Consider the following 121,896-nt stretch of genomic DNA (forward strand, 5'->3'; position numbering starts at 1 on the left):
ATGGGGTTAGCCACATCCAAGGCATGTGTCTTATCTGCTGTACTATCTTTCTGACCCATTCCCTTAAATAAAGTCTTCTGTATTCAAAAACTCTTTATTTAGACTTGAATAAAAGAAACACAATTCCAAAACAAGACCAAGGACATACCCTTTAAAAAGCCTTTAATTAAAAATACGTTGAATAGTAGATGACATTTAAACGGATAAAGCCACATAAATAAAAATATTCATTCCTTTCACTTTGCTCTAATTTTCTTTTGGGAAGTAAGTATTCTTTCTTTTTTCCTTTTTTTTTTTTTTTTTTTTGGGTCACACCTGGCAGCACTCAAGTGACACTCCTGGCTATATGCTCAGAAATTGTTCCTGGCAGGCTCAGGGGACCATATGGAATGCTGGGATTCGAAGCACCGTCCTTCTGCATGCAAGGCAAACGTCCTACCTCATGCTATCTCTCTGGCCCCAAGAATATTCTTTCTTATGATCAATTCTTTGCAAGGAAAAAATAGTTTTTCTTTCTTATTTATTTATTTTGATTTTTGGATCACACCCAGCAGTTCTCAGTGGTTACTCCTGGCTCTACACTCAGAAATTGCCCCTGGCAGGCACAGGGGACCATATGGGATGCTGGGATTCAAACCACCATCCTTCTGCATGCAAGATAAATGCCCTACCTCCATGCCATCTCTCCGGTCTGAAAAAATAGTTTTTTTTTGTTTTTTTGTTTTTGGGCGACACCTGTTGATGCTCAGGGGTTACTCCTGGCTATGTGCTCAGAAATCGCTCCTGGCTTGGGGGAACCATATGGGGAACTAGGGGATTGAACCATGGTCAGTCCTAGGCTAGCACTTGCAAGGCAGATGCCTTACCTCTAGCGCCACTGCTCCAACCCCATGGAAAAATAGTTTTCAACCTAAAAAAATGCAGTTTCCTTGGGAGCTATAATCAATGAATGTACTTTTCAGGAACAAAATAAATGTATAATAAGGATGAAGCAGAAATTACATGTGGTTCTAACATATATGTGCATTTGGTAAACAAACAAAAGTTTTTCTTGAACATGCAAGAAAATATTTTCAGTTTTAATTTGCAAACGACAACACTAGGATTGGGGCCAAAGCAGTGGCGCAAAGCGGTAAGGCGTCTGTCTTGCGTGCACTAGCCTTGAACTATTCAAGGTTTAATCCCCTGGTGTCTCATATGGTCCCCCAAGCCAGGAGCGATTTCCGAGCGCATAGCCAGGAATAACCAAGTATGGCCCAAATAAACAAAAAATAAAAAAATAAAAAAAAAAACAAACAAAAGACAAAACTAGAATAAAGCTGTATTTTTGCAATTTTATTTATTTTTGGGTTTTGGGTCACACCTGATGATGCTCAGGGTTACTACTGAATCTATGCTCAAGAATCGCTCTTGTCAGGCCCAGGGGATAATATGGAATTCTAGGGGTTGAAACAGGGTTGACTGTGTACAAGGCAAGTCAATGTTATGTTATCTCTCTTACCCATGTTTTTGTGGGTTTTTTTTTTTTTTTTTTTTTGTTTTTGTGTCACACCCGGCAGTGCTCAGGGGTTATTCCTGGCTCCAGGCTCAGAAATTGCTCCTGGCAGGCACAGGGGATCATATGGGGTGCCGGGATTCGAACCGATGATCTCCTGCATGAAAGGCAAACGCCTTACCTCCATGCTATCTCTCCGGCCCCTGTTTTTGTGGTTTTAATCCTGAAATACCAGCACTACAAACATTACCAGCATTTCACTACGTCAATTGTGAAATTATTTTATCTAAGATTTTACTATTTATATAAGATTTTACTATTTATTTACTATTTATAAAACTTCCATTAACAGAGTACAACATAGCTGGATCCTCTTTTCAAAGACATATGGAGTATGCATGTGTGTTTTGTGTGTGTGTGCTGTGTTGATTTTATTTAATAGTATCTTTATTTAAGCACCATAATTACAAAAATGTTTGGAGTTGGATTTCCGTTATAAAAAGAACACCCCTCCCTTCACCAGTGCAACCTTCTCACCACCAATGCCCCCATTGTTGATTTTTTTGTTTTTGTTTTTTTTTTGTTTTGGGTCACACTCGGCAGTGCTTAGGGGTTACTCCTGGCTCAATGCTCAGAAATCACTCCTGGCAGGCTCGGGTGACCATATGGGATGCCAGGATTTAAACCACCGACTTTCTGCATACAAGGCAAACACCTTACCTCCATGCTATCTCTCCGGCCCCATTGATTTTTTTTTTTTTGTACTAGATACTTACAAATCATTTATTATCTGTGTTTTTTTTTTTTTGTTATGTGTTTTTTTTTTTTTTTTTGATTTTTGGGTCACACCCAACTCCTGGCTCTCAGGGTTTACTCTTGGCTCTGAGTCTGAGCCAGGAATAACCCCTGAGCGCCACCGGGTGTGACCCCCCTCAAATGCATAAGACAAAGATGAAAATGTAGAAAAAAAACATTAAGAAAAGAAAAGGGATAAGGGGCCCAGAGCGATAGCATAGTAGGGTGTTTGCCTTGCACGTGTCTAACCTATGGCGGAACCAAGTTTGATCCCGGGCTTTTCATATGGTCCCCAGAACCTTCCAGGAATGATTTCCGAGTATAACCAGGAGTAATATCTGAGTGCCACCAGGTATGACCCACTCCCCACATCCAATAAGAGATAAGGTGCTTGTCTTTCACGTGATTAACTTGGGTTCGATCCCCAGCACTACAGATAATCACCTAAACTTTGCCAGGAATGATCCCTGAGCACAGAGCATTAGCACACCCTTCTTCCTCTCCCCACTCCAAGAATAAAGAAGAAAAAAAAAAAAACAGAAAGAGGGGGCTGGAGCAGTGGCGCAAGTGGTAGGGCGTTTGCCTTGCACGTGTTAACCTAGGACTGACCTCGGTTCGATCCCCCAGCATCTATATGGTCCCTCAAGCCAGGAGCGAATTCTGAGCACATAACCAGGAATAGCCCCTGAGCAACACCGGTGTGGCCCAAAAAGGAAAAAAAAGAAACAACCCAAAAAACTGAAAGATTGTCTATCATATGATTTTTTTTTTGTTTTTTTGGGTCATACCCGGCAGCGCTCAGGGGTTACTCCTGGCTCTATGCTCAGAGATTGCTCCTGGCAGGCTCAGGGGACCACATGGGATGCCGGGATTCGAATCACTGACCTTCTGAATGCAAGGCAAATGCCTTACCTCCATGCTATCTCTCCGGCCCCTACCATATGATTTACAGCTAAAAAACTGACCATGTATTAGAAAATTCAAGTAAACTAAGACTTGCAGTATCAGGGATCCAGATAGTATAGTGCTGGAGGGTGCTTGTTTGTATGCAGAAGACCCAGTTCAATTCCTAGCACACCACATGGTTCCCCAAGCTCTGCCAGGAGTGATCCTGAACACAGAGTTGGAATAAGTCCTGTGGCTCAAAACACACACACACACACACACACACACACACACACACACCCTAAAATATGCAATATCTTTTTTTTTTTTTTTTTTTTTTGGTTTTTGGGCCACACCCGTTTGACGCTCAGGGGTTACTCCTGGCTATGTGCTCAGAAATCGCCCCTGGCTTGGGGGGACCATATGGGACGCCGGGGGATCGAACCGCGGTCCTTCCTTGGCTAGCGCTTGCAAGGCAGACACCTTACCTCCAGCGCCACCTACCCGGCCCCAAAATATGCAATATCATAGTTGAATGAAAACAACTGTGCAGCCGTTCAAGGATTTATTTCCACAAATCCTTGTGTTTAGGACTTCAACCTTGATCTGCGCTCAGGGATGACTAGTGGCAGGGTTCAGCGGAACATAGATGGTGCCAGCGATCAAACCTAAGTCAGTCATGAGCAAGGCAAGCTCTCTACCTGCTGCATTGCTCTGGCATACAATTAAAGGTGTTATTTTAATGTTGTCATAATCAGTGGTGCTCAGAATTAAGTCCTGGTTCTCCTGGTTCTGAGCTGAGGAGTTATTCCTGGCAGTTCTAGGGGGATATATGTGGTGTTAGATATTTGAACCAGGGTTGGTTACCTTCTATGGTATTTCTCCTCCTCCTCCTCCTCCTCCTCCTCCTCCTCCTCCTCCTCCTCCTCCTCCTCCTCCTCCTCCTCCTCCTCTTCTTCTTCTTCTTCTTCTTCTTCTTCTTCTTCTTCTTCTTCTTCTTCTTCTTCTTCTTCTTCTTCTTCTTCTTCTTCTTCTTCTTCTTCTTCTGTTTTTTGGGCCACACCCAATGGCGCTCAGGGGTTACTCCTGGCTCTAGACTCAGAAATTGCTCCTGGCAGGCTCAGGGGACCATATGGGATGATTCGAACCACTGACCTTCTGCATGTATATCTCTCCGGCCCTTTCTTTCTTCTTTTGGGGTGTGTGTGTGTGTGTGTGTCTGTGTGTGTGTGTGTGTAATTGTAACTTTTCAGTAGGTAGCACCAGAAGGCAACATGTCTATAAACTCTGCCTCAAACTCATCTACATTCAGGACACAGTAAAGGAGTTCCAAGACAAAAAGAAAACAGAACTCATAATGCATCATTCTAAAATGCTTTATTTAAAAAATGTATTGTCATATTTTTGTTTTGGGCAATACCTGACTGTTCTCATTCCTGGCTCTCTGCTCAGGGATCACTCTTGACAGACTTGGAGGATCATATGGTTTACTAGGAATTGAATTTAATTTGTCCACGTGCAAGGCTATCGCCATCTGCTGTACTATTGCTCTAGCACCCTAAAATGTTTTAGACTTTTATCAGTGACCTTTGCTGGAAATACTGTGTACTTAGAACAGAATTGAACTGAAAGTTAAGGGAAAATCCCACTCATTAAAAAAAAAGGTATTGTTGGGGGCTGGAGAGATAGCATGGAGGTAAGGCGTTTGCCTTTCATGCAGGAGGTCATCGGTTCGAATCCCGGCGCCCCATATGGTCCCCTGTGCCTGGCAGGAGCAATTTCTGAGCCTGGAGCCAGAAATAACCCCTGAGCACTGCCGGGTGTGACCCAAAAACCACAAAAAAAAAAAAAAAAAAAAAAGGTATTGCTATTACTCTTACAGTATTTATTTAGTTTTTGGTTTTTGGGCCACACCTGGTGGGGCTTAGTGGTTACTCCTGGTGCTATATTCAGAAATTACTCCTGGCAGGCTTGTGGGACCATATGGGATGCCTGGGATCAAACCCAGGTGGGCAATCTGCAAGGCAAATACCCTACACGCTGTGCTATTGCTCTGATTTTAGTAGATGTTCTTCTAGGTCCTAGAATCTAGGAACTCAGAAATAGAGAAAAGAAACTTCTTTAGGTCTGTGAATCATCAGTGAATCTGAGTAACATCTGTGGGATTAATGACCAGAATAGAATTGATGGAAATCAAGAACTGTTTAAGGGGCCGGAGAAATAGCATGGAGGTAGGGTGTTTGCCTTGCATGCAGAAGGACGGTGATTCAAATCCAGGCATCCCTCATGGTCTCCCGAGCCTGCCAGGAGCGATTTCTGAGCATAGAGCCAGGAGTAACCCCTAAGTGCTGTTGGGTGTGACCCAAAATAAAAAAAAATTGTTTGACTAAAACCTCATTTGAAAATATTGAGAATGTAGTTTCCCCTATCTAAATGACAATATAAAAATTGTCCAGGGAGGACCAACACAATAGCACAGCGGTAGGGCATTTGTCTTGCACAAAGCCAACCCTTGACCAATCCTGGTTTGAATACCAGCATCCCATATGATCCCTTGAGCCTGCCTGGGGTGATTTCTTTTTTTTTTGGGGGGGCACACCCGGCAATGCTCAGGGGTTATTCCTGGCTGTCTGCTAAGAAATAGCTCCTGGCAGGCACGGAGGATCATATAGAACATCGGGATTTGAACCAACCACCTTTGGTCCTGATCGGCTGCTTGCAAGGCAAACACCGTTGTGCTATCTCTCCGGGCCCCTGCTGGGGTGATTTCTGAGTGCAGAGCCAGGAGTAACTACTGAGCACCGCCAGGTGTGACCCAAAAACTAGAAGAAAAAAAAAAGTTCAGGGACCAGAACAATTGCCTTGCACACGGCCGATGTAGGTCAGACCTTGGTTTGATCCCCCAGTGCCCCCATATGTCCCCCAAGCCAGGAGTGATTTCTGAGCACATAGCCAGGAGTAACCCCTGAGCATCACAGGGTGTGCCGCCCCCCACTCCCAAAAGCAAAAAAGAATTGTCCAGTATTCTTTAGAAATAAACTAATGAATAATGTCACTTCTTTTTTTTTTTTTTTTTTTTTTGGTTTTTGGGTCACACCCGGCAGTGCTCAGGGGTTACTCCTGGCTGTCTGCTCAGAAATAGCTCCTGGCAGGCACGGGGACCATATGGGACACCGGGATTCGAACCAACCACCTTTGGTCCTGGATCGGCTGCTTGCAAGGCAAACACCGCTGTGCTATCTCTCCGGGCCCGAATAATGTCACTTCTAATGGTGATATTGGGAGACACACAACAGCAAAGTTCTTGAGTTTCATAACCTAATAGTGGCCTCCTTACCAAAAGTAACAAACCACAGGACCGGAGAGATAGCATGTAGGTAGGGCATTTGCCTTGCATGCAGGATGACGGTGGCTTGAATCCTGGCATCCCACGTGGTTCCCTGAGCCTGCCAGGAGCAATATCTGAGTGTAGAGCCAGAGTGACCCCTGAGCGCTGCTGGGTGTGACCCAAAAACAAAACAAAACAAAAAACAAAACCATAGTTCACACAGCTGAGCAAAAGAAAAGATTACGGGGCCGGGTAGGTGGCGCTGGAGGTAAGGTGTCTGCCTTGCAAGCGCTAGCCAAGGAAGGACCGCGGTTCGATCCCCCGGCGTCCCATATGGTCCCCCCAAGCCAGGGGCGATTTCTGAGCACATAGCCAGGAGTAACCCCTGAGCGTCAAACGGGTGTGGCCCAAAAACCAAAAAAAAAAAAAAAAAAAAAAAAAAAAAAAAGAAAAGATTACTAACTTTGTAGTTAACTTTGTATGCTAACTTTGTAGACGTCAGGAGGCATCTTCTACATGAAAGTAATATCTGACAGAATAGCCAGTATATTGGGTATGTTTCTTTTTTTATAATTTACTAATTTGCCCAATGGAGATGACACAGGCTCTTACTAAGTCCACTAGGTTATTGCAAACATCAAAATGATTATTTGGGAGCAGTATTTTGGAAGATAAATAAAGTACAATACAAAATGCCCTTATTGGGGCCGGAGAGATATCATGGAGGTAAGGCGTTTGCCTCACATGCAGGATGGTGGTTTAAATCCCGACATCCCATATAGTCCCCCTAGCCTGCCAGGAGCGATTTCAGAGCGTAGAGCCAGGAGTAGCCCCTGAGCAATGCTGGGTGTGACCCAAAACAAACAAACAAACAAAAAAAATGCCCTTATTCAGATACCAGCTACAATTACAATGATTCTAGCACCTTGGGAAGTTATCCTAACTTCCTTTACTATAGATAGAAGATAGGATTGGCCTTGTCTTCAGAGTAAACCAAAACATTCACATTTTTAAGTCTGACTGGAAAATGAACTTCCAATTCAATAAGGGAATCAGTGAAGCCCTTTACCTTGAGGACATTAAACTTCCAGTAAGTCTTTAATTTCTACCTATTGTCCAGGTGTTTAAAGAAAAAGCCACACCGACTGATGATGCAAGGCACAAAATGTTCTTGCCTGTTAGCAAACAAAAGTCTTTGTTAAACTGTCTTTGCAAAAAGACCTTTTTGGCTGAACACAATGGTTGAATTTCCTTCCAGAAGCCACAGTTCCATAGGCATTCCTTATTACTTTCTCTCCTGCAATTGTGTATACTTTTCTTTGTGAAGTGATGTTTCAATGCTGCCCAATTAATTAAATGTGAATGCTTCTGCCAGATGTATTTTAGAAAAGAGAGAAAACTCTTTATTTTTTTTTAAATGATCTTTCTCGTTAACTGCATAAGAAATCTCAGCATGGGTTCAGTTTTTACACGGACTTACTATTTTAGGTAGACTTTGTAATGGGAGAGATAGCCAGAAAATAAATATAAAGGGGAAGGCTGAAAGAAAAATCATTAAAATATTATACTAGTCAGGGACCAGAGAGATAGCATGAAGGTAGGGCATTTGCCTTGCATGCAGAAGGATGGTGGTTCAAATATTGGCATCCCATATGGTCCCCTGAGCCTGCCAGGAGTGATTCTTCAGTGTAGAGCCAGGAATAAACCCTGAGCACTACTAGGTGTGACCCCCAAAACGAAACAAAAAACAAAAACAAAAATAATTATGCCAGTCTATTAGTAGAATTTTTTGGTGGGGCCACACCCAGTGACGCTCAGGGGTTACTCCTGGCTATGCACTCAGAAATCGCTCCTGGTTTGGAGGACCATCTGAGATGCCACGGGATCGAATTGTGGTCCATCCTAGGCTAGCACTGGCAAGGCAGATGCCTTACAGCTTGCGCCACCGCTCAGGCCCCTATTAGTAGGATTATTGCTAACCTAATTTTGACTTTGGCCCATTGACTACATTCTCCAGTTTAAATTTTGTATTTTATTTAATACAAATCTGGTGGTGCTCAAAGCTTACTCCTGGTTCTTCGCTTAGAAATCACACTGGCTGGGACCGGAGAGATAGAATGGAGGTAAGGCATTTGCCTTTCATGCAGAAGGTCCCATATGGTCCCCTGTGCTTGCCAGGAGCAATTTCTGAGCATGGAGCCAGGAGTAACCCCTGAGCACTGCCGGGTAAGACCCAAAAACCACACACACACACACACACAAAAAAAGAAATCACACTGGCTGGCTCCGGGAATCATATGGGATGCAAGGGATTGAACCCAGGTTGGCTGCATGTAAGGCAAACACCCTACACACTGTGCTATCCTCTGGCCCCTTCAGAGAGATTTTTTTAAGGGTTTATTTATTGATTGATTGGTAATGCTCAGAGCTTACTCCTGGCTCTATGCTCAGAAATCGCTCCTGGCAGGCTCGGAGGACCATATGGGATGCCTGGAATCAAACTGGGTCTGTCCCAGGTCGGCTGCATGCAAGGCAAATGCCTTACCGCTGTGCTATCTCTCCAGTTCCCAGTTTACAATTTTTAAATGCTGTTTATTGTGCGAGAGAGATAGTACAGCAGGTAGGACATTTGTCTTATACTAGGCTGACTGGGCTTTTTTTGTGTGTGTGTGTGTGTGGTTTTTGGGTCACACCTGGCAGTGCTCAGGGGTTATTCCTGGCTCCAGGCTCAGAAATCCCTCCCGGCAGGCACGGGGGACCATATGGGACGCCGGGATTTGAACCGATGACCTCCTGCATGAAAGGCAAACGCCTGGGGCCGGGAAGGTGGCGCTAGAGATAAGGTGTCTGCCTTGTAAGCGCTACCAAGGAACGGACCGCGGTTCGATCCCCCGGCGTCCCATATGGTCCCCCCAAGCCAGGGGCGATTTCTGAGCACATAGCCAGGAGTAACCCCTGAGCATCAAACGGGTGTGGCCCAAAAACCAAAAAAAAAAAAAAAAAAAAAAAAAAAAAAAAAAAAAAAAAAGAAAGGCAAACGCCTTACCTCCATGCTATCTCCCCGGCCCCGCTGACTGGGCTTTAATCCCTGGCATCTCATCTAGTGCCCCCCACCCCCATTGTTCCCCTGTGCAAGGAGTAATTCTTGAGTATGGAGCCAGAAGTAAAACCTTGAGTTCTTTGTTTTTATTACAAAATGTCTTACATTTGAACAAGGATGGAGGGGAGACCACTGCATAGAAAGTCTAATGAAGACAAAACAAACATAATGTAATAGATTCCAGCAACATTATTTTCAGACATTTAACAGGAACTGGCAGACAAAAAATTTCTTTCCATAACTAGTTCAACCTGCTCAAACAATGTTATATAAGAAAAATCTTTCAGAAACAAACCAACCCAGAGACATAAATAGCATTGTGGAAAAAAAAAAAGCATATCACCTGTTAGGGGCAAATAATTGAGCAACATTTAATAAGGCCTTTAAAAATCAATGGTCAGAGAGCACCATTAAATAGTTATACAAAAATGATCCAGACAGCTTAAAGAGAAACATGGTTCATGAGATGCCTAACTGACGCGCACTAACACAAATGATTTAGTGCATCTTCTTGGGGCCAAAGTGGAAGATCACGTGTTTCTCATAAGCTCTTTTCATTGTTTTCTCAATTTGCTTCAGAAAAACTTGAGGGATTCGTCCACAAAGGGTATGCACAGTCTCCAAAAACTTGAGCTGAAGAGGGTAGTACATAGATTGAAAGAGATTGTCGTGGAAGGGAAACTGTAAAATAATGAAAGGAAGAAAAAATTGAGTTACTCAAATGCCACTTAAAATGCAATCGCTTTCACTATGACATAAAATTATGAATTCTCGGGTCCGGGCGGTGGCGCTAAAGGTAAGGTGCCTGCCTTGCCTGCGCTAACCTTGGACAGACCGCGGTTCGATCCCCCGGCATCCCATATGGTCCCCCAAGCCAGGAGCAACTTCTGAGCACATAGCCAGGAGTAACCCCTGTGCATTACCGGGTGTGGCCCAAAAACCAAAAAAAAAAAAAAAATTATGAATTCTCGAAAGCATACATGGAGTCACAAGTGTGTATGATCACAGACACAGTGGATAGGATTATTGAGGAATATGGGTTCACATCTTGATTCAATAATGGGCAATTACAGGACATTATCTACTCCCTCTAAGCATCAGTTTATTTTCTTTTTAGAAAATTGTTTATTTGGGTTCTTTTTTATTTTATTTTTTTGCAGGTGTGTGTGTGTGGGGGGGGGTCGGGGGCATACCTAGCAATGCTCAGGGCTTACTCCAAGTTTTACTCTTTTGTTTGTTTGTTTTTTGGGTCACACCCGGTAGCGCGCTCAGAAGCTACTCCTGGCTCTATACTCAGAAATCTCTCCTGGCAGGCTCGGGGACCATATGGGATGCCGATGCCAGTATTCGAACCACTGTCCTTCTGCATGCAAAGCAAATGCCTTACTGCTGTGCTATCTCTCTGACCCCTCTAAGTTTTACTCTTAGGGATCACAAAATTGGATAATGCAAGAAGATGGTTCAAGGGCTGGAGTATATGCTTTGCATGTGGGAGTCTCAGATTCAATTTCTAGTACTGTCTGGTCTTCCCCCCCACCCCCCCAGTACTGCTGAGTGACTGAAGAATTACCCATATATCCCAAATGGAGTGTGCTCTTTCTTTATTTGGCAGGGACCACACCTGGAAGTGCTCAAGGGTCACTCCTGGCTCTGCACTCTGAAATCACTCTTGGTGGTGCTACAGGGACCATATGGGAAACAGAAGCCAAGGATGGAACTCAAGCTGGCTATGTACAAGATAAATGCTCTTATCTGCTGTGCTGTCTCTCTGGCTTCTGTTCTTTCTTCCTTTTATGGGACACTCTCCTCTCAGAGTTCCTTAACAAAACATTTCTACTATAGATTGGTCATCCCCTGACTATTCCTTCCTGTGAAAATAGAGTGAGCTTTAAAAGGCTTAGAAGGAGGGGCTGGAGAGATAGCATGGAAGTAAGGCATTTGCTTTGCATGCAGAAGGAAATCCCGGTATCCCATATGGTCCCCCGAGCCTGCCAGGAGCGATTTCTGAGCGCTGCCTGGTGTGGACCCTCCCCCCCCCCCCAAAAAAAAAAGGCTTAGAAGGAGGCTGTGACTGATCTTTTCCTGGAGGACGTATTTCTGACTCAGTCTGAGAACCACAGTGCCTGCAAATATGGGTGGTGACGACGTGGGACCCAAGCAGCACAGAGTGGATCTCAAATGCAACTTGACAGCTGCTTTTTAGGGAGGCTGGTGAGGCTCTTCCATCCTCCTGGACAGGAGCTCACAGATTCACACCTGCCCCATCCTCCAGAACTACTTCACTGTCAATATGGTGGCAAGGTAGGAAGAATGAGGGAGCACGCACTCCTTCTGCTGTAATGGTTCCTCCACTTCCTTCTCATCCATCTATTGACAACATTTTGTGGAGCTAGCCAGGACAAAGAGTAACAGGTTACAAAACTTTAGGGTATAGCAGAACTGGAACAATAGTATAGTGGGTAGGGTTTGATCCCTGGCATCCAATAACCCGGGTCCAGGCCAGCTTTGATCAGCTTTAACACCCTGAACCCACAGGGAGTGATCCTTGAGGGCAGAGCTATAAGAGTAAGAACTGGGGGCCGGAGAGATAGCATGGAGGTAAGGCATTTGCCTTTCATGCAGGAGGTCATCGGTTCGAATCCCGGCGTCCCATATGGTCCCTCGTGCCTGCCAGGAGCAATTTCTGAGCCTGGAGCCAGGAATAACCCCTGAGCACTGCCGGGTGTGACCCCCCCCCAAAAAAAAAAGAAAAAAAAAAAAGAGTAAGAACTGAGCATTACTGAGTGTAGCTCTAAACCAAAAAGAGAAAAAAAAACCTTTAGGATATATTAATAGTGAGATCATGATCACCACAATTGCCCAGGGTTGAGCAGTTACTAATAATTTTAATTATTAATAGACTTAATTTTCATAATTTAAATATCTATATGTTATCACACCTTAGCCCAACTTCAAATTGGTTTTAAAAATTACTCAATATATTTGGTTTTTAGGGCCACAACTGGAAATACTCAGGAGTTACTCCTATCTCTGCATTTATTAATTACTCCTGGCAGGCTCAGAGGACCATAGGGATGCCAGAAATCAAAACCAGATCGGTGGGCCCGGAGAGATAGCACAGCGGCGTTTGCCTAGCAAGCAGCCGATCCAGGACCAAAGGTGGTTGGTTCGAATCCTGGTGTCCCATATGGTCCCCTGTGCCTGCCAGGAGCTATTTCTGAGCAGACAGCCAGGAGTAACCCCTGAGCAACGCAGGGTGTGGCCCAAAAAACAAAAAAACAAAACAAACAAAAAAAAAACAAACAAAAAAAAAACAAGGGCCCGGAGAGATAGCATAGCAGCATTTGTTTGCCTTGCAAGCAGCTGATCCAGGACCAAAGGTGATTGGTTCAAATCCCGGTGTCCCATATGGTCCCCCGTGCCTGCCAGGAGCTATTTCTGAGTAGACAGCCAGGAGTAAATCCTGAGCACTGCTGGGTGTGGCCCAAAAACCAAAAACCAAACCAAACCAAAACAAAACAAAACAAAAAACCAGATTGGGCTGATAGCATGGAGGTAAGGCATTTGCCACTCATGCAGAAGGATGGTGGTTCGAATCCCAGCATTCCATATGGTCCCCTGAGTCTGCCAGGGACGATTTCTGAGCATAGAGCCAGGAGTAACCCCTGAGCGTTGCTGGGTGTGACCCCCCCAAAACAAAACAAAACAAAACAAAACAAAACAAAACAAAAGAACCAGGTCAGTGGCATGCAAGGCAAGTGTCCTACCTACTATGCTATCACTTCAGCCCCACTGGATTTCTGTTTTGTTTTCTTTGCTGGCCTCCTGCATGCAAACCTTGTTGCTCCAGCACTTTCTTGTCCCCTTCAACCCCACTTAAATGTTTCAGGCCAGCCAGAGCGACAGCACAGCAGTAGGGTGTTTGCCTTGCATGCAGCTGACCTAGGACGGACCTGGGGTTCGAACGATTTCTGAGCACAGATCCAGGTGTAACTTCTGAGTGTCACGGGTGTGTCCCCCAACCAAAACAAACAAATAAAAAGTGGAGCTGGAGAGATAACACAGCAGTAGGGCGTTTGCCTTGTACACAGCTGACCCAGGACAGACCTGGGTTTGATTCCTGGCATCCCATATGGTCCCCCGAGCTTGCCAGGAGTAACCCCTGAGCGTTGCTGGGTGTGGCCCCAAAACAAAACAAAAAAAAACAAACAAAATCTTTCAGGCCACTTTGATATAGGCAGGTGTCAGTGTTTTATTACCATGTTGTTGAATAAGAAAAGGCATCTGGTGGGTCAATTCAAAGATTCAGTGTTGACAAGAATAAGAAAACAGAAGAAAAAAAAGGTGCAAGGTCTGTATGCATTTGCCTCTCAGCAGAAAGAGTGGGTGTCTGGTTTCCTAGAATGTCTTTACACCTTTAAAGTTCACCATAAGTATGAGCTCAATATGTTTACCCGAAACAGGGCTTTTTTCTCAGAAGATTTATACATTCTGTAATGTGAGAAGGTTCTAACCGACACCTCATTTGGGATAAGTTTTCTTCTCTGGCAGAACTGAAGCCATTGATAAACTCTCTCACCTGCCAGGGGATCTGGGACTTGATGAATGTCTAACCTTGATGATGTCCCAGAAGAACAGAGCAAACCATTGTACTTCAACCATAGGGCCTCGAATAACTAGTGCTACCCAGCTACCCATGGCAACTAGACGACGTAAGCCAATTCTCTGCTTTCTCTAGAGCTCCTGAGAACTTAAAACTCTCCACTCTCATTTCCTGCCTTGTTCATTTTGTTCACTTTCCAGAATCCTAGCTGCTTCTGTCTTTTTGGCACACCTGACTCTTTGCTACTTCTTTGCTGATCCTTTTATTTAATAGGGTTTCCCTACAGATATCCCTAGGGCTGTGCTGTCTTATCTCAGCAGGGCTTCCCTGAGAACCTGGCTAGTAAGCATTCCTTCTCAGGTCCTCATCCTATTCTCTCCTTTTCCCTTCTCTATCCCCATCCCTCTCCTCTCCTCTTTCCCCTCTTCCTCTCCCCTTCACTTCCCCCCTCCCCTCCCGGAGTTCGAACCTCTTCCTTTCTCTCTCTTCTCCATCCCTGCCCTCTATTTTCTTCTCTTTTTACATTGTCAGGATTCACCTGCCAGAAGGTTTGGCTGTCTCACTCATTCTGGCTCTTTAGACCTTAGAACTATGTTTGTATCAAATGGGCTCTTCATAGATGATTGTTGAAAGTTCTGGAAGATTAGCAGATGTCTTTCCTTGGGCCATGATGAAAGGAGAGCATGAGAGAGACAGAGACACAGATTTAGAAAGAGAGGATAAAGTAGACAAGGAGTGGGAAATTTCAGACAGTCATGAAAGGAGAAATGAAAGTATATATATATATATATATATATATATATATATAGAGAGAGAGAGAGAGAGAGAGAGAGAGAGAGAAATCTATAGATAGAAATGGGACAAGAGAAAAAAGTGACAAAATGTGGAGAAGAGCTATAATTATTGAAACATAAAAACAACTTGTATTAATGAAGATGTAAAATATCTGATGGTGAATGAACTGCTAAGAACCATTATCTTACTGAATTATCATAACACTTTGGTAGGTGGATCAGCTTTCACAAATGAAAGAGCTAAAACTGGGCCAGAGAGAAAGCACAGTGGTAGGGAGTTTGCCTTGCACACAGCCAATCCAATCCAGGACAAACCTAGGTCGATTCCTGGCATCCAATATGGTTCCCTGAGCCTGCCAGGAGTAATTTCTGAGCATAGAGCTAGGTTTAATTCCTGAGCATCACTGAGTGTGGACCCCCCCCCCCAAAAAAAGCTAAAAATAAAAAAATAAAAAACAAGCTAAAACTCAGGTCAGAGTGCAGAACTAATGATAAGTTGCCAGAATGTGGGGCTAGAGCACTAGTACAGTGGAAAGGGCATTTACCTTGCCAGTGGCAGACCTGAGATAGATTCCTGACACACCACCTGACTTCCTGAGCCTGCCAGGAGTGATCCCTGAGCATAGTCAGGAGTCATTCCTGAGCACTGCTGGCTGTAACCACACACAAAATAAATAAATAAATAAAATAAAAAAAATCATTTGGTCTTTGCAATCCAACAGCAGGAAATACAGGCAAAGAAAGATGCATGTGCTTGGCCACATGAAACACTTTCCCAGCATGAAGATCATTCTGGCAACTCCACAGCTAAAATTCTCTGGGATATTCCATAGCAAAATGCAAATACAAACAGGGTTAGATACTTGTACATACCTACTCATTCCTGCCAAAGGCTGTTTATGAACTCGAGGGTTCCAAAGGTAAGAAAAGTTTATTGAGGGCTGCAGAGATAGTACAGTAGGTAAGGTGCTTGACTTGCATGTGATCGAACTGGGTTCAATTCTTGGGATCACATATGGTCCTGAGTCCCTCCAGGAGTGATCCCTGAGCATAGTCAGAGGTAAGCCCTGAGCACCACTATGTGTGGCTTCAACATCACCATTACCTTGCCCAAGGGGGAAAAAAGTTCAAATGAAGTCGATCTATGTTAAGCCATAGTTAACGGTTGGCAAACTTTTTCCACAGAGGGTTAGAGTAGCTATTTTAGGTTTGTGAGTCACAAAATGTGTATAACTAACCATCTCTGCTGTGTAGTTGGAAAAAAAAATCACAGACAATACTTAGCTAAACAGGCATTATTGTGTGCATACATGCTTTCATTTATACACCCTGACATTTGAATTTCATATATATATTTCTCATGTCATGAAGTAGTTCTTTTAATTTTTTTTCCTATTTAAAAAAATGTTTCACCTACCTATCTTTTAGAATTGAGCAGCAAGCTAGATTGGACTTCCATTTACTTATCCTAGTCCAGTGGTTGGCAACCTGCTGCTCGTGAGCCACATGTGGCTCTTTACACTTTTAATTTGGCTTTTCTGTGTGCTGGGCGGCTGCTCTAGGAGTCAGGACTCTGCTCCTAGCCTCTGTCAGTGCGCGCCCTGTGTGGCTCTCAAAATAAATTTCAATCGTGGTTTTGGCGAGATTTGGCTCAGTTGAAAAAAAAAGGTTACCGACCACTGACCTAGTTCATATCTCGGAATTCCTTTCTAAAGCCATGGCTTTAGATATCAGAGCTACTGGTTTCCCCAGGGAGATTCCTGAGCTTGAGAGGACTGACAGGGCGGCAGGAATTTGATTTTAGTGAACCACAAAGGGAATTTCTTTCATTCTTCCATTTTACTCAGGAAGCTAATCCACACAACTTGTGTCTTCTCAACATTTGCTAAATTATCTCTTTAAGGAGTTAAATGTGAAGTCTAGATCCCAGAAACGGTCTTGAGACAAGGCTGCTCTCCCAAAATTAGAACTGGTACACTGCCCTAAGATTTTCTTAGGAAGTAGTAGACAAGGACTCATATCATGTGCCAGCCTCTGAGAAGTGTCTGTACCCTGGGTACCTGCTTCATGGGAAACTTAGCTAGACTACTTTTCTCTGCTTAGATTCAATGCCTTTTCCAAGCCCCCACCCTCTTCCTTCTAGTTCTTCCTTGGATCCAGAAAGAGGCAGATGCCTCTAACTTAGAAAATGCTCTAGCTTCTGGTTGCATCACCTAATCCTTGGTCAGGTGCCTTTGGTAGGTAAAAAAAAATGAAACATCAGGGCGCTGGGGTATCTCCATGCCTCCTGTTTACCATGCTGCAGTACACAATAAAGATTTGGATGTGGGCCCGGAGAGATAGCACAGCGGCGTTTGCCTTGCAAGCAGCCGATCCAGGACCAAAGGTGGTTGGTTCAAATCCCGGTGTCCCATATGGTCCCCCGTGCCTGCCAGGAGCTATTTCTGAGCAGACAGCCAGGAGAAACCTCTGAGCACCGCCGGGTGTGGCCCAAAAACAAACAAACAAACAAAAAAAAAAAAAGATTTGGATGTGGCCTATGTTGGCCTCGATTCCTCAAGGAGGTGAAGAGGGAAACCAGGTAACACACTGCACTCTTATCGAATCATTTTATTCTTTTGTGGGAGGAGTAGGGAGGGGTTAAGTCACAAGCTGAGACTATTTCTTGCTTTTGTGTTCAGAAGTGACCCCTGCTAGAGGGGGGGGACCATATGCAGTATCCAGGATTTGAATCTGGGTCAGCAGCCTGCAAAGCAAATGCTTTATCTTTTTTGTTTTGTTTTGTTTTGTTTTGTTTTGTTTTGGGGCCACACCCGGTGATACTCAGGGATTACTCCTGGCTATGAGCTCAGAAATCACTCTTGGTTTGGGGACCATATAGGATGCTGGGGGATCGAACCTCGATCTGTCCTAGACCCTACCGCTTGCGCCAACGCTCTGGCCCAAAGTGCTTTGTCTTTACCTTATCTCTTTTACCTCTTATTGGTTATTGTTACGTATTTGCCGGCATATAAAAACGACTGGGCGTATAAGACGACCCCCTAATTTTGCAGTTAAAACATAGGTTTAGGCCTATATTCGCTGTATCAGACAGAACGTTCCTGTGCTGCAACTGTATGTACCACAGTGAGCCAATCACAACAAGCAAAGGTTCAAAGGTTATGCTGTAATAGACTTCCTCTCTGACTCTGGCCAATCTGAGCAAGCTTTTGACAGTGTAGAGTCGGTTCAGAACATTGTCTAATTTGCATGCATCAAAAGCCTGCTTGGATTGGCTGAGTTAGAGAGGCGGTCCGAGCAGTCTTACAGTGATTGGTGCAGAATCGAGTTGGAAAATTCGTTTTGTGGCGATATTCAGACAATTTTCGTTTAGCGGCATATTGAAACATTTTTCAGGATATACTCTGCGTATAATACAACCCCCGATCTTCAGTTGACTTTTTTTTGTTTCAAAAGTCGTTTTATACGCTGGAAAATACGGTACTCTAATTCCTAACTTTTTATACTGGCAAATGGTACCTTGCTTGTCTTCCTGATAGAAAGTTTCCTGTGATGTATTCATTTAAGGGGCAAAAAGCTAGTGGTGAAGCCTCATGCCCCAATCCCAATCCCAAAGACTGGGGAGCATGGTTCTGGAAGCAAACACTGACACATGAAATAATCCATGTAAAATTGAAGAGAATAAAAATAGGTTTAGGAAAATTGCACCACAAGAACTCTGCTCACTAGTACAAGATATCAGCAGGCAGGCTAGTTGTGGAAATTGAAACTGCAACCAACTTCTCCATTATTGGGGAGAGACCACCACCCTTTTGGGAGGAGAACAGTAAGGGTAAGGGACCAATCCAGAGATACTTCCAGTCCATGAATGACAAGCATTAGCAAACAAGAATTCTCCTGAATAAAATGAAAACCAGTTATTCCAACACTGAGTGAATCTAGTATTAGATAGCTAGTGGGTTTTGTGAAATAGAGGAGCACAGATTGGGGAAAACTGGTATAACTCGAAGTTTTTGGGGAGTGATTTGGTCTTCAAAGGGACTAGTGACCAGAGCACCTGCCATGCATCTATGGAAAGGCAGAAAAAACCAGACTTACATCCCGTATTGCTTCATAGAGTGCTTTGAAAGTTGGCTGCTTATCGTCATGGTAGACGCCTCGGTTCCCATGCAGGACAGACACGCCCTCACGCTCGGCCTCTTTGCAGTTACTTCCATACATGCAATGATCAGGACGGTAGTTCCACTGGCAGGGGAACACATAGAGACACTCTGATGATGACAAGAGAAGAGATGGGCATGTGTGAGTTAGTGGCGAGTGAGAAAACTAGCTTTCCTATAAACTGTGGCTCAAAGGCACAGGGGGAGGGATTGGGACTCACAGAACAAATATAATCACTTCCATCAAAATTCTGGATTAGGAATAGAAGGAGACACACATTAAAGACAGTGAAGCTTTCACCCCCAAAGGGAGGGCATAGATAAGAGGGTAAACAAAGGCAGAGACAGCCTGGATAGATCCTCATCTGTAGGCTGGAGTAGCATGACCACTCTTCTTTGGATAATTAAGGTTCTTTTTGGTCACACCTGGCAGTTCTCAGGGCTCACTCTTGGCTTTTCACTCAGAGGTTACTCTAGGTGGGCAGAGGAAATCAGATGGCATGCCAAGAACCAAACCCAGGGGCCAGAGTGGTGGTGCAAGCGGTAGGGTGTTTGTTTGCCTTGGATGTGCTAACCTAGGATGAACCATGGTTCGATCCCCTGGAGTCCCATATGGTTCCCCCAAGCCAGGAACGATTTCTGAGTGCATAGCCAGGAGTAACCCCTGAGCGTTGCCGGGTGTGGCCCAAAAAGCAAAAGTGAGAGCAAAACAAAACAAAGAACTGAATCCAGGTAGGCTGTATGCAACAATAGTCTTACTGTATTATCTAATTGTCCCTTGATTAATTTTTAAAAACCCACATCACAGGGCCCGGAGAGATAGCACAGTGGTGTTTGCCTTGCAAGCAGCTGATCCAGGACCAAAGGTGGTTGGTTCGAATCCCGGTGTCCCATATGGTCCCCCGTGCCTGTCAGGAGCTATTTCTGAGCAGACAGCCAGGAGTAACCCCTGAACACCGCTGGGTGTGACCCAAAAACTAAAAAAAAAAAAACAAAAACAAAAACCTCACATCACAGGCTTAATATTAATAGAGTGCTAAGGGCACAGCATTAACAATTAACACTAATAGCATTAATACTTAAAAAAAAACTCTTAAAAAAAGTTCTATGAAATGGACAGATGTGTAAAACAAGAGTCAAGATGTATGCAGATACCTCTTCAGATAGAAAACAATACAAACCAAAGAAGAAAAGCCAACTGAGCATATAGAAATCACTCCAAGTAAAGAAATGAAACAAAAAGTGCAGGTGGGATCAGAGAGATAGTGGACTCGATCTCCAGCATTCCATATTCTCCCCTGAACATCACCAGGAATAATTATTATGTGCAAAGCCAGGAGTAACCCCTGAACACTGTTGATTATGGTCACCAATCAAAATCAATACAGACTAAAAAAAGTGAGTGAACACATATTTGTCTGTAGCTATGATTTTGTGGTTCTCCCTGAACCACAGGGAGGAAGGAAGGAAGCTGCTCCTGGCATTTGTTGGGACAGATACTAGGCATGCTCTAACCATACCAGCATGAACAGCAGTCTCCAAGCAGCCAGTAGTAACTAGTGCAATGATGGAGAATATGCCCCAATCCTACTGATTTAGTATATATATAACTGATACATATATATTTGGTTTTGGGTCACACCCGGCAACGCTCAGGGGTTACTCCTGGCTCTACGCTCAGAAATCTCTCCTGGCAGTCTCGGCAGACCATATGGATGCCAGGATTCGAACCACCAACCTTCTGTATGCAAGGCAAATGCCTTACCTCCATGCTATCTCTCCAGCCCCAGGCCAGAGCAGTATTACAGTGGCTAGGGCATTTGCCTTGCAAGTGCCCAACCTGGATTAGATATTCTGTTCTACAGGTTTCTTGAGCCCCACCTGGAGAGATACCTGAGTGCAGAGCCAGGAGCAAGTTCCTGAGCACTGCTGAGTGTGGCATAAAAATAATTAACAAAACAAACAAAAAGGGCCTTTGAATCATAGCACTCTGAGATTGTGTACAAATGAGAGCAGAGGGCAAATTGAAAATCACGACCAGGGGCTGGAGCTATAGCACAGGGATAGGGCATTTGTCTTGCATGCAGCTGATCCAAGATGGACCTGAGTTTGATCCCCAGAGTCCCATATGGTCCCCAAGCCAGGGGTGATTTCAGAATTCTGGCTAGGAGTAACCCCCGAGCATCACCGAACGTGGCTCAAAAACCTAAATCCAAAAAAAAAAAAAAAAAAAAAAAAAAAAAAAAAAAAAAAAAAGAAAAAGAAAACTATGACCAGAAGAACAATTTTTTTTTTTTTTGGTTTTTGGGCCACACCCGGTAACGCTCAGGGGTTACTCCTGGCTATGCGCTCAGAAGTTGCTCCTGGCTTGGGGGACCATATGGGACACCGGGGGATCGAACCGCGGTCCGTCCAAGGCTACCGCAGGCAAGGCAGGCGCACCTTACCTTTAGCGCCACCGCCCGGCCCCAGAAGAACAATTTGACGGAAATTAATGCATTGATTGTGGCCAGCTGTATAATACTCAGCCTTCAGTCTTTCACAGATCCTAGGAATTTCCAGGTAGCTGTTATCAACTTCCTAATTGCTCATTTCACACTTGACTCTTCTCTTCTGGGGAGCACTGGGTTCCACAGTGATATTTCTCTTACTTGCATTTGCTTTCACACATGTTGTGTGTACGCCTGTGTGTGTGTGTGCATGTATGCGTACACACATGCTCATACTCCATGCTGGCAGAAGTCAGTGCTCACTCAAAGTCACAAGTCTGTGATTTGAATACAATTACCCAATCAGTTCTGGGAACATTCTGTCCTTTACTACAGAAGCAGAGGGTAGATGGGAGGATGGCTAAGCGTGAAAATATCTAAACATACATTGGCACTTTTGCTCTGGGTCTGAACCCAGCCCAATCACTGGCTGGAGTTATAGCACAGTGGTAGGGCGTTTGCCTTGAACGTGGTAGACCCAGGACGGACCTGGGTTCGATTCCAGTTATCCCATATGATTCCCCAAGCCTGGCAGGAATGATTTCTGAGCGCATAGCCAGAAGTAACCCCAGAACTCCACTGGGTGTGGCCTAAAAACCAAAAAAAAAATAAAAAGAAAAAAGAATTTACTCTGTTACTAAACCAAAAGTAGCCACAAAGTATTATGGCTGGATGAGAATCCCTTTGGTAGTAGTCCCAATAAGACTCGATCTGGCACCACCACTGGCTTTGGCAAAGTCTGGAGCCCTGTTGGAGAGGAGAGACCAGCAGAAACCAGAGGTTGTAATAAGAACATGAAAAACAGGCCCGGAGAGATAGCATAGCGGCGTTTGCCTTGCAAGCAGCCGATCCAGGACCTAAGGTGGTTGGTTCGAATCCCGGTGTCCCATATGGTCCCCCGTGCCTGCCAGGAGCTATTTCTGAGCAGACAGCCAGGAGTAACCCCTGAGCACCGCCGGGTGTGGCCCAAAAACCAAAAAAAATAGAACATGAAAGACCACTTAAAAGTACAAAACTCGGGCCCGGAGAGATAGCACAGCGGCGTTTGCCTTGCAAACGGCCAATCCAGGACCAAAGGTGGTTGGTTCGAATCCCGGTGTCCCATATGGTCCCCCGTGCCTGCCAGGAGCTATTTCTGAGCAGACAGCCAGGAGTAACCCCTGAGCAATGCCGGGTGTGACCCAAAAAAAAAAAAAAAAAAAGTACAAAACTCTTTCTCTATTACAATACCTTGACTAATTATGGCCACAGAGAACCCCATGCTATGGCAGTTTGATGAATAATGAATATTCAAATATAACTCTGGTCTAAAGCCACTCAGCTCTGCTCTGCAGAAGCCTAGGTTTTCTCTGGAAAGCATCAGTACTTTGGATCTCTTTCTTTCTTCAACATCTCTAAGTAAAACTCTTTTACCTAACTTTGTTTCCATCTAAGTTCTTTTCTGTGAGGAAAACAGATAGACCTGGAAGGTCTACCTAGTATTCCCGACTGATTCTTCTTTCCTGCAGACATTCACTCCTCACTTCAGTCTGAATCCATAGCTCCCTGTGATAGCTCCCTCAGAAATCGGGTGGCAGGGATCATGTACCAAACTGGGTAGAAGAAGAGTGACTCAGGTATAGCTTGAGGACCACCTCTTGGGGCTGTGATATGGAAGGTCTGTCTTGTGCAGGTCCTCACAGCCAACTTCCATTAGTCCTAAACTTTCCCTGGCACTTTTCAGGATGAGTGAGGTGGGAAAGAGATAAAAAGGCAAAAAAATAAAATAAAATAAAATAAAAAAGGGCAAGATTCATTCCTTGGGACTGTCACCTCTTTTCTCCCCCATTCATGTAAGTTGACCACAACATGAGTTGTTTTGGGAATACAGGCATTTTGTCAATCCTATGTGACTGACACACAGTAGGAGCGTTCTCCACACTCCCTGTACATTCTTCTCTTTTTTTCTTTGGGACTTTCCTCTCTCATTTACTTCCCCTTTCATTCCATTCTCTTAATTCCATTCATTCCACCAACCTACACTTCCATAGCCCAACTCCATTTAAGGCTCCATCTGGCTCTGTGAAAGACAACGCTTGTCACATGCTCCACCTTCTCTTGAGCTTTAGGTCAGAGCTCAGGAACTTCTAAGACTGCCTCAAACAATAATTTGATGTCAGTATCCCAGAGCAGCCCTCACACCATATAATTGGGCCTGTCAACACGGGTCCCACTCATAATTACCAGTGATGGGTGTACTGGCTGGGGGAGGGCAGAGTGCATTTCCCTGTCTTGACATCAAGGCAGTGCAGGAAGGGTGGGAACAAGGTCCAAAAGAGGACACCCACTGTGTGTGTGTGTGTGTGTGTGTGTGTGTGTGTGTGCACGCGCGCACGTACGTCACATTTTATGCATATATTATGCATACTACACAGATATAGATAGATAGATAGATAGATAGATTCATTCCCTGGTATTTTACCTTTTTCTAGACAGAAACTGTCTCTGTCCATAGTCTACTGTTCTAAGAATAGGCCTTGCTGATCATATCTGAGAAAGGATAATGTACTATAATTTTGCTCCTTTGGCCTTTGATGACAAGTTCCAGGGTAGTTTCCCACTAAGAAGTGAGACCTTGGGCTGGAAATATAGTATTATGGGCAGGGCACTTACCTTACACATGACACCCCACATGATCTCCTAAGCTGTTCAGGAGTGATACCTGAATGCAGAGCCAGGAGTAATCCCTGAGCACTGTCGTATGTGACCTCCCCAAAACAAAAACAAAGTGGGAGAGGCAGAGTGATAGTATCTCAGGCAGGTCACTTGCTTTGCACAGACAACCTAGGTTTGATTCCCCTGAGCCTGCCAGCAGTGATACTTGAGTGCAGAATAAAGAGTAAACCTTGAGCACTGCTGAGTATGGTCCCAAACAAAAAAGCAACAACAAAAAAAAAAAATTAAAAAACGGGCCCGGAGGGCCGGGTAGGTGGCGCTGGAGGTAAGGTGTCTGCCTTGCAAGCGCTAGCCAAGGAAGGACCGCGGTTCGATCCCCCGGCGTCCCATATGGTCCCCCCAAGCCAGGGGCGATTTCTGAGCACATAGCCAGGAGTAACCCCTGAGCGTCAAACGGGTGTGGCCCAAAAACCAAAAAAAAAAAAAAAAAAACCAAAAAAAAAAAAAAAACGGGCCCGGAGAGATAGCACAGCGGCGTTTGCCTTGCAAGCAGCCGATCCAGGACCAAAGGTGGTTGGTTCGAATCCCGGTGTCCCATATGGTCCCCCGTGCCTGCCAGGAGCTATTTCTGAGCAGACAGCCAGGAGTCACCCCTGAGCATCGCCGGGTGTGGCCCAAAAACAAAACAAAACAAAAAAATTCGTTCATAAGTTTTGTTTTTACTATAGTCAGACCCTCCAATGGTCTGAGGGACAGTGAACTGGCCCCCTGTTTAAAAAGTTTGAGGACCCCTGAAAGTATCCAGAATATGTAGGGGAGATGAAGGAATGCTGTTACTTTTTGGATGGATGAATATGTAAAATTCGTAGTTGTAAATATACTAAAATTTTATATTGCATAGGGGTAATTGTGTGGTATATAAATTATAACTCAAAACTATAAAGAAAAACAGAAAAAATGTTCCTTATAAACTCCCTGTATGCCTATAAAATTATATATAACTTTAGTTTTGTTTGTTTGTTTGTTTTTGGAAGGGTCACACCCAGTGATGCTCAGGGGTTACTCCTGGCTATGCACTCAGAAATTGCTCCTGAAAAAAAAAAGAAAGAAAGAAATTGCTCCTGGCTCAGGGGACCATATGGGATGCCGAGGGATTGAACCACAGTCTGTCCTAGGCTAGCGCGGGCAAGGCAGATGCCTTACCCCTTGCGCCACTGCTCCAGTTTGATATTTTCCATCACTCTTTTATGGGAGGAAGGGTCATACTCAGAGGTACTAGGACTCACATTTGGCTCTATACTCAGGGATCACTATTGGTGGTGCTTCAGAAATAAAATGTTGGATGTGTTTAAGTCATGCACCCTCCCTGCTGTACTACATCTCCTTAGTTTGAAATTTTGAGGCTGTTTTTCTTACTAACTTGTCTCCCAAAATTTAATATATATATACAGATATATATACATATACATATATATGTATATGTATACATATATATATATATACACACACATACATACAGAAATCTTAGCTTTACAAAGAAAAAAAATAGCTTCTTTAGCCAAAGAGAATTGATTCATAACTTGGGCTGGGAATCAAGTAAGAGGCTGGGCAAGGCCAATATCTCATCTTTCCACTCTCCCTTCCCCCTCTTCCCTTCCTCAAGTATTTGAACTAGAAAACAAAACAAAAATAATTTATTGTCTGTTGTAGACTTGTGTGTTGACTCAAGGTTGGACCATGTGCAACCAGAGAATGACATCTGAGAAGTGGAATCTGACGGGCATGAAGAGAAGCAAAGATGAAAGAGACCAGAGTGCCTCAGAGGGATTGAGAAATCAGCTTTGGTCCTTAGTGGCTTCCCAGAAAAGAATTCTCAGGAGGCTGGACTGATCTGATTTAAGTGTTCAACTGTCTGTCTTCTTGGCAGGTCTAACTAGAGTTTGGTCCCTGCAACTAAAGCACATTAGTCAAATCACTTTTTTTGTTTGTTTGTTTGTTTGGTTTTGGGTCACACCTGGCCTGGCGGCGCTCAGGGGTTACTCCTGGTTATACACTCAGAAGTCGCTCCTGGCAGGCTCGGGGGAACTGTATGAGATGCTGGGAATCGAATCGAAGTCCGTCCAGGATTGGCCACATGCCAGGCAAATGCCTACTGTTGTGCAATTGCTCCGGCCCCTCAAATCACTTTTCTATGTAGTGTTTTCTTTCTTTCTTTCTTTTTTTTTTTTTTTTTTTGGTTTTTGGGCCACACCCGGTGGTGCTCAGGGGTTACTCCTGGCTGTCTGCTCAGAAATAGCTCCTGGCAGGCACGGGGGACCATATGGGACACCGGGATTCGAACCAATCACCTTAGGTCCTAGATTGGCTGCTTGCAAGGCAAACGCCGCTGTGCTATCTCTCCGGGCCCTATGTAGTGTTTTCTAATGGTCATTATCAGACATACTTTTTTTTTTTTCCATTTCTGTCAGACATACTCTTTATTATGAAATTCAGCTCTTTTTTTTGTTTTGTTTTGTTTTTTGGGCCACACCCGGTGACACTCAGGTGACTACTCCTGGCTATGCGCTCAGAAATCGCCGCTGGTTTGGGGGACCAAATGAGATGCCAGGGGAGCGAACTGTTAACTGTCCTAGATTAGCGTTTGCAAGGCAGATAACTTACTGCTAGTGTCACTGCTTTGGCCCCTGAAATTCTGCTTTTGACTCAACCACATCTATAGAGACGCCAATTCCAGTCTTCCATCCACTGAAGAAACTAACATGGCTTCCCAGCCAGAAAAAATTCTGGAGGTTGGGATGAAAGGGGGCACAACAGCTAAAAGCACTTGCCAAGTATGTGCCTGACCTGGGTTTGATCCTCAGCATCCCATATGGTCCTCTGAGCATAGCGAGGTGTAATTCCTAAGAGTAGAGCCAGAAGTAAGCATTGAGCATTTCCAGATGTAACCCAAAAACTAAAAAAAAAAAAAAAAAGAAAAGAAAGAAAGAAAAGAAAATATTCTAGGGCCTGAGCTACCACATGCTCCACACCTCTATATGCTTCAGCACTACCCTCATGGATTTAGCTACTTTATAGGTCTATTATCTTGAAATTCCATATCCACAGGCACTGGGAACATAAGTTTTATATTTAATGTTTAAAGACAAGGTTTTTTTGGGGGGAGTTTGGGTCACACCCTGCAGCGCTCAGGGGTCACTCCTGGCTCTACTCTCAGAAATCATTCCTGGCAGGCTCGGGGGACCATATGGGATGCCAAAATTTAAGCCACCGTCCTTCTGCACGCAAGACAAATGTCCTACCTCCATGCTATCTCTCCAGCTCCTTAAGTCAAGAGTTTTAAAATCTGCTTTTAGCAATTCCTTGTGTGTGAGTGTGAAGTAAAAACAGATTTTATTTGGAGGTACACAGAAAGGGGAGAGGATAAAAAGGAGAGTATAATGAGTAACATGCTCAAGAGTGAGTGTGGGCTTCTCCAAAGGTGAATTGAGCCCCAGTACAGAACCCAGCATGAAATCATAAAAGTTCACATCTCTAGAGGAAAAATGCTTAGGTATTTGTGCCTTTGGGGGAGGGTTTGGTTTGTTTCTGGGTCACACCCAGAAACAGGGCTTACTCCTGGCTCTGTACTTCTGGCTTGGGGGACCACATAGGGTGCTGGGTACTGAGTGCAGTCCGCCAAGGCAAGCACCATACCTGCTCCAGCCTCCATACTTAAACATACTTTGAAGAGCAGTGTGAATGACTAATAATATTAAAGACATGAGCTCAGGTTTTATTTTTCACTGCTTGGCCCACAGAAACTCAAAGAGCCCTAATAATAAGGTTTGTATTCAATGTTGGGGTATTCCCCTAACTCTTCTTTCTAGAGATGAAGGTAGCAAATGTTTGGTGTTTTTGTTCTGTTTTACAAATATAGTTTGTTCTTGTTGATAGAAGGGGTTGGCGATCAATATTGAAAACAATAACAGTAAAAGCTTGCAATAAGATGGCTGTCAGAAGATTTCTCTTCAAGGGTCCCATGTTTACAGAGGGTAAGGCATTTGCCTTGCATTCAGTCAACCAGGATTTGATCCCCGGCATCCCATATGTTCCCTCAAGCACTGCTAGGAGTGATCCCTGAGTCAGGAGTAACTTCTGAGTACTACCAGGTGTGGCACCCATCCCTCAAAATTCTGGATAAAGAAATAGAAAGATAATTGGGTACACTGGCAGCACAGCTGAAAACTGGCGATCTCAGGAGAAGAGGGCAGGCCAAACCCTCCCTCCCCCACTAAAGCCACTCCTGCTGCATCCATCACCCATAAATGCTGCTTTGCCTAAAGCCCTGCTCCACCACTTCTCTATGATTCTCTGCAGACACCAAGCTGACCAGATTCCAGGTATGCTGGTATTTGGGAGTGGAAGTGAGAGGGGGCATGCTCCTCCCCCCTCCCAGCTCCACCAGTCTTTTCCTACTTCTGGGAGACCTGGTAGCTGAAAACATGCCTCACAAAAGCTGCAGTAACAGTATTAGCGCTTTGAATTCCAAGACTGAACATATACATTTGCTGCTGCGTGACAAATTTGTTTGACGCTATCATTTTTTTTTTTTTTTTTTTTGTTTTTGGTTTTTGGGCCACACCCGTTTGACGCTCAGGGGTTACTCCTGGCTATGTGCTCAGAAATCGCCCCTGGCTTGGGGGGACCATATGGGACGCTGGGGGATCGAACCACGGTCCTTCCTTGGCTAGCGCTTGCAAGGCAGACACCTTACCTCCAGCGCCACCTACCCGGCCCCAACGCTATCATTTTTATAGGAACACACCAATTTAGTTGCCAATGTGTAGCTAAAGTCACTTAATGTTTGGAAACCAATGAAATAGCATAATGGTCAGCTGGCAACAAGATGTTGCTAAATCTCTGCCAGTGACTTAATGACCTTAATGGAGATACAATAAAGTTCACAAATTTGCTTGTTGCTTCTTCTTTTCTTTTTCTTATCTTCCTTTGTTTTGTGTGTGTGTGTGTGTGTGTGTGTGTGTGTGTGTGTGTGTTTGACCACAACCAGCTGCATTCAGGGGTTTACTCATGGCTCTGTGCTCAGAAAATGCTCCTGGCTCGTGGGACCATATGGGATGCTGGGGGACCAAACCCGTGTCTGTCCTGGGTCTGCCATGTACAATGCAAATGCCCTACCATGGTGTTACCACTGTGGCCTGCTTTTTTTATTATTTAAAAAATAATTTTGCTTTCACTTATCTGGAAACAAATGTATTACAGTCAACTATGTCATGTTCGTCTTTTAAATAAAGTAAATTGAAAAGAATTAGGAAGATTAAATACAGGTCATACAAATGACAATCGATGGTCTACCTACCACACAATGAACTGTAGCTAGAATACATGTGTACTTACTAGCTACTGCTCAAAGTCAGGATGCAACACAATTCCATAGATGAATTAAAAACATATTCTCGAGCCCGGAGAGATAGCACAGCGGCGTTTGCCTTGCAAGCAGCCGATCCAGGACCAAAGGTGGTTGGTTCGAATCCCGGTGTCCCATATGGTCCCCGGTGCCTGCCAGGAGCTATTTCTGAGCAGACAGCCAGGAGTAACCCCTGAGCATCGCCGGGTGTGCCCCCAAAACCAAAACCAACCAACCAAACAAACAAAAAACAAAAAACATATTCTCCTACACAGTGATCTAAGTGAGGGAGGAAAAGAAGGAATAAACTCAGCTGGTTTTTAGCCTCAGTTAAAGACAAGGAGCAGGTGTCCATCTGCCCAGCTGCTCATGACAGCCTCCATGTATTATCAATCACTCCTCAGGTCTTCAAATAATCTGCGACAGGCTAAGAGGATTTCTGGGCAGACAACTGTGCAAATCTTTTGAATTCTTGGTTTGGAAATATGGCTTGAGAAGAGTTTTAGATATATAATAGAGAGAAAACTGCAACATTAAAAGAAAAGAAGAATGAAGCAGAGAGCTTTTTCCAAATTCTCTCCGACCTCAAAGAAATTCTCTGCCCCTCAAATACAGGGGATTTGGTATTTATCCATACTCTGGCACACATTAGCTATGCTGCAAACTAACTTTTTCCCCTGATCCCCCTATTGGTGACATGGGAGTTAATGAGGATGAGGGGGGAACACACGAACATAATGCTTAGCAACTACAATCATCCATTTCATTCATTACTCTAAAGCTCCACGCTCTTGACCTTGCTCAGATTGAAACCAGTTGGTTTCTCTGCTGGGAGTTTGAAATAAGGGTGGAATGATTCCTTCTGTGTGGCTGCTCCTGGAACATGAAACTCTGGTATGTGGCTTTGAGACTAAGGGATAGAGAGTGAGGATCTTCAAAAGAGAGGAATGAATATTCTCAATGCAAGAAGTACACTATGGGGTCCTATTGGTGTCCTTCCCCTTTTCTGCTGTAAATCTCAGGTTAAACCTCCCAGCCTTTTTCCTACCCTCTACATTTCAACAGGAAGCCACATGGGATGCAGAGGATGGAACCTGGATCAGTCTCAGTTTGCTGTATGCAAGGCAATGCCCTACCTGCTGTACTATTACTCCATCCCGTCAGAAATAATTCTAGAGTGCAGATAATTCTAGAGTGCAGAACCAGTAGCAACCACTGATCATCACTGGGTGTGGCTAAAAAGCAAAACAGAACAAAACAAAAAGAAAACAAAACAAAAACCAAAAACAGGGGCCGGGCGGTGGCGCTAGAGGTAAGGTGCCTGCCTTGCCTGCGCTAGCCTTGGACGGACTGCGGTTCGATCCCCCGGTGTCCCATATGGTCCCCCAAGCCAGGAGCAACTTCTGAGCACATAGCCAGGAGTAACCCCTGAGCGTTACCGGGTGTGGCCCAAAAACCAAAAAACAAACAAAACAAAACAAAACAAAAAAACCCAAAAACAAACCCAGAACAAGTGGACATGCCATTAGTGAGAAGCTAATATGTCTTTCAGGTCACTGACTTAAGTCTGGGAATTTTTTTCAGAAACTCTCACCAATTTGCTATTTTGTTTACCAGGATTTGAGCCTTTCCCTCCTCCCCAGGATTTTCATTAAGTTTTTGTTATAATTAATTTTTAATTTCAGTCTTGTTTTATAAAAGAAATAATAATGGGGAGCTGGCTCAAAGGGCTGACATGCATGCATTGCATGTGGGAGCCCTAGGTTTAGGTTTGTGTCCTAGCATAGCATGGTCACCAGAGTATAGTAGCTGGCATTGTAAGTAGCCAGGCCCTGACCACTGCAGAGTGAAGGAAAAAAAGAGATAGAGAGAGAGGGAGGGAGGAAGGAAATGAAAGAAAAAGAATAAAGAGGGAAGTAAGAAGGAAGTGGGGACACAGATTTGAGAGTTAATGTGCATGTTTATAATACATAAGGTCCTATGTTCAATCCCTGGAACCACATAGTCTCATATACTTTCTAGTATGGCTCTGCTGAGGCCAAGCATTTGCTGTGCTGGAGCAGCATTGCATTGTGGGCCAAGCACACAGCTGAGCCAAAGTTGGGTAGGTGCTGTTCCTGGGCCTCCTGAGCCTTCTTAGCAAATATCATTTTTTTCCCTTTATTTTTACTCTGCCCCCCCCAAGATTGCAAGAAGATAAGACTTGAGACCACTCTTGCCAGACACCACTAGGCTGGGCACTAATATAATTTTTAAAAATATATATTTTTAAATATAATTTAAAATTTAATTACATTAAATATAATTTTGTTTTGTTTTGGTTTTGGGCCACACCCAGCAGTGCTCAGTGGTTATTCCTGGCTATCTGCTCAGGAATAGCTCCTGGAAGGCACGGGGGACCATATGGGATGCGGGGATTTGAACCAACCACCTTTGGTCCTGGGACGGCTGCTTGCAAGGCAAATGCCACTGTGCTATCTCTCCAGCCCCATGCATTAAATGTAATTTTTCAAAAAGTGTTAAAGATAGAGCTGAGTGATAGTATAGTGGGTAGGACACTTGCCTTGCATGCAGCCAACCTGTGTTTGATCCCTGGCACCACATGAGCCTCTGAGGCTGCTTGGGGTGATCCCTCATTCAAAGTAAGTCTTGAGCACCACCAGATGTGGCCCCAAAACAAAACAGCAAGAGTAATAAAAAAAAATAGTAATTTTCTTTTCCTTTGAAATCCCCCCCCCCCAAAATGTAATCTCTGGAGATGTTGTTATAGTACAGTGAGTAGGGCACTTGTATTGCATGTCGCTGACCCAGGTCAGTCCCTGGCATCTCATGTGGTCTCCTGAGCCCCACCAGGAGTAATTCCTGAGTGTAGTAATTCCTAAGCGCCAAAAGACAAACAAAAATGAAATTTCATCTCCTTTTCCCCACCCAATTCTACTGAATCATCAATTTAACCCTCTAACAGAAAATTCTTGAAATGTAAATTAAAACCACAGATTTTAGAAATGTTTAGTTTAATAACAACCAGTTAGAATGGTTCTGAGTAAAACATCAAAAATAACTGGGGATGGGGCCCGGAGAGATAGCACAGTGGTGTTTGCCTTACAAGCAGCCAATCCAGGACCAAAGGTGGTTGGTTCGAATCCTGTTGTCCCATATAGTCCCCCATGCCTGCCAGGAGCTATTTCTGAGCAGACAGCCAGGAGTAACCCCTGAGCACTGCCAGGTGTGACCCAAAAACAAACAAACAAACAAAAAAAAAACCGAAAAAAAAACTGGGGATCAGGCTTGAGGTAGAGCATAGACCTTTCATTTGCAGGTCATCAGCACAGTCCCTGACACCACCTTATGCTACAGGATGTGATTCCTGACACTTAGAAAAGTGTGTGCCAATGGCAAGGCAGCAACAGCTATCTACTAAGATCTGGAGTGATGTAGAGAAAAAGGAGCTTTCTGTAGTGCTAGTGGGATGCCATCTGGTGCAGCCATCATACAGAAGTAATGGAGAGTACCAAGGGTCAAAAAAAAAAAAATAGACAGTGGAGAACCTTATCAATTACACAACCAAGAGATTCCACTTGTGGCTATTTATCTGGAGACTATGAAGACAATGAAAGCCTGATGCAGAGAATGGAAAGAGGATGATATATTGTGCGGCTTTACCAAGGAGGAAAAGCTTGGGCTCTTGGGGTGGCAGTATTAAGTGAAATAACTCAGGAAGAGAAAGACCAGCACTGTCCAATTCCTCTCATGGGTGGACTATAAGTAAACAAATATAAATAAACAAGCGAATGGGTCGGACAGCACAGCGGTAGAGCATTTGCCTTGCATGCAGCCAATTCAGACAGCTGATAGTTTGAATCCCGGCATCCCATATGGTCCCCTGTGCCTGCCAGGAGCAATTTCTGAACCCAGATCCAAGAGTAGCCCCTGAATGAGTGTAAGCCAAAAACCAAAAATAAATAAAATAAAATAAAATAAATAAACAAGCAAAAATAAAAACAAACCCTTAGAATCTGTGAGTAAAATGGTAGAGAAAAATGGAGAAGGTGAGGGAGGCGCCTGAGCTAGGGAAGAGGGCTGATTGGTTGATAGATGAAGAGGACAGGACGTCCACGGCGTGGTGTGACAGGGACAGTTGCTGAGGTGAAAAGTTGTGCAACTTAAATCTATACAGTGTTATAGACTAAAAGGACCTTTATTTATTTTGGTTTTGGGGTCACATCTGGACTTACTCAGGACTTACTCCTGGCTCTGTACTTAGGGATCACTCTTGGTGGGGCTCTGGGAACTGTTGAGGTGCTGGGGATCAAAGCTTATGTGCAAGGAGCCTTAGGGGTCTCAATGATAAAAGAACTGAGACTGCAAGTCTGAGGCTGAGAATATGATTCTGCAGTCTACTTGCAGGTCTGTCCTAGACCTCCACGGATGCTGTGGCCTAGCTGAAGCAATGACAGGTGCCCAAACAGGGGTGTGACAGCATCGAGGCCAGAAGAGGGGACCCCATGCAAGAACTGTGTGAACCCCCAGGATGTCAACAGCAGCCAAGGGAAAAGAATCGAGGAAAACAAACAAGCAAATCAAGAACTAAATGGAATCTAGTGTTGGACGGTTCAACATTTGGAATTTTGTGTTTGATGCAGTCTTCCTGAGAGTCTATGGGGCAGGGTAAGAAGCAGTTTTTGCAGAAAACAGGGGCCCAATTCAAGCCCAGTCAACATCTAACCAGGCAGGAATGTGCTGGGGTAGGGTGGGGACACACCTGGGTGTCCGACTCAACCTCAAGCAGCATTCTCACCAGAGAACCAACCTGGATTGAAATGAAATATGATGTTTAATAAGTCCTGGTCTCCCCACGTGATGGCATTCTTGTATTTCTGGTACAGAGGGTACAACATGTCCCCCCAAGCCAAGCCTTCTGGAATCAGACTGTTCTGGAAAAGAGGAAAGTGTCAGAATAGCTGAGGCGAGGTCAACACATCACACTTACAGAGGAATCATGTAGAGAGAGAGAGAGAGATTCTCAGGCCTCCACCTTCCCCAAGCACAGCTCTCTCTCTTTCCCTGCCCAGAATGAAACAAATTGGACAATAAAACAAATTAGGATCCTGCTGGCCTCAAGAGGTAGGACAAAGTATGAGAAGGCAGTTAGCATTCATCAGATGCACATGTGGATACTAGATGGACTAGAATTGTTAGACCTCTGGTTTGTACTCAGAAAACTATAACGAAAGTTAAATTTCTCTTTCAGGCTCTAATTCTTGCCTTGAGACATTTTAAGGAAAAATACTTGTTCCTTATCTTAAATGATTTGTTTCTAAAATAATACATTCAAAGGTTAAATATTTAGATAACACATTAAGGCAAAAAATTAAATAAATTAAACTTTCCTTCCTCTGTCCTGCAATTTATATTCTTTTTTTTTTTTTTTTGAGTCATACCCAGCAGCACTCAGGGGTTACTCCTGGCTCTACACTCAGAAATTGCTCTTGGCAGGCTCCGGAGACCATATTGATGCCGGGATTTGAATCACCATCGTTCTGCATGCAAGGCAAATGCACTACCTCCATGCTATCTCTCCAGCCCCAAATCACATTCTAATTTTCCTCAGAAGTATACATACTTAACAACTGTCCATCTCTTAGTATTCTAGAAACTTCTAAGACATAAAGGAACCATGTTCTATGATACTATGCTTTACTGTTTTCATTTTCCACTTACTTTTTGGGAAGGATTTTGAACCACAGCCCTGAGTGCCTAGGAACTACTTCCAGTTCTGTAGTGGATGTCCACTCCTAGAAGTATTTGGGGGACTACTGAGTGCTGGGGATCAACTTGGGTATAGGTTGCATGCAAGACAAGCACCTTAAATCATCTCTCCAATGATTTTTTGGAGATCTTATTTATCTCATTTATAGATTCATCTAGTTCCTTTTAATACAGACATTTATAAAATAGTTCTTTACTGGGGCCGGAGTGGTGGCGCAAGGGGTAAGGCGTCTGCCTTGCCCACACTAGCCTAGAATGGACCATGGTTCGATCCCTCATATGGTCCTCCAAGCCAAGAGCGATTTCTGAGTGCATATCCAGGAGTAACCCCTGAGTGTCTCACCAGGTGTGGCCCTAAAACCAAAAAAAAGAAAAAAAAATTCTTTACTAATGTTCATTCAGTCTTCTGAATACTTTTTTGGATAGGGGTCGGGGGACATGTACTCTCAGCTGTGCTCAAGGCTTATTCCTAGGTCTACATTCAGGGCTCATTCCTGGTGAGGCTTAGGGGGCCATATGTGATGCCAGGGAACAAAACTAGGTTGGTTGCATGCAAGGCAAGCAACCTACCTTTTGTATTTTCACTCTGGTCCTCAATTCTTTTTAGTTTTTTGCTAAGAGAAAAGAGGACGTTGTAAAAAGTCTTGTAAAATATCTTTGCATACTATATAAATATATTCTTCAGTAATTCCAAATTTTTTTTATAATTTTCAAGCCTTGGATACACAGAGTTCAAATATAATGGAATTAAAACTTCCAGCATGATATTCATGAATAGTAAGCGGTGAAGATTTTAATTTCAAAATCATTTAAGCTTTTTTTCCCTAAACAAATATTCTATAACTTTCCAAATCTATTTCCCTTACCTGGTTTACCTATTCTCACATACAAGTCACTCAAAAATCAGCACACAGACATTCTAGATGAAAAGATGAAGTTCACTTTTCACTTATTTTATTATTACTTATTTGGTTGGGGTACCTGGAAATAACCTCATCTCTCACCATGTCTGCATTTGGGGGAGGACCATACCTGGTGGTACATGGATGGAGTCAAGGTTGGCCACATGCAAGGCAAATGCTTAGCCCCCGTATTAGTTTCCTTATCCTGAGCCTGCATTTTAAAACAAGAAAATATAAAAAAACTTTCTTACCTTGAATTGAGCACTTCTTATCCGTGTTAGATTCATAAGCATGACTCCTGAGTTAATTCCTGCAGAGCCGTAGAAAGGATGGCGCGCAAAGCGGCTATACCAGCCAATTTGGGAGATTTCATGCTCAGGGGCCATAGCCGCAAGCTGGGTTGAATTAAACTGTCTCAGAAGCTTCCAGATGTCATCAACAGGACTCAGAAAGAGAACATCAGTGTCCACATAAAGAAGGGAGTCCACGTCTTTTAAAATCACCTTTGTTTGTGGAAGAGGCAAAAACGGAAACAGCCATGAGAAGATACGTCTCTGTTTGACCATCCCATCTGTGGCATTTTGTTATAGGAAGTTAACATGCATTTCAATGGATTCTCCATTATTTAAAGTTGATGAGCCTGGGTACCATCTGTGCAAGTATAACAGTGATTTCTATTTTGAATAATTGTTTTTTTTTTTCTTGGTTTTTGGGCCACACCCGGTGATGCTCAGGGGTTACTCCTAGCTATGCGCTCAGAAGTCGCTCCTGGCTTGGGGGACCATATGGGACGCCGGGGGATCGAACCGCGGTCCGTCCGAGGCTAGCGCAGGCAAGGCTTTAGCGCCACCGCCCGGCCCCCTATTTTGAATAATTGTACTATTAATATTATTAAGTTTTAGGGGATGGTAATACCAGGCAATCTTACAGAACTACTCTCAACTCTGATCAGGGTTCACTCCAGCCATGCTTAGGTGGGGGACTATGTCATGTCAGGGATCTCAAATGCAAAGTATGTGCTCATTCTATTGGGCTACCTCTCTAGTCCCTTTAAGTATCTTAAAAATTAACTTGATTAGCTGCAGGATTTTTTTGTTTGTTTGTTCTTTGGGGCCACACCCGTTTGATGCTCAGGGGTTATTCCTGGCTAAGCACTCAGAAATTGCCCCTGGCTTGGGGGGACCATATGGGATGCCGGGGGATCGAACCGTGGTCCTTCCTTGGCTTGTGCTTGCAAGGCAGACACCTTACCACCATCTCACTGGTCCTCAGGATTTTTTTTTTTTATCTACTAAAGAATAGATCTTACAAACTAATACAATAAAATTAAAAATTCTGAAGGACCTGAGTGATGTACAGCAGGTAGGGCATTTGTCTTGCATGTGGCTGACCAAGGTTTGATTCTCAGCATCCCAAAATAATTCCCCAAGCCTGCAGGAGTGATCCCTGAATGCAGAGCCAGTCATAAGCCCTGAGCACTGTTTCATGTAGCTCAAAAACCAAAAATAAATAAATAAATAAATAAAATTAAAACAGTGATCTGGCAATCTTTTCATAAAAGATTACCTGATATACTTCTTAACAACTTGAAGATCCTAATTTCAGAATTAGGGCAAATCTGTTCTTTTAATTTTTAATTTTTTGTCTTTGGGGCCATGATCATATGGGACTCCAGGGGATTGAGATGCGGTCCGTCCTAGGCTAGCGCCAGCAAGGCAGATGCCTTACCGCTTGCACCACCTCTCTAGCCTCTCACAGTTATATTTCTTATTATTCTGTAAGGATACTCAGAGAAGAATAAAAAGCAACTTCTAGCCTAATCCCTTAGCATTTTCTGGTGTATGTGGGTTAACTACAAAGACTCATTCCTCAGCCCAGCAAGAACACTAGAAAATCAATGGACAAAACATGTAGAAGCCCGCCAAGTTTAATGAGCAAAATCAATATTATCGAGAACATAAACAACACCGGTCAGCTCAGTAAATCCTCAGACAATGTCTTTAGTGACACTGAAAAGTATGATCAATGAGCTCAAAGAAATGATAGCTCAGGTAGTTAAAGAAAGTATGAGTTGAAATGATAAAAATAGTAGGTGATAAAAAACACTCCAGAGACACTCTGAACAGAATAATATAAGTTGAATAAAAGATCAAGTAGCTCCAAGATGAGGAGGAAACACTAGGAAACAGCAGAAGATTGAAATCGTTTGAAAAGAAATAAACAGCGGGCCCGGAGAGATAGCACAGCGGCGTTTGCCTTGCAAGCAGCCAATCCAGGACCAAAGGAGGTTGGTTCGAATCCCGGTGTCCCATATGGTCCCCTGTGCCTGCCAGGAGCTATTTCTGAGCAGACAGCCAGGAGTAACCCCTGAGCACCGCCGGGTGTGACCCAAAAACAAAAAACAAAAAACAAAAACAACAAAAAAGAACTAAACAGCACTCTGGAGAACTGTAAGATGAGTTCAAGCGGAACAATAAAAGAATGATCGGATGGGGCTGGGATGATAGCACATTGGTAAGGTGTTTGCCTTGCACACGACCTACCTGGGATGAACCCGGGTTCGATCCTCATCATCCCATATGGTTCCCTAAGCCTGCCAGGAACAATTTCTGAGAGCATAGCCAGGAGTAACTCCTGAGCACCACCAGGTGTGCCCCCCCCCAAAAAAAAAAGAATAACTGGAGTCCCTTAAGAACAGGAAGATGAGATGAAAAAATAATAGTTGAAGAAATCATCGATAAAAAAAATTACCAGAGTTGAGGAATATAGGCACTGAGTTTTAAGAGGCCCAAAGGATCCCAGCAAAAAATAACAAAACAAAAACTAGGAAAACTCCGAGACACATTGTACTCAAAATGATAAAAACCAAAAACAGAGACAGAATACTAAAAGCAAGAAGATCAAAAAATGAGTTTACAAAGGAAAGCCCATATATGTTCAGCAGATCTATGAAATGGGACTCTATGAGTTAGAAGAGTATGAAAGTGAAAGGGTCCAATTATAGACCACGACAACTCCAAGAATGCAATTAGCAAGGGCAGGTTTATTGACTGACTAGCTAGGGCCGTGGATCATGTCAAAAGACAGGACTGGAGCCCCAACAGCAAAGCAAGAGGGTTTTTATAGGGTTCGGACTATAGGGTAGGGGGAAGGCAATGTCCAATCAAGAGTTCAATTTAGCCTTCTTCAAAATATGGCTCAGGGTCGGGGGTGGGGTGGGGTGGGGTGGGGGGAGGAGCCCAAGGGGATTTTGAGTAACTTCGTTATCACTAGCGTTGGTTGCTGACGTGAGGTGCTCATTTGGCCAAAGGTTTAATTGTCTTTTGTCATGAATATATTGCCAGAAACATTCTTTGGCTCCTCTCTCCTCTCGCACCCCATGCCAGGAACATTCTGTTGGCACATTACACGCCTTATAATAAGGGGGTTTGGATAAATATCAGAACTTTAGCAAGAGTTCAGTGGAAGTTTAACCTGAACAGGAGTTTGGCTTATTAGGTATTACAAGGTATAAGTAGGCCTTAATTACTATATTCTAAACATGCTTTTACATAACTTTATACATATATATATATATATTCCAAATTCTATTTCCACAAAAGGATAAAGTACAAAAACTCAACATAATGAACACCAAAAATACTCTATACTTTATCACTTAGATTTGAAGGAAAAATACAGTTTCATGGACAAGTAACAGCTTAGGGGATTCATACTCTTAAAATCATTTTTTGGGGGGGGACCACACCCATTGACGCTCAGGGGTTACTCCTAGGCTCTGTGCTCAGAAATCATTCCTGACAGGTTCAGGGGACCAGACCAAATGGGATTCTGGGAATTGAACCCAGGTCCGTCCCAGGCTGGCAGCTTGCAAGGCAAACTCCCTACCACCGTGCTATTGATCTGGTCCCATTCAGGTTTTCATTTGTCTCTGGTTTGAAGTATAGGCATTCTCTGAGCAGGTCAAGTGCCCTATCTGCTCAGGCTCCTTTCTGTTTGTGGCCATACCTGGAGATATCAGGCCTTACTCTTGGCTCTGCACTCATGGATCACTCCCGGTGATGCTCAGGGGACCATCTAATATCCATGAGATTGAATCTTGGTGCTGTTGTGCAAATAAAAACCATCTTTCCCTCTGAACTATTGCTCCAGCCACTGTCTGAACACAGAGAAATAGCACAGCGGTAGGGTGTTTGCCTTGCAAGCAGCCGATCCAGGAGAAAAGGTGGTTCGAATCTTCGTTTCCCTTTTGGTCCCTTGTGCCTGCCAGGAGTGATTTCTGAGCACAGAGCCAGGAGTATTTCCTGAGCGCCACCGGGTGTGAGTCCAAAACCAAAATAAAATAAAAAGATAAAAACCACCATTTCCACTGGCTTCTGAGATTTTCTAGTAAACAGAGATAGAAATTGGAAAGATAGGGGCTTGAGCAGTGGCACAAGCGGTAGGGCGTTTGCCTTGCACGCGCTAACCTAGGATGGACCCTAGTTTGATCATATATGGTCCCCCAAGCCAGGAGCAATTTCTGAGTGTATTGCCAGGAGCAACCCCTGAGCGTCACCAGGTGTGGCCCAAAAACCAAAACAAACAAACAAACAAACAAAACCCTGGAAAATTAAATCTTGGTTGAAAGAAAGAATTCTGTCATGTAAATAATCATGTGACTTGATAGATACTATTCTTTTTTTTTTTTTTTTTTTGGGCCACACCCAGTGACGCTCAGGGGTTACTCCTGGCTATGCACTCAGAAGTCGCTCCTGGCTTGGGGGATCATATGGGACGCCGGGGGATCGAACCGCGGTCCATCAAAGGCTAGCGCAGGCAAGGCAGGCACCTTACCTCTAGCACCACTGCCCGGCCCCGATAGATATTATTCTAATTAAAGTGGCTATAATAATTTATTTTATTTTTTCATTGATTTAGCCAGAGTGCTCAGGGCTTACTCCTAACTCTGTTCTCAGGGATCAATCCTGGTGGAACTTGAGGGACCATATATGGTGCTAAAGACTGAACCTGGGTAGGCTGTGTGCAAGGTAAATGCCCTGCCCTTTGTGCCATCTCTTCAGCCCCTAATGTATTTCCTTTATTTATCCCTGTAGTGCTAATGATGAACACTGGCATCATTCATGTAAAGTAACTGTACTACCACCAAGTCCAATCTCAGGCCCTCTCATTACTTGTAAAGCTCTTATTGTATATTAAGTAATATTCAGCTGTCTTTCCCATAGGCCATACCTGACAGTGCTCAGTGCTTACTTCTATCTCTGTGCTCATAGATCACGCAGGCTAGGCTTGGGGACCTTATGAGGTGCTGGGATTCAACCAGGTCTATATTATTATCAACCCTGTTTAGCTTTGGTTATGTGTTAAATACACCATTATGAATATTTCTTTTCTTTTTTGTGTGTGTGGGGGGGTGGTTTTTGAGCCATACTCGGTGATGCTCAGGGGTTACTCCTGCCCATGCACTCAGAAATCGCTCCTGGCTTGGGGGACATATGGGATGCTGGGGGGATCGAATCACAGTCTGTTCTAGGTTAGTGCATGTAAGGCAAGCACCCTACTGCCTGTGTCAACGCTCTGGTCCCATTCAGAGTATTTCTTGCATTTATTGTCAGTGCCTTGATGGATCCTCAGAGTAAGTCTTATTCCCTCATCGAACAGAGAGTTGAGTTTAAATAATTCACCTGGGCCCGGAGAGATAGCACAGCGGCATTTGCCTTGCAAGCAGCCGACCTAGGACCAAAGGTGGTTGGTTCGAATCCCATTGTCCCATATGGTCCCCCGTGCCTGCCAGGAGCTATTCTGAGCAGACAGCCAGGAGTAACCCCTGAGCATTGCAGAGTGTGGCCCAAAAACCAAAAATAAATAAATAAATAAATAAATAATTCACCTAAAGATGAAGCTGGCAAACAACAGCAGCTAGATAAAATCTCTGCTCTCCAAGCTCCTTTCTCCTGCTCTCACATGATGATCTGAACCTACCATGAAGGAATGACTAAACATGTTCACAGCTGCATGATGGATGTATTTAGCGAGGGAGCAGTTTTTAAAGTTAGGATAGATCAGAATCATTTAAATATCTGTTTTAAATCATATCCTCAAACCCAACCTCCAGATTATTAGCTAAGGTGTCTGAATGGATGTCTTTTTTTTTCTTTTTTGGTTTTTGGTTTTTGGGCCACACCCTGCAATGCTCAGGGGTTACTCCTGGCTGTCTGCTCAGAAATAGCTCCTGGCAGGCACGGGGGACCATATGGGACACCGGGATTCGAACCAACCCCCTTTGGTCCTGGATCGGCTGATGAATGGATGTCTTACAAGCATGTATGTGTGTATGCATTTATAGACCATATATATTTGACTTTTCTTTTAGATGATTTTAGGCTTTGAATTGCGGCAACAGGGCTGGAATGATAGATAATCCAATGGATAGGCCACTTGTCTTGCAAGCAACAATCCTGAGTTTGATCCCGGATATTCCATTGCTGGTCATTATTTTGCATAAAGTACCTTGCTTTGGGTATATGGTATTCTTATTTATTTATTTATTTATTTATTTATTTATTTATTTATTTATTTATTTATTTATTTATTGGTTTTTGGGTCACACCCGGTAGCGCTCAGTGGTTACTCCAGGTTCTACACTCAGAAATTACTCCTGGCAGATTTGGGGAACCATATGGGATGCCAGGATTCGAAGCACCAACCTTCTGCATGCAAGGTAAATGCCTTACCTCCATGCTATCTCTCTGGCCCTGGGTATATGGTATTCTTATGAGTAGGTAGAAGTTATGGTCAATGAATGTATCTGTGTGTATGTGTGTAGAACAATTACATACAGATAAATTGCCTTCTCAGTGCACATCTGGAGGGTATCGATAGTGTTGGTATGTATTGCTGGTTACATGAACCTAAACCACTTGGTTAAGGTGTTCTCTGCAAATTGATATTTTCTTTTTTTTTTTTGGTTTTTGGTTTTGGGCCACACCCGGTGGTGCTCAGGGGTTATCTGCTCAGAAATAGCTCCTGGCAGGCACGGGGGACCATATGGGATGCCAGGATTTGAACCAACCACCTTGGGTCCTGGGTCAGCTGCTTGCAAGGCAAACACCGCTGTGCTATCTCTCCAGCCCCTAATTGATATTTTCTATGTAAATTTTTTTACTTCCCCTGAGAAATTCCACTATATATATTTGTTTTTAGGGTCACACCTGGCTGTACTGAAGAGTTTCTTCTGGCTCTGGATCAGAAATTGCTCCTGGAAGGCATGGGGGACCATATGGGATGCCAGTATTTGAACTACCATCCATCCTGGATCAGCTGCATGCAAGGCAAATGCTCTAACACTGTGCTATCTACCTGGCCCAATTCCCCAATATTTTATCGGGTATTTTGTTTGGTTTTTGAGCCATGCTCTTACTCAGGGATTATTCCTAAGTGGTACTCAGGGATCATACAAGGTACCAAGGATTGAATCTGGGTTGGTTGTGTGCAAGGCAAGTGACACGTGGTGGGATTAACCTTAGGGATTAAACCAGCATTGGCCTCATGCAGAAAAAAGATAAAATGCAGGACAAGCATCTTATCTCTTGTACTATATCTCTGACACTTCAGGCTAAATTGTACTCTTCCGTGGGGCCAGAGAGATAGTACAGGAGTTACAAGTACTATTTGTGTTGCATGCAGCCAATCTGGTTCAGTTCTCAGCACTACATACAAAAGTGTTATCGGAGCACAGAACAAGGAAAAAGCCCTGAGACCAGTGAGTGTTGCCTAACCCCATCCTATACTAAATGTTAATTCTCTAACTTACTTAAACATTTACTAGTAGATCCTACGTGTGGTAATTAGCATCATACTGATCTCATGAATTCATTTTAATGTATTAATTGAAATTCCATAACAAAGTCATCATTTCTCCTCATTTATTTTTATTTATTCTTATATTCTCACTTATTTTGTTATTTACTTGTATTATGTATAAAATTATAGAAAATTATTCTATTGCTGGGGTTATAATTCAGTACTACTGATAAGGTCGGGAATTCCACACGCACCCCTCTAATGACTTCAAGAGGCAAAGACCATGCAATAGCAAAGGGTTTATTATGACAACATATGCCGGACTCCCAACATGACTTAGCATAAGCCAGAGGATGAGAGTGCAGAACCAGATTTAACAAGCCTTTCTATAACTTTTCAGTGAAAAATTACAGTATGGTAGTTGGGCGGTACACTTGACATTTGCTCAGTTACATTTTTGCAAGATTTAGATAACTGCAAGTCACAAGGTTTGCAACAGTATCTTTTGGTCAAGGACCAGTCCTTGAGGAAGGAGTGGGGTTTAGGGTGTTAAGGGCGAGTCCCCTGGAATTAAGGGCGAATCCCTGGGAAGCTGCAGAAATAAAATTATTTTATTTCCTTTTACCATCTACTTTTTTTTTTCTTTCTTTTTTTTTTTTTTTTTTGGTTTTTGCAGCGCTCAGGAGTTACTCCTGGTTCCACACTCAGAAATCGCTCCTGGCAGGCTCAGGGGATGATATGGGATGCCGGGATCAGAACCAATAACCTTCTGCATGAAAGGCAAACACCTTACCTCCATGCTATCTCTCCGATCCCTACATCTACTTTCTTTTGTGGTCCTAGCTGTTTCATCTTTGCCATGTAGAATTCTTTCTTTCAGTTGTTTTTGCTTTTTTGCTTTTTGGGCCACATCCAGTAATGCTCAGGGGTTACTTCTGGCTATTTGCTCAGAAATCACTCATGGCTTGGGGGACCATATGAGATGTCAGGGATTGAACTGCTAACTGTCCTCAGTTAAGCTGCGTGCAAGGCAAACACCCAAGCACTTGCACTACAGCTCAGGCCCATCAATTGGTTCTTGATTTGGGTCATAGCTCAGTAACACAACTGCAATGCCTTAAAGGTGCCATTCTCTGCACCAGACAGACTGAAATCTTCTTTTCAGCACGTCTTTGCTTTCTTTACTTTCTAGTACCATAAGATATTACAGGCTCACATGAGCAGCCCTGGAATCAAGAAGGGCTTATCTAAGAAATTCTGCTGATGCCTGTTGGAGGGTGGAATTAGAAATGAAACCTTTCTGTTTGTTGTGATAAGGCTGTCACTGTTTCTATTCTTTCTCAGTGGCCAGAGTTAGGAGATACAGCTAAAAAGGCATGTATTTATGTCTTTCACCATCACCAACACCATCATCATATTATTCTTTGTGTGGCACATAGGTGTCAGGGACACAGTGGTCAGGAAACTCAGTAAGAAGGTTGGCAGAGTCCCTTCTCTCTGGATCACTGTTATCTTTAGTTCTGTATTTGCTGTACTCGATGCATATGCAGGCATGTGGCCCTAAAGGTCTGCATGTCCCCAACTCTCATAATGGAATCTGTGTCCTTGCAAATATATTAAGAAAATATATTAAGATTGAGGCCGAAGTGGTGGCACAAGCGGTAAGGTGTCTGCCTTGTGCTTTCTAGCCTAGGATGGACCGTGGTTCGATCCCCTGGCGTCCCATATGGTTCCCCAAGCCGGAAGCGATTTCTGAGCGAATAGTCAGGAGTAATTCCCTGAGCGTCACTGGGTGTGGCCCCAAAACAAAACAAAACAAAAAGAGAAAACCTTAAATGTCTTTGTTTTCTTCACTTTATTTTTGGCCACAACCTGTGGTGCTCAGGATTTACTTCTGGCTTTGTGTTCAGTGGATAATGGGATGATTGGGATCAAACCCAGGCCCCCCTCTTGCAAAATATGTTCTCCAGTCTGTTGAATTATAATTCGGACATTTTGTTTGTTTGGTTTTGAGGTCATGGCCAGTGGTGCTCCGGAGCTACTTCTGGCTTTGCTCAGTGGTCATTCCTGATGGTTCTTAAGATATCAGGCAGTACTAAGGATTGAACCTAGATCTTCTCATGCAAAGCATGTACTTAAGTCCTTGGGCTATCTGTCTGGTTCTAGCTTCCAATGTTTTAAAGTTACCACTAGAATCATACTACCCATACTTTCTTGTTTACTTGATACTTTCCTCTTTGTTTTAGATGTGTAAAGAACAAAGGACTTCCTTTTTCCTTTTTAAATTTTTTGTTTTTTGCGCCACACTCGGCACTGCTCAGGGGTTACTCTTGGCTCTGCACTCAGAAAGTCGGCCTTCTGTTCTTTATTACTTTCTTTTTTTTTTTTTTTTTTTTTTTTGTTTTTTGGGCCACACCCGGTAATGCTCAGGGGTTACTCCTGGCTATGTGCTCAGAAGTCGCTCCTGGCTTGGGGGACCATATGGGACACCGGGGGATCGAACCGCGGTCCGTCCTAGGCTAGCGCAGGCAAGGCAGGCACCTTACCTCTAGCGCCACTGCCCGGCCCTTCTTTATTACTTTCTTATTCTTTCTCTCTCTCTCTCTCTCTCTCTCTCTCTCTCTCTCTCTCTCTCTCTCTCTCTCTCTCTCTCTCTCTTTCTTTCTTTCTTTCTTTCTTTCTTTCTTTCTTTCTTTCTCTGGCAGGCACGGGGGACCATATGGGACACCAGGATTCGAACCAACCACCTTTGGTCCTGGATCGGCTGCTTGCAAGGCAAACACCGCTGTGCTATCTCTCTGGGCCCTCTTTCTTCTTTCTTATTCTTTCTTTCTTCCTTCCTTCTCTCCTTTCCTTCCTTCCTTCCTTCCTTCCTTCCTTCCTTCCTTCCTTCCTTCCTTCCTTCCTTCCTTCCTTCCTTCCTCCCTCCCTCCCTCCCTCCCTCCCTCCCTGCCTCCCTCTTCTCTTCTCTTCTCTTCTCTTCTCTTCTCTTCTCTTCTCTTCTCTTCTCTTCTCTTCTCTTCTCTTCTCTTCTCTTCTCTCTCTTTTTTTTTTGGTTTTTGGTTTTTGGTTCACACCCGGCAGTGCTCAGGGGTTCCTCCTGGCTACATGCTCAGAAATCGCTCCTGTTAGGCTCGGGGGACCATGTGGGATGCCGGGACCACTGTTCTTCTGCGCCTAAGGCAAGCGCCTTAACGCTGTGCTATCTCTCCGGCCCCATCTTTCTTCTCTTTTTTAAGTACCGGGAATTTGCACTAAAATAATTATCCAACTTGGATTAAAGAAATCAACTATTTTAACACTTTTTGAGATTTTTAAGGTTATTAAATAAAATACTAGCTCAACAAGGGTTGTCAATGGAGAAAAATCAAAGTGTGTCCATTTATTTCTGCTTCTATTGTGCCCTCTTGTGGAATTACATCAACTTTACATATTCAGTTTGGTGCAGCTTTAACAAACAGCAGTGTACAAGGGTCAAAGCTACATTTACATATGCTCACCTCGATGAAGGAAATTCTCTTCACCAGTTTATTTATTTTTGCTTGTTCTGTTTTATATTATTTTGTTTTGCTTTTGGAGGGCACAACTGTGCTCAGAGCTCACTTCTTTTTCTTTTTTTTTTTTTTGGTTTTTGGGCCACACCCGGTAATGCTCAGGGGTTACTCCTGGCTATGCGCTCAGAAGTCGCTCCTGGCTTGGGGGACCATATGGGACACCGGGGGATCGAACCTCGGTCCGTCCAAGGCAAGGCAGGCACCTTACCTCTAGCGCCACCGCCCGCCCCTAGAGCTCAATTCTGACTCATGGATCACTCTTCGGAGGGCACAGGAGACCATAAATGATATCATAGATCAAACTCAAGTTGCCCACGTACAAGGTAAGCACCTTACCAGCTGTACGGCAGTGCACCGGGGTTACCCCTGGCTCTATGCTCAGAAATTGCCCCTGGCAGGCCCGGTAGACCATAATTCGAATCACGGTCCTTCTGCATGCAAGGCAAACGTCTTACCTCCATACTATATTTCCCGTCCACCCCCCCCCCTTTTTTTTTTTTTTTTTTATCTTTTTGTTGTTTATTTTGGAGCCACACCACTTAGAAATTACTCCTGGAGGGGATGGGGGTGGGGTGTTGGACTGAAAGGTAATTTCTTGGGCATTTAATCCATGCCAGAGGGCTAACTTAGGGGGTTGATGTCTTGTGCTGATAAGGCACTTGAGTGCAAACTGATGCTGCAAGTCCTGGGGGATTTTTCTTACATTTAGATTTAACCAGGAACATTGAGCAGGGAACAACTCTGCCTTTCCTACCTGCAAAAATTTTTAAAATTTTAAAAGTTATAAAATTTAAAAAAAGAAAAAGAAAAAAAATTATTCTTGGAGGGGCTGGAGTGATAGCACAGCTATAAGGTGTTTCCCTTGCATGCAGCCAACCCAGAAGGGAACCAGTTGAATTTGCAGCATCCCATATAGTCCCACAGTCTGCTGGGGGCGATTTCTTTTTTTTTTTTTTTTGGTTTTTGGGCCACACCCTGTGACGCTCAGGGGTTACTCCTGGCTATGCGCTCAGAAGTTGCTCCTGGCTTCTTGGGGGACCATATGGGACGCCGGGGGATCGAACCGCGGTCCGTCCTAGGCTAGCGCAGGCAAGGCAGGCACCTTACCTCCAGCGCCACCGCCCGGCCCCTGGGGGCGATTTCTAAGTGTAGAACCAGGAGTGGTTCCTGAGCGCCACTGAGTGTGACCCCAAAATCAATCAATCAATCAAGTTTAAAAAAAATTAAATTAAATAAAAAAAAAAAGAAATTACTCCTGGTATGTTTGGGGAACGATATGGGATACAGGGAATAGAACCTGGGTCAGCTACGTGCAAGGCAAGCGCCTTACCTCCTATATTACCTCTCTGGTCTTTATTTATTTATTTATTTAGTTAGTTAGTTATTTAGTTAGTTAGTTAGTTTTTGGGCCATGCCCAGTGATGCTCAGGGGTTACTCCTGGCTATGTGCTCTGAAATCACTCCTGGCTTGGGGGACCATATGGGGCACTGGGGGATCGAACTGTGGTCCGTCCGAGGCTAGCACGGGCAAGGCAAGTGCCTTACTACTTGCACCTGCTCTGGCCCCATTTTTTAACTTTTATCCCAAGTGCTGGGGATGTAACTCACACACATGAAGAATGGCTCTACTGCTGAATTAGTTCCCTGGCCCTTCTCACCAGCTTTCTCTTTTATCTCCATGCAATCAAAATTCAGATTGCTGGATGCTGGGGTAATAGTACAGCAGGCAGGGTATTTGCCATGCAAAAAGGAGAACCAGATCCTTGGCATCACATATGGTTCTCTGAGTACCATCAGGTGTGAATCATGGGTACAGAGCCAGGAGTAATCCCTAAGTGTAGCCAGGTCTGATGTTCCCCCAAAATTTGTTTTTAATTTCAGATGGCCTCTTAACTGGGAAATCAATACTAATTTTGTTCAGGAATGTTCTCCAAAAATTCTTCTTCACCAAACTGGTATTTGATCCTTGTTCTCATCCTCTCAGCTGTGTGGCCACTGCCAGGAGCATAGGGTATTTTCCTTTGGCCTTGCATTATTCAAAGTATCTAGTTTCCCTAGTGCAGTCTAAGATAACGGCACTCTCAGATCTTCCATCTGCTTCCATTCCTTTTGGCTCTCTTCCCCATTATCAGGTGTTGTGATCACAGTCAGTGAGCACACTCTTTTCCCTTGTTAGCTGGAGGCATCCTTTGAGTCATGACAACTGTCATTTAAAGCAGAATCTAGTTTTGTAGACTGGACCTCCCCAGACACTGCTTCTCTATGAGGGATTGACTGAACACAGAATTATAGGGTCACAAGGAAATGTGGTTCTGCACTCAACTGAGTTGTTTTTAAAGAGCATCCAGCAGTGCTCAGAAGTTACTCCTGGCTCTGTGCTCAGAAATCACTCAGGGGACCATATGGGATGCCGGGATTCGAACCACTGTCTGTCCTGGATCAGCTGCATGCAAGGCAAATGACCTATCGCTATGCTATCTCTCCGGCCCAAGGCTAGGCATTTTTATAAGTGTAATATCTTCAAATTCTCTGCTAGCTTTCCTTCTTTCTCTCTTGTTTTTTTTTGCAAACCCAGGGCCTCATAAATGCAAATGTTACATTTCCTGGCCAGTTTCTTTAAGAGATGTTGGATAAAGGTTGTCCTTCGTTGACAGACAAGGACATGGATAAAGGAAAAAAGCTCCATTTGCAAAAGTGTCTCCCTTGCTTTTATCAACAAAGAAGTCAACAACTTAAGTCTGCATGAGAGATAGAGTGGTAGGTAAAGCACTTGCTTTGCTGGCTGGAAATCTAGCATCTTACATGATTTCCTGAGCACTGCCAGAAGTGATTCCTGAGTACAGAGCAAGAAGTTAAGTGGAGTAAGCCCTGAGCGCTGGTGGGTTTGACCCAAAACAGGAAGAAAGAGAAAGAAAGGGATAAGAAAGAGAGAGAGGGAAAGGAAAGGAAAGGAGAGGAAGAAAGAAAGGAAAGAAAACAAAAGCAAAGACTCCAGTAAGAATGGGTTGTTCAAGAAAGGAACATGGAGGATTTCACTCTTTGGTTAAGGTGTTCTCACCATTCAAGTTGTGCTGCTCACCAGGGGTCACTGAAGTACTCACATTCTTGTTTGCTAGGGGCTTGACTTATGGCCATGCAGGTCATATTTTATTATTTGATTTTTTCTTTCTCTCTGGAGGATGCTAGAATACTCACACATAGTTGTTTTCATAGAGGTTCACATCCAGTGGTGTTTGGGGTTGGAATCTGGCCAATCCCTGCCATGGCATACATAAACTTTTAGGGGAGCTCAGTCCACCAGATGTATCCTCAGATTTTCCTGGTGGGGAGGACTAAAATAACCCCCATGGGGTTCCTCAAAAGGCCCTCTGTGGACGCCTTTTTCCCCTGTGTGGATGGTTGAGGAATTTCCAAAGAGATGCTTGGCATTACATTTTCAGTCAGTATTTGGCTATCTCTCCTTCGTAAATATCAGGCAAAATTATAGCCTCTATCAAATAATTTGGCTCAGAAATTCCAGCATCAAAGATACTAAGAGAACACCTTTTTCTGGATAATATTTAGCACGTAAAGTAAAGACAATCTGTCCTTGCAGCTGCAGTTTCTGGTAATCAAGGGCGAAGCCAGAAAGCAGACCCTGGACTATTGGCTCTCCTTAGAAAAAGGGAATCACACCTAACCACACCTAAGGGGATTTGGGTCCTTTCTTTACTTGACCTCTAAAACTATAAAGCCCAGCTCAGCATAGATCAAGTGCCTAGATATTTTCTACTTCCTCCTAATCCTGATTTTGCATTTGAAGTAAGCTTGCTAAGAGCTGCCTTGAGTTGTAACCATCTCCTTTGTAACTTAGAATTTTTACAGTCACACCCATAGTTTAGGTATTGTTATTGTTGTACTTTGCTTTGTGATTATAATTATTCTTCTCTACACCTATGGCTAGTTTTGCCCCTATAAATCTCCCTGCTCAAAAAATGAAACTTGTCACACTCCTGCCAAAAGATGTGTTGACCCCACATACTCTATGTGTGGTTTCATTATTTTTTTTTTTGTTTTTTGGGTCACACCCGGCAGTGCTCAGGGGTTACTCCTGGCTGTCTGCTCAGAAATAGCTCCTGGCAGGCACGGGGGACCATATGGGACACCGGGATTTGAACCAACCACCTTTGGTCCTGGATCGGCTGTTTGCAGGCAAACGCCGCTGTGCTATCTCTCCGGGCCCGTGGTTTCATTTCATATTCGGCCGCTCATGTTACCCATTTTCCTCTTGTTGAAGGATTTGCTTCCCACTAGAGATGCTGAGATGCAAGACTCCTGCAGCAAATCCCAGCATCTTTCAGTAGTAGACAGGTACTTTCAAAATCTGACAGGTACTTGGGGCCACCAGGGTTACACCTGGAAGTTCTTGAGGGCCATAAGGTGCTAGAGATTGAGTCTACAGCCTAGAATATGCAAGACATGGGCTCTATCACTTTATGATACATCTTAATACAGTGATACTGGCATGTAGTGCCATGACTTACACTGGAATGTGGTTTAATTAACACAAATTGCAGCACCAGCCTAAACATGTCAGTGGTGTTCATCAAGGGTTGCACCCCTTGACTTGTGTTACTCAGACACCCCTAGCTACAGTGTCACCAGAAATCTCTTGTGCTGGTGATCACAGACTGTTCAGATGCCAGAATTGAATCTGTTGTGTGTGGAAGCACTGAGAATTGATGGAGGCATTTTTAATCACTAAATTACGCCCAGGGCCCAAATTCGTATTTCTGAGCACCGCTGGTTGTGAACCAGGACTCACTCCTGACAGTGCTCAGGAACCATACATGATGTTGGGGATCGAACTTAAGTTAACACTGTACAAGGTGAGCACATCCTGGTCTATCTATCCATCAACTGTACTTTCTAGCCTCATTGTCATTTTTTTTTTTGGGGGGGCCACACCCGGTGGTGCTCAGGGGTTACTCCTGGCTGTCTGCTCAGAAATAGCTCCTGGCAGGCACGGGGGACCGTGTGGGACACCGAGATTCGAACCAACCACCTTTGGTCCTGGATCGGCTGCTTGCAAGGCAAACGCCGCTGTGCTATCTCTCCGAACCCTCATTGTCATTTTTGTTTGTTTGTTTGTTTTTGGGCCACACCCGGCAGTGCTCAGGGGTGACTCCTGGCTGTCTGCTCAGAAATAGCTCCTGGCAGGCACGGGGGACCATATGGGACACCGGGATTCGAACCAACCACCTTTGGTCCTGGATCGGCTGCTTGCAAGGCAAACACCGCTGTCATTTTTTTTGTTTATTTTGTTTATTTTTTTTTTTGCTTTTAGAATTTACAATAATGTTTTTTGTTTGTTTGTTTTGGGTCAACCTGGCAATGCTCAGGGGTTATTCCTGGTTCGGCACTCAGAAATCTCCTCTGGCAGGCTCAGGGAACCAGATGGGATGCCTGGATTTGAACCATAGTCAGTCCTGGGTTGGCTGCTTGCAAGGCAAATGCCCTATTGCTGTGCTATCTTTCCAGTCTCATGGAATTTACAATAATGTTAATGTGTTTTCATGCATATACCATTCCAACACCATACCTACCACCAGAGTCCACTTTCCTCCACCAGGGTCCAAATGACCTCTTCTGTCTACCCACTGATGCTATTTCCTTAGTACAACTTTCTCTACTCTAACCTTCATGTACTATTATTTTTCCATATATTATATTTACATATTAGGGCTCAAAATATACTTACATATACATTATGTTATGTATTATTTTAAAATTAAGTGAATCAAGGATTAAATATTCACATCAACTTTCATTTAATTACTCTATTATTATTATTTTGGTTTTGGGGCCAGACCCAGCGATGTTCAGGGGTAACTTCTAGCTCTGCATGCTCAGAAATTGTCCCTGGAAGAATTGGAGAACCATATGGGATGCAGGGGATCAAATCTGGGTTGTCCATGTGTAAGGCAAATGTCCTATCCACTGTGATATTGATCTAGCCCCTTACTACTATTATTTTTTATATGTGACTTAGTGATCCATGTCTTTCTTTTTTTTTTGGGGGGGGTGGCTCCATGCTCAGAAATCTTTCCTGGCAGGCTTGGGGGGCCATATGGGATGCCGGAATACGAACCACAGACCTTCTGCATGCAAGGCAAACACATTACCTCCATGCTATCTGTCCGGCCCCCATTTCTTTCTTTTTTTATTGCTTCTAGGAACATCTGCAAGCAATGAATCATCTGTTTTGTTTATTTGAGAATGAGTTGCTCTTTCACTCTAAAATAAGTTTTGTTGTGTGTTAACACAATATAAATTTATCCCATCATAGAAGTAGCATGCTCTATTAAAATTCAAATCCAAAGGCCGGGGAGATAGTGTAGCGGGGTTGGTGCTTTCCTTGCATATAGTTGACACAGGTTGAATCCCTGGCACTCCATATTGTCACTACCCGCAAAAGGGAAGCACGCACCAGACGTGGCTTTTGGCTTTCCTGGTGCAGTGCCTAATTTTCCTCCCAAGAATTATCTGCCAGAAGGCCCGTTTAGAGAAGTCAATCATTGACCCTTTGCGTGGATTACTGGCTATAATTCTGAAATGGCTGTGACATTACATTTTCCCTTTTCCTTTTATTTAATTTTTGTTTCCTTTTCTACTATAGAAATTCGGCCTTAGCCTTTCTACACTCACAAAGGAATTTCGGTACCAAAGCCCACCAAAAGCTCCCCGCTGGCTAGTTTATTTGTGACTCTTGTGACTCTTACTTCAAGTATAATCTGGTGCCAGCAGCTTGTTTTTCTTGGTCTATCTCTATGATAGTAAACAATTATTTCCATCCCCCAAAAATCTATTTTCCGGCAACTACATAAACATCTCTCGCAAAACCTGTCTTTCTCCTCCTAGTTTCTTGAAAAACTTGCTTTTTGCTAAATCAAAAACATCTTCAGCTCAAGTTTCACATTACCTCTAGCAGGGCTCTTTTCCACCTACATCGAGTAGTTATTTGATATGTAGATTCTAGGGCCTGGTCTCATTGGGAAGATCCTCTGCTCTTTGTTTTCCCTGAAAACACCTTGCAGACCAGAGTTTGTGCTTAAAATTTCATCAGATGAACAGTAAAATTTGTCTCTCATCCCATTAACATGGGTCCCCATACAATGCATTTTGTGTGGTCTCATTTATTTCATTTTCATATTTCATATTCGTTCGCTTCGTGTTTCCGCTTTTTCCCCCGTAAAGGTTCTTGGACCCTATGAAGGTTTTGCTTAGCGATGCAGGCCGTCCGCAGCACCATATGGTCTTCCTAGCCTGCCAGGATATTCTCTGGGTGCAGAGGCAGGACTACACCCTGAGCATTGCTAGGTGTGTCTCCAAAACAAAACTAAACAAATAAGAAAAAAATCCCAGCTCATTTTCCACCCACTATATTGGCCCTCACTTCAAACTAAGATGTGTACTCAGCTCTTTCTCTTCTAAAGGAATCTTGTGTTCATAAACATCTCTCCCTCTCTCACTATCCCTCTCTCCCTCCCTTCATATTTCTTTTTTTTGTTGTTGTTGTTTTTTTTGTTTTTTGGGCCACACCCAGTAACGCTCAGGGGTTACTCCTGGCTATGTGCTCAGAAGTTGCTCCTGGCTTGGGGGACCATATGGGACACCGGGGGATCGAACCACGGTCCGTCCAAGGCTAGCGCAGGCAAGGCAGGCACCTTACCTTTAGCGCCACCGCCTGGCCCCTCATATTTCTATAAGTAAATTCCTTTCAATAAAATTCTTTTCTTTTCTTATCTTTTTTTTTGGTTTTTGGGCCACACCTGGTAACGCTCAGGGGTTATTCCTGGCTATGCGCTCAGAAGCCGCTCCTGGCTTGGGGGATCATATGGGACGGTCCGTCCTAGGCTAGCACTGGCAAGGCAGGCACCTTACCTCTAGCGCCACCACACCGGCCCCAATAAAATTATTTTCTTAAAAACAAAACAAAACAGGGGCCGGAGAGATAGCATAGAGGTAAGGCATTTACCTTTCATGCAGAAGGTCATCGGTTTGAATCCCGGCATCCCATATGGTCCCCCGTGCATGCCAGGAGCAATTTCTGAGCCTGGAGCCAGGAAAAACCCCTGAGCACTGCCGGGTGTGACCCAAAAAACCACAAAAAAACAAAACAAAACAAAACAAAACAAAACAAACAAAACAACTAATGGGCCAGAGAGATAGTATGGAGGTAAGGCATTTGCCTTGCATGCAGAAGGACGATGGTTCAAATCCCGGCACCCCATATGGTCCCCAAAGCCTGCCAGAAGTGATTTCTGAGTGTAGAACCGGGTGTAACTCTGGAGCACTGCTGGGTGTGACCCAAAAACCAACCAACCAACCAACCAAACAAACAAAAAAAGCCCCCCAAAACCCCACAACTATTTTCTTTACTACAAAGACACAAAGCGGAGTCTGACTCCTATCTACTGTCCAACATCACATTATTGCTTTCCATTTGCTCATAACTCACCAACCACACCAGACTCTCAATAACATTGCAAACTAGTTTTTCCCCATTAATTCTTTTTCATTTTTTCTTCTCATATATTTATGATCATAAGACTGCACTAACAATAACAAATTCTAGACAATAAACTATTTCGCTGGATTGTCAAATGTTTCAGATAATCTTAGTAACTGTTTTATTAATTTTATTTATTTTTTTTTTTTAAGTCACATTCAGCAGTGCTCAGGTTTTTCCTGGCTCTGCACTCAAGAATTACTCCTGACAGTGCATAGGGGAGATTATCTGGGATGCCAGGGATTGAACCCAGGTCAGGTGCATGCAATGCAAATGCTCTATCTACTGTTCTATAGCTCCTGTCCCTTGTTTTATTTTTTTGTGTCATAACTTTTCATTTTAATGTTGTATTTTTCAAATCACTGAAGATGACTATCAACAATATGCAGTTCCTCTATTTTTATCCACAAAACAGTGATTCATGTAAACTGAGTTCATGTTCCACCATCAAGTGGACCATTAATTCACCATAATGATATTAAGATATGAAGATATTAAGAATATCTTCAGGGGCTGGAGAGATAGCATGGAGGTAAAGCGTTTGCCTTTCATGCAAGAGGTCATCGGTTCGAATCCCAGCATCCCATATGGTCCCCTGTGCCTGCCAGGAGCAATTTCTGAGCATGGAGCCAGGAGTAACCCCTGAGCACTGCCGGGTGTGACCCAAAAACCACAAAAAAAAAAAAAAAAAAGAATATCTTCAAATCCAATAGTCTCATCACTACCCTTCAAAATATCTAGGAATAGGTTTAAACTTGAAGAAATAGGAGATGCAAAATCTGCTGTACTGCCTTAAGTTCCATTTTTATTTTAGTAGAGCAAACAGACCTTGCATGTTGCTCAGTGTGAGAAATTTTATTTTACCTTGGTTGAGCTGGACACTTTTTCTGATAATTCAAGAAAACAACTGGGCAAAAGTTCATTTTTGACACAAGAAAAACCTATTCAAGGAAGACCATGATTTTCAAAAGGTTCCCTTGCTGAAAGTTCAGTAACTGGAATATTGTTCTGTAGCTGACATCCAAGTTCTCTGGCATTCATCTTCAAATCACTCTGTGAAGAGTCTTTGAGCCCCATTACTGTCAGCCGGTTTTGCCACTCACTGTTTTATTTTTAAATGGAAAAAAAAGTTAGCTTTGTTTTTTTGGGGCCATGCCCAGCTGTGCTCAGGAAGCACTACTGGCTTTTTGCTAAGGGTCACTCCTGGCAGTGTCAGAGATCAGTCAAACCCAGGTCAGTTTCATGCTAGGCAAGTACCTTACTCGATGTACTATCTCTCCAGCCCAGGGGTCTCAAACTCAATTTACCTGGGGGCCTCAGGAGGCAAAGTCAGGGTGAGGCAGGGCCGCATAAGGGATTTCACAATAAAAATGTCCTCAAATGTCATTATTAACAGTTTTAATTATTTCCTCTGAACATAAATAGAACATTGAGTGAAGATCATGAACAGTTCTTCTGAATATAGCATCTTTTGCCTATTCCTTGCTGCCAGAGACTTGACAGTGCTTCTCACAAATCTGAACCAGATTTGGCTTTAGAGAGGAAGCAGTTGAGACCCTCAGTATGGCTTGAAGATGATCATTATTAAGTCTAGACCTGTACTTTGACTTATTGAAGTTCAATGTGGAGAATAACTTTTCACATAAATATGTGCTCTCAAAAAGGCACATGAACATTCAGGAAAGCTCAGGGAAGCTGGGAGGCAATTTTCTCAAAATTTGCCCATGCGTGTCTGCTTTTCCACTAATCTACCTGAACTTGGCTTTGAGATCAGAGTTGCACTGCAGGTCAATGAGCTCCATTTAAAGCACAGGAGGGGCATCTTGCACATCAAAGGAAAAGGAGTCCACAAAAATTTGGAAAGTGGCTCTGTGCTTTTTGAAGTCTGCAAATCTGTGATCAAATTCCTTCTCTAGCTTAAAAATAGCATCAACATATTTCTCACCACCGAATAGTAATCCTGCATCCACAAGTTCTTTGCATGCTGGGAAATGGCAAAGGTTTGTCTGAGAGAGTTGGAATTTCCATAACACAAATTTTGTGGAGAATGCTCTCACATTGTCATAGGCAGCACTGATAAGCTGCTCCGGGCCTTGTAACATCTTGTTTAGTACATTCAGCTTATGTGTGATGTCAACAAGAAAAGCTAAGTCCATGAGCCATTTGTGATCACTAACTCAGAAACAGCATTCCCATCCTTCTCCATGAAGGCTTTCACTTCTTCGCTCAACTCAAAAAAATCTTTTCAGGACATTTCCCCTGCTGAGCCAATGTACCTTGGTGAAATAGAGCACATCTCCATATTCTGACTCCATTTCCTCTAAAAAAGCACGGAACCTCCTGTGCTTTAAGCCCCTGGATCTGATTTGGTTGATGCATTTCACAACAACAGACATCACATTGTCACACGGCAGGCATTTACTGCAAAGGGCCTGCTGATGGATAATGCAGTGAAGAGCAATGGCCTTCTCTGCACCCTCCTCTTCAAGTTTTTATTTTTTGTTTGTTTGTTTGTTTTTGGGCCACACCCAGGGGTGATCAGGGGTTACTTCTAGCTGTCTACTCAGAAATAGCTCCTGGCAGGCACGGGGGTCCATATGGGACACCAGGATTCGAACCATCGACCTTCTGCATGAAAGGCAAATGTCTTACCTCCATGCTGTCTCTCTGGCTCCGCAATTATAACTTTTTTTTTTTTTTTTTTTTTTTTTGGTTTTTGGGCCACACCCGTTTGACGCTCAGGGGTTACTCCTGGCTATGTGCTCAGAAATCACCCCTGGCTTGGGAGGACCATATGGGACACCGGGGGATCGAACCGCGGTCCATCCGCTTGCAAGGCAGACACCTAACCTGTAGCGCCACCTTCCCGGCCCCGCAATTATAACTTTTAACTTTGGAACTTCCATTTGCCTGTGTGTGTGTGTGTGTGTGTGTGTGTGTGTTTAGCTATCTCTCTGCCTCTCTTTTATTTGGGCCACATTAGGCAGTGCTCAGGGGCTACTTGTGGTTCTATAGTTGTGAGGTAGACCTCATCTTGTTAAGGGGGCATATCATGCCAGGGATTGATACTTGTCCTCTTGCAATGCAAAGCATTTGTTCAGCCATTTCAGCTATTTAGCCCCTATATGTAATTTTTATCTTTTTACTTATAATCTCTATATGAGGTATTGTGAAAACAATGTTCCTCTTCTTGTTTGAGTTTTTTTGTTTTTAGTTATTGTTTTGGGGCCACACATGGCAATGTTCAAAACTTATTTCTGGTTTTGGACTCAGGGATCACTCCTGGTGGATTTGTGGGACTCTTTGGGATATCAGTGACCAAATTGGTTCAGCTGTTTGCAAGGCAAATATGCCCTACCCATTGAAGTATTGCTCAGCCCCAAGAAACTCATTATTAAATTACTATAAACCACAGAATCTCAGTCAATTTTTTTTATTTATTTATTTTTGGTTTTTGGGTCACACCCGGCAACGCTCAGGGGCTGCTCCTGACTCTATGCTCAGAAATCTACCCCGGTAGGCTCGGGGGATCATATGGGATGCCAAGATTAGAACCACCGTCCTTCTGCATGCAAGGCAAATACCCTACCGCTGTGCTATCTCGCTGGCCCCTCAATTAATTTTTTTTTTAAACGGTGACTTTGACTGCACCACTACTCACAATAGCCAAAATCCTGAAACAACTCAAATGCTTAAGAACAAATGACTGGAAAAAGAATATATGGTAAATATACATCATGAAATGAATACTACTTGGCTGCTAAGAAAAGATGAAATCATGCGATTTGCTGTTATGTAGATGAATTTGGAGAAAATCATGCTCAGTGAAGTTAGTTGGAAGGAGAGGGAAAGGCACAGAATTTTTCTGTGAAATATAAAGAAATGTAGTAAGGGAATAAAATAAATACCCAAAGCAACAGACACTAAACTAGTCTTCAGTAGGAAGTTTACCAAGTAGTGGTAGAAGAGAGACAATGGTAGTGGGAAGCATCCATTCTGGTGGAAGGTGTGGTGCTGAAATGTTTTATGTATGAAACCCTACTAAGAAAAATATTGTGGGACCAGAGACATGCTCCAATAGATAAGTACTTGCTTTGCACACAGCCCACCAGGGTTCAATCTCCAGCATCCCATATGCTACTTGAACCCACCAGAAGTGACCCCTGAGTACAGAACCAGGAGCCCTGAGCAAGTCTTGTGTGACTTCCTCAAACAAAACCAAGCAAAAACAATAGTTATGTAATCCACAGTGCCTAAAATAAACATTTTGTTTATTTAAATCTTGGATTGATTTAATCAGTTTGATTCAATATATGTAATCCAATAATCCATTAAAGCCACTTGAAGAGGTAAATTATTTTTTTTGTTTTTTGTTTTGGTTTTGGGGCCACACCCGGCGGTGCTCAGGGGTTACTCCTGGCTGTCTGCTCAGAAATAGCTCCTGGCAGGCACGGGGGACCATATGGGACACCGGGATTCGAACCAACCACCTTTGGTCCTGGATCGGCTGCTTGCAAGGCAAATGCCGCTGTGCTATCTCTCCGGGCCCGAAGAGGTAAATTTTTTTTTTTTTTTTGGTGGTTTTTGGGTCACACCCGGCAGTGCTCAGGGGTTACTCCTGGCTCCATGCTCAGAAATTGCTCCTGGCAGGCACGGGGGACCATATGGGACGCCGGGATTCGAACCGATGACCTTCTGCATGAAAGGCAAACGCCTTACCTCCATGCTATCTCTCCGGCCCCCTTGAAGAGGTAAATTTTTAAGCTCACTCTTTGAACTTAATTTTTTAAAGAACATTATATAATTTATTTAAGCACCATATTACAGAAATGTTCATACTTGGGTTTCAGTCATAGAATGTACACCCCCTGTCGCCGGAGAGATAGCACAGCGGTAAGACGTTTGCCTTACATGCAGAAGTTAGTTTGAATCCCGGCATCCCATATAGTCCCCCGAGCCTGCCAGGAGTGATTTCTGAGTGTAGAGCCAGAAGTAACCCCTGAGCGTTGCTGGGCGTGACCCAAAAAAACAAAAACCAAAAAGAATGTACACCCCTGTCACTAGTTTAACTATCCCCCCACCAATGTTCCCCATTTCCCTCCTCTCCCTCCTCCTGTCTGTCTTGAGGACAGGCATTCTATCTCTCTCTGTCTCTGTCTCTCTCTCTCTCTCTATCATTGTTGTTGTAGTTGTCAGTGCAGTTAGCAAGATATAAGAAAAAATCAAAGACAGTATGGTAATAATATCCAGAACCAATAGAGATGAGGGCTGGGAGGCCCAGTCCATTATATAATCCTGGTTCTGATGCAAGAAAGGCACCTTCTTTACTTCTTTTTCCCCTTTGTTCAGTCATTTCATTAAGAGGTTCTCAAAGAAATCCTCCCTCTGCAGATCATGGCAATTTTACTTTATCCCACAAGCATAGCTACTAAATTCTGTTAGTAGGAGAAAATGTGGTAGTCAAATGGGAGGAAAAAGTGTTTTTATCTTTTCCCTAGTTCTCCCTCACAAGAAGTGACCTTGATCTTTAAGCTTATGGCTCTCCACAGGAACTAGCTTCTCTTAATGAAGTCCTTGGTCCGCCTGCCACACTTGCCTGGCATTTAAGTTCTGTAACAGATGAAATGAGAAATGTTGATTGTCTGTCTCTCCCAAGGAAATGCCATATTCCTCCACTGGGAGTATGAGGAAAAGGATCCCTTTGTCCTCAACTGAATTGTCTAGAGTTCAGTTTGCCTCATGCTGAGCTGAAAGGGTAGAGGGTGGGCGTAGGCATAGGTCATGGTTCAAATACCATACTCTCATTATTTATAACCAATTTTGAGTACATCTTCTTGAATAAGTAATCTCTTTATTCATTTGTTTAGGCCCTTAGGAAATTTTCCAAGACTCTAGTTAGTTGTTTCCAAAAATTAATTTTCATCAGTTGTTCTTGTTATACTCGGGAGCAAATCCACAGAGCCCCTAATGCTCTCACTTCTGATACTACCCTCCTGCAATTTTCTGCTAAGCTTTTAGAATGTGGATTCAAGAATTATTATACTTGGAGCTTGAGTGATATTACAGGTAGAGTGCTTGCCTTGCATGTGACTGACCCAGGTTTAATTCTTGGTGCCCTGAAAACTGCTAGGAGTAATTCCTGAGTGCAGAGCCAGGAATAAGCCCTGAGCACCATTTGGTGTGGTCCAAAAAAAAAAAAATAATAATTTCCGTGCTCATGGAGTAAGCCTTACAAAAATTTGGAGGGGCCGGAGCAATAGCACAGTGATAGGGCATTTGTCTTGCATGTGGCTGACCCAGGATGAATGTGGGTTTGATCCCCAGTGTCCCATATGGTCCCCCAAGCCAGGAGCGATTTCTGAGTACATAGCTAGGAGTAACCCCTGAGCATCACCGTGTGTGGCCAAAAAATAAAAACAAAAACAAAATCTGAAGGAGACAGAGTCCTGGTAATTCTGTCACAGTTGGATATTGGATCAATTGCACTTGGGATTTGTCCTATCTATACTCTGCAGTCAGAAAAATTAATAAACTTTCTTTGCTCACCTAATTGTAGTTGAATTTTCATTAAATGTAATTAAGATTTGGACCCGGAGAAATAGCACAGCAGCGTTTGCCTTGCAAGATACCAATCCAGGACCTAAGGTGGTTGGTTGGAATCCCGGTGTCCCATATGGTTCCCCATGCCTGCCAGGAGCTATTTCTGAGCAGACAGCCAGGAGTAACCCCTGACCACCTCCGGGTGTGGCCCCCCAAAAAAATGTAATTAAGGTTCATAACCAATATCTTTAATAGTGTGCATATAAATGCTAAGTACAAGTGGAAAGCTTTCCAACATTATTAGTATTCAGGGTAATTTTCATTATTTTTCTTTATTTTGTTTTTTGGGGTACATCCCCCAGTAACTGGGGAATCAGGGGATAAAATGGAATCCTAGGGATTAAGCATGGGTTAGCTGCAATAGAAGGCAAATTGTCTACTTCGAGTACTATTACTCAGGCCCAGCCAGAGTAATTTTCATATGATATTTTGGTTATTAATTTCATTCCAGTAATTTATGACTCTTCGATAATTATTAAAATATATAGTTATAGGGGCCGGGCAGTGGCGCTAAAGGTAAGGTGCCTGCCTTGCCTGCGCTAGCCTTGGACGGACCGTGGTTCGATCCCCCGGTGTCCCATATGGTCCCCCAAGCCAGGAGCAACTTCTGAGCACATAGTCAGGAGTAACCCCTGAGCATTACCGGGTGTGGCCCAAAAACCAAAAATATATATATATATATATATATATATATATATATATATAGTTATTATTAATGGCGATGCTAATTTTTTTTTTTTTTTTGGTTTTTGGGCCACACCCGGTAACGCTCAGGGGTTACTCCTAGCTATGTGCTCAGAAGTTGACCCTGGCTTGGGGGACCATATGGGACACCGGGGGATCAAACCGCGGTCCATCCAAGGCTAGCGCAGGCAAGGCAGGCACCTTACCTTTAGCGCCACCGCCCGGCCCCTAATTTTTTTTTTTTTTTTTTTTTTTGGTTTTTGGGTTACACCCGGCAGCACTCAGGTATTACTCCTGGCTCTATGCTCAGAAATCGCTCCTGGCATGCTCAGGGGACCATATGGGATGCCGAATTCGAACTACTGTCCTTCGGCATGAAAGGCAAACAACTTACCTCCATGCTATCTCTCAAGCCCCAGCGATGCTAATTGAAGAGCCTTTTTGTTTTTTTTTTTTTTTTTTGGTTTTTGGGTCACACCTGGCAGTGCTCAGGGGTTATTCCTGGCTCCAGGCTCAGAAATTGCTCCTGGCAGGCACAGGGGACCATATGGGGCGCCGGGATTCGAACCGATGACCTCCTGCATGAAAGGCAAACGCCTTACCTCCATGCTATCTCTCCGGCCCCTGAAGAGCCTTTTTGTTTTTGTTTTTGGGTCACACCCGACAGTGCTCAGGGGTCCATATGGGATGCCAGGATTTGAACCACCGACCTTCTGCATGAAAGGCAAACGCCTTACCTCCATGCTATCTCTCCAGCCCCTAACTGAAGTGCCTTTTACCAAGTATGTTTAATCTATTTCTATACATCTGACAGTATTTGCTAGTTTCTGTTAAGGGTGTTTCCAAAGAAAATTTCATGTGAGCTGTTATTATAAGATACAAAATTAACATTCACATATTTAAGCCTGGCTGTGAGTATAAAAACTTGAACATTAACATATTCAAGCCTGACTTTGAGTAAAAACTTCCTAAAAGTTTGTTATTCCTCCCTTTGCTATTAGCTGACAGCAAACACATTAGGCCATCTCTGGTAATCATACATTTCCAAAAAGTGGAATAAATTACAGATCTCTTTAACAAACTATATGTGGGAAGGAAGAAAATAACACATTACTTGTGTGACACAAAAATCTAGATAATTAAGATCTTTGTGTGGAGCAGGAGCAATAGCACTGTGGTAGGGTGTTTGCCTTGCACGTGGCTGACCCAGTATGAACCTGGGTTCAATCCCTGGCATCCCATATGATTCCCCAAGCCAGGAGCGATTTCTTTCTTTTTAAATATATATTTAAACATTTTGATTACAAATATGATTGTAGTTGGGTTTCAGTCATGTAAAGAACACCCCCCCTTCACCAGTGCAACATTCCCATCACCAATGTCCCAAATCTCCCTCCTCCCCATCCCACCCCTGCCTGTACTCTAGACAGGCTTCCTACTTCCCTCATTCATTCACATTTTTTTGTTTTTGATTTTTGTTTTTGGTTTTTCGGGCCACACCCGTTTGATGCTCAGGGGTTATTCCTGGCTAAGTACTCAGAAATTGCCCCTGGCTTGAGGGGACCATATGGGGGGGGGGGGGAATTGAACCATGGTCCTTCCTTGGTTAGCGCTTGCAAGGCAGACACCTTACCTCTAGCGCCACCTTGCCGGCCCCTCATTTACATTGTTATGCTAGTTCTGAATGTAGTTATTTCTCTAACTGTACTCATCACTCTTTGTGGTGAGCTTCATGTTGTAAGCTGGACCTTCCAGCCCTCTTCTCTTTTGTTTCTGAGAATTACTGCAAAAATGTCTTTCAACCAAGAGCGATTTCTTTTTTTTTTTTTTTTATAAATTTATTTAAACACCTTAATTACATACATGATTGTGTTTGGGTTTCAGTCATGTAAAGAACACCACCCATCACCAGTGCAACATTCCCATCACCAATGTCCCAAGTCTCCCTTCGCCCCACCCGACCCCCGCCTGTACTCTAGACAGGCTCTCCATTTTCCTCATACATTCTCGTTATTAGGACAGTTCAAAATGTAGTTATTTCCCTAACTAAACTCATCAATCTTTGTGGTGAGCTTCCTGAGGTGAGCTGGAACTTCCAGCTCTTTTCTCTTTTGTGTCTGAAAATTATTATTACAAGGGTGTCTTTCATTTTTCTTAAAACCCATAGATGAGTGAGACCATTCTGCGTTTTTCTCTCTCTCTCTGACTTATTTCACTCAGCATAATAGATTCCGTGTACATCCATGTATAGGAAAATTTCATGACTTCATCTCTCCTGACAGCTGCATAATATTCCATTGTGTATATGTACCACAGTTTCTTTAGCCATTCGTCTGTTGAAGGGCATCCTGGTTGTTTTCAGAGTCTTGCTATGGTAAATAGTGCTGCAATGAATATAGGTATAAGGAAGGGGTTTTTGTATTGTATTTTTGTGTTCCTAGGGTATATTCCTAGGAGTGGTATAGCTGGATCGTATGGGAGCTCGATTTCCAGTTTTTGGAGGAATCTCCATATCGCTTTCCATAAAGGTTGAACTAGACGGCATTCCCACCAGCAGTGGATAAGAGTTCCTTTCTCTCCACATCCCCGCCAACACTGTTTATTCTCATTCTTTGTGATGTGTGCCATTCTCTGGGGTGTGAGGTGGTATCTCATCGTTGTTTTGATTTGCATCTCCCTGATGATTAGTGATGTGGAACATTTTTTCATGTGTCTTTTGGCCATGTGTATTTCTTCTTTGTCAAAGTGTCTGTTCATTTCTTCTCCCCATTTTTTGATGGGGTTAGATGTTTTTTTCTTGTAAAGTTCTGTCAGTGCCTTTTATATTTTGGAGATTAGCCCCTTATCTGATGGGTATTGGGTGAATAGTTTCTCCCACTCAGTGGGTGGCTCTTGTATCCTGGGCACTATTTCCTTTGAGGTGCAGAAGCTTCTCAGCTTAATATATTCCCATCTGTTAATCTCTGACTTCACTTGCTTGGAGAGTGCAGTTTCCTCCTTGAAGATGCCTGTAATGTCCTGGAGTGTATTGACTATGTGCTGTTCTATATATCTTATGGTTTTGGGGCTGATATCGAGGTCTTTAATCCATTTGGATTTTACCTTCGTACATGATGTTAGCTGGGGGTCTAAGTTCAATTTTTTGCAAGTGGCTATCCAATTGTGCCAACACCACTTGTTGAAGAGGCTTTCCCTGCTCCATTTAGGATTTCCTGCTCCTTTATCAAAAATTAGGTGGTTGTATGTCTGGGGAACATTTTCTGAGTATTCAAGCCTATTCCACTGATCTGAGGACCTATCTTTATTCCAATACCATGCTGTTTTGATAACTGTTGCTTTGTAGTACAGTTTAAAGTTGGGGAAAGTAATTCCTCCCATATTCTTTTTCCCAATGATTGCTTTAGCTATTCGAGGGTGTTTATTGTTCCAAATGAATTTCAAAAGTGTCTGATCCACTTCTTTGAAGAATGTCATGGGTATCTTTAGAGGGATGGCATTAAATCTGTATAATGCCTTGGGGAGTATTGCCATTTTGATGATGTTAATCCTGCCAATCCATGAGCAGGGTATGCGTTTCCATTTCCGTGTGTCCTCTCTTATTTTTTGGAGCAGAGTTTTATAGTTTTCTTTGTATAGGTCCTTCACATATTTAGTCAAGTTGATTCCAAGATATTTGAGTTTGTGTGGCACTATTGTGAATGGGGTTGTTTTCTTAATGTCCATTTCATCCTTATTACTATTGGTGTATAGAAAGGCCATTGATTTTTGTGTGTTAATTTTGTAGCCTGCCACCTTGCTATATGAGTCTATTGTTTCTAGAAGCTTTTTGGTAGAGTCTTTAGGGTTTTCTAAGTAGAGTATCATGTCATCTGCAAACAGTGAGAGCTTGACTTCTTCCTTTCCTATCTGGATTCCCTTGATATCCTTTTCTTGCCTAATCGCTATAGCAAGTACTTCCAGTGCTATGTTGAATAGGAGTGGTGAGAGAGGACAGCCTTGTCTTGTGCCAGAATTTAGAGGGAAGGCTTTCAGTTTTTCTCCATTGAGGATAATATTTGCCACTGGCTTGTGGTAGATGGCCTTCACTATATTGAGAAAGGTTCCCTCCATTCCCATCTTGCTGAGAGTTTTGATCAAGAATGGGTGTTGGACCTTATCAAATGCTTTCTCTGCATCTATTGATATAATCATGTGGTTTTCATTTTTCTTGTTATTGATGTTGTGTATTATGTTGATAGATTTACGGATGTTAAACCAGCCTTGCATTCCTGGGATGAAACCTACTTGATCGTAGTGGATGATCTTTTTAACGAGGCATTGAATCCTATTTGCCAGGATTTTGTTGAGGATCTTTGTATCTGCATTCATCAGTGATATTGGTCTGTAATTTTCTTTTTTGGTAGCGTCTCTGTCTGGTTTAGCTATCAAGGTGATGTTGGCTTCATAAAAGCTATTTGGAAGTGTTTCTGTTTGTTCAATTTCATGAAAGAGTCTTGCCAAGATTGGCAGTAGTTCCTCTTGGAAAGTTTTTTTTGTTTTTTTTGTTTTTTTTGGTTTTTGGGCCACACCCTGTGACGCTCAGGGGTTACTCCCGGCTATGCGCTCAGAAGTTGCTCCTGGCTTCTTGGGGGACCATATGGGACGCCGGGGGATCGAACCACGGTCCGTCCTAGGCTAGCGCAGGCAAGGCAGGCACCTTACCTCCAGCGCCACCGCCCGGCCCCGCTTGGAAAGTTTGATAGAATTCATTAGTGAATCCATCTGGACCTGGGCTTTTGTTTTTCGGCAGACATTTGATTACTGTTTTAATTTCATCAATGGTGATGGGGGTGCTTAGATATGCTACATCCTCTTCCTTCAACCGTGGAAGATTATAAGAGTCCAAGAATTTATCCATTTCTTCCAGGTTCTCATTTTTAGTGGCGTAGAATTTTTCAAAGTAGTTTCTGATTACCCTTTGAATCTCTGTCATATCAGTAGTGATCTCTCCTTTTTCATTCCTGATACGAGTTATCAAGTTTCTCTCTCTCTCTTTCTTTGTTAGGTTTGCCAGTGGTCTATCAATCTTGTTTATTTTTTCAAAGAACCAACTTCTGCTTTCATTGATCTTTCGGATTGTTTTTTGACTTTCCACTTCGTTGATTTCTGCTCTCAGCTTTGTTATTTCCTTCTGCCGGGTGTGACCCACCCCCCAAAAAAAAGTAAATAGTCAGAAAATGCTTGTGACAACTGCACTGTTTATGACCATAAGAACTCTTATCACTCTCTCTTGGCAATATTCTTCTCTTGAATAAGGATGCTTATGGTAAGTTCTGGGAATAAAAAAATTTTCTTGGATTTTGAGCCACACATGGCAGCTCGCAGGGGTTATATCTGGCTCTGACAGGAATCACTCCTGGCAGACTCAGGAACCATATGGGATGCCGAGGATCAAACTTGCGTTGGGGACCAGAGTGGTGGCGCAAGTGTTGCAGGGATCTGAAACTTGAGGCCCATGGGCCGCAAATGGCCTTTTGTACAACATTTTGTGGCCCTGCCGTAGAGGAATCTTTTTTTGTTTTGTTCTGTTTTAGTTGTTTGGGTCACACCCCGCAATGTTTAAGGCTTACTACTAACTTTGCACTCAAGGATCACCCTGACTTTGCCTCCTGTGGCCCCCAGGTAAATTGAGTTTGAGACCCCTGCAAGGTGTCTGCCTTGCACGCGCTAGCCTAAGATGGACCACAATTCGACCCTCCCCCTCGTGTCCCATATGGCCCCCCAAGCCAGGAGTGATTTCTGAGCACATAGCCAGGAGTAACCCGAGTGTCACCAGGTGATTGGATCCAGCGATTCCACTCCTAGGAATATACCCTAGAAACAAAAATACAATACAAAAATCCCTTCCTCACACCTATATTCATTGCAGTGCTATTCACAATAGCCAGACTCTGGAAACAACCAAGATGCCCTTCAACAGATGAATGGCTAAAGAAACTGTGGTATATACACAATGGAATATTATGCAGCCTTCAGGAAAGATAAAGTCATGAAATTTTCCTATATGTGAATGTACATGGAATCTATTATGCTGAGTAAAATAAGTCAGAGGGAGAGAGATAGACACAGAATAGTCTCACTCATCTATGGGTTTTAAGAAAAATTAAAGACATCACTGTAATAAGGCTCAGAGACAATAGAGTTAAGGGCTGGAAGGGCCGGAAGGACCGGCTCACAATTTGAAGCTCACCACAAAGAGCGGTGAACTCTGTTAGGGAAAAAAACTACACTAACAACTCGCATAACAATGTTAAAGAATAAGAGAAGCAGAATGCCTGTTGTGAATACAGGCAGGGGCGGGGGAGGAGGAGGACAGTGGTGGTAGGAATGTTGCACTAGTGAAGGGGGGTATTATGTTTATGACTGAAACTCATCTACGAAGATGCTTGTAATGATGGTGCTTAAATATATATATATATATATATATATATATATATATATATATATATATATATATATATATATATATATATATATATATATATATATATATAAGAACCTGCCTTGGCTGTTTGCAAAGCAAATGTCCCACCCATTGTAGAATTTTTAAAAGAGATAATCATAGAACTTAACTAAACTTGATTCAAAATATCATTAGGAACGGGCTGGAGCAATGGTATAGCAGGTAGGGTGTTTGTTTGCCTGGCACACAGCTAACCCGGATTTAATCTTTGGAATCCCAGATAGCCTCCTGGGCACTTCCAGAATGTAATTACGAAATGCAGAGCCAGGTGTAATCTCTGTGCACTTTCAGGTAAGGCTCAAAAACAAAAAACACAAGCATCCTTGGGGGATCAGTGAGATAGCATATCAGGTTAAGAGGCTTTCCTTGGGCCCGGGGAGATAGCACAGCAGTGTTTGCCTTGCAAGCAGCCGATCCAGGACCAAAGGTGGTTGGTTCGAATCCTGGTGTCCCCCCCCCCCCCCCCCCCCCCCGTGCCTGCCAGGAGCTATTTCTGAGCAGAAAAAAAAAAAAAAAAGAGGCTTTCCTTGTTGACCTGCTGACCTGGATTCAATCCTTGAGTTACTGCATATGGTTCAAGAGATCTCTAAGAACAGATCCAGAATTAAGCCTGAGCATTGCCAGGTGTGCAAACACACACACACACACACACACACACACACACATGCTCGAGGAAGTTAAATTAAACATCCCTTAAGGCACCTAACCTATCACATGTGACCATATTAGGGGCTACAATAAAGTCTAAAGATTTAGCAGTTTAATGATCTTTGTCACATCTGAAATATTTACACTTCTGACTTACTTACCTGCAGGAAGTATGCATCTTAGAGAGCTTTATCAAAGCACTTGCAGTTTTAATTTGCTCACTAAAGGTCATTTTAGAACCATTATTCGAAAATGTAGGAAAGTAAACATCCCCTAGCTTTTAAGACTTCATAAATATTAAATGGGATCTGAGTTCAACTAATTGTACCTGAAAATTTAATGTTTCACTTGCAAGCACTTGAACTCTGATTTCACTAGTTTTTTTGTTTTTTTTTTTTTTGTTTTTTGGGCCACACCTGGTGGTGTTCAGGGGTTACTCCTGGCTGTCTGCTCAGAAATAGCTCCTGGCAGGCACGGGGGACCATATGGGACACCGGGATTCGAACCAACCACCTTTGGTCCTGGATTGGCTGCTTGCAAGTCAAACACCGCTGTGCTATCTCTCCGGGCCCAGTTTTTTGGTTTTTGTTTTTGGGTCACACCCAGCAGCACTCAGGGGTTGCTCCTGGCACTACACTCAGAAATTGCTCCCGGCAGGCTCGGGAGACCATATGGGATGCCGGGATTGGAACCACTGTTCTTCTGCATGCAAATTAAATGCCTTGCCTCCATGCTATCTCTCCAGCCCCTAATTTCACTAGTTTTTAAAAATTTTATTCTGATAACAAAATATTATATGAGAAAAGGATTTCTTCGTAAGTCTGGAGCAGAACATACTCACTCAGGATATGGATAAACTGAACCTGGAAAATTTGATTTGAAGTGTTTCTCTGTCCATTGATAAACCACCTCACATTTTAGGATTTTCCTTTTTTTTTTTTTTTTTTTTGGGGGGGGGGGCTCACCTGGCAGCTCTCAGGGATTACTCCTGGCTCTACACTCAGAAATCGCTCCTGGCAGGCTCAGGGAACCATATGGGATGCCGGGATTCGAACCACTGTCCTTCTGCATGCAAGGCAAATGCCTTACCTCCATGCTATCTCTCCGGCCCCCACACTTGACTTTCTAATATTTTTCCCTTTCCATGGAGATGAGAAGCAGCACTCTGACATCTCTTTCCTCTCAAATTCACTAATTCTCCTCTAATTCACTTTCACGTCCCCAACCTAGAGATTTTTGTGTCAGTTTGAGATAATCTTTTCTTAGTTAGCCTCATTTTTTTTTATGCAAGAAAGTCCATCTCACAACATGTATAAAGGTCTAAAGATTGTGAGAGAAATTACTGAAGGAATGATTGAGTTTAGGCAGCAAATCAATACCTTTTGTGCATCCTGTCCTTCTACTGATTATGTTCAAAGTGCTGTTTACCACTGGAGATTTCAAACAAAGATGTGATAAAGCTTCCCTGTGTATATATCTCCCAAACACAATTATCAAAACACAACTCTATTAAACCCATTTCCACCTCCTTGTCAAAAATTAACTTCTTCAGTCTTTTCCATCTTAAAATAGCAACACCATGCATTTAATAGGTGAAACCATAAGAAATGGCATTTTTTTTGTAGGTTTCTAAAGAGTTGAATATTAACCATTTTAAAAATACTTACTGGTAGTTGAGGCTAGGAACCTGGTTGAAACGCTTATCCCCTCCTTCCCTTTCAACTCCTAGAACCAGTCAATCAGGGGAACAAAGAACTTCTATTTCCCAGGCAGGTTCTGAATCCTTCTCCAAGGCAACCACTGTTGTCATCTTTAATTGATCTCGGCAAGTCCATTGTCCACAATGCAATGCACTGGTATGTCCTCTATCTTTTTTAGTTAGTTGTTCTGGCACCATTCCAGGTATTGGTCAGGAGCCAATGTGTTAGTACTTATGGGACTTGGGAGGTTTGGAGAGGTGCAGGGATCCAACCTAGGGCCTAGTACAAGCTCTACTTTTTAAGTAATAATCACAGCCTTGGTATGTCTTCTTTAAAGCATAAGTCAGACAATTCCATTTCCACAAATGTATTCAACGACTTATTACTTCCTTTTATACAAAACACAACTATTTGAACATGGCTTAAAGAGCCTGCAAGTTCCTGCCTCTGCCGATCGCTTCAATTCCATCATACCTTATTTCCCAGTTACTGTGATCTTTATTTTTCTCAAATATGCTTCTTCTTATCTGCCACGGACCATTACATTGTAGAACTCTGTTCAGTCTTACTTACTCCAAGGATGTGGCCACTCAGTGACACCCACTTCCCCTTTCTTAACAGGACTCACCGAACCTTCCATAACCTTTTCCAAAGCAGAGTAAAGCCCCATGCACCAACATTTGAGACTCTGTTCTCCACCTTGGCACTGAGCACATTTCCAGTGCTAACTCACACTCTAAGAGGGAAAGACCACCTGCCTTGCTCACTGCCCTCTCAACACTACTAAGCCAGGCCCAGCCCGTAAATCATCACTTAGTAGATGTCTGCCTCAAACATGGCTCCTTTCTCCACACCAACAATGCAATTCATAATGCAATTCAATAGATCTATAGTGGTGGTGTTTCTGTTTGGGATTTTAAAAAAAGGAAATGGAAACATTCAATTTAAAACTTCAAACCTCGGTCTGGAGATATAGTAGAGCAGGAAGGCACTTGTCCTGCATGCAGCTCACCTTTCCCAGCATCCCGTGTGGTCCCCAAGTCTACCAGCAGTAATACTTAAGTATGGAATAAATTGACCCTTCCTGAACCATGGTGTGGCTCCCAAGCAAAAACAACAGAAAAGTTCAAACCTGAGAAGCTGAACTAGAATTCTGAACCTTATTTGATTTAGTCCCTCATATGGCTCTTCTTAGTAGTCACTGCTATTCTAGCAAAAATAATCAGTGATGCATCGGTGTTTGCCTTGCAAGCAGCCCATCCAGGACCTAAGTGGTTGGTTCAAATCCCGGTGTCCCATACGGTCCCCCGTGCCTGCCAGGAGCTATTTCTGAGCAGACAGCCAGGAGTAACCCTTGAGCACCTCTGGGTGTGGCCCAAAAACAAAAGCAAAAACAAAACAAAAAAAAAATCAGTGATGCTAACATTTATTGAGGGGTCCTACTATGCAAAAACCTCTGAAGGAAACAAAGACTTTGAAAAGTTGGGGTCTGTGGATGTTCACATGGCTGAAGATGACCTTAAACTGGCAGTAAAATCTCTAATAAATTGTGAAGCCCGAGTTGGAAAACCCATAATCCAAAACCTGCTTTAGATGTTCTTTGATCCTTGGAGAAGACAAATTGTCCCAGAACTGGCAAGAGTAGCAATCAAAGAATTTAAAAGAAATACATTTTCAGTTGCAATTACACCATCTTAAAACATGCCCCATTAGCTTTTTCTTTTTTTATTGGGTTCAGGGGTCAAGCTTTTATTTTGTGAGAAGGGCAAGTCAACAATGTTCAGGAGTTATTCCTGGTTCTGGGCTCAGGAATTACTCCTGGTGGTGCTTGGGGGACCTATTGGATGCCAGGGATTAAACTCTGATCATCCAAGTATAAGGAAAACACCTTACTCACTGTACTATTGCTCCAGCCTTAAAATGCTCTTTTTATTTTTTTGGTTTTTGAGCTACTCTCAGTAGTGCTCAGGGTTACTCTTGGTTCTGTGCTCAGAAATTACTTCTGTCAGGCTTGGGGGATTTTATGGGATGCTGGGAATTGAACCTGGGTCAGCCATGTGTATGTCAAATGCCCTCCCTGCTATACTATTGCCCCATAAAATACACATTTTAAAGGACATTTTTCTCCCAGGCAGCATCTCATTAAAAGCAGGTGTTCCTACCGGTAGAAAGAGTCTTTGCGCAGCACAAGGCTTGAACAATTTCTTCCATTCCTGAGGATTTCCAACTGAAAATGTGATGGGGTAGATCTTGTGTTCAAATTTCTTTGTATATGAGCCAGGCCACTGTCGCAACTGAAAAATAGGGATGTCCAGAAGAGCGTGATTAGGCCTAGAAATAGAAATGCTAAAACAACAACAACAACAACAACAAAAACGCTGGATAACTAATAGAAATGACTTAGGCAACTTACACAGCAAGTGTATGTTTACTGGTACTGGTGATGGTCACTGAACTAAAAACTTGTGTTTGATAGTATTTGCTAAAATACCAGAGTTGCCAAGAGTGATCGCAAATTGGCAAATAAACACTGCCAAGATGCTTATTGATCTAAGCAAACTTTCAAGAGGGCAATTTGAAAATTGGTAGCAACAAATCTCCAAAAATGAAGGTAGGGCTTGTGTTTGAACTTAATTTATACTAAAAATAATAACAACCAAAACATCCAGGGGACAAATTAAATGCTGAATAAGGCGTTGGGAAAATGAATCATCATAGAACTATATACTGAATATTAAGCTAAAATAAAGAAAACATGGAAAAAGAGCTATGTCATAGTTAGGTTATAGAAAAAGAGGCAAAATATTTATACTATGGTTTCTGTTTTTTTTTTTTTTTTTTTTTTTTTGGTTTTTGGGCCACACCCGGTGACACTCAGGGGTTACTCCTGGCTATGCGCTCAGAAGTCGCTCCTGGCTTGGGGGACCATATGGGACGCCGGGGGATCGAACCGCGGTCCGTCTCCTAGGCTAGCGCAGGTAAGGCAGGCACCTTACCTCGAGCGCCACCGCCCGGCCCTGGTTTCTGTTTTCTAAGGAAAATAAATGTACATAAATTTTATATATAGGGAAAAATCTGGGTGGATGTATACCAAGTTGTGGAAAGTGAAAGTGGGGACCATGATTTTCTTTTTTTTTTTAACTTTATTGATTGATTGATAGGTTTTTGGGTCACACCCAGCAGTGCTCAGGGGTTACCCCTGGCTTCTGCACTCAGAAATCACCCCTGGCAGGCTGGGGGGACCATGGGATGCCAGGAATCGAACTGGGTTCCTCCCAGGTCAGCTGTATGCAAGGCAAATGCTCTACCACTATGCTATCTCTCCGCCTCCCCCCAGTTTTCTTTTCTAAGAATACATTTCAAAATTCTTTGGAATTTGACAGTAAGTATATATTTTTCACATATATATATTATAATAATTATTCTAATGTGTAGAATTTATGTTTCTATTCACTTTTTTTTTGACTTTGCGTCACATTCAGTGGCACTCAGGGGTTACTCCTGGCTCTACTCTCAGAAATCCCCCCTGGCAGGCAAGGGGCACCATATGTGATGCCAGGGATCATACCACCATCTCCTGAGTTGGCAACGTGCAAGGAAAATGCCCAATCATTGTGCTATCTCTCCGGCCCTCCATTCACTTTAAAAAACTGAACAGAAGGGGGCCGGGCGGTGGCGCTGGAGGTAAGGTGCCTGCCTTGCCTGCGCTAGCCTAGGACGGACCGCGGTTAGATCCCCCGGCGTCCCATATGGTCCCCCAAGAAGCCAGGAGCAACTTCTGAGCGCATAGCCAGGAGTAACCCCTGAGCGTCACAGGGTGTGGCCCAAAAAAAAAAACCAAAAAAAAAAAAAAAATGAACAGAAAGTAGATTTCTCAGTACTCTCCTCAGCTTATCCACATCCTAGTGCTCCCTGTTTTTAACATAATTAGTGTGGAATGTCTTTTACAACTTATGAACCAACACTGATATCAATGATTAATTAAAATCCCTAATTATTTTAGGGTTCACTCTTTGTACAATTCTATGAACTTTGACAAATGTCTAATGCCCCATATTTAACATACATTATCATAGTTTCACTGCCCTGGAAATTTTTTCTATTCCAAATATTAATTCAGTACTCCTACCCTATCGCCTAAACTTTTAGCAATCACTGATTCTTTCCATTTGTTTTTTATGTAGGCTACACCCAGATGTGCTCAGACCTTATTCTTGGCTCTACACTCAGATCACTTCTGATGTGCTCAGAGGACCACATGTAGTGCTGGGGATTGAACCTAAGTCAATAGTGTACAAGGCAAGTGCGTTACCCACTATACATCTTTTTGGCCCTACTCTTTTCCTTTTAGTTGTCTTTTTCTACATTATGATCCTAGAATATAGCAGGGCTCACACAGTATGGAACGTTTTTAGACTGACTTCTCTCTCTTTATTTTTGGTTTTTGGGTCACACCTGGCAGTGCTCAGGGGTTACTCCTGGCTCTATGCTCAGAAATCACTCTTGGCAGGTACGGGGCACCATATGGGACACCAAGATTCGAACCACGGACCTTCTGCATGAAAGGCAAATGCCTTACCTCTATGCTATCTCTCCGGCCCCAACTTCTCTCATTTTTAAGTGTCTTTATGGCTTTTTTTTTTTTTTTTTTTTTTTTTGGTTTTTGGGTCACACCCGGCAGTGCTCAGGGGTTATTCCTGGCTCCAGGCTCAGAAATTGCTCCTGGCAGGCACGGGGGACCATATGGGACACCGGGATTCGAACCGATGACCTCCTGCATGAAAGGCAAACGCCTTACCTCCATGCTATCTCTCCAGCCCCTCTTTATGGCTTCTTATTTTGGTTATCATTAACTGATTTTCTAGTATATGGACATATCATGGTTTGCTTCTCTTTTTTCCGTGAAGGACATCTTGGTTGTTTCCAGTTTGGGGTGATGATGAATAAATATTCATATTGTATTTTGTTATGGACATAATCTTTCAAGGACTCTCATCACTGGATTCTATGGTCAGCTTATGTTTAGCTTTCTAAGAAGCTGCCTTAATTTGTACTCCCAAGGGTAATAAATGAGAGTTTCTCTAGCTCCACATCCTTGTCTGCAATTAGTGTTGTTGTCATTGTAGATTTTAGCTTTGTTGATAGGTGTGAAGAAGTATCTCATTGTTCTCATCATTTGTATTTTCCAAATAATGGCATATCATACAATGCACCCTTTCATATGTTTATTTGCATCTGTAGATTTCCTTAATTTGGGGCTTATGATCTTCCTATTCCTACAACAATTCTAAAAATTTATCCTAAGGAAAAATTCCAAAAGTGCACGCATTATTTATTGCAAACAACTTAAATTAGAGATGGGTTAAATAAGCTCTTGACAATGTCAACACAAGCAAATTCCATGTAGCCACCTGTGAAAATGTTGTTTAATGAAGGACAGCACAGTATTGTAGAGTAAGATCCAAATACAGCCTTCCTCAAAGAGTACACAGCCTAGAATGGTTCTTACACTCTTAAAAAAGTATATTGTGTGACGTTTAAAAAATATACTAAATCTGATTTTAAGTATCCCTAAAAAATGTTTTGTGGGGCTATCCCTACACCATATTTCCATGATCACCAGACTTCTGTGGACTGTTAAAGTAGTTAAGACATTGAAAAGACAATAGAGTCTAATATTTTGTTTTTGTGGAGGCAGAGTTTGGGTCATATCTGGTGGTACTCAGGAGCTACACCTAGTTTTCTGTTTATGAATTCCCAGGGTGGTGCTAGAGGGATCAAACCAGAATCAAACCAGGGTTGGCTGCATGAAAGGCAAGCAAGAGACTTAACCCTTATACTATCTCTCTGACTCTAAAATATCTGGCATTTTATAGAGAAATCTTTACTTTAAACTAGAATATATTTGATAATGTAACTATGAGTGAAATAGAAAATATAGGACATGATTCCATTTCTTTTTTTTTTTTTTGTTTTGTTTTTTGTTTTGGTTTTTGGGCCATACCCAGCAGCACTCGGGTTACTCCTGCCTCTGTGCTCTTAAGTGTTTCCTGGCAGGCTCGAGAGACCACCTGGGATGCTGGAGATCGAACCTGGGTCTGTCCTGGGTCATCCACATGCAAGGCAAACTCCTACCGCTGTGCTATCACTCTGCCCCCATGATTCCATTTCTGATGTTGATATTAAAAGAACTGCAAACAAAGACATCAAAATGTGGGGATTTGCCCACATGTGGCAGTGCTAAGAGATGACCCCTAAGTCAATGCATGGGGATGCTTCTGGATGTGCTCAGTAGACCATGGAGTCTACTTCAGCCCTTAGACCTATTTCAATTTTGAGATATATAGGAGAGAAATCTTAGAATGAGAAGTGAAAGAGTGATAGCTGAAACATTTGACAAATGATTCATGAAAGACCTTGATCAGACATTGTCAACTATCAGGCACAAATATCCAATACAACTGCATGGGCACATCTGAGCTGATGGTGCAAAAATACTCAATGCACCAGGGCCAACCAATCAGAAAATGCATTGAGCAACAATGACTAGGATACAACAGTTCCAAGCTGGCCATGGAAGGAGAACAGGAAGTTCCCAGGACTATCTGTACCCATCACTCTTTAATTCCAAGAAGTCTGTCTTCCAGAATGATTTATTTTCCTTTGTTGTTAATCTCTGTTTCATAATTGGAGGTTTAGTTCTTTTGTGGTGGTTGGTGTGTTTTTCTTTCTTTATTTAAACATCTTGATTACAAATATGATTGTGATTAGGTTTCAGTCATGTAAAGAACACCCCCCTTTACCAGTGCAACATTCCCACTGCCAATGTCCCAAATCTCCCTCCATCCCACACCACCCCCACCTGTACTCCAGACAGGCTTTCCAGTTCCCTCATTCATTCACATGATTATGGTAGTTCTCTGTGTAGTTATTTCTATAACTGCACCCACCACTCTTTTGTGGTGAGCTTCATGAAGTGAGCTGGAAGTTCCAGCCCTCCTCTCATTGTCTCTGAGGATTATTGCAAAAATGACTTTTATTTTTCTTAAAACCTGTAGATGAGTGAGACTATTCTGCGTCTTTCTCTCTCCCTCTGACATATTTCACTCAGCATGATAGATTCCATGTCATCCATGTATAGAAAAATTTCATGACTTCATCTCTCCTGAAGGCTACATAATATTCCATTGTGTATATGTACCACAGTTTCTTTAGCCATTCGTCTGTTGAAGGGCATCTTGGTTGTTTCCAGAGCCTGGCTATTGTGAATAGTGATGCAATAAATATAGGTGTGAGGAAGGGGTTTTTGTGTTGTATTCTTGTGTTCGTAGGGTATATCCCTAGGAGTGGAATAGCTGGGTCGAATGGGAGCTCAATTTCCAGGTTTTGGAGGAATCTTCATATCACTTTCCATAGAGGTTGGACTAGACGGCATTCCCACCAGCAGTGGATAAGAGTTTCTTTCTCTCCACATCCCCGCCAGTACCGATTGTTCTCTTTCTTTGTGATGTATGCCAATCTCTGTGGTGTGAGATGGTATCTCATCGTTGTTTTGATTTGCATCTCCCTGAATAATTAGTGATGAGGAGCGTTTTTTCATGTGCCTTTTGGCCATTTGTATTTCTTTTTTATCAAAGTGTCTATTCATTTCTTCTCCCCATTTTTTGATGGAATTAGATGTTTTTTCCTTGTAAATTCTGTCAGTGCCCTGTATATTTTGGATATTAGCCCCTTATCTGATGGGTGTTGGATGAATAGTTTCTCCCACAGGGTGGGTGGCTCTTGTATCCTGGGCACTATTTCTTTTGAGGTGTAGAAGCTTCTCAGCTTAATGTATTCCCATCTGTTGATCTCTGCTTCCACTTGTTTGGAAAGTGCAGTTTCCTCCTTGAAGATGCTTTTAGTCTCAATGTCATGGAGTTTATTTTTTTGTTTGTTTTTTTTTTTTTGGTTTTTTTTTTTTTTTTTTTTTTTTGGTTTTTGGGCCACACCCTGTGATGCTCAGGGGTTACTCCTGGCTATGCGCTCAGAAGTTGCTCCTGGCTTCTTGGGGGACCATATGGGACGCCGGGGGATCGAACCGCTGTCCGTCCTAGGCTAGCGCAGGCAAGGCAGGCACCTTACCTCCAGCGCCACCGCCCGGCCCCATGTTTTTTTTTTTTTTGTTTTTTTTTTTTAACCAACGTGTTGTTCTATATACCTTATGGTATCAGGTCTGATATCAAGGTCTTTAATCCATTTGGAATTTACCTTCGTACATGATGTTAACTGGGGGTCTACGTTTGCTTTTTTTGCAAGTGGCTAAGCAGTTCTGCCAGGACCACTTGTTGAAGATGTTTCCCTGCTCCACTTAGGATTTATTGCTCCTTTGTCAAAAATTAGGTGATTGTATGTCTGGGGAACATTGTCTGAGAACTCAAGCCTATTCCACTGATCTGAAGGTCTGTCTTTATTCCAATACCATGCTGTTTTGATAACTATTGCTTTGTAATACAGTTTAAAGTTGGGGAAAGTAATGCCTCCCATTTTCTTTTTCTCTAGGAGAGCTTTAGCTATTCGAGGGTGTTTATTGTTCCAGATAAATTTCATAAGTGTTTGATCCACTTCTTTGAGGAATGTCATGGGTATTTTTAAGGGGATCGCATTAAATCTGTATAATGCTTTGGGGAGTATTGCCATTTTAATGATATTAATCCTGCCAATCCATGAGCAGGGTATGTGTTTCCATTTCCGTGTGTCCTCTCTTATTTCTTGGAGCAGGGCTTTATAGTTTTCTTTGTATAGGTCCTTCACGTCTTTGGTCAAGTTGACTGCAAGGTATTTGAGTTTGTGTGGCACGAATGTGAATGGGATTGTCTCCTTTTTTTTTATTTTTTTTTTTTGGGCCACACCCGGTGACGCTCAGGGTTTACTCCTGTCTATGCGCTCAGAAGTCGCTCCTGGCTTGGGGGACCATATGGGACACCAGGGGATCGAACCGCAGTCCGTCCAAGGCTAGCGCAGGCAAGGCAGGCACCTTACCTCTAGCGCCAGTGCCCGGCCCCGGGATTGTCTTCTTGACGTCCATTTCTTCCCTATCATTATTGGTGTATAAAAAGACCATTGATTTCTGTGTGTTAATTTGTAGCCTGCCACCTTGCAATATGAGTCTATTGTTTCTAGAAGCTTTTTGGTAGAGTCTTTGGGGTTTTCTAAGTAGAGTATCATGTCATCTGCAAACAATGAGAACTTGACTTCTTCCTTTTCTATCTGGATTCCTTTGATATCTTTTTCTTGCCTGATCACTATAGCAAGCACTTCCAGTACTATGTTGAAGAGGATTGGTGAGAGTGGACAGCCTTGTCTTGTACCCGAATTTAGAGGAAAGGCTTTTAGTTTTTCTCCACTGAGGATAATATTTGCCATTGGCTTGTGGTAGATGGCTTTAACTAGATTGAGAATGGTTCCTTTCATTTCCATCTTGCTGAAAGTTTTTATCAAGAATGGGTGTTGGACTTTATCAAATGCTTTCTCTGCATCTATTGATATGATCATGTGATTTTTATTTTTCTTGTTGTTGGTGTTGTGTATGATGTTGATAGATTTACGGATGTTAAACCATCCTTGCATTCCTGGAATGAAACCTACTTGGTCGTAGTGTATGATCTTCTTGATGATGCACTGGATCCTATTTGCCAGGATTTTGTTTAAGATCTTTGCATCTGCATTCATCAGGGATATCGGTCTTTAATTTTCTTTTTTGGCAGCATCTCTCTCTGGTTTTGGTATCAAGGTGATGTTGGCTTCATAAAAGCTGTTTGGATGTGTTCCCGTTTTTTCAATTTCATGGAAGAGTCTGGCTAGGATTGGTAGTAGCTCCTCTTGAAAGATTTGAAAGAATTCATTAGAAATCCATCTGAGCCTGGGCTTTTCTTTTTGGGCAGATGTTTGATTACAGTTTCAATTTCCTCAATAGTGATGGGGTGTTTAGATATGCTACATCCCTTACTTAACTGTGGAAGGTTATAAGTGTCCAAGAATTTTTCCATTTCTTCTGGGTTCTCATGTTTAGTAGCATAAAGTTTCTCAAAGTAGTCTCTGATTACCCTTTGGATCTCTGCAATATCTGTCGTGATCTCCCCCTTTTCATTTCTAATACAGGTTATCAAGTTTTTCTCTCTCTCTCTCTTTGTAAGTTTTGCCAATGGTCTATCAGTCTTGTTCATTTTTTCAAAGAACCAACTTCTGCTGCTGCGTCATTAAATTATTCAGGTATGCCCCTTCTTCCTTCCTGATGTGTGCTTGTAGAGCTATAAATTTTCCTCTCAGGACCACTTTTGCTGTGTCCTATAGATTCTGGCAGTTTGTGTCTTCATTGTCATTTGTTTCCAGGAAAGTTTTGATTTCCTCTTTGATTTCATCTCTGACCCACTGGTTTTTCAGTAGCAGGGTGTTTAATTTCCAATTGCTAAAGTTTTTCTTTTGTGTGCCATTGTAGTTCACATCTAATTTCAGAGCCTTGTGGTCAGCAATGGTAGCTTGCAAGATTTCTATCCTCTTGATTTTATGGAGGTATGTTTTATGTGTCAGCATGTAGTCTATCCTGGAGAATGACTCATGTACATTGGAGAAGAATGCGTATCCAGGTTTTTTGGGATGGAGTATCCTTTATATATCTGCGTATTGTGGTGGGGTTTATTGGTTAGAAAGAGTGTGCAGCCACTCTTCTGGGGCCTCTAGGTGACAGTTTTTGGGGGTTCACTTCCCAGGACTCTGAGGAGAGCTTCAAGAATTCAGGAAAAACAGAGAAGCACAGGACAGAGCTCCCTTCAGGTTCTCAGTTTCCTCAGAAGAAGCACAGCAGGGCAGAGTATCCACAGGTAGAGCAATCAGCACTCCACCTGGCACCCCCCACAGCTAGCCAGTTCTTACTCACTCACTCGCTTGCTGGGCAGCTTCAGAATGCAGTTTTTTGGGGGTTTGCTTCCCGGGGCTCTGAGGAGAGCTTCAAGAATTCAGGAAAGACAGAGAAGCACAGGACAGAGCTCCTTTCAGGTCCTCAGTTTCCTCAGAAGAAGCCAGTTGGTGTGTTTTTAGTTTGGGGCTATACCTGGTCATGTTTAGGGCTTACTCCTGGATCTGCATGCAGGGATCACTTCTGGCAGGCTTGGGGGACCATATGGGGTACAGGAGATTGAACCTGGGTTGGTAGCATGCAAAGCTACTGCCTAAACCTACTGTATTACTACTCTGGCCCAGTCTACTTGTTATTGTTACCATGCATGTATTTGAAGAACATACTAACTCCAGCCATCGGAGGTTCCTCTGGGCATCTCTTGCCATGAGAGAAGTAGGCATATATATATATATTTACATACATATGTACAGGATGTTACTGCCCTGCTAGCTTCACTGAGCCTCAGAATGGATGGGTGACCATCTCTGCCATTTCTGCTTCCAAGGCCACTCCTCCTTCCTGTCTGAATCTGGGGCAAGAGCAGCGATGAGCTAAACCTGAATGGTGTGCCTGATGCAGAGCAGCTGAGCAGCTAGGAAATCAACCAGCTGACATTTTTAGATTTTATGTTGGGAGCTGACAAAAATAAATGAAACTAAAATATTAAGTATGTACAAGATAGACGGTAAATATCACCAGACATATTGTACTAATGCAGCTTCAAGAAAATCAACTTAAATATACCAGAAGCAGCTCTTGACGCATGTCTGAAGGGATCATGATAGCAGCTGGCATTTTGTTTGGTTTGTTTTCTCCCTGAGAAGTGTGGCCTGAGCTTCCCAGGAAGTTATTACAAGAAACTCAAGCTATTCCCATAATGATAGCCTGAGAAGGTTGGCATGACCAGTCCTTCCACACAAACATCTCCCAGGGTTTAGTAGAAACCAACTGAAGCTGATCCATTACTAGAAGCCTGACAATTTAATTCTGAAATTAAGAAATTTAGGGGCCGGGAAGGTGGCGCTAGAGGTAAGGTGTCTGCCTTGCAAGCGCTAGCGTAGGACGGACCGCGGTTCGATCCCCCGGCGTCCCATATGGTCCCCCCAAGCCAGGAGCAACTTCTGAGCGCATAGCCAGGAGTAACCCCCGAGCATCAAATGGGTGTGGCCCCCTCCCCCCCCCAAAAAAAAAAGAAATTTAAAAATGGGGCCGGGAAGGTGGTGCTAGAGGTAAGGTGTCTGCCTTGCAAGCGGTAGTGTAGGACGGACCGCGGTTCGATTCCCCCAACGTCCCATATGGTCCCCCCAAGCCAGGAGCGATTTCTGAGCACATAGCCAGGAGTAACCCCTGAGCGTCAAATGGGTGTGGCCCAAAAACCAAAAAAAAAAAAAAAAGAAAAGAAATTTAAAAATAAGTGAAATGGGATTTTTGTATTGTATGTTTGTGTTCCTAGGGTATATCCCTAAAAGTGGTATAGCTGCATTGTATGGGAGCTCAACTTCCAGCTTTTGGAGGCATCTTCATATCACTTTCCATAAATTCCTTCCTCACACCTATATTCATTGCAGCGCTGTTTACAATAGCCAGACTCTGGAAACTGCCTAGATGCCCCTCAATAGATAAATGGCTAAAGAAATTGTGGTACATATATACAATGGAATATTATACAGCCATCAGAAGTGATGAAGTCATGAAGTTTTCCTATACATGGATGTACATGGAGTCTATTATGCTGAGTGAAATAAGTCAGAGGGAGAGAGATACACACAGAATGGTCTCACTCACCTATGGCTTTTGAGAAAAATAAAAGACATTTTTGCAACAATCGTCAGAGACAAAGAGAGGAGGACTGGAAGGTCCAGCTCACGACATGAAGCTCACCACAGAGAGTGATGAGTGCAGTCACAGAAATAATTACACTGAGAACCATCATAACAAAATGTGACTGAATGAGAGAAGTAGAAAGCCTGTCTAGAGTACAGGCCAGTGTGGGGTGGGGAGGAGGGAAAAAAATAAGTGAAACGTTCTAAAGCAATGGTCCTCAAACTATGGCCTGCGGGCCACATATTGTATTTATTCCCATTTTGTTTCTTCACTTCTAACTAAGATATATGCAGTGTGCATAGAAATTTGTTCATAATTTTTGTTTTTACTATAATCTGGCCCGCCAACAGTCTGAAGGACAGTGAACTGGCCCCCTGTTTAAAAAGTTTGAGGACCCCTGTAAAGAATCTGTGGATGGGAAAATAAACTGATTCAACCTAAAATTAGGTGCTGCAGAAACGGAATCATTTGCCTTTTGTACAGATGAAGAAAAGTTCTGTGAATCAGATAAGAGCCAAGGTTTCAAGTCAAACAGCACCATAATCCCTGCATGGAAAGTGGTGACACCTCAAAAGTCCCACTTCTGTGTCTCTCACACTATAATCATTTCCCTTGCTAGTTAAGTTTCATTGGCCTAACAAGATCTGACAAGATGAACACCCATAGGGTAAGGTCTTTGTGGGTGGGGCCGGGAAGGTGGCGCTAGAGGTAAGGTGTCTGCCTTGCAAGCGCTAGCATAGGACGAACAGCGGTTCAATCCCCCAGCGTCCCCTATGGTCACCCCAAGCCAGGGGCAATTTCTGAGCATATAGCCAGGAGTAACCCCTGAGCGTCAAATGGGTATGGCCCAAAAACCAAAAAAAAAAAAAAAAAAAAAAGGTCTTTGTGGGTGATTCTAAGGGTTGTCAGAGACCTTCCAGCAAGATTTAGCTCCTCACAGATAAAAGCTCATTTACTTTGGCTCACAACCAATTTCCCCCAAATTTAGAGCTGGGGAAACTACTGGTTCCATGCATAGAGGATTGGGGGAGAGGGGATCTTTACAGTGCTGAATCCAGTATCCAGAGGATACTCTGTTATCTAATCCACATCCACAGCACTCAGGGTGATTTCACTTTCCCCTTGAAAAATAAGACACATTTCCTAGATTTCTTTCTTTTTTTTTCCACTTTCAGTTTTTGGGTCACACTCAGCAGTACTCAGTATTCACTAGTACTTACTCCTGGCTCTATGCTCAGGGCTTACCCCTGTTGAGATATATGGGATACCAGAGATTGAACCCAGGCCAAGTGTCCTACTTTCTTTTTTTTTGGTTTTTGGGCCACACCCAGCGGTGCTCAGGCTGTCTGCTCAGAAATAGCTCCTGGCAGGCACGGGGGACCATATGGGACACCGCGATTCGGACCAACCACCTTTGGTCCTGTATCGGCTGCTTGCAAGGCAAATGCTATCTCTCCGGGCCCAAGTGTCCTACTTTCTATAATATCACTCAGGGCTATTGATTTCTATATATATTTTTTCTGTCCATTATACTGGCTTGGCATTTTCAGCACTGGCAGCCTAAGGATAAAGATTGGTGTGTGCAAGTCAGTAAATATGAAACACAATAGCCTTGCTCTCTGCCAGCACTTAGGAATGAACATACAAGAACCTTCAAGGAAAACAAGGTTTCCTCTGCAAAGCTATGCACGTACAAACACTAGGGGAAAAAAGCATTTCACAAGTTCTTCCATGCCCTGCTAAAAAGTCAGACTTATTCTTGGGTATATTATGAAGCAACGCATAACAATAGCATCCCTTGGAATGATGTTATGCTTATGATATGGAGACTTTTGGTGGTAGGCCCACATTCATGTACTTTGGGGATACTTCTTACTCTGATGTGGGATCACTCCCAGCGGTGATAATAATTCTGATTTTATAAGAAGTATATTTTTAGGGGCCGGAGAGATAGCATGGAGGGAAGGCATTTGCCTTTCATGCAGAAGGTCAGTGGTTCGAATCCCGGCATCCCATAAGGTCCCCTAAGTCTGCCAGGGGCAATTTCTGAGCATAGAGGCAGGAGTAACCCCTGAGCGCTGCCGGGTGTGATCCAAAAACCAAAAAAAAAAAAAAAAAAAGTATATTTTTAGGGGCCAGAGCGGTGGCACAAGTTGTAGGGTGTTTGCCTTGCACACGTTAACCTAGGATGGATCGCAGTTCAATCGTCTGGCATCCCATATAGTCCCCCAAGCAAGGAGCGATTTCTGAGAGCATAGCCAGGCGTAACCCCTGAGCATCACTGGTGTGGCCCAAAAAGCAAAAAAAAAAAAGTACACTTTTAATATGGATATATACACATACATGTAATATACACATACAACTGTGTATAAAAATATTTTTAAAAATCTACACAAAATATTTATAACACAGAATTTTGAATTTACTTTAAGAAACTTCTTATTTGTAATTCTAGTAACAAGTGCAAAGAAAAGCTGACTGTCTCCCAAGAGACCATTACGAATAACCACTAGAGGGTGTCAGCCCTGGGTGAAGAGCTTGAAGTGTACCTTTTGATTGAATCCTCATCACTTTACAATCAGGACCATTGTTCCTTATTCTACAGATGATGTCCACAAGGGTTCAGTCTCACAGTTGAATATGCAGCAAGATACATGGGTAAACAAGACATGTGTTCCCCCTAGTAGCCTATTTGCCCTCTGTAAATGCTCAGCGTGCGTGGTTTCTGACAATTCACCTGCTTATCAAATTCTGGCTTCAGAGATTCTTCTGTGAAGATGTGGAATTGGATCTTCCTATAACTAAAGAGCACGGCTGATTTGAGCATGACCAGCGTCTCCTCCAGCCGATCCCCACAGGCCACCACTGCCAGGTGGATCCAGAACTTGGGCGGCAGCACAGCTGGAAAATGCCTGGGTTCTCCAGGCCTCCTAGAAAGAAAAATAAAATAAACACGTTAAAGTCATTACTGATCCGAAAGGGGGGAAATAAAACCAACTCAGCTAGCAAATGGCTGGAACATTTCAAAACACGAACAGGCACAATCTGTTATACTTTATAAAGTGATAAGCATTTTGACAATTCTTCCTGCTTAGGGAAAAATACCATTTATCCCCATATTTATACTGGCAATCATGGGCTTAGTCATTATTTGGACAGCTATAGGTGTCTGACACAGTCCTGCCAGCACTCAGCTGTCTGGTGCCTGTGGCTGCCTACTGGCCCATGTTTGGAAATAGAATTGCTGAAGGCCGATGGCCAACACAAGGATTGTGACGCTCCCTTTTGCCCAGGCCATGGAAATCAGATTTTAATGCAAGTTGAAAAAGAAGAGGAAGGGTTGTGGCTTTCCCATGTGAAATTCGCAATATGATAGTCACATCATCTGGATGCTTTCAGATTGTGCTGGAATGCATGACTAGGACCATAGGAAAGTTGGGAAGTCTGTGAGATGAGTGACGACACAACTCATGGCCCCATCACACCTTGGGAGAATCTTGAAAAAACAGGTGTTAGGCCTCAAGGTCCTGCTAAAGAGAGCTGGGGTGGTAGGGATGCAAGCCAGCTCCCTGCATGAAATTCACATTAATGAGAAACCAGCAGGGGAGAAGGGTAATTTAAAAAGAAAATTACCAAGGTATCAAATACCAAGTCAGCAGCTGAGAGGGGAAATAGGGTCCAAGAGCCCCGAATCATCATCCAGCTATTTCCTTGTAATCAAAGATGGTTCCAGATAAAGGACATGGAGCCAAGCCTCAAAAAACACCACTGAGAAACATTCGCAGTCAACTTGGAAGAAGCTGGCCTGGAAAAGGTGCCCCGAGACAAATGAAACTAATTTACTTGCACAAAAGATTTGGAGACTGGGGGGAACTTGGACGCTGAACACTACCTTCCTTCCAAAAACTTCAATTTCAATCAGCGCACTGCTCCGCTGTTTGCGGCTCTGTGGAATTATGGCAGGCTTGCTCCAGATTTCTTTCACCAGGGGGAAAATTGAAGATGTGGGTGGAGTGCTTTGGAGGGCTTTCCGAGCTGATGACCTAAGATCGTGTTTAGAGGCATGGCCTCCTGGCTCAGCAAAGCCCAGATGTGGAGATTATTCTTGTTTCAGGGATCACAGGCTGACAGAAGAACTGTGCAAACATTTCCCTAAACTGTCCACATCTTTCCTGTTGCTGCCAAATGAAACCATCATTTTCCCTCACCTCAGTCATCGTGACTGTTCTCCAGGGGGTTCCCCCCACTTCCTATCTCATCTCTCACTCTGCCTATGAGAGGTGCTCCTCTAAAATGAAGAACTGAATCCTTCCCTTGATTAAAATCTCCGAGGGCTTCTAAATGTCTTCAAGATCAAGTTCAAACTACTGGTCAAGGCTCCTACTTACAATTTTTCCAACTGCCCCCAGCACCCTCAATGGGTTGAAAGTCATTCAACAAGATAGTTGCAATCACATTTATATATTCCTACTTCATCTGATTTCTGGCCATAAGCCCATGCTAGATTGTCTTTAGATCTTGGCACAGGCATCTTCTCACTCTCTGAAATTCTTTGCTCCTGTTTTCTTGTAAACTCCAGCCCATTTCCTTCCTTTTATTTTCCTTCTTTTAGTAGCATATTGGGAATCACAGATAGCAGTTCTGCCAGAATCACTCCTAGTACATATGGAACACTAGGGATTTGAACTTATGACCATAAGCATGCGGGGTTGCAAGGCAGGTGCTCTAAGCTACTAAGCTATTCCTCTGACCCAGTCCACCACTTAATACTGTGCCAGCCTGTTCTAGAAAGATAGCACTGGAAGGGGACCAAGATTCTGCCCTAGGTAAAGTTACACTGTATGGGTGGTGGTGGAAAAATAAAGAAATAACAGCCAAAGCAAATAACTACTAAGTTATATAGAGAGTTTATTGATCTACTCTTTGCAGGAAACACACAGCTGAATGGAACAGGGACATGAAGAGTTGGGGCTGTCTATTTAGCACAGAGTGAAAAGTGGGGTAGGGCTTCACAAAGGAGGTGACACTGAGAATAGCCTAAAGGAGATGAGGGCCCCTTGCATGTAAAACAAAACATTAAACTACGATAGGCATGTAAGTATTGAAAAACACATCTTAAATAGGGGATCAGTGCTAGTTACAACTCCGGGCATTGACTAGGAAAGCTTGGGATGTAGACCTTGTGAAATGGCGACTATGATAACACTAAATGAAAAAAAGCTATGGGGTTGCAGAGACAGAATATCAGGCAGGGCACTAATCTTTTTTTTTTTGTTTGTTTGTTTGTTTTTTTGGGCCACACCCATTTGACGCTCAGGGGTTACTCCTGGCTATGTGCTCAGAAATCGCCCCTGGCTTGGGGGGACCATATGGGACGCCGGGGGATCGAACCGCAATCCTTCCTTGGCTAGCGCTTGCAAGGCAGGCACCTTACCTCCAGCGCCACCTACCCGGCCCCCAGGGCACTAATCTTGCACACAGCTAACCTTGGTCTGATCCCTGGCACCACACATGGTCCCTCCCCCAAATTCTTCCAGGAATTATCCCTGAATACAGCCTAGTGTGGCCAAAACCTAATGTAATAAGTATATAAAAATTGAAATCAGTCAAATGCTAAACAAAATGTGCATTAAGATAAATTATGGCAAAATCGTGCTTTATTATTATTATTATTATTGCCTTGGAGACATAGCTGGTGGTATTTGGGAGTCACTCCTGGCTCTGTGCTCACAAATTAGCCTGGGGTGGTACTTAAGAGATCATATGGGATGTCAGAGATCAAACTGGATTGGCTGCATGCAAAGCAAGCAACTTACCTGTTGTACTATTTCTCTGGCCCCCAAATCATGTGCATTAAATTATGTTCAATATAGGCCTGGGATGCTTCTCAGTGGTGAAGTATGAATTATATGCAAAGATATCTGGGCTTAATCCCAATTACAACAAAGATAAATCAATATATAACATTATTTTCAATATCTGGAACATAAAGATAAATCAAAGGAATTGAGATATCAGCTACATTAACCCAGCTATCTTCACCATGAACCATTACTCTGTCCCAAACAGAAAACCTTCATCTAGGTTAGCTTTAAAATATTGGGCACTGGTTGGGGCCGGGCGGTGACGCTGGAGGTAAGGTGCCTGCCTTGCCTGCGCTAGCCTAGGACGGACCGCGGTTCGATTCCCCGGCGTCCCATATGGTCCCCCAAGAAGCCAGGAGCAACTTCTGAGCGCATAGCCAGGAGTAACCCCTGAGCCTCACAGGGTGTGGCCCAAAAAAACCCAAAACAAAACAAAACAAAATATTGGGCACTGGGTCCGGCGAGGTGGCGCTAGAGGTAAGGTGTCTGCCATGCAAGCGCTAGCCAAGGAAGGACCGGGGTCCGATCCCTTGGCGTCCCATATGGTCCCCCAGAGCCAGGGGCAATTTCTGAGCACTTAGCCAGGAGTAACCCCTGAGCATCAAAAGGGTGTGGCCCGAAAAACCAAAAAAAAAAAAAAATATTGGGCACTACAAGCGGTTTCAAGGAGCATTGGGTGGAAATAAAAAGTGATCAGACCTAAATACCCAACCCAAAGTCAACGACAATAGAATCAATGACCCAAACTACAACAAGCTATACACAAAAAGGACCTGTTACACTAGCAGCCCAGGCGGCTATGAGTGGAAGTATGGGATACATACTGGGAACTAGGTCAACCTGGTGGTGGGAATGACCCTAATTCATTGTCACTATGTACCTTAAATACAACTTTAAAAGACTTGTAATTTTTGGGGCCGGCAAGGTGGCGCTAGAGGTAAGGTGTCTGCCTTGCAAGCGCTAGCCAAGGAAGGACCATGGTTCGATCCCCCGGCGTCCCATATGGTCCCCCCAAGCCAGGGGCAATTTCTGAGCGCTTAGCCAGGAGTAACCCCTGAGCATCAAATGGGTGTGGCCCGAAAAACAAAACAAAACAAAATAAAAAAGACTTGTAATTCACATTGGTCTCAATAAAAATTATAAGAAAAAATATTGGGGGTTGGAGCGGTACCGCAAGTGGTAGGGTGTTAGCCTTGCACGAGCTAACCTAGGACAGAGCACGGTTTAATCCCCCGGCGTCCCATATGGTTCCCCAAGCCAGGAGCAATTTCTGAGCACATAGCCAGGAGTAAACCCTGAGCATCACTGGGTGTGGCCCCAAAACCAATATATATATATGAAGCAAAAGTTTTCAGTTTAGTAATCAGGGAAATACAATTTTTTTGTTGTTGTTGTTGTTTTGTTTTGGGGCCACACCTGGCGGTGCTCAGGGGTTACTCCTAGCTGTCTGCTCAGAAATAGCTCCTGGCAGGCACAGGGGACCATATGGGACACCGGGATTCGAACCAACCACCTTTGGTCCTGGATCGGCTGCTTGCAAGGCAAACGCCGCTGTGCTATCTCTTCTGGCCTGGAAATACAAATTTAAGCAATATGGTAATCCCCTTTTTATTTCCATATTGCCAAAAAGTTAGGAATAAAGTAAGAACTGAAATTTTAGAGTGGAGGTGGAAGTGGGGCACAGTGCAGACACCACTGGGGACACAAATTCTGCTTTCACACTGTGAGATACCTCTGGAGCACCCAGCCCAAGTGGAGAGCCTCCATCTTCTACTCATCCCCTGGCTCACTCCCATATTCATAACCTGAAGAAATGTTTGCACATTTGCACAAGATTCATACAAGAAAGGTCAAGCCATTCTGAAATATGTGTGAAAAATTGCAAAATTGCATTGCTTCCCATCTACAGAAGAACGAAGAATGTTGCTATATGAGCAGGGACTATACTTAGCAGTGAAAAATTAACCAAACAGAAAGTGACAGACATATGAATGAACAGAAAATCAAAAGGGTGAAAGAGCAGGTTTCTGAATGAACAAACAATAATACCATTGAAATGAAGCTTTAAAACAGGCAAGTTGGGGGGGCCGGGCGGTGGCGCTGGAGGTAAGGTGCCTGCCTTACCTGCGCTAGCCTAGGAGACGGACCGCGGTTCGATCCCCCGGCGTCCCATATGGTCCCCCAAGCCAGGAGCGACTTCTGAGCGCATAGCCAGGAGTAACCCCTGAGCGTTACCGGGTGTGGCCCAAAAACAAAAACAAAAACAAAAAAAAAAACAGGCAAGTTGGGCATGGAGATAACTTAAGGTACACATGGGTTCTAAGTGGCATGGAGTGACCCTGCTGATCTGAAGGTCACCAAGAGTAGATCCAATCCCTTTGAGCACAGCTCTGAAGAACATCTGCCTTGCAGGCCTGGGTTAAAACAACCCCACCAGATATGCCCTGCCTCCAGCGGCCAGAGCAATAGGATAGCAGGAAGCTGTTTGCCTTGCATAAATCTGACCTAGGAAGAATCTCCCATCCCACTTGGAACCCAGAGCCAGCCAGAAGTGATTCCTGAGCTCAGAGCCTAGAGGTAAGCCCTGAGCACTGCTGGGTGTGGCCCCCAAACAAAACAAAACAAAACAAAACAAAACAAAACAAAAGTTCAACAACTCCAGACGCACCACCTTTGGGATCCCCACAACATTGTGTGCATTGTCCAGTGCCACCTCAACAAAATAACATTCTCAGCACTACAACCAATATGTGTAAGCCCTAGTCACAACATACACAATAGAAAGGGGGAAAAGAAAACAATGCTGGGGCCGGGCGGTGGCGCTAAAGGTAAGGTGCCTGCCTTGCCTGTGCTAGCCTTGGACGGACCGCGGTTCGATTCCCCGGTGTCCCATATGGTCCCCCAAGCCAGGAGCAACTTCTGAACACATAGCCAGGAGTAACCCCTGAGCGTTACTGGGTGTGGCCCAAAAACCAAAAAAAAAAAAAAAAAAAAACAATGCTATTAATAAAAAGCAACAAGGAGGTGGAGTATGTTAGGTGCTTGACTTACATCCCAACCACCCTGGTTCGAGCCCCATCACCACACATAATCTCAGAGTATGTAGAGATCACTACTGAGCACAGAGCCAGCAAACTGTCCCAGAGCATGGCAAAGAATACATTTTTGTTGTTTGTTTGTTTGTTTGTTTGTTTTTGGGTCACACCCAGCAGTGCTCAGGGGTTACTCCTGGCTGTATGCTCAGAAATCGCTCCTGGCAGGCTCAGGGGACCACACGGGATGCCGGGATTCAAACCACAGTCCTTCTGTATGCAAGGCAAATGCCTTACCTCCATGCTATCTCTCTGGTCCCAAGAATACTTTTTGTTTATTCAAGGGGCACATATGGCTATGCTCAAGGTTTATTCCTGGATCTGTGCTCAGGGATCACTCCTGGTGGGGCTCAAGGGACCATATGGGGTGATGGGGATTGAACCCAGATTAGTGTTTACAAGGAAAGCCCTCTTTTTGCTGTACTATTGCTCCAAGCCCAAGATGTGTTCTCTTTTAAGAGCAGGGTACATTGAAATTCAAGTTACTATCTATTTTTTTGTGCATCCAAACTGTCTGACAAATCCTCATTTTTTTTAATTTATTTTTTAATTATGACAACAAAAATGCAAAGAAAGAGGACAGGGTAAAGTTACAGTGGAAGCCCAATCACCCACAAACAGAATTCTTGGTAGTCCCATCGATGATATCCCAGCCTTGAACTTTCAGCCAAAGAACATTAATAGAAACAAAACTGAACCCCTGTACAATACAATTACTTTGTCCCTCAAATCCCCAGTTGTAGTACATACTATTTCTTAGCAGCACACAATATAATCTAAAGACATTAGACTTATGTAACTCCTTAAACATTGAGGGCAAAGTACATTTCTCTAGTTCCATGCACATGCTAACTAGTTTAAGTTAACATCAAAAGTTTTAGTGGCTTGTTTTTCTTAAGAATTGGAGTCAAGGGAACATAGTAAAAAATGGTATTAAAGTGGCATTTGTTTGCATAGGCCCACCAAAACATAAGGGACATGGAAAGACAAATTATGGTCTAAATACAAGGAGTCCTTACCCCTGAAGTTTCCTGGCACAGGACTGATTCTAGGTTCCAGGCAAATTAGTTTGTCCAATTCAAGTCATCATCTGTAGTGGCAATACACCTCCATTCCTCACATAGTCTCTGTTGTTGGTATCATGCTTCTGTATTAAAGATCCTGGAGTCTGCATATCCCATATTGCAGTCAGGATGGTGCAGAGCATCCTCTCGTTTCACCTCGCACTTAAGGGGGACTAGAGAGAACCATGTCCTGTAGAGCAGGTCATTGTTACTGTCAAGTCTTCTCAGTGTAAACGGAAGTCTCTTTTTAAGAGGTCGATGTCAGACCCTTGGTAGTGTCTTTCCTGGTAGAGGACTGCTTCCAGCTGTTGCTGTAAAAGACCTTGGATGTTTCGTAGTTAGCTTGCCTGGTTCCGGCGTGAATGGAGGATGCCCATTCTTCTGAGGCCTGTGCCAGGTCATTATATCAATGTTCAGGGTGTAAGGTACATTGTACTGAAATTTATTAGATAAGAACTTATCTGTATGTATGGTGTTTTCCCATTTTAATGTGTCTATGCAAACAAGAATCAATGCCATGGGGCGTTATTGGTGCATCTGGAGGCAATAGGAACAAGACCAGCAATTTCCATGACATAGTTCAATCATAGGTATCAAACTGAGGGACAGTTCCACTAACAATCCTTACTGAACAGCTTACAAAGAAAAGACAAGATGAAAAGTGAATAGAAGCATCATGGTAGAAGAATATATAGAGAGTTACATCAGCTAAAGAAAATACCCATATAATATTCAAAAGATATATGTGTTCAATTTATGTCCTTCTAAATAGTTCTGGGATTTGTTAGATATACTGTATGTCTTAGGTCAGAGATTAGAACTATGTGTTACTGAAGTTAAGAAGGGTAAATCTGGGGTACTGATGGTTGGAAGGAGCAAGTGCGCGCCCCCGCGCGGTTTGCAAAATGTAGACTGGTATGAAATTACCAGTGACAGACTGAGTATAGCTAAGTATATCTGCCACCCACCAAATCAAACTCCACCCCCTAAGCCCCACCCTAGGCCATTGTCCCGGCCCGGCCTGGGAGTGGGGAAAACCCCGGGTGCCCCATCAACTCCTCCCAGGAACCCACCTGGAGATCCGGAGGAATGGGGGAGAGGGCGGTCGGGTGACCTAGATCCGATCCCCCCTACCCTAGGCTGGACCACGAGGCCGCTGGCCCATGGGGGGGCCTGCCAGCTGCCCGTCCATGCCGGCTAAAAATCCTGCTCCGGGAAGGGAGAGGCACCCTCCCAAGCCCAGAGTTCAGGGATTTGCTCCCCACCCTAGGCCATTGTCCCGGCCCGACCTGGGAGTGGGGAAAACCCCGGGTGCCCAAATCCTCATTTTTTAATTTAAAAAGTCTGCACAATGCTCAGCAGACCACCTGTCTCCTCTGCAGAGTTCAGTGGTTTGGATCTGAGTGGAGCCTGTGATTTTTCTTGGTGTCTGGTGACAGGTACTAAAAACAGAAAAGTCTCTTTGGGGGCTGGGGATTGGACTTTGGTGGTCCATCAGGGTTGTCCCTGCTTTTGCTCACCACCACCAGAGTACACTTAGGGAGTCCTTGAGCATTGCTGGGTACAGTGACCACAACATAAGAAACAAACAGAAACAAAAAGCCTTCTCCTGGAGTGAGTTCTAATATTTGTAACTGGGCTTGACTAAAGCCTTTGCCAGCTCCACAAGCCTCTCACTTTACAGGAGAAAAATCAGGCTTGGGGAATGAGCTGGGCTTTTGCAGAAGATCATCAAGTTTAAGAGCACAGGAACAGTAGACCTGTGACCACTTCTGACCAAAGGTATATTTAGAACCTCTCCACTGACATCCCAGTTTAAATGGGACTCTGTACTCCAAACCTAGAATTCCTCTTACTTTAAAAAAAAAAAAAAAAAAAAGTCAATGATATGACTTAGGTCCCATCAAGGGACCCAAACTTTAACAATTTAAACTCAAATAGGCCTGTTAAACTGGCAGGCCAAGGGACAAGGGTGGTAGAATAAGATGCACTCTGGGGCCACTGATGGAAGGAAGGTTGACATTGGTGATGAGAAGGGTCCTGACTCATTGTAGAACTCAAATTCAACTACGAAGGATTCTGTTGATCCTAATTGTTTCAATAAAATAAAATTTGAAAAAAGAAAAAAACCTCAGAGTGGGGTGTTGAAGCCACACTGGTCTGTGCTCATCTGGGCTTTCCTCTGGTTCTGCACTCAAGAGATCAATCCTGGCACAGCCTGGAACCATGTGGGGTCTTGGGGAACCAGATGTGGTGCCAAAAACTGAACCCTGTTCAGTGTGTGCAAGGCAAATGCCTACCTCCTGTACTATCATTCCTTCCCTTTTTCCTATTTTTTTTTGGGGGGGTCACACCCGGCAGAGCTCAGGGGTTACTCCTGGCTGTCTGCTCAGAAATAGCTCCTGGCAGGCACGGGGGACCATATGGGACACTGGGATTTGAACCAACCACCTTTGGTCCTGGATCTGCTGCTTGCAAGGCAAACGCTGAAGTGCTATCTCTCCAGGCCCCCTTTTTCCTGTTAGTCCCTCCTCTCTCTTCCCTTCCGTGTTGGTATTGTTCTTGCCATGACACAGGGGTGGTACACACAACAGGCTGTGGTGCTGGCACATGTTTAGCTGCCAGGCTTGTCGAGGGTCTAACAGCAGGCTACGATACTTACCGAAGCTTGTGCTCCTTTACTATGATGCCTCCACAGTGCTTATTTTTTTTTTTTTTTTTGGTTTTTGGGCCACACCTGTGACGCTCAGGGTTACTCCTGGCTATGCGCTCAGAAGTTGCTCCTGGCTTCTTGGGGGACCATATGGGACGCCGGGGGATCGAACCGCGGTCCGTCCTAGGCTAGCGCAGGCAAGGCAGGCACCTTACCTCCAGCGCCACCGCCCGGCCCCCACAGTGCTTATTTAAGCTTACAATCTTAGTAGACACACAAGCTAGAGCTGATGCTCACTGGCATCATTAAAGTGCTCACATATGTGTAGGTAGCACTTCCTGCCCACAGGACTCACACACCTCCTCTCAGGGGCAGTGCTCACCGGGGTCATACACTTTTCTGCCGTCCTTCCACACTCCTGGCTGCTATGGTGCCAGGAATCAAAGAGAGCAAAACTGCCAGACTCAAAATTAGAGCAGCCACGATCACACACAGTATATGTAGGACACCAGGAGTTTGAACCTGTGACATAAACTTGCAAAAACCTGCACTATTCTCTGCATGCACTTGCTATTTTCTAAGTCCTCAGGATCACTTCTACTAGATCATTATCTCCTATTCTATCCTATAAGAATACCAGAACGTAATTCACTTTTCTTTTCTTTTCTTTCTTTTTTTTTTTTGTTTGTTTGTTTTTGTGTCACACCCAGCAGTGCTCAGGGGTTACTCCTGGCTTTAGGCTCAGAAATCGCCCCTGGCAGGCACAGGGGACCATATGGGATGCCAGGATTTGAACCACCATCCTTCTGCATGAAAGGCAAACGCCTTACCTCCATGCTATCTCTCTGGCCCCTTAATTCATTTTTCTTTTGCTGGTTGTTTCCAATTATTTACAGTCATTATATATAAAAATCTTGGTTCTAAACATGTGGGCAGTGTTTTTATTTAAATTCTTCTCTTTTTTGATTCTTAGGTAACCTCTGGCAGTACTTGGGGGACCATAAACCAAGTGCAGGGCCTATCCTGGGTCAGTCTTGTGCAAGGCAAGTGCCTTCCCTGCTGTACTATCTTGCTGTACTTATCCTGCTATACTAATATATTTTTTCTATTGTGTTACTTCCTAAGATGATATTTCCAGAAAGGAAATTACTGAGGTTATAAAAATTAACCTTCAAGAAAGTAAGTTTCTCAAATTTATCCAAATTGTCAGAATACACCAGAGCATAAGAGCCTCAGAAACTTTCAACACTAACCTAGTCCTCCCTGAGGTATCTGTAGAATGTAGCTAACCAGGGACTATTTGCAGAAACCTGAAGAAATGGATCCCTTCCCACAGCTTCAGCATCTCCAAGCCCCCTATTCTGAAGCAGGTGATGCACTGGTTGCAGTTATGTAGATGTTGAGATGTTGCTTCATAAGTCCAGTCCATTGTGAGAAAATAAGGTATTGGAGAGATAGTACAGCAGGTAGGGTACTTGTCTTGCATGCATCTGACCCTATTTCAATCCCCAACATCCCATATGGTCTCCCAAGCTAAGCTAGAACTAATTCCTGAGTATAAAGCCAAAATTAAGTCCTGAGCATCAACTACTGTGGCCTCAGAACAAAGCAAAATAAAATAAAAACTATTCCATTAGAGCTTTTTGTCTTCCCCCAATGTCAGAACAAAAATTTATGCTTAGTGCTAATATACCTTAAACCCTTTTCTTTTTACCTTTGGGTAGGGCATATTGGAGGTGCTCAGGAACTACTCTTGGCTCTGTACTGGAAGTAGTCTGGGGGGGGGGGGGTCATGCAGTGCATGTAAAGTATGTGCTCCCTCCCATCCCTCAAGCACTCTCTCCAGCCCTTAACTCCCTTCTAATGTTACCCAATAATTCCTTTTTTCTGAAGACCATAGCTTAGAGGTAATATTCTGCATACTAATATCAAATTAAGAATGATATAGATCATGGGACCAGAGATAGCATGGAGGGAGTGCATTTGCCTTGCATGCAGAAGGACAGTGGTTCAAATCCCGGCATCCCATATGGTCCTCCGAGCCATAGAGTGTAGAGGTCCCCCTAAGCGTAGAGCCAGGAGTAACCCCTGAACGCAGCTGGTTGTGACCCAAAACAAAACAAAACAAAAAGTGATATAGATCAGAAAGACAGTACAGCAGTGAGGGCACTTGCCTTGCATGTGGCCAACTAGAGTTTGATCCCCAACACACCATACAGTCCCCTAAAAGGCTCCAAGAGTGATACCTCAGCAAAGCCAGGAGTAAACCCTAGGCACAACTGGGATGTGAGTCTAACATTCCTCCAACCAAAAAATATGTTCTTTAGTTTTCTGAGTGGTTCTTCTACCATCTCTAGCTTGCAGGACCCAAGCACCTGGGGCAGCACCTAACTGCATAAAGGAGTGACCCTGAAATGCCTGAGTATTACTATGAGAAAACACTAGAAACGAGCCAGAGAAGTGACCTACAGAGATCACGGGCCTTGCATGTATGAGACCCTGGGTCTAATCCCTGATACTATAAAACAAACTGACAAATCAAAGTGAAGAAAATGTTCTTAAATTAGATAGTGGGAAAGATTTTATATCTCTGAAAAAACTAAAAACCAATGCAATGTTGCCCTTACCTAAATTGTATTGCAATAAAGCTGATATTAAGCACATAGTTTCTCTTCATGTATAGAAAAATTTCATGATTTCATTTTTCCTGATGGCTGCATAGTATTCCATTATGTATATGTACCACAGTTTTGTTTTGTTTTGGTTTTGGTTTTGGTTTTTCGGACCACACTCATTTGATGCTCAGGGATTACTCCTGGCAAAGCACTCAGAAATTGCCCCTGGCTTGGGGGACCATATGGGACGCTGGGGGGATCGAACCGCAGTCACGATCTTTCCTTGGCTAGCGCTTGCAAGGCAGACACCTTACCTCTAGCGCCACCTTGCCGGCCCCTAAATAAAGATTATTTTTAAAAAGCACATAAATAAGTGTTTACAACATGGATATTGATTAAAAACATCTTCCCCTAAATTTAGCACTGGCAACATCACGATATTGTTACAGTGGTGCTGATATGGAAATGACTGAGGTTTAGAAAACTGTTGTCCCTCCTCACCCTTCAGGACTGGTTCAAGTCATCCCCAGGCACATATGAAAAATGCTGTTCAGGTGTGCAGAGGAGGCCCTAAGGGAGGAGAGTCTCAGTCTCAGCACTGCCTGACAGAAGGCATTTCCTTAATCGCCTGGAAGTCTCAAGTGTAACTTAATTAAACCTCAATTTCTGGAGTGTATAAATAATGGAATACAGCATTTATGTGTAGTGCTATTTACTTTGTAGTCTATTACCACACAACAGACTGAATTATTATTAAAGCGAGTAATTAATTGGGTGTTCTCAGCCCCTCTTTTCTTCACTCTCCGACTTACCTCTTATCAGCTCTTATCCTTAACTGAGAGGCTAAATAAATTCAGGAAAATCCAATGCTAGCCTACAGGCTTGGCGGGCAATGTCAGCTGGAGGAAACTACAGCTCTTTCAAAATGATAACCCCAAAGAGAACAGATGGGAACTGGTTTGAATAGGGAAAAAGACCAATCTCCAAGGAAGGGTGGAAGGTGAATTTTAGGAATCTGAATAGGCTCATTTTAAGTTAGGGTACAGGGGCAGAATCTCTCTCCCCAGAAGAATCAGAAGATGAACTCGCAAGTGTTAGAACGCAATCCCCAAAAGAGGACAGAATGACCATTTATAAAGTGGTTAACACCGTGGTTTTGACTGCCATGATGTCAGGTTATTGAAAGGCAGATTGGGGCCAGAGAGATAGCATGAAGGTAAGGCGTTTGCCTTTCATGCAAGGGTCATTGGTTCGAATCCCGGCATCCCATATGGTCCCCCAAGCCTGCCAGGAGCGATTTCTGAGTGTAGAGCCAGGAGTAACCCCTGAGCGCTGCTGGGTATGACCCAAAAACAAACAAACAAACAAAAAAAAGCAGATTATTCAGATAAGTGTTGAAATTAAGGAGCTTCAAGAAGATTAGAAATTCCTAACAACGGGACCGGAGCGTGGTGCTAGAGGTAAGGCATCTGCCTTGCATGCACTAGCCTAGGATGGACCGCGGTTTGATCCCCCTGCGTCCCATATATTCCCCCAAGCCAGGAGTGATTTCTGAGCGCATAGCCAGGAGTAACCCCTGAGTATCACCAGGTGTGACCCAAAAACCAAAAAAAAAAAAAAACACAAAAAACCTAATGACCATAACAAAAACTTATCCCTCTGAAGCCACGTGTAGAGCTTTTACTTAAAAATTCAGATCTAACAGTTAAATCACTTTCCATGAATGACCAATGGCTTGGAGTTAAATCAAGGGTCATTAATATTCTAAGAGAGAACCACACTCACAAATGCAGTTGCCATGTTCACATTGAGCCAGTTCCATAGATGCACGTTCTTCTCAAATGAGATGTAAACCAAGCTGTGAAAGATCATGGTATGTTGGTCATGTAGCAGAAAGCTGGCAATCTTGGGAGGAGAGGGCAGGCCAAGATCTCGCCCTGCCAAAGCCACGCTTGCTGCCTTCAACACCCAAAATCACCATTTTGCCTACAGCCCTGCCTCAGCACCCCTCTACATTTCTCTTCAGACACACCAATCTGACCAAACTTCACATATGCCGTTTTTGAGCTGTTATCACCACGGCATTTTGGAGTGAGTGCAGGCACCCTCTTCACCTCCATGTATCTTCCATCTTTCAGAAGCCTTGCAGCAATAACCAAGCCCACGATTGCAGTTGCCATGTTTGAACTGAGCCAACTGCATGAACTCACTCTTTTCTTGAACAAGATGTAAACCAAGCCATGAAAAATCATGAGTACACTGGAATTGCCAGAAAGCTGGCAATTATAGGAGGAGAGGGCAGGTCAAGGCCCCACACTCTGATGCCATGCTTGCTGCATCAATGCCTCAGAATCACTGTCTTGCCAATGGCCCAACACTTCATCATCCCTCTATGGTTCTCTTCAGACACACCGATTTGACCAAACTTCACGTATGCTTGTATTTGGGCTGATATCACCAGGGCTTTATGGAGCAACTGTGGACACCCTCCTCCATTTCTTCCTTTATCCAAGAAGCCTGGCAGTTGAGTATATGCCCCTAGGAGCCACAGTATTAATAACAATGTTTTGAATTTCTAAAAAATTTCTTATTTTCATGCTGTCATTCCTATAGGAACACATCAATTTAACAGAATGGACAGCTAGCAACAAGAGCTTACTAAATCTGCCATTGTATTACTGACTTCATTGGAATTACAACTGTACTTTTATCCCTTTTTAATTTTTCTTCTCTTGCTTTTATTTTTTGTTAATTTTTCCCTTGTGTGTGTGTGTGTGTTTGTTTTTGGGTCACACCCGGCAGTGCTCAGGGGTTACTCCTGGCTCTATGCTCAGAAATCGCTCCTGGCAGGCTCAGGGAACTATATGGGATGCTGGGATTCGAACCACCAATCTTCTGATGAAAGGCCTTACCTCCATGCTATCTCTCCGGCCCCTTTTTCTATTCTTTTTTTTTGGGGGGGGCACACCCAGTAACATTCAGGGGTTACTCCTGGCTATGCGCTCAGAAGTAGCTCCTGGCTTGGGGGACCATATGGGACGCTGGGGGATCGAACCGCGGTCCATCCTAGGCTAGCGCTGGCAAGGCAGACACCTTACCTCTAGCACCACCATGCCGGCCCCTTCTATTCTTTTTTAATAATAACTTTTCTCTCACTTATCTGGAAACCAATGTATTATGTTCAACTATGTTTGACATATAAAACTATGCTTTCTTTTCTTTTTTTCTTTTTTTATTTATGTTTATTTATTTTTTATTTTCTTTAAATAAAGTAAAAATATGAAAAATTCCAAGAGAGACAGAAAAATCTTGAGTCCAAGTATGACATGAATAATCCAGTTATGACACAAATGCTCCTGGAGTGTGTGTGCATCCCAGAGACACCTTCCTCTATCTATAGTGTTTACTTCTTTTGGATCATGGCACTTGGAACACAGTTGTTGTGTGCCTGAACAAAGACAGAGTGTGCTCCATGCTTATAGCAGATTACTTGGTCAGTCTATATGTGCATGAGTTAGCTTTTAGATTTCCTGTACATTGTAAGAGAAACACACAGCAATGATTCAGACCCAGGGAATTGTCTAAAGAGCACTGGATTTTCATCCCTATGTTTTATGGGACCACACAAATTCCTCAGAATTTGGGCAGAGGAGGGCTTTATCTCTACTCAGGGTGCCTGAGTCAGTGGAGCATGGGTGAATTTCAGAATCTCACTCAAAGCCTCCATGGGAGCTGCTTCCATTATCTATAGATCTCCCCCAAATCCCACCTTCAAGCCCATCCATTTGTCATTAGCAAGGCTCTAAACACTCTTGTTTCTAATCTTTTTCCTTCCAAACTCTCTTGGCTAGAATAACACTTCATTTTCCTTCTTCTGATTGTTTCTGACATAAGGAGATTCTATTTCTCCATCTCCCCCCTCTTTTCAAATTAAGATGTTATTGCAGTCTTAAAGTATGAACCAGCAGTGCTAGCTTGAAATAAATGGCTGATGACATGCAAGATTCTGTATTCTATAAATGGACCCTTCTATGTCATTTCCCAAAGAGCATGGAGGACTTACAAACTTAAAGGGAGAGAAAAGAATGGCACCAGGCTATTTTGATTCTCCATCTCTCATCCATAGAGATTTGGGGGCAACTCCCAGTGGTTCTCAGGGATTATGCCTAGCTCTGCACTCAGGAATCATTTCTGGCAGGCTTGGGGGATGTGAGATATTGAACCTGGGTCAACTGCATGCAAGGCAAACACCCTACCCCCTGTGCTATTACACTGGCTCCCCCATAAGGGATTTTTATAAAATTTAAATTTTCTCTTATGGAAGGGCCAGAGTGATAACACAGTGGGTAAGGCATTTGCCTGGAATGCAGCCAATTGGAGTTCAATCCCAACATCCCATAAGGTCCCCTGAGACTGCCAAGAGTGATTTCTGAGTGCAGAGCCAGGAATAACCCCTGAGCTCTGCCAATTGTGGCCCCAAAACCAAAAAAATAATTTTTATGGAATCACTGTGAATTATAATGTTACAGATTTATTCATTGTTGAGTTTCAGGGGTACAATGTTCCAATACTAATCCCTTCACCAGTGTTCACTTCCTTCCACCAATATCTCCAGTTTCCCTCCCAGCCAGTCTCTATGGCAAACAAGTTTTTCTTTCTTTTTTTTCAACTAGTAAAGTATTTGGTTTACAATACTTACTGATAGAATATCACGCATATCATGTTATCTCCTTTCAGCACTCAGTTCTTATTTACAATGACCACTTCCCTTTACCATTGTCAGAATGTTCCTTTCCCTAGCCCATCCTCCTTCCCCCCACAGTGGCAAGCTTCCTACTAAGGGCCAGATACCCAGTTCTTGGTTTCTATTACACTTAGATACTCATCTCCTACTATGTTTCTTTACGTTCTGCATATGAAATCATTATGTCTGCCCCTTTCCCTCTGACTCATTTCACTCAGCATAATACTCTCCAGATCTATTCAGTTAGCAAGATTTCACCTTTTCTTATGACCAAGTTGTATTCCATGGAGTAGATGTACCATAGTTTCTATATCCATTCTGTGTTCAGACACTTAGGTTGTTTCCAGATTCTGGGTATTGTGAATAGTGCTGCAATGAACATAGGAGTGGGGATGTCTTTCTTCGTTGTGTTTTTTGGACCTTTGGGGTATATTTCCAAATGTGGAATTGTTGGGTTATATGGAAGCTCAACTCCTAGTTCTTTGAGAACTGTCCTTATTGTCATCCCAAAAGGCTGACACAGTCAATATTCACTAGCAGTGAGTCAAGCCAACACTGGTTATTGTTGTTCTATATGACAGTGCCAGACTTCTCTGCTGTGAAGTGATATCTCATTGCTCTTTTGATTTGCTTTTCGCTGATGATTAGTGATAGAGATATCTGGTGTGAAGTGATATCTTGTTGTTTTGGTTTGCTTTTCCCTGATTAGTGATAAGAGATCATTTTTTCCATATACCGTTTGATCAGCTGTACTTCCTCATCTCTTCTCCCCATTTTTCAAAGGGGTTGAATAACTTTTACTTGGTAAGTTCTATTAATGGTTTATATATCTTAGCTATTAACCCTTTATAGTGGGCAAATAACTTCTCACAACCTGTGGGTTGTTTTTGTACTCTGGTTATCAATCTCGAAAGGAGAAGGTGGACCAAGTACTCATCCCTTCACCAGAGCACATTTCCCACAACCAATGTCCTGTTTCCTTTCTGCTCTTTCCCCTGCCCTCCCCACTGCCTCTCTCTCTCTCTCTCTCTCTCTCTCTCTCTCTCTCTCTCTCTCTCTCTCTCTCTTTCTTTCTTTCTTTCTTTCTTTCTTTCTTTCTTTCTTTCTTTCTTTCTTTCTTTCTTTCTTTCTTTCTTTCTTTCTTTCTCTCTCTCTCTCTCTCTTTCTTTCTTTCCCACAACCAATGTCCTGTTTCCTTTCTGCTCTTTCCCCTGCCCTCCCCACTGCCTCTTTCTTTCTTTCTTTCTTTCTTTCTTTCTTTCTTTCTTTCTTTCTTTCTTTCTTTCTTTCTTTCTTTCTTTCTTTCTTTCTTTCTTTCTTTCTTTCTTTCTTTCTTTCTCTCTCTCTTTCTTTCTCTCTCTCTCTCTCTCTCTCTCTCTCTCTCTCTCTCTCTCTCTTTCTTTCTTTCTTTCCAACAACCAATGTCCTGTTTCCTTTCTGCTCTTTCCCCTGCCCTCCCCACTGCCTGTTTCTTCCTTCCTTCCTTCCTTCCTTCCTTCCTTCCTTCCTTCCTTCCTTCCTTCCTTCCTTCCTTCCTTCCTTCCTTCCTTCCTTCCTTCCTTCCTTCCTTCCTTCCTTTCGTCACACCCAGCAGTGCTTAGGGGTTACTCCTGACTCCATGCTCAGAAATTGCTCCTGGCAGGCACGGGGGACCATATGGGACACTGGGATTCGAACCAATGACCTTCTGCATGAAAGGCAAACGCCTTACCTCCATGCTATCTCTCCGGCCCCCCCACACTGCCTGTTTCTATGGAAGTCATTTTACTTCTCTCTCTCTTTCTCTCTCTCTCTCTCTCTCTCTCTCTCTCTCTCTCTCTCTCTCTCTCTCTCTCTCCCCTTTCTCTCATGCATATGCACATGCTCTTTTCTCCCTCTTAGACACTGTGGTTTGCAATATTGTGGTTGAAGGGGTATCATGCATATCACTTTACCTCCTTTTAGTAATCAGTTCTTATCCAGAGTGATCATTTCCAAATATTACATTAATAGTGGTCCCTTCTCTGACTTAACTGCATTCTCCTGCTCTTTGTGCAAGCTTTCTACAATAGACTAATCTTCTTAGCCCTTATCTCTATTGTCTCTGGGTGTTAATTCACACACTATCCTTAAAAATATATTAATATATAACATGTATTAGATAGTAATACATAGCATATAATGTATAATAACATACAACATATTAATTTTATTGTCTGAGTGTTAATTAACATAATATCTTTTGTCTACCCCTCTCCCTCGAACTCATTTCACTCAGCACAATACTCTCCATATCAATTCATGTATAAGTAAATATATTTTTGGGGGGAGGGGGGTCACACCCGACAGCGCTCAGGGGTTACTCCTGGCTCTATGCTCAAAAATCACTCCTGACAGGTTCAGGGTACCATATGGGATGTCAGAATTTGAACCACCAACTTTCTGCATGCAAGGCAAACACTTTACCTCCATGCTATCTCTCTGGCCTTCGTATAAGTAGATTTCATGACTTTATTTTCCCTAAAAGCTGCATAGTATTCCATTGTGCAGATGTACCCCAATTTCTTTAGACATTCATCTATTCTCAGACACTTGAGTTGTTTCCAGTTTCTGGCAATTGTGAATAGCGCTGCAATGAACAAAAGGGTACAGATATTTTTCTACATTGTGTTTTTGGGCCCCTAAGGTTTATTCCCAGGACTGGTATTGCTGTGTCATATAGAAGCTCAATTTCTAGTGTTCTGAGGAATGCTCAGATTGTTTCCCAAAAAGGTTGCATCATCTACATTCCCACCAACAGTGAATCATAGTCCCTTTGTCCTCACACCTATGCCAGCACTGGTTGTTCTTGTTCTTTTTTTTTTTTTTTTTTGGTTTTTGGGCCACACCCATTTGACGCTCAGGGGTTACTCCTGGCTATGCGCTCAGAAGTCGCTCCTGGCTTGAGGGACCATATGGGACGCCGGGGGATGGAACCGCAGTCCGTCCTAGGCTAGCGCAGGCAAGGCAGGCACCTTACCTCTAGCGCCACCGCCCGGCCCCTGTTCTTGTTCTTGATATGTGCCAGTCTCTGTGGTATGAGGTGATTAGTATTGTAGCTTTGGTTTGCATCTCCCTGATGATTATTAATGTGAAACATTTTTATATGCCCTTTGGCCATCTGATAAATATATACTTTACTTATAAACTTACAAACAAATTAAACTATATAACATTTTTATAAAACTAAACATTTTATGATCATATTAAGAGATGCAGAGAAAGCATTTGGCAAGATCCAGCAAACATTTGTGCAGAAAAACTCAATAAAATTGGAATTAAAGAAAGTGTCCTTAACTTAGTCAAAGCATTTTACCACAAGCCCACAGCAAACATTATACCCAAAGGGGAAGAAACTGAAAGTTGGCGTTGGAGGATCATATTTGATACCCTAGGGTCCTAACCTGTTTTGGCTATTGAAAGGCAAACACCTTAGTTAGTGCACTCTTTCTTCAGCCCCCCGACTCTTTTATAGCAATCATAAATTTGGGTTACCATTTAGAGCAACCTAACACCAATCTGAAAACAGCACAAGCACCAAGCATAATCCTGGTGGTACTTTTTTGTTTTTGTTTTCGTTGTTGTTTTTGGATCACACCAGGCAGCGCTCAGGGGTTACTCCTGGCTCTATGCTCAGAAATCGCTCCTGGTAGGCTCAGGGGACCATATAGGATGCCGGAATTTGAACCACCATCCTTCTGCGTCTAAGGCAAATGCCCTACTGCTATGCTATCTCTCCGGCCCCTGGTGGTACTACTTTTTGGAGTCTCTGTCCCACCCCAAAGTTCATGATCTCTGGTGCACCCCAGCCAAGTGTGCCTAATCATCACAACAAAAATATAAGGAAAATGTCTGGGATCAAATTAAAAATTGAATTAAAATTCTCAAGAAAGTCTCGAATCTGCCCAGGAATGTGCCCCTGTTACCTGGCACAAGGTCAAGTATACAGAATACATATCCAGGTGTGGTGGACATTCAAGGTTTGTGGACTTCCACCCGACTTTCTTTTTTTTGGGGGGTGGGGTGGGGGTGGGGTCACACCCAGCAGCACTCAGGGGTACTCCTGGCTCTGTGCTCAGAAATCGCTCCTGGCAGGTTCGGGGGACCACAATGGGGTGCTGAGGATCGAACCCGGATCTGTCCCGGCTCGACCATGTACAAGGCAAACGCTCTACTCTCTGTGCTATTGCTCTGGCAATAGCACCACCAGTGAGCATTGTTTTGTTTTTGAGCCATACCTGGATATGCTCAGGGCTCTGTTCAGGGATCATTCCTGGCAGGGCTCAAGGGACCATATGGGTTGCTGGAGATCGAACCCAAGTTGGGCACATGTAAGGCCCTACTGACTGTACTATCACCCTGGCCCCTGGCATAACATTTTTGCTGGAACTTCTGGGAAATAAAAACATTCCCTCTCCTGGATAAGCATTAGAAGACCTTAGAATGATCCATGTGGGGACCGGAGCAATAGCACAGCAGTGGGGTGTTTACCTTACATGTAGCCAACCCAGGATGAATGGTGGTTCGGCATTCTATATGGTCCACTGAGTCTGCCAGGAGCGAGTTCTAAGCTCAGAGCCAGGAGTAATCCCTGAGCATTGCTGGGTGTGAACCAAAAACAAACAAACAAACAAACAAAAACAAAAGAATGATCTATGTGATTCCTAAAAGTGTTTCCCTGTTCTTTTTCTTATAAGAGGTCCTTCTTGTGACTTGCAGACAAGATAGCTGCTAGGAGGAATCCACCATCTTCCAAATAGCCAGCCTGTTGACAATAAAGTTCTTTCTCCACTTGTCATCTTCTTTTTTGACTGACTGACCCTGAGAAAATTGACACTTCAGAAAAATGGCTCAACTCCACAAAAAACTCCAAAAGAAAATAATGACTGCCAAAACTTTCCAGGGACTTTGATCCTGGTTGATACCTCTGTGATATTTTCAGAAAGGGAGGGAGGCAGAGTCCTCTTTCTACATGAGCTACAGCAGCCCAAAGAAACCCCCAACACTCTCCAACAGATACAATCCAGCTGAGACTGAAATAAAATGAGTATCTAGGGGCCGGGCGGTGGCGCTGGAGGTAAGGTGCCTGCCTTGCCTGCGCTAGTCTAGGACGGACCGCGGTTCGATCCCCCGGCGTCCCATATGGTCCCCCAAGAAGCCAGGAGCAACTTCTGAGCGCATAGCCAGGAGTAACTCCTGAGCGTCACAGGGTGTGGCCCAAAAACCAAAAAATAAATAAATAAATAAATAAAATAAAATGAGTATCTAAATCCTCTCAGTGAATTGGAACTACTAGAGTGAAAGCTCTGGGTCTTTATTTGTGAAATGAGATTAGACTGAGGCCCCCTGCACCCATCTGCCACCAAAAAACCCAGCAGCCCCTGTCCACAGCTGCCATATTCCCTACAGAAAAAACAGCCTGGCTCTTCCAAGTTATAAAAGAAAATAATGGCCATCAATACTTCCCAAGTAGTTCAGTCCTGGCTGATACCTATATGACATTCTCAGAAGGGGGACAAGGGGTTGGTTAGCAGATTTTCCTTTCTTTATGAACTACAGCAGCTCAATGCCACTTCCCACACCCTCTGACTGAAATGGCTCAACCTGTGACTTAACCTTATCAAAATTCCAAGCCACTAAATTTGTTTTAGATCTATAAATCCAGCTGCAAGCAACCTCTAGACACTTCAATATCTTACAGTAGTATCTAATGTGAATGTTCTATTGTAACTTAGCATAAACAGTATTTCAGAAGATTTAACCAGCACCAACCACAGCCCAGTAAATCCTTAAACACTGACTTTAGTAACTCCATAGAGAAGTATCACAAACACTTCATTTCACCTACCATATTTTTTAGCACTGACATTTCTTTTTGTCTGTTTGTTTGTTTTTGGGCCACACCCGGTGACACTCAGGGGTTCCTCCTGCCTATGTGCTCAGAAATCACTCCTGGCTTGGGGGACCATATGGGACACCAAGGGATAGAACCATGGTCTGTTCTAGGCTAGCGCATGCAAGGCAGATGCCTTATACCCTGCACCACAACTCTGGCCCGTGCCCTGTTATTTCTGTTTGAAGCTTTCTCATTTCTACCTTCATATTTTCTTGAGTCTTCTGGGCTGCTCGTTGCATCATTTCTCTAAGCTTATTGAACTTTTGTAACATTTCCTCTTGAAAGTCCTGATCAGAAATGTTCTGTAGGTGATGGATGTTGGTTGGGCTTCCAGAACTAGCTTCTTTAGTCGCAAGGTGTGGTGGGGTTCTGCGTAGTCTTCCCATATGAACTATGATGTATAATATTGTTAAGTGCTGGAGTGTACAATCACTTCAAATTAATCTGTATTTTTAAATTTTCATTTGTCTTGGAGTTATAACAAGCAATAATAAATAAATGTGTGCTTGCATGGAGGCAGGCAATGGGGGTGGGTGGGAGATTGGGGATACTGGTGAAAGGAAGGTCGCACTAGTGATGAGATTGGTGTTGGAATATTTAATGCCTGAACAACTTGATAAATCATGGTGTTGTAATAAAAATGAGAAGGAACACATGCCAAGTGCCCCCAGATTTCCCCTGAAGAGGCTGGTGACATGAGGTATCTGCATGGTCTCTGAGCCACCTTCCCAGTCTTAGATCCCATTTTCTACTAAGAGGAATCCAGTACCTGAAAGAAATGTATAATCCTGGGACTAGCAAGAAATATATATGCTGGGCTAGAATACTTACAATGCCAGAGTAAGAAAACTTACAATAACAATAGCACAATAGCTACAGCACAAACAAAATAAAAACATAGTGACTGGGTTCTGTCAAAGGAGTGTAGAACTCAGCTGAGAGCTTCTAAAAGTGTAATTTCCAAAAGAGCATAAAGTCTACTTGATCACTAAAGTATACAATGCATGGCTACAGATTTATGCAGATGTAATCACTGAATAAATGGGGCAATAAAACTAATCTCTCATGCAGATGGGTCTCAAATAATTTCTACAGATATGCCAATTTTTAGAGGGAAAGCCTGGTTCTGTGCTTGCTTGATGAAGTGGAGTAAGCACAATACAGACAGGATACAAAATCCACATTTACAGTAAGAAACCTGACAAATGCTGTCACAGCCAGGAGACCAAGGTCAATGTTGGCAGTCATAGAGTATGGTAGCGGGACATTGGCTTTAGAAAATGTGATAAAAAGTGACACTTTATCTCTATGTCCTTCGTCCCCACCAACCTCAGGACCATGAGTGAGTAGCAATATGAGTAAAACAGCAGGCACAGCTTAATCGCCTCCTACAAGAGATCTGGTCAGCACTCCTCAAACTCTCAATTTCAACAACCAAGGAAAGTCTAGAAAAATGACACAGCCAGAAGAGTTAAAGGAGATAAAAACAAACAAACAAAAAAACAAAACAAAACAAAACAAACAAAAAAAACAACGAAATGTAATGTGGTGTCTAGGTAAGGAGACTGGAACAGAAAAAGGACAATTGGGAAAAACAAAAGACATCTAAGTACCCTTGACATTAGCAATAATGTGGCTCATTCAGAATAAGCATCTTCTATTATTACAAATTTCACTAAGAGGGCCAAAGCGGTGGTGCAGGGCATAAGGCCTTGCCCGCACTAGCGTAGGACGGACTGCAGTTCGCTCCCCCAGAGATCCATATGGTCCCCCAAGCCAGGAGTTATTTCTGAGTGCATAGCCAAAAGGAACCCCTGAGCATCATTGGGTGTGGCCCCCCAAAAAACCCAAAAAACAAAACATTTTTCTAAGAGGAAATTGGGTGCAGGTTTTATAGAAATCCCTGACTACTTTTTCATTTTTTCAGTAAATCTAAAACTCTGGAAAGATAACATCTAACATCAAAACCATGAGTCAATACAAAACATGTTTCCCAAATGATAATAATTAAAATGTTAAATATGAGTTTGCAGAGGTAAGACAAACCATTAAAGAGAAAAAAGATACTCTCTATTAAGGATATTGCTATTGAAGATCCTCTTTCATATGAGACTGTTTTGAATATACTGAAATACAATGTAATTTGGGGCTGGCGTGGTGGCGCTAGAGGTAAGGTGTCCGCCTTGCCAGCGCTAGCCTAGGACGAACCTCGGTTCGATCCCCCGGTGTCCCATATGGTCTCCCAAGCCAGGAGGGACTTCTGAGTGCATAGCCAGGAATAGCCCACTGAGCATTACCGAGTGTGACCCAAAAACCAAAATAAATAAATAAATAAATAAATAAAATGTAATTTGACAAGTAAAATCTCAGCACAGTGCTGGTATATGGTAGATTTCATTCAACAAATATTGGATTTGTTCAATATTTATTTTATTCAAATATTTATTTATGATTAAAACCTTACCACAGGATCATTTAAGTTTTAGGTGCCAGAGGTATAATAAATAAGACATGAAGTGTGCATGAAATGCTGATGAGCAAATCAGATATAATATTTATAAAATGTGGGTGCTATTTTAAAAAGAGTACTGAGGAAGATGACTCAACAGACCAGAGCACATGCTTTATATGCAAGAGGCCAGTATTCAATCACATGATTCCTTGAGTACCACAAGGAACAATTCCTCAGCAATGGGCTGAGAGTAGCCCCAGAGTATTGTCAGGTGTAGCCCTCAAACAAAACAATTCACACCAGTATACAGGTGAGTAGAAATACTGACAAGATTCTGTTTTCTTAGAGCAACCAACATCCCTATAAGAAACAGAAGCCTAAAAGAATGAGGGAGATTGGGGCTAGAGACAATCGTATTGGGGTTAAGGCACTTGCTCTGCATGTAGCCAATCTTGATTTGATCCTCAGGACTACATGTGTTTCCCTGAGCACCTTCAGGAATGATCCCTGAGCACATAGCCAAGAGGAAGCCCTGAGAACCACTGAGTTAGGTTGGTCCCCAATTAACCATTCCCATGAGAGAGAAAACAAGAGAGTGTGAGAGAGAAAAGAGTGGAAGAGAAAAGAGAAAGAGGGAGAGAAAGAGGAGAATGTGAGAAAGGAGAGAAGAGAGAGAGCGACCAAATTAATCAAAGATGCAAACAAAGAACTAGGTCAGAGAGAGAGCGAGAAAGAGAGAGCAAGTCAATCAAAGATGTGAACAAAGAACCAGATTAGAGAACCTAATGGACGGAGATCAGGCAAATGCTAGAAGACTACACTAGGAAAATAAATTCGATTATAAGTGTCAAGGTAAGTCGGTCTTATATATTGGAAAGTTTGAGCCAGTTAAATGACCTGATCCAGTCTACATACTCAAGATGATTCTGGCAGCTGTATAGAAGATGAGCTGTAGAGGGCAAAGTGTATAAACCAGAAGTAGAAATCACTGTCCAACCAGGTGCTAGGAGCACAGGAGCAAGCACAGAAATACTGGAAATGGGTGGGAGTGAGGAGTAACTCCAAGAACCAATTGGTTCTATTTGGTTGGACATGTGTAGAGGACTCATGGACTCATAACAAAAATTAACGAAGTAGAATCAGGACCCAGAGTAAAATAAATGTCAACATGGTTCCCAGAACTCGAGGCCTTGAATATGCTTTAGGACTACCATCTAATTATAGGCTGGTCCCAGACTTGGCTTTTGTTGTTGTTGTTGTTGTTGTTGTTGTTTTGTTTTGTTTTTGGGTCACACCTGGCAGCGCTCAGGGGTTACTCCTGGCTCTACACTCAGAAATTGCTCCTGACAGGCTCAGGGGACCATATGGGATGCCGGGATTCGAACCACCATCCTTCTGAATGCAAGACAAACGCCCTACCTCCATGCTATCTTTCTGGCCCCCCCCACCTTTTCTTTTTTGTTTAGGGGTCACACCGGACAGCGCTCAGGGGTTCCTCCTGGTTCTTCAGCCAGAAGTTGCTCCTGGCAGGCTCTGGGGGACCATGTGGGAGTCGGGATTTGAACCTCGGTCTGTGTCAGGTCAGCCACGTACAAGGCAGAAGCCCTACCCATTATCCCATCATCACTCTCAGAGTTGGCATTTTTATACATAACAGCATCCCTATTCAAGAGCCTTAACTTTCAGACTGAAGAGCTAGAGTGACCTCTTCTTATAACTTAAGAAGGGCAGAAAATAGTGACATCTTTTTGTGGGGAGAGTAATGGTAGGAGGGCCACACTTGACAATGCTCATGGCTGATTCCTGGCTCTGTGCTCAGGGACACTCCTGACTTGGGAGACTGTATGGGCTGCAGGGAATCGATTCCAAGTTAGCCACTTGCAAGGCAAGTGCCCTACTTGCTATACTATCACTCCAGCCACAAAAATGGTGTCTCTTTAGGAATAGTATGCTCATTTTTTTCTGATTAGGAAGGGTGTCGTGGGTAGCATTTTTTTTTCTGTATCATCTTACTCTCTTCCCCACATTCAAAGACACTGTTGCATAATGAGTATCTCTGGCATCACATGGTCCCATGAGCACCACCAGGAGGAACATCCTCCAAGCACTGACTTGGGAGTAGCCCTTGAAAACAGTGGGGTGTGGTCCTAAATCCAAATATGGACACAAACACACAACACACATATACACATATTTGCTGAGGATAAAATAAACGGCAAAGAAGTGCCACTATGTTCAGAGATAGCCCCCACTTCTCTTAGAAGCCATAATTTAAGAGAAAAACAGCAATAGAGGGCCGGGCGGTGGCGCTGGAGGTAAGGTGTCTGCCTTGCCTGCGCTAGCCTAGGACGGACCGCGGTTCGATCCCCCGGCGTCCCATATGGTCCCCCAAGAAGCCAGGAGCAACTTCTGAGCGCATAGCCAGGAGTAACCCCTGAGCGTCACAGGGTGTGGCCCAAAAACCAAAAAAAAAAAAAAAAGAAAGAAAAACAGCAATAGGGAGGCTGACACAGAAGAAAAAGTGAAATTCAGAGGAGGGCTGAAGATGAGCAATCATGAAGAGGTCTATGCTGTACCACTAAATGAGAAACAGTGATTTCGCAAGAGCCAGTAGAAAGGGCTAAAGCAACAGTCATTGTGGCGATTTTGCAGCTAAACTGGATGATCTCATCACCAACACCATTTAAAGTCAGAGCTGGAAGAGCACTGAGAAAACTTTGGGATCAGTTCACTTTTTATACAGATGAGAAATTAAGGTGAAATTAATGATAAGACTGGTTTAAGACTAGGGCCCAATTTTCTGGCCTCCAGATGCCAGAGTCTTTATTCTATCACACAGATTGGTGGTTGTATTAAACTTCCTTTTCTACATGGAAGCTCAGAGAAGCTTTCAGAAGCAAATTGAATGGATGGACTAACTGAAGCTTATTCCCAGTAAAGGTGCTGTTAGATTTCAGGTCCATGATAAACAAAGCACATTATCTGGATGAGCTTCTTTTCTGAAGCACTGAAAATGATGCAAGCCGTCTTAGTTCCCTTTTTTTATCTTTATTTTTTGGTTTTGGGCCACACCCAGCATTACTCAGGGTTTACTCCTTGCTCTGCACATAAGGATCACTCCTGGTGGGTTTGGGGGACCATATGGGCTGATGGGGCTCAAATACAAGTTAAGTACTCTGCTACTGTCTATCTCTCCACCCCTGGTTCTCTTTTTGTGGTGGGCTGCCAGGGAGCTTAGAACTAAATTTAACACTTACTCCTCATAACAAGAGTGTTGCTGGGGACAAACAATACTCATTTCCTTCCTTGTCTTTATGACTTTCCATTTTTTTCAAGTAAGTTTTACAATAACCTTATTGTAGACGAGTCTCTTACTCTTTTCAAAGACTCTCCAATTCTATTTTGGAAATCAGCCAGGTAGAAATCACCAATAAATCATGAGAAGGCTCATTTAATATCTCTCAGGCATGGAAACGGCTTCTTTGCGTGTGGCATCCCCTTTTGCCTGTCACCTTCTCCTAAAAGCTCAGACCTTACCTCCTGGCTTTACATTTAAAGTCAAGGGAGGCCACTGCAGAACAGACTGCATACAAATGAGTAGTTATAAAATTATAGGGTCTGCCTGCTCATGAGGCAAGTCCCTGGAAACTTCTCTGAAATGAAAACAAGATGTGGAAGGGAACGTACAAGGTTTCTTGTGCTGATGTGGCAGACCTTGATTTACCAGAGTCCCCTGGGAGGGATGGGGGATGGGGTGGGGGGATCCACACTCTGTCCACAGATGTTCAGCAGGTGGTGGGCTGTGCCCCATCCAACTCCCCGCTTTCTGCTGACTCCAAGCACGAGTCTAATTCTCCCCCAGACCGAGAAATGAGATCATGGAGTCTTCATCTCTTCTGGAGTGGAGCCATGTACAGAGATTAAAGCGCTTGGGGTGTTGTATTTTATTCATTTATTTATTTTTTGAAAACATAAGGCTTTCTTTTTTTCCCTCCTTAAAATGAAATTCCTCCTAAACCACAAAAATTTAGCCAGGCGAGATTAGGAAAGCAGTAAGGGAGTACACACACTGGCTTTCCTTCTCCTCTCTTAGCCCTTGAAGCATCTGCACAGGTAAGAAAACAAAAATACTTATACAAAATAACTTATACAAAATAACGTCTCCTATTCTCCACCCCCCCCCAAAAAAATATCAAAGTCTTCAGAGGACACTCATATTTATGCATTTGAGTCTTTGCCTTCCTGTGGTCTTTATTTTCCACACTTTCCCAAATTTTAAACTGTTGTTCTTTAGTCCTATGATAGTGGCCACGATTTTCATGATCATCTACAAGATATGTTCAAAAGAAAAATGGCTTTAAGAGGTACTGCTGCTGCTTATAAAATAGTCCTTCCAAATATCCATTTGGATTCTGCTCATGATTTCTTTCCAGTCAGTGCCAATTTGTTCAAAGGGAGACAAGAAAATGGTGCCCCAAAGATTCCCACACCTTGAAGAATCAGACAGTTCCAAAAGTCTGAGCATTTTTTTTCTTTTTTGTTTTGTTTTTGGGGCCACACCCATTGATGCTCAGGGGTTACTCCTGGCTAAGTGCTCAGAAATTGCCCCTGGCGCGGGGGGTGGGGGACCATATGGGACCCCAGGGGATCGAACCACGGTCCTTCCTTGGCTAGCGCTTGCAAGGCAGACACCTTACCTCTAGCGCCACCTCACTGGCCCCTTTTCTTTCTTTTTTTAGGAAAAAAAATCTCAGCAAAACTGAAAAATGGAGGCAAGATTGGAATGATATCAACATAAAGGTCCATGATACCTGGACCTTTCTATCTGTCTCATGTATACTTGTGGACAGACAGATTGTGAAATTTTGTGTGGTACTGACCTCATCTGTTAAAAGGGAATAAAACTTGATGTGTATCTTGGAGCCAGAGAGATAACGTAGTGGGTAAGTTTTTGCTTGCACAGAACTAAACTGGGTTCAATCCCTGTCACCACGTGTGGTTCCCCTCTCCCACCAGGAGTGATCCATGAGCAGAGACCGGAGTAAGCCCTGAGCAACACCAGGTGTTATCTAGAAAACAACATATAAAACAAACCCCAAATTAAGGTGTACTATGCACACTAGGAAAGCTTATTTAAACCCATAACACGAAGATCCCCAATTTCATAACCCACATTTTCTGAGCTGGTGAAGTGGAGACATAACCAGAAAATCTGCAATTCTAACAAGGTACCAGGTTCAAAGCCCACCCCCAGAGACTAGGGTTATATTATGGTGCCTATGCCATGATTTACCTAAGGAAGGACTAACAACTGCCTGCTGCTGTTGTTCCTACCAAATGGTCAGGTATGGCACATGGTGCCACTTATTCTTTTCGAAATTTTAGCATCAGTTTACAAGATAGTAAGCTTTTTGTTGAAACATAATATATATAACCCTTTATAAGAATTTTGGAGGGAAAATATAAGACCGGAGCAACAGTACAGTGAAAAGGGTGTTTGCCTTGCACATGGCTGACCTGGGTTTGATCCTGGCATCCCATATGGTCCCCAGAACCTGCCAGGAGTAATTTCTGAGCATACAGCCAGGAGTAACCCCTGAGGGCTCCAGGTGTGGCTTAAAAACAAACAAACAAACAAAAAAGATTTTTGGAGAGAAAATTTGAGTGAAACTGTAAGAAAGACATTGTTTTGTTTTGTTGGGTCACACTCAGTGGTGTTCAGTGGCTAATCCTGGCTTTGTGCTCAGAAATCATTCCTAGTGATATTGGGGACAGGGGGACTATATGTGGTGCCCAGATTCCAACCACAGAGTTGCTGGGGGCTGAAATGGATATAAACACATGCCTAACCTCCTGCACTCTCTATCTCTGGCCAAGAAAATTATTCTTTGTTATAGAGTGCATACATTCACGAGTGGTGAATGTTTCTAAATACTTAAAGCCAATTTAAGGATCACTGGGTTCTTCCAGCTAAACCTTGTCAGTACCCATCCCATGTTTATTTTGAGGCAAAAGACACAATGACAACTATTTGTTAAGGTTTTTGTTTTCTCCCTTAGTAAAAGGGCCCCAAATAGTTTTAATGGTGATGGTCAAAATTAAGTGTCCACTTATTTTTTTAAGTAAATGAAGAGACACTCCAAGTGAACGTAGCAAAAAGCAGTTAGAAATCATCAGCCACTAGGAAAGGCAGAGGAAACAGGCTGGTTAGGATGCCGGGGGAGTGGTTAAAGCTCTCCACAACAAAGAAAAGGAAGGCGAATCCCTAACCTGCAGGCTTTCCAGCAAGCCTAAAGCCCAGAGCTCAAAGGTACAGCGTTAAGTTCTGCATAGACAAAGAAAATATCAAACATGCTCTGGAGCGTTCAGATGTTTTCCTGGTAGATCTCTAAAATCTCCGTGGAGTCTGAAACTGGAAGATTCTTGACTCTGCCCTATATCTACCTGGTCGCATCTTTTCCAAAGAGGGAACAAAAACAAACAAAAAAACTTTTATATCAGTTTAGGTCCTCCTAGTTTAGTTTCCCTCCTCTCTTCCTATCGCAGAGAGACTGGAATTTGCGGGCAAGTCAGCCAGTTCTCGATACACATCCAACTTTCCCCCCCAACTTAATCAGATCGAGGTTTTATGGTAAAAAAAAAAAATATATTCGCCAGTGAAACATGAGAATTTGATAAACGCATTCCTGCACAGGGATGGCTTTTGAACAACAACAGAAAAAAATTAAACAAAGGGCGTATGTTTTTGCAAGAAAGCAAGAAATATATATATGTTCTTTAGATTTTGTTTTTCCTAAGCAGTCTATATAAACCACTTTCTTAGCCCAAAATCTTTATAAGGAAGGTGATTAGCAATGCATTGTTACAGGGACTCCCTGCAACAATTCTGCCTAACAGAAGTGGGTGGCCGGCGGGTTGGAGTTGTGATCGGCGCCCCCAAACCTGTCCCAAACCTGCCTGGCATTTGGCACCAGTGATGGGAGTGCGCCAGGGGTCGCGAGCACAGACTCCGGGGCTGCCACGACTCACCTAGCCAACTTGTCCAGAGCCGGGGCACCCCCGCGACCAGCTCGGGGGCGCGGACGAGGTCTCCCGCGCTTGCGAGTTCCGGGACCGGCCCCGGGGTGGGCGATCGGGCCGGGTGGGCGCTCGGGGGGCTGCGCGGGCCGGCGGTGCGGGCCGGGCGCGGGGCGCACAGGGCGCGCGGGGCGCAGGGCGGGCGCGGGGGACTGGCCGCGGCTGGCGCGCAGGGACAGCAGCGTGAGCAGCAGCGCGGCCAGGGCGAGCAGGAGCAACGCGGCCGCCTTGCTGCGGAGCTTCATGGTGCGGCGCGGCGGCTGCAGCCCCCGGGCGACGGCGGGGTCCCTGGGCGCATCGCGGCGGCCGGCCGCGCGCAACAGATGCGGCGTGGTCCCTTTCGCCCGCTCGCCCGCCCGCCGGGACTGGTCGGGGTGGCCGGCGGGCGGGCAACAGCGGCGGCGGCGGCGGAGGCGGAGGAGGAAGAGTAGGGAGGTGTGGGGAGGGTGGGTGGAGGAAGGGGGACGGTGGGAGGAGGCGCGGGCCGGGCTTTGGGGGTTAGAAACCGCCAGCTCCTACCGTACTGTGTGGAGTAGCAGCCCGTAGGCCTCTAGGCAATCTGACTTGGAATAACATAGCCCTAGCACTTTTCACTTTATCCATTCACCCTTCCATTCATTCATGCTCCCATTCGTTCATCCACTAATCATCTATTCAAGTATCCAGTAATCCTTTCAAGCATCCATCCCTCCTATCCATCCATCCATCCACACCTCCACCCACCCACCCATTCACTCACCCACCTACCCATCATCCATCCACCCATCCACCACCCATCCATCCGTCCACCCACCCATCCATCCACCCATCCATTCATCCATCTACCCATCCATCAACCCATTCATCCATCCACCCACCCACCCAGCCAGCCATCCACCCACCCATCCACCCACCCATTCATCCATCCATCTATCCACCCACCCATTCATCCATCCATCTATCCACCCACCCATTCATCCATCCACCCACCCACCCACCCAGCCAGCCAGCCAGCCACCCATCCATCCATCCATCCATCCATCCATCCATCCATCCATCCATCCATCCATCCACTCATCCATCTACCCACCCACCCACCCATCCATCCATCCATCCATCCACCCACCTACCCACCCACCCATTCATCCATCCATCTATCCACCCACCCATTCATCCATCCACCCACCCACCCACCCAGCCAGCCAGCCACCCACCCATCCACCCACCCATTCATCCACCCACCCACCCATCCATCCATCCA

At 43.5% G+C, this 121,896-nt stretch overlaps 1 protein-coding gene and 1 non-coding gene across 2 annotated transcripts; both read right to left on the bottom strand.

Annotated features, from left to right (window-relative positions):
- Positions 1–9,949: 9,949 nt before the first annotated feature.
- On the bottom strand, positions 9,950–120,901 carry GXYLT2 (glucoside xylosyltransferase 2). Its single transcript, XM_049776898.1, has 7 exons — positions 120,609–120,901; positions 87,919–88,111; positions 74,584–74,715; positions 36,631–36,882; positions 34,519–34,642; positions 19,099–19,271; positions 9,950–10,284 (listed from the first exon to the last, which is right to left on the bottom strand). Exons 1-7 carry the CDS (start codon positions 120,899–120,901, stop codon positions 10,102–10,104), a joined length of 1,350 nt encoding a protein of 449 aa, XP_049632855.1. The 3' UTR covers positions 9,950–10,101.
- On the bottom strand, positions 61,623–61,759 carry LOC126014668 (small nucleolar RNA SNORA29). The gene has a single exon (XR_007497671.1). It is a non-coding gene; the product is annotated as a small nucleolar RNA SNORA29 (small nucleolar RNA).
- Positions 120,902–121,896: the final 995 nt, after the last annotated feature.

Source organism: Suncus etruscus, chromosome 7, assembly GCF_024139225.1.
Source record: "Suncus etruscus isolate mSunEtr1 chromosome 7, mSunEtr1.pri.cur, whole genome shotgun sequence".
Lineage (NCBI taxonomy): Eukaryota > Metazoa > Chordata > Mammalia > Eulipotyphla > Soricidae > Suncus > Suncus etruscus.

Bases quoted from the DNA above. Each gene is read 5' to 3' on its own strand.
- GXYLT2 (XM_049776898.1), bottom strand. From the start codon at position 120,901: ATGAAGCTCCGCAGCAAGGCGGCCGCGTTGCTCCTGCTCGCCCTGGCC. The intron at 74,716-87,918 runs GTGAATTGTCAG...CCTATTTTTCAG, and splicing joins AGCCAGAATTTGATAAGCAG to TTGCGACAGTGGCCTGGCTC. The intron at 34,643-36,630 runs GTAAGAAAGTTT...CCTCTTTTCCAG, and splicing joins TAAGAAGTGCTCAATTCAAG to AACAGTCTGATTCCAGAAGG.